Here is a 119,953-nt window from a genome sequence, read left to right on the forward strand (position 1 = left end):
CAGAACATGACCCCGGACCTGAACTTCGCAGGAAAGGAAGATGTTTTCCAGCACACCGCTAAACCTGAGCCAGTTTGCAAAGTGAAAGTTCCCTTCCATTACAAATGACTCAGCACCTGGATCTCCAAATATGGACATGGGAGGGAGGGGGGTGTGTTGGATTTTGGGCACCAATCTTGCCCCCTGGGGCCTGGAGGGCATAAAAGCTCCAAGCTCCCCAGGGTTGGGAGCACATGGTCTTTCGGCTGCTAGGCCCTAGGTTGCTCCTTGTTTGCGCAAACAATAAATTTCCACTTTCTGTTTCCCTTGCAGCTGGTGGTATGGCATCCGTCTTATTTCAATCAGCTTATAAGACAGGACAAGATCCCTCATTCTGTTATAAAAGCACTAGACTAACACTCTAAAAGAGATTAAAACTAAAATTGTATAAAAGGAATAATTTCATTTCACGGAATAGAGAAAAACACGGCATTTAAACAGACTGAAGCATATGTTCTCCCTTGCAGGGGAAACAGCCGGGTATTTAACAGGTAGAGTAAACAAAGGCAAATGGTTTCACATCAAAGAGTGTGTAGGGGAAGGAAGGGAAATTTACTAGGGGTTTTCAAACTACAAACTTTTTTTTTTTTTTTTTACTGTAGATGAAGGTTTACAGAGCAAACTGGTTTCCCATTAAACAATACATGTATTGCTTTGTGACGTTAGTTGCCAACCCCACAACATGTCAACACTCTCCCATTCTCAACTTTGGGTTCCCCATTGCCAGCTTTCTTGTCCCCTCCTGCCTTCTAGTCCTTGCCCCTGGGCTGGCATGTCCTTTAAGTCTCATTTTGTTTTGTGGGCCTGCTTAATTTTTGGCTGAAGAGTGAATCTCAGGAGTGACTTCAGAACTGAGTTAAGAGGGTGTCAGGGGCTATACTCTCAGGTTTTCTCCAGTCTTTGTCAGACCAGTAAGTCTGGCCTTTTTTTGTGAGTTAGAATTTTGTTCTACATTTTTCTCCAACTCTGTCCAGGACTCTATTGTGATCCCTGTTGGAGCAGTCAGTGGTGGTAGCTGAGCACCATTTAGCTGTGCTGGACTCGATCTGATCTAGGCTGTGATAGTTGTGATCCATTAGTCCTTTGGACTAATCTTTCCCTTGTGTCTTTGGTTTTCTTCATTCTCCCTTGCTCCAGGTGGGGTGGGACCAGTGGAGTATCTTAAATGGCTGCTCACAAACTTTTAAGACCCCAGACGCTACTTGTCAAAGTAGGATGTAGAATATTTTCTTTATAAACTATGTTATGCCAATTGAGCTAGATGTCCCCTGAGGCCACAGTCCCCAGCCCTCAGCCCAGTAATTCAGTTCCTCAGGGAGTTTGGATGTGTCTATGAAGCTTCTATGACCTTGCCTTCGTCAAATTGTGCTGACTTTCCCAGTATTGTGAACAGTCTTACTCTTCAGCATAGTTACAACTTATCTATTGTCTAGTTAGAGCTTTACCTCTCCACCTCTCCCCTCCCTGATAACCATCAAAGATTATTTCTTTCTGTGCATAAGCCTTCTCATGAGTTTTTATAATAGTAGCCTCATACAGTATATGTGAACTTTGTATAGGAGTATATGAAGAGGAACAGGGCATCAGGATTGGCTGAAGACTCATTAACAACCTGCATTATGCAGATGACACAACCTTGCTTGCTGAAAGTGAAGCACACTTAAAGCACTTACTGAGGAAGATCAAACACTACAGGCTTCATTACGGATTACACCTCAACATAACAAAAAGAAAAACCCTCACAGCTGGACCAATAAGTAACATCACGATAAACGGAGAAAAGGTTGACATTGTCAAGGATTTCATTTTACCTGGATCCACAATCAACACCCATGGAAGCAGCAGTCAAGAAATCAAAAGATGCATTGCATTGGGCAAATCTGCTGCAAAAGACCTCTTTCCAGTGTTAAGAAGCAAAGATGTCACCTGGAAGACTAAGGTGTGCCTAACCCAAGCCATGGTGTTTTTGATCACCTGGTATACAAGTGAAAGCTAGACAAAGAATAAGGAAGATCAAAGAATTGATGCCTTTGAATTATGGCTTTGGCAAAGAATATTGAATATACCATGGACTGCCAAAAGAATGAACAAATCTGTCTTGAAGGAAGTACAGCCAGTATGGTCCTTAGAAGCAAGGATGCCAAGACTTCATCTCACATAGTTTGGACATGTTATCAGGAGGGATCAGTCCCTGGAGAAGGACATCATGCTTGGTAAAGTGGAGGGTCAGCAAAAAAGAGGAAGACCATCAATGAGAAGGATTGACACATTGGCTGCAACAATGGGCTCAAGCATAACAATGATTGTGAGGATGGCTCAGGACCAGGCAGTGTTTCATTCCATTGTCCATAGGGTCGGTATAAGTCAGAACTGACTCAAGGGTACCTAACAACACAACAACAACAGTATTTGTCCTTTTGTGATTGACTTATTTCACTCAGCATAATGCCCTCCAGGTTTACCCATGTTGTGTGATGTTTTGCAGATTCATTATTGTTCTTTATTGTGTTCATGTACCATAGTTTGTTTATCCATTCACCTGTTGCTGGGCACTGCTGTTGTTTCCGTAAACTTTTTTAACATCAATATCTAACCTAACATAAATCTCTTATTCCTGATCAATTTGACTAGGGCAATATGTCTAAAGTGAGACATATAAACATTCCTGATGTGGGGGGTTAGTGATGGATTACAGGCTGAGTTACATCTAGTTGGAGTCCTTGAAATGTGAAGTCGATGAATCATCCAGTTAGGAAAGAGTGAAGATTAAATCAGCTCTAAATCTGAAGACTTTTGAAATGTAAACATTGCTCATCTGGCTAAGAGGGACTGAGTTAAGGTCCAGGCATTCACTGGATAAATTACCTGAAAGCAGTTAAGGTAGCAAGTTTATTTACATAAATTAAAGCCTGAATCTCTTTACTCTTTTTGTTACAGACAGTCAAAACTTTTACAGCTGCAATCTGCCTCCTTATTTTAGCAAAGTTGGTCTCTACCTAGTTTCAAATTTACAAAGAAGTAGCAGAAATACAGTGGAAAAATCCCAGTAAGCGAAGATCTAATTTGGGAGTCTGAATGTGAAACTAAGACTTGATATATACTTATCTCGGCTATAAAGTTACTTACAGGGTCTACCTTCATTTAACATACCGGTTCTATCTTCTAATCTCTGGTTGACAAAGGCAACTTCTCCTGGGCCAGCTGTGTAAACATTCTTAACAGGCCCTGAGCAATTCTTTATCTAGGTTAGAAATTCTGGCTCCTGCCTTCTTTGTTTTTCAAGTATTAAAACTTTGACAAAAAAGGCTGAATGTTTTCTTTAGAAGAGTAGAAATGAAAATCTTAGTTTAATTCGGAGAGGAGGTTTTAATTTAGGTCTGAAGTCACTCAATGCAGATATGTCAGCATCTCAATTTCTAAAATTTACATTCACAGTTATTACCATCTTATGGCTTTCCCTTCATACCAACTAAAAGTTCATAAATGTTAAAAAAAAAAAATTGTTGTTTTGGCATAACATGAAATATGGAAGGGAGGTCGTTGTGCCAGTAACTGTGTCACCTAGGGATATTGCTATTCAAAGTACGGATAAGTCCAGCAGCAACTCCTGGAGTTTGTTGGAAATGCAGAAACTCTCAGGCCCTGCTCTAGACCTAAAAAATCAGAAAATGCAGTTTAACAAGATCCCCAAGTGGTTACTATGCACATTCAAGTTTGAGAAGCACTGATCCCTGAGCAAATAATTTCTCTGGTCATGGTTCCTTAAGTGTGAAAACAAGGGGTAATGAAACCTGACCACCTTATTTCACAGGTTGATAAACAGAATAAAATACAAGAAACCCAATCCAAATATAAGTTACTATTTGGTATACTTGAAATAGTAAGCCGTCTAATAAATAGTGAGTTACATTGAATCCCAGGCACACCACACCCGTTTTTAGATTGAAAATAGCAGCAAAAAAGGACTGCCACTGTTATTAGAAATCCTATTAGGCAATGGAATCCCATTAGCTATTTTTTTAAAAGTCAAATAAGAATGGAAGAAAATATTTGGTGACCACATATCAGATAAGAGTTTAATATCTGGAATATATAAGGAACTCCTACAACTCAGCAACAGAAAGACAAACAACCCAATAAAAAAGATGAGCAAATGACTTAAATAAACATTTCTCAAAAAAAGATATGCAAATGGCCAATAAGCACATTAAAAGATATTCAACGTCATTAGTCATTAGAAAAAAAAAAAAAAACTCTCTGTTGAGTCGATTCCAACTCATAGCAACCCTATGGGACCGAGTAGAACTGTCCCATAGAGTTTCCAACGAATGCCTGGCAGATTCGAATTGCTGACCTTTTGGTTAGCAGCCATAGCACTTAACCACTACGCCACCAGGGTTTCCAGGGACATACCCCCCCAAAAAGCAGCACTGGGAGCAGAACATGCCCTTTGGCCCAGGGTTTCCTGCGTGGAGAAGCTCCTAGACCAAGGGAAGACAGATGACAAGGAACTTCCCCCAGAGCCTAGAGACAGAGAAAGCCTTCCCCTGGAACTGGTGCCCTGAATTTGTACTTCTAGCCTACTAGACTGTGAGAGAATAAATATCTCTTTGTAAAAGCCATCCACTTGTGGTATTTCTGTTATAGCAGCACTATATAACTAAGACTCCATGTGACCCAGCAATACCACTACTAGATATTGCTAAAACAAAAATAATATTAAGCCAAAAAAAGAAATTGAAGTTTATTCAATATATAATTTGCAAAACAGGGTAACATTTCCAACTAGAGGGTCAAAAATCTTCCAAAGAAGAAAGAATTTCCAAAGATTCTTATACCCCATCTTATTGCTAGTGATTATACACTACCATAGAAAACAGGGCACGCAACATTCTCTTAAAAAACGAGTGAGACAATTACTGATTTATCCTAAAACATAGATCTAGCCTGACTTTTGGAGTTTCTATTGTTGAAACTGCATATAAATAATTATTTAAAAAAGCACAGTGCACAACTGGACAAAACCAAAAACTAAGAAGTTTCCTGAATATAACCAAACACTTTGAGGGACACAGCAACAGGGGCGGGGGTCTGGGAGCCATGGTTTCAGGGGACATCTAGGTCAATTGGCATAACCATGTATATTAAGAAGACGTTCTGCATCCCACTTTGGTGAGCGGCGTCTGGAGTCTTAAACGCTAGCAAGCAGCACCTAAGATGCATCAATTGGTCTCAACCCACCTGGAGCAAAGGAGAATGAAGAACACCAAAGACACAAGGAAAATATGAGCCCAAGAGACAGAAAGGGCCACATAAATTAGAGACTCCACCAGCCTGAGACCAGAAAAACTAGATGATGCCTGGCTACCACCAATGGCCACCCTGACAGGAAATGCAACAGAGAATCCCTGATGGAGCAGGAGAAAAGTGGGATACAGACCTTAAATTCTGGTAAAAAGGCCAGATTTAATGATCTGACTGAGACTGGAGGGACCCCAGAGGTCATGGCCCCAGACTCTTTGTTAGCCCAAATCTAAAACCATCCCTAAAACCAACTCTTCAGACAGAGATTAGACTGGGCTATAAGACATAAAATGATACTGGTGAGGAGTGTGCTTCTTAGCTTAAGTAGGACCTGTATGGAGGCAAGATGAGAAGGCACAGGGAGACAGGAGCTGGTTGAATGGAGACGGGAAATACAGGGTAGAGAAAACGAGTGTGCTGTCGTGTTCTAGGGAGAGCAACTAGGGTCTCATAACAATGTGTATATAAGTTTTTGTATGAGAAACTGACTTGAATTGTAAATATTCACTTAAAGCACCAAAAAACTAATAATAATAATTAATTAAATTTTTTTTTTTTTTAAAGCACAATGCCCAAGGCAAATATTTCTTTACTTAATTAAGCTAGATTATTGCTTGACTGCCCCAGGGAAGTTCTACTCTGTCCCATAGGGTCCCCACGAGTCAGAATCGACTTGACGGCAATGGGTTATTGTTTGACTTGAACCAGTTTTCTCAAGGCTCAAGATTCAAGATCATCTCGGGTTAGTAGCTTGGGTGGGTCCCCTCAACCTCCATGGAATTCAGATACCTGGATTCCATGAGAATTAATACCTCCATTCCACAGTACATACCCTAAAGAACTGAAAGCAAGGGCTCAAACAGACACTTGTACGCTATTGTTCACTGCAGCACTGTTCATAATAGCCAAATGTGGAAACAACAACCTAAATGCCCATCACCAGATGAGTGGATAAATAAAATGTGGTGTTGTATATATAATGGAATATTACTGAGCTGTGAAGAGAAATCAAGTCCTGATGCATGCTACAACATGGATGAACCCTGAAAACATTATGCTGAATGAAGTAAGTCAGACACAAAAGGACAAATTTTATATGATCTCACTTATATGAAATACCCAGAATAGGCAAATGCAGAGATTGAAGTTTATTAGTGGTTACCAAGGGCTGGGGGAGGAGGGAAATGGGGAGATATTGTTTTAGGGGTACTCAGTTTATATTTCTTGTTGTTGTTAGATGCCGTCGAGTCAGTTCCAACTCATAGTGACCCTATGTACAACAGAACGGAACAATGCTTGATCCTGCGCCATTCTCACAATCATTGTTACGCTTGATCCCATTGTTGCAGCCACTGTGTCAATCCATCTCCTTGAGGGTCTTCCTCTTTTTTGTTGACCCTCTGCTATACCAAGCATGATGTCCTTCTCCAGGGCCTGGTCCCTCCTGATAACATGTCCAAACTATGTGAGACGAAGTCTCACCATCCTTGCTTCTAAGGAGCATTTTAGTTGTACTTCCTTCAAGACAGATTTGCTCATTCTTTTGGCAGTTTGCGGTACATTCAATATTCTTCGCTAACACCATAATTCAAGGGTGTCAGTTCTTCAGGCTTCCTTATTCATTGTCCAGCTTTTGCTTGCATATGAGGCGATTTGAACACCATGGCTTGGGTCAGGAGCACCTTAGTATTCAAGGTGACATCTTTGCTTTTTAACATTTTAAAGAGGTCTTTTGCAGCGGATTTACCCAATGCAATGCGTCTTTTATTTCTTTCCTTTTTTTAAATCTTTTTATTTTGGTGAAAGTGTGCATAGCCAAAGATACATCATTCTAACAATTTCTACATGTACTATTCACGGACATCGGTCACATTCTTTAAGTTGTGCTACCATTCTCGCCGTCATTTTTCAAGTTACCATACCACCATCATCTTAAACTCACTGCCCCCTAAGCTTCCCATCCAACTTTTCTAGTAGTCAATGTCAACTTGTTCTCATATAGATAATTCTGTTTTTAATTTCTTTTACTTCTAACTCTGCCAAATTTGGTGTGTGTGTGTAAGACTAAAGGTCAACAGCTATTTTGTGTGTGTGTGTGTGTGTTTAATTGTACTTTCGATGAAAGTTTACCAAACAAACTAGTTTCTCATTAAGCAATTAGTACACGTATTGTTTTGTGATATTGGTTACCAACCCCACAACATGTCAACACTCTCCCCTTTTCAAACTTGCCAGTTTTCCTTTCCCCTCCTGCCTTCTAGTCCTTGCCCCTGGGCTGGTGTGCCCATTTAGTCTCGTTTTGTTTTATGGACCTGCCCAATGTTTGGCCGAAGGGTGAACCTCAGGAGTGACTTCATTACTGAGCTAAAATGGTGTCTGGGGCCATACTCTGGGGGTTTCTCTACTCTCTGTCAGGCCTGTAAGTGTGGTCTTTTTTCTTTTTCTTTTTTTTTTTTGTGAGTTAGAATTTTGTTCTACATTTTTATCCAGCTCTGTCCAAGACCCTGTACTGTGATCCCTGTCAGAGTAGTTGGTGGCCGTAGCCTGGTACCATCTAGTTGTGTTGGACTCAGTCTGGTGGAGGCTGTGGTAGTCGTGATGCATTAGCCCTTTGGACTCTTTCCTTTGTGTCTTTGGTTTTCTTCATTCTCCCTTGCTCCACACAGAGTGAGACCAAGTGAAGTATCTTAGATGGCCACTCGCAACATCTTTTTATTTCTTGACTGCTGCTTTCACGGATGTTGATTGTGGATCCAAGTAAAATGAAATTCTTGACAACTTCAATCTTTTCCTCATTTATCATGATGTTGCATACTGATCCATTTGTGAGAATCTTCGTTTTCTTTACATGGATGCGTAATCCATACTGAAGGCTGTGATCTTTGATCTTCATCAGTAAGTGCTTCAAGCCCTCTTCACTTTCAGCAAGCAAGGTTGTGTCATCTGCATAACGCAGGTTGTTAATAAGTCTTCCTCCAATGCTGATGCCCCGTTCTTCTTCATATAGTCCAGCTTCATGGATTATTTGCTCAGCATACAGATTGATTAGGTATGGTAAAAGGATAAAACCCTGACACACAATTTTCCTGACTAAACCATGCAGTATCCCCTTGTTCTTTTCAAATGACTGATTCTTGGTCTATGTACAGGTTCCTCACGAGCACAATTAATTCTTCTGGCATTCCCATTCTTTGCAATGTTATCCATAATTTGTTATGATCCACACAGTCGAATGCCTTTGTATAGTTGATAAAACATAGGTAAACATCTTTCTGGTATTCTCTGCTTTCAGCCAGGATCTATCTGGCTAATTCTTTTCAGAAGTAGAATGCTGGGCCCTCCTTCCAAGCCTGTCTTAGTCTGGAAGCTCAATTATCCATCATGGGTGACCCTGCTGGTATTTGAATATCAATGGCATAATTTCCAGCATCACAGCAACACACAGGCACCTACAGTACACAAACTGACAGACATGTGGGTGGAGTTTATATTTAGGGTGATAAAAATATTTGGAAATGGATTGTGGTGATTGTTGCACAACATTGTGAATGTAATTAATGTCACTGAATTGTACACTTAAAATGACAACTATTTTGTTTATATATTTTACCACCATAACATTGTTTTTAAAAGTCAAATATATGAATTTTTCATTAAAAATATGTTATTTCACTTCTGGAAGCTCCCCCAGAATGCACAGACTATACTCACAGTTATGCGGTTTATTGTGGAAGTAACAGGTTACAGTTCAGGATTAAGAACTACTCAGGATACAGTTCTTTGATCAGGACACCTTCTTCTCTGCTGTGCCCACAGGCAGACCTCTCTCTGGCCTCTCTGCCTTTCAAACTCTGTCCTGCTTGAGCAAGTGTTACAACGCTCTTTAGCTCTGCCAATAAATGCCCAGAAGCACCCCCACTCCTCCAGGAAACCTCCTACCTGAAGTCACGCAGCTCTCTCACCCCATGGGTCTGCAGGCCCACTGTAGCCAGGAAGTCCACTGTGCCATCTTGCACTGATCTGTAGTTCTGCTGCTGCTGTTTCTCTGCCACCTCTTCTCACCATCTCATGCTATCTCTGGTGTTACAGCTCTGTCTCATTGGATCTAGGAGGTTCTCTGTGCAGGGACCCTGGGCCCAAAGGATACTCTCCACTCCTGGCTGTTCTTCTTGGTGGTACTGAGGTCCCCTCTTCTGCTGCTGGAATTGCCTCCCTTTAAGCTTAGCAAGATGGCAAAACTGACCATTCCCCTTGCTAGGGTTCCAGACACCTTATTTGCATGGCCCCACCCATGCAAGGGTTCATGCACCTTATTTGCATTATTAGCAGACTATCCAATCTCCTTGGTGGGCCACAAGCACCTTATTTGCATAGTCCCACCTCATTTTGTGGGAGTCACAAAGACTATGTCTAGAAGGGCCATATTAAGTGCTTCACAGCACCACGCCTGACCACGCTGTGCAAAGTAACAGCCACTCTATGCCCCAGGCCCTCACTCCCCAGCCCTCCCTACCTTCTGCCTGCTTTTTTTTTTATAGCACTGATCAACCCCTGACACATATTATTTGTTCTTCATCTACTGGAATGTAAGCTCCATGTGGACAATTTGTCTTGTTCCCTGCTGTACCTCCAGTACCTAGAACACGTCAGCATGAAGTAGGTGTTAAACACTCTTTGTTGGAGAAATGAATAAATGTGCTATGTCCAACATGATTCTATTGTCAATTATGGTGAGTGGACCAAAGTTGTTCAGAGTGGCTAAAGGACTTTGAACATAGCCACAATATTGTAATGAATCTGGCTTTGGCAGTGCTCACTTTCAGAATGGTTTGTATCTTCTTTGTATCTCAAAAGCTGGCTCTTGAAATTCCCAACAGGAGTTCTGCTCTTAGCCATGACCCCAAGTTCCCCCATAATTGTGAAACGTTTTTGCAAGAAGAAGGACACTTAAGTTTTTCATGAAGAACCAGCAGTTTCTTGAAGAGAAAGAATAGAAAAGAACCATCTAACTACTAAGTGGGTATTTGAGCTAGGTCAAGAAAAAGATCAACAAAGTCCTGGTCAGATGTCGACAGAGTAGGCGAAACAGACTTGTGTAAGTCTAGAAATTCTTGGGGAAATTCCTGTTTCCCACCAAATTCCCTGAAACCTAGCTGAAGATTGATCCCCTATTAAAATGCAAATACCCTAAGAGAGGTCATATTGCATTTCAGCAGTCAATACCTTAGTGTGAGTTAGTCCAGACCCTTTCTTGGGAGCAAGTTATGAGAAGGAACGTGAACAAAGTAGGAGCGTACTGGAGACCTAGGTGGAGAGAAAGTACAGGGGCGGAGGAAGAGATACAGAGTCCAGCTTGCCAAGGACAAACTTTGACCTGTTTCATAGTTTTTCACAGAGATGACTTTGAGAATCAAAGTACATATTGATCTCTAGCCCCAAACTTCTGAGTATGCAAATTATGGCACTTGAAATTAGAGCTGGAAAAAGTCCATGACTACCTGAAATGTTTTTGATAACCTAGTGAGCGCAACCCATTGCCCATTGCATTCGAGTTGATTCTGACTCATAGTGACCCTATAGGGCAGAGTACAACTGCCCCATAGGGTTTCCAAGGAGCGCCTGGTGGATTCCAACTGCTGACGTTTTGGTTAGCAGCCGTAACTCTTAACCACTACACCACCAGGTACATTGGAAATGAAGAGGAGTTGACCCAGGATAGTGACACTGAAAGGCTGTCAGATCTTAGGAAAGATAAGCAGGAAAGGGAGGAGGTGTTGCATTATACATATCAACATGATCCCAGCCTGGGAAACAGGAAACCAAATGGGAAGAATTTTCGTGTTAATATAAAATGAGTAAAAGGAAACATTATCTGTTATCAGTTGATATATCAGAAACAATAAGATGAGATAGTCTTCTTTGAGCAACCTAGCAAGGATCTGATGGTGAGGGGAATTTTAAAGAACGATATATACCTAATTTAGGGGGAAAAAAAGCAACAAGTCACAAATATCAAACAGGTACTTGAGTGTTTGGGGAATTTAATTCCTATTGGAGGATTTTCTTAAATCAACCAGAGTAGATGCCTTGATTTGTTCTCTCAAAAAAAAAAAAAGAAAAAAAACCATTCCCATTGAGTAGATTCCGATTCATAGAGACCCTATAGGACAGAGTAGAACTGCCCCACAGGGTTTCCAAGGAGCACCTGGTGGATTCAAACCGCCAACCTTTTGGTTAGCAACCATAGCACTTAACCACTACGCCACCACGGTTTCCCTCATTCTTTCTAGTACAGAGGAATTAGGCAAGAACTGAGAAATGGAAACTTTGCTGGTGGTGACCAAATGGTGATGAAAGACAGGGTTTTGGAGCAGAGCAAGATGACTCCACACACAAAGTGCAGGAAGAGCATTAGTGCTCTGCTTAGAGGTTGGATATAGGTGTTTTCACTGCTAGAATTTCTTCCAATTCAGAGAGCTGTGTGAACTTGGGCAAGTTATTTAAAATCTCCATGCCTTGGTTTCCCTATCCATGAAATAGAAATAAAACTAATAGCTCCTGAGACACAAAAGGACAAACACTGTATGAGCCTACTTACATGACATATGCAGAATAGGCAAATTCATAGAGATCAAAGTTTATTAGTGGCTACTAGAGCGGGCGGGAGGGGAAATGGGGAATTATTCCTGAAGAATACTGAGTTTCTGTTAAGGATAGTGGAAAAATCTGGAAATGGATAGTGGTGATGATGGTTACACAATGTGATGAACGTAATTAATGTCATTGAATTGTACACGTAAAAATGGCAAGTGTTTTGTCATGTATATTTTATCACACACACCAACACTAACAGTCCCTACTTCTGAGGGCTTTTAGAAGGATGAAATGAGGTCTTGTACGTAGCAGTGTAAAATAATGGTCAAGACTGTGGACTAGAGTCAGATTGCCTGGTTTAAATCCTGACTCAGCCATTTATAACTTCTGTGTCCTTGGGCAGGTGACTCTCTCCTCTCTGTGCCTCAGTTTCCTCATCTATAAAATGGGGATAATATCTTCTAGGTTTTGTGAGGATTGAATGACCAATACACAAAGTGCTTAGAAGCACGCCTGGCACAAAATGAGCACTTAGTAAATGTTAGCTGTTATTTGCAAGGTGCTTGGCGCATAGCAAAGATCAATAAATGGTACTCATTCTTCTTGGTAGCCATGCTTGTCTACAGTAGGATTCTGGATTCTGAGATCGCTCTCTTTCTCAACCTCCACCCCATCCCATCCTGACAGGAGAATCAAGGACTGGAAATGTCTCAAGTCATTTGTGGTTGCAGGTAACAGAGGTGCAAAGTCTATGTCATAGAGTGATGAGAGGGAAGTGGGAGTCCACCCTCTGAGCCAGATCCCAAGAGGCAACTGGGCAGAGTCCAAAAGGGGTGAGGCTGTAGAAGAAAGGAGCTGATTGGTGAAAAACCGTGTGAACTCTGTGCTCCAGGAGTGGTTCTCTCTGGAGAGGGGGAGGGGCGGTGCATGAGGAAATCAAGGACGTTAGGTCAGTGAGCAGAACTATTGGCAGAAGGCTCTGCCACAAAGGTTTGGTGGTGGGAGAGAGTTGTGGAAGGTCCCCATTTCAAGGACTAGGACCTTGTTGCCAAATCCTGGCACAATAAAGAGAGACAGAGTACATCTTAGTTACCAGGATGAGTTAAGTATATATTGTTTCCTGGGTTTCCTTTCTCTTAACCCAGGAGTCATTCCTTCCTCTCTCTCATCCTCCAAGTCCAATCCATCAGCAAGTCCTGTTGACTCTTCAAAATATCCCTCTAATCCACCTACTTTTCTGTCTCAGTTGTCCGTCATTTTCTGTTTCTAGTCCATCATTTCTCTCACCTAGACTCCTGCTGTAGCTCGCTAAATGTTTTCCTACTTCCTCTTTTGCCCCACTTGCAACCATTCTCCACTCAATAGCCAGGATAAACTTTTTTTAAAAAAGTTTAAAAGCTTTATTGAGATATAATTCACATACCATTCAATTCACCCATTTAAAGTGTACAATTGGATTTTTTTTAGTATATTCACAGGGTTGCGCAACCATCACCACAATGAATTTTAGAAGATTTTCATCACCCCAAAAAGAAACTCTGTCCCCATGCCCCTGCCAGCCCTAGGCAACCACTAATCTACTTTCTGTCTCTATGGATTTGCCTTTCTGAACATTTCATATAAATGGAATCATATGTCAATATGTCGTCTTTTGTAACTGGTTTCTTTCACTTAGTATAATGTTTTCAAGGTGCATCCCTGTTGTAGCATGTATCAATACGTCATTCCTTTTTATGGCTGAATAATAGTCCATTGTATGGAAATATCATATTTTATTTATCAGTTTATCTATTGTCAGTTGATGAACATTTGGATTGTTTCCATGTTTTGGCTATTATGAATAATGCTGTTATAAACATTCATGTACAAGTTTTGTGTGGACGTATATTTTTATTTCTCTTGGGTATATGTTATATGCCTAGGAATTACTGGGTCATATTTTTTTTTTATGGTAGCTCTCTGTTTGACTTTTTGAGGAACTGCCAAGCTGTTTTCCAAAGCAGCTGAAAAAATTTTACACTCCCACCAACAGTGTATGAGGGTTCCAGCTTCTCCACATCTTATCCACATATTATCTTTTTTATTATAGCCTTCCTAGTATGTGTAAAGTGGTATCTCACTGTGGTTTCCCTGATGTCTAATGATGCTAAGCATCTTTTCATCTTAGCCATTTGTATATATTCTTCAGGGATGTGGTGCAATGAATCACTTTTATATGGCCTTTCTAGCCATGATCTTGTAACTCCCACAACATGATTGGCTGGAACTATGCAAATTGAGTGACTTACGACCCACCAAGGGGACTGGTCAGTTTACTATGCAAATGGAACGATTTGTGGTCTACCAGGGAAATTGACAAGAAGTAGGCTTACATAAGGGCCAATTGCACAGAAGTTGGGGGAAGGGGCAGACCTCATTACCATCAAGAAATGGAGTCTGGAACAGAGTACACCCGTTGGACAAAGGACCAGAGGTCCCTGTGCTGACAACCTCCTAGAGCCAGTAGAGTGAATACTGAAGATAGCATGAGATGGTGAGAGGTGGCTATGATGGGGTGCCAACCCATGGAGCTGAGCACCTTTGGGCAAGAGGCTTCCTGGCAGAGCTAAAAGAGCTGTAACACTTGCCTGTGCAGGGCAGAGGCCTGAGTGTGCTCCATGCAGGGGTTGTCTTGGAGAATCCTACACAGGGGTCTTCCTACAGCACGGTGTAGTTAGATGCTCTGGGAAAGAGGCTTGCCAGAGGAGCTAAAAGAGCTATAACACTAGCTTATGCAGGGCAAGAGAGGCCCGAGTGTGTCCCATGCAAGGGTTGCACACCTCCCCACTTGGGCAGCATGGGCCTGGGTAGCATGGTGGCAAGAGAGTCCCGCAGACCCATGTAGTGGTGGTGGAGCCAGCGGCAGAGGCCTGGGAGATCCTGTGCAGGGGCCCTTCCACCAGCTGCAAAGGCCAGGGAGACCCAGCAGCAGATCAGAGGCCTCAGGAGCTGTGCAGGCCCCCCAGCAGCATGGTGGGAACAAGAGGGAGGGATGATGTGAACACATCATCTGATCTGAACCACAGTATGCCTGTCCAGTGCCATAAGAATGGACATGGGTAGTCTTGGGAAGGGTAAGCATTTCCCCTTTGTGAATCTGTTATTATTTACTGCGTGCTTTCTATAAATAATAACAATGGCTTTGACTTTGCCAACACTATATGGGTCTCATGCATCTGGCTCGATCAGAGATGAATGCAGCCATCAATGGAATGGTTGATGCCAGTGGGTGTGTGTCTCATTTTTTGCAGTCTCATAGCTGCCTGGAAGTTGGAAGGCACAGCCTATCTGCATGTGCAAGGCAGATAGACACGTACATACAAAAGAAATACCTCTTTAGATTCTTTGCCCATTTTTAAATTGGGTTATTTGTCTTTTTATTATTGAGTTCTAAGAGTCCTTTATATATTCTAGTTACAAGTCCCTTATTAGATAATATGATTTACAAATATTGTCTCCGATTCTCTGAGTAAAAGAGCCCTGGTGGCACCGTGGTTAAAGCACTCAGCTATTGACCAAAATGTCAGAGGTTCTGTAAAAACCTGTGTGGAGGCAGCATCTGACCTCCTCTAACTTCACAAGGGGGAAGGAGAATCAATATCAATGGCCCAAGGCTGATTCCTATGAGATGGAGGTCAGATATGCCTCCTCTTACCACCGACGTTATCAACTCTGACACAAACCATCCCTCCCACGATCTCTACTTCTCTGCTGGGTTTGATAATTCATTGCAATGGCCACACAGAATTCAAAGACCATACTTATGATTACGGGGTTTATTAGGGAAGTAACAGGTTACAATTTAGGCTTAGAAACACACAAGAATACAGTTCTTCCATCAGAACAGCCTCTTCCCAGCTGTGCTTGCAGGCATGCCTCTCCCAGGCCCTCAGTTTCTGCCTAAAGCCTCTCAGCTTTCTCACTCTGTGGGCCAGGAAGCCTGCTGCACCATCTCTTGCAGGTCTTTCCTGTGGATCTCTCCTTCCTTGGTGGTGGTAAGCTCTCCTCTTTCCTGTCTCTGGGGTGGCTCATTTCAAGCCCAGCTTGCACAGTCTCTCCCAAACACTTGGGTGAGTGTCTTAGTCATCTAGTGCTGCTATAACAGAAATACCACGAGTAGGTGGCTTTAACAAAGAGAAATTTATTTTCTCCAAGTCTAGTAGGCTAGAAGTCCAAATTCAGGGCATCAGCTCCAGGAGAACGCTTTCTCTCTCTGTCAGCTCTGGAGGAAGGTCCTTCTAGTTAATCTTCCCCCAGACTAGGAGCTTCTCCACACAGGAACCCTGGGTCCAAAGGGTGTGCTCTGCTCCCAGTGCTTCTTTGTTGGTGGTATGAGGTCCCCAATTCTCTGCTTGCTTTCCTTTTATCTCTTGTAAGATAAAAGGTGGTGCAGGACACACCCCAGGGAAACTCCCTTTACATCGGGTCAGGAATGTGACCTGAGCAAGGGTGTTACGTCCCACCCTAATCCTCCTTAACGCAGGCAGAGATTATGATTTATAACACATCGGAAAATCACAAAATGGAGGATAACCACAGAATACTGGGAATCATGGCCTAACTGAGTTGACACATATTTTTGGGGAACACAATTCAATCCATAACAGTGGGAGTTACAAGATCATGGCCAGAAAGGGCACACAAAAGTGATCTATGACATCAAAGGTTGGAACCCACCAGCTGTTCCACAGTCGAAAGATGTGGCAGTTGGCTTCATAAAGATTATTGTTAGGTGCTGTTTGAGACATTTACGGTTAACTGTGCTAGCGGAACAAAAGAGCTGTTAAAAGATTACCATCTAGAAGTTGGGTAAACAGGAACCACACCCTGTCAACATAAGGTTGAAACAACTGGTGAATTTCTATCTCCTTCTTAGTGTTTTTCCAGTCCCTTCCCCTTTTACAGGCTCCCACATGCGCAGAAGAAAAAAGTGTAACCGCTGTTTAACCTTCCTTAGCCCTCCGAAGATGGTGATGTAGTGCTAAAGATCAGTGCACTGGCGCTATATCCCATAATAAGTGATGCCAAGGGCTGCCGAGAGGACTCCATCTTGAATATCAGCAGGTTCCATCTTGGATTCCAGGTGCCGTGCAACCTAATTAACATGCACTGCCATTCTGAGAAGTACCCACCCCTTGAAAGAAGCCCACTAAATATTCATTACTCTGTTGTCTCCACCGAATATAAGCCGTAACCTTGCTTCCCTTTTCGAGTCAGTCTTTTGGAGAGGCTTAGATCCCTGCTGACTCCTTTTGCTTGACTCAAGCAAAATAAAGCTTGCTGAAGATAGTTTGTCTTTCATCATGTGTATTCTTACTAGGGAAAAGACAAGGACCCTTTGTGTCAGGTTGGCAGTTGGTAACACTGTTGAGTCAATTCCAACTCATAGCAACCCTGTGTACAACAGAACAAAACACTGTCCGGTCCTGTGCCATCCTCACAACCATTGTTATGCTTGAGCCCATTGTTGCAGCCACTGTGTCAATCCACCTCGTTCAGGGTCTTCCTCTTTTACGATGATCCTCTACTTTACCAAGCATGATGTCCTTCTCCCAGGAACTGATCTCCCCTGATAACATGTCCAAAGTATGTAAGACGTAGTCTCACCATTCTTGTTTCTAATGTGCATTCTGGTTGTACTTCCTCCCAGACAGATTTGTTCGTTCTTTTGGCAGTCCATGGTATATTCAATATTCTTTGCCAACACCACAATTCAAAGGCATCATTCTTCTTCAGTCTTCCTTATTCATTACCAGCTTTCACATGCATAGAAGGGGACTGAAAACACCATGGCTTGGGTCAGGCAGGCCTTAGTGTTCAAAGTGACATCTTTGCTTTTCAACACTTTAAAGAGGTCTCTCGTGGCAGATTTGCCCAACGCAATGTGTCTTTTGATTTCTTGACTGCTGCTTCCATGGGTGTTAATTGTGGATCCAAGTAAAATGAAATCCTTGGCAATTTCAATGTTTTCTCTGTTTATCATGATGTTGCTTATTGGTCTAGTTGTATTTTGTTTTCTTTAAGTCAAGGTGTAACCCATACAGAAGGCTGTGGTCTTTGATCTTCATCACTAAGTGCTTTAAGGCCTCTTCACTTTCAGCAAGCAAGGTTGTGTCATCTGCATAATACAGGTTGTTAATGAGTCTTCCTCCAATCCTGATGCCTTGTTTTCTTCATATAGTCCAGCTTCTCTCATTATTTACTCAGCATACAGACTGAATAAATCTGGTGAAAGGATATAACCCTGATGCACAGCTTTCTTACCTTTAAACCATGCAGTATCCTCTTGTTCTGTTCAAATGACTACATCTTGATCTATGTACAGGTCCTTCATGAGCAAATTAAGTGTTCTAGAATTCCCGTTCTCAAAATGTTGTCCATAATTAGTTATGATCCACACAGTTGAATGTCTCTGCATAGTCAATGTAACACAGGTAAACATCTTTCTGGTATTCTCTGCTTTCAGCCAGAGTCCATCCGACATCAGCAATGATACCTCTCACTCCACATCCTCTTCTTACTCTAGCTTGAATTTCTGCCAGTTCCCTGTCAATGTACTGCTGCAGCTGCTTTTGATTGATTTCAGCAAAATTTACCTAGTGTGTGATATTAATGACATTGTTGGATAATCTTCACATTCAGTTGGACCATCCTTCTTTTGCAGAGGCATAAATATGGATCTCTTCCAGTCGGTTGAACAGGTAGCTGCATTCCAAATTTCTTGGCATAGATGAGAGGGCACTTCCAGCGCTGGATCTGTTTGTTGAAACATCTCAGCTGGTATTCTGTCAATTCCTGGAGCCTTGTTTTTCGCCAGCGCCTTCAGTGCAACTTGGAATTCTTCCTTCAGTACCACTGCTTCCTGATCATATGCTACCTTCTGAAATGGTTGAATATCCACCAATTCTTTTTGGTACAGTTACTCTGTATTCCTTCCATCTTCTTTTGATGCTTCCTGTGTCGTTTAATATTTTCCCCATAGAATCCTTCACTATTGCAACTGAGGGCTTGAATTTTTTCTTCAGTTCTTTCAGTTTGAGAAATGCCAAGCATGTTCTTCCCTTTCGGTTTTCTAACTCCAAGTCTTTCACGTGTCATTATTATACTTTGTCTTCTCGAGCTGCCCTTTGAAATTTTCTGTTCAGCTCTTTTACTTCACCATTTCTTCCTTTTGCTTTAGCTACTTGACATTCAAGAGCAACTTGCAGAGCCTCTTCTGACATCCATTTTGGTCTTTTCTTTCCTTCCTGTCTTTTTAATGACCTCTTGCTTTCTTCATGTATGATGTCCTTGATGTCATTCTACAACTCATCTGGTCTTCGGTCATCAGTGTTCAATGTGTCAAATCTGTTCCTGAGATGGTCTCTAAATTCAGGTGGGATATACTCAAGGCTGTACTTTGGCTCTCATAGACTTGTTCTAATTTTCCTCAGCTTCATCTTGAACTTGCATATAAGCAATTAATGGTCTGTTCCACATTCTGTCCCTGGCCTTGTTCTGACTCATGATATTGAGCTTTTCCGTCATCTCTTTCCACAGATATAATTGATTTGACTCCTGTGTATTCCACCTGGTGAGGTCCATGTGTATAGTCACCATTTTATGTTGGGGAATAAAGGTATTCGAAATGAAGAAGTCGTTGGTCTTGCAAATTTCTGTCATGTGATCTCTGGCATGGTTTCTATCACAAAGGCCATATTTTCCAACTACCAATCCTTCTATGTTTCCAACTTTCGCATTCCAATCACCAGCAATTATCAGTGCAACCTGATTGCATGTTCCATCAATTTCAGACTGCAGAAGTTGGTAAAAATCTTCAATTTCTTCCTCTTTGGCCTTAGTGGTTGGTGCATAAATTTGAATAATAGTCGTATTAACTGGTCTTCCCTGTAGGCGTATGGATATTATCCTATCACTGACAGTGTTGAACTTCCTCTTCAAGTTGTCATTCCCAGCATAGTAGAACATGACTGTCTGATTCAAAATGGCCAATACCAGTCCATTTCAGCTCATAAATGCCTAGGATATTGCTCTTCAAGTGTTCCATTTCATTTTTGATGATTTTTTTTTCACATTCATACTTTGTACACTCCATGTTCCAATTATTAACGGATGCTTGCAGCTTTCTTCACATTTTGAGTCATGCCACATCAGCAAAGAAAGATCCCAAAAGCTTGACTTCATCCACGTCATTACTTTGAGGAGGCAGCTCTTCCCTAGTCGTACTCTGAGCGCCTTCCAACCTGAGGGGCTCATCTTCTGGCTCTGTATCAGACAATGTTTCACTGCTATTCATAAGGTTTTCACTGGCTAATTCTTCTCAGAAGTAGACTGCCAGGTCCTTCTTCCTAGCTTCTCTTAGTCTGGAAGCTCAGCTGAAAGCTGTCTGCCATGGGTGACCCTGCTGGTATTTGAATACGGGTGGCATAGCTTCCAGCATCACAGCAACATGCAAGCTCCCACAGTACAACAAACTGACAAATGCGTGGGGGTGGTAAAGAGAACAGCCTTGGACACACTGTGAGGCTGTTATACTCTGTCCTACAGGGTCACTATGAGTAAGAATTGACACAACAGCAACAAGTTTTTTAATAAAGTCCAGTTTATCTACTTCTTCTTTTGTTGCTCATGCTTTTCGTGTCATCTAAGAAGGCTTTGCCTAATTCAAGGTTATGATGATTTACTCCTAATTCTCTTCTAAGACTTTTATAGGTTTAGCACTTATATTTAGATCTGTGATCCATTTTGAGTTAATTATTGTATGTAGGGTGAGGTAAGGATACAATGTCAGATTTTGCATGTGGATATCCAGTTGTCTCAACTGCATTTGTTGAAAAGAGTGGTTTTTTTTTTTTTCCCCATATTGTATTATCTTGACACTTTCGTTGAAAATCAATTGAACAAAAATGTGAGGGTTTATTTTTGGACAGTGTGAACCTTTAAAAACATAAATCTGATGATATCATTTTCCTGCTTAAAATCTTCACAATGGCTTCCCCTTGCACTTGGAATAAACAATGCCTCACTATGGCCTACAAAATCATATATGATCTGGTACCTTCTTACTGCTCAGATCTCATCTACCATTTTTCCCTCTCTCCCATTCAGTTCAGCCCCACCAGCCTCCTTTCTTCTAACAAGGTGCCAAGTTCTTTCTCAACTACAGGCCTAAAAACTCACCCTCAGGTGCTTCAGATGGCTGGTATCTAATCTCTCAGGTCTCAACTCAAATATCACCTCCTTAGAAAGATCTTCACTGCAACATCCTGCCTATGGTATGTTCATTCCACATACCTCCATCCTTCAGTCACTATGACATCATCCTGTTTATTTCTTTTATGGTAGTTATCAACCTCATTATTTTGTTTATTTTTATTATTTTTGTGACTTCCACCAGAATGTATACTCCATGACATAGGGGACCTTATCTCTCTGGCTAAGCTAGGAAATCCCTCTTCCTAAAATAACGTCTTGCACATAGTAGACTGTAGCCCTTTGCTGCGGAGTCGATTCTGACTCAGAACAACCCTACAGGACAGAGTAGAACTGCCCCCATAGGGTTTCCAAAGACCAGCGGGTAGATTTGAACTGCCGACCTTTTGGTTATCAGCTGAGCTCTTAACCTCTGCACTATCAGGGTTCCTTGCACATAGTATAAAAAAAAAACCAATGCCGTTGAGTCGATTCCAACTCATAGCGACCCTATAGGACAGAGTAGAACTGCCCCATAGAGTTTCCAAGGAGCGCCTGGCAGATTTCAACTGCTGACACAGTTAGCAGCCACAGCACTTAACCACTACACCACCATTCAAAATATATATGGAATGAGTGCATGAAAAATGTAAACTTTTTTCTAATAATGGATGGAGTGTATGCAAGTAGGGGGAGCTCAAGGCTGATCAACAGGGTGTGCACCCTGGGTTTGCAGATACAGGCTTATGTTAGATCCCTTTTGATGGCAAATTTTGAAAACCCAAACTCAAAATAGTTTAAGGAGAAATCTATCTACCAAAATGCCCACCAACCACAAAATGGACACACAACAAAATATTTTACAGTAATGAGAATGTTGTCGTCAGCTGTCATCGGGTCGGCCCCTAGCTCTCGTCAAGAAGTAGTGTTACTGTTACATCAATTATGTACGCATCTCCCAATATGGGAGTTAAACAATTCCACAAAGCAATAAAATGTACGTTTTACAAATTTTGTATAAAATAACAATTACATTTTCCTTTTCATTTCTGACCAATCGAGTATAACCTCACATTCAATTCTCTCACGTCGACCACATAAGAAAAAGCCAGCAGCACCATAAGCACATGACTCATGACATACCTGGTCCTGTGTTGCACAAAGCAAACAAAAACGTGTCTTCAGATTGAGCATACCCCTGTATTTTTATCATTCTCTTTTCAATCACGCTCACCTCAGTTGGGTATCAGCAGTAGTCCAACGAACCGTGAAGATGCAACATCAAAGAACGAAAAGTGAGTGTGCACATTTTTAAATATTATTTCAAGATGAAAAACACTTGTGGTGATCTGTGAAAGACCCGCCAACAAGCATCATATGACAAAGAAATGAAATTATTTCTGACTGCCTTGTACTATTTCTTTTGATGATCTCCGACCTGAAGAACAAAATTACATGTTCCAAACCTTTTTTTTTTTTTACTTACTAATTTTCAAATGGGAAACCCTGGTGGCATAGTGGTTAAGAGCCATAGTTGCTAACCAAAAGGTTGGCAGTTTGAATCCACCAGGCACACCTTGGAAACCTTATGGGGCATTTCAACTATATTCTCAAATATAAATTTTTGTGTCAACATCCAAATCTGAATGTAAATTTTATTTTATAAATTTTACTTGTTTTATAAATTTTATTTGTCTTCAATTATTCAAATTTATTTGTGATGGTAGAACCAAATTTAAAAAGTGACATAATTTTACATCTAGGTAAATTTGGAAACAGCAATAACTAAGTTGAGCACAAAAACAAAAGTTCGCAGAAGATAAAAAGGAAAGGATTTGTGAATCCCTAAAGACGATTCCAAAATTAACGTCTTTTTTAAAACATAATGAATCAGAAGACTTCTTCAATTGAATAAAGTTTAATGGGTGCAAATCATTGCACTAGTACTGCTGATGCTGAAATTACTAATAACAGCACCAATATAACAGAATTTGCTCAAAATTCTGCACCCGTTCCTTGCTGTAGTGAAAAGATTAATAATTTTGTAGAAGGTGAAACTATTTTAGAACCTGAAATTGTCACATCTGCAGATTCTATAAATAACATAAATGTAGATTGTGCTTTGTGGAATAATTTTTCTTCTAATGAAGTAAATTATTGGATTGAAAGAGGGTCAAATGATTGTCAACATCACAGTGGACCAGTTGAAAATCCATGTCTTGAAAATTCGTGTCAAAAATTTCTGGATGGTATCCCTGAGGGACCAAATTGCTGCGCTGAGGGCTGTGGGGATCATGGTCTTGGGGAACACCTACCTCAATTGGCATAACATAGTTTATAAAGAAAATGTTCTACATTCTACTTTGGTGAGTAGCATCTGGGGTCTTAAAGGCCCATGAGCAGCCATCTAAGATACTCCACTGGTCTCATCCCTTTAGGAGTAAGGAAGAATGAAGAAAACTAAAGACATAAGGGAAAGATTAGTCCAAAGGACTAATGGACCACATCTACCATGGCCTCCACCAAACTGAGTCCAGTACAACTAGATAGTGCCCGGCTACCACCACTGACTGCTCTGACAGGGATCACAATAAAAGGGTCCCGGACAGAAACGGAGAAAAACGTAGAACAAAATTCTAACTGAAAAATAAAGACCAGACTTGCTGGCTTGAAAGAGACTGGAGAAATCCTGAGAGTATGGCCCCCGGACATTCTTTCAGCTCAGTAATGAGGTCATTCCTGAAGTTCACACTTCAGCCAAAGATTGAACAGGCCCACGGAACAAAACAAGACTAAAGGGGTGCACCAGCCCTGGGGTAGGGAGGGACTGGAAAGTAGGAGAGAACAGAAAAGCTGGTAATAGGGAGCCCAGCGTTGAGAAGGGAGAGTGTTGACATGTCATGGGGTTGTTTACCAGTGTCATACAACAATGTGTAGACTGTCTGACAAGAAATTAGTTTGTTCTGTAAACCCTCATCTAAAGTTCAATTAAAAAAAAAATCCTGGATGGTAAACAAACGAGGTTCTGTAGCCAGAATATATTTCTAGGGTACAAGAGTAATGATGAAAATTATGAGGGAATGGCTCCTGTATTGTCCATCAGTCGGCTCTACATATTGTATTGTTTGTGAACTATTCAGTTCTAAATCATTTAATTCTAGATTTGCTATGGATGGATTTAGTGATTAGCATAACTTGAATATGACTGATATACACGAAAACAGTTCAATTCACAGAGATCCGGTGTTGTCATATTTAAACCGAAGACATCACTTTGGCCTGACTCATGAACTGGAAATGCGAATTAATGAAGGACGTCAGTATCGAGAGCTGTTTTGCAGGATGTTGTTGCTGTTATAACAATTGCTGAACATAGACTATCTTTTCAAGGAAGAAATGAAGTGTTTGGATCCCCACAAAATGGAAATTTTGGGGGTTTACCTGAACTTGTTGCTCAGTTTGATCCACATTTAGCTGGTCACATCTCAAAATATGGTAATACAGGAAAGGACAACCCATGATATATGTCTAATACAAACTGCAAAGAATTAATTAACTTAATAAGTGTTAAAGTTTGATCAACTATTTTCAGTGAAATAAGCATAGCTCGATATTTCAGTTTGTCTGTAGAATCCACTCCTTTTCTTTCTGATACAGGTCAGCTAAGTATTGTTTTAAGATACTTACCTCCAACAGATGGAAAATTCACATAGCGACTTATTACGTTTACTAGCTTGAAAAGTCATACTAGTGAAGAAATTGCAAACCAAGTACTTCACTATTTATGTAAAGTTTGCAAAACTGATTTTTCTCAAGTGCAGAGGCCCCTCCTATGACAATGCTGCTAACATGTCAGGACGTTATAAAGACACGCAACGGAAAATTTGAGAATGTAATGAATATGCCATTTTCATACCACGTGCTGCACATTCACTTAATCTTGTAGGACATAGCACAGTAGACTGTTGTCCAGAAGCAGTTGATTCTTTTCTACTGTTCAGCTACTCCATACATGTTCTCCCACCTCTGCTCACCGATGAGAAGTTCTTAAAACATACTTAGGCAATGGTCGAGTATTAAAATATCTTTCTAATACACGTTGGGAAAGGCATGCTGTAGCAACGAGTGCAATCCTGGAACTGTACACTCAGATTCTAGATGCCTTAGAAAATATTGCTGAGGACCAGACACTAATAGGAGGTACCAAAAGCAAAGCTGAAAACATCCCCAACAAAACGCAACCATAAGAGTATGTATTTATGTTAGTTATGTGGAATAACACAGCATTTTCAATGCCTGAGCCAAGCTATTCAAGATTCAGAAGTAAATTTAAGACATGCAGAGATCTCTGTCAGTCATTAACAAGGTATTTACATAACTTAAGAGGAGATTTTCAAAACCCTACAAAACAAAAACTGCCAAATACTGATTATCAAGCAGTTTGCTGTCACAAAAGCACTAGAAGGAAACAAGTAAATGACGGAAGTCCTCCAGAACTACTGAGTGCCAGAAATCAATTTTTCGTAATCACGTACTACATCATCATTGACACACTTGAATCTTGCATGAAAAGAAGGGCTAAAGCGTGAGACATTCTTTCAAATAGTTTTTCCTTCTTAAACAATGTGGCTATACCTCGTGAAGAATGCATGAAGGCAGCCAAGAAATTAGTGCTGGCTTATCCCAATGACTTAAATACAAACCTTTATAGAGAAGTGTGACAATTTCATTCTTACCTGAGAACTAAGTTTACAGATTCAGGAAAGGCAAATTTTACTCACATAGCCATGTATGATTCCACAATAGAAGAAAAAATATAATGCGTATTTTCCAATGTTGAAATTGCTTTACCCATATTCTTAACTTTAATGATCACAAACTGCACAACGGAATGCTCATTTTCATTCCTCACAACATTCCTCACAACTCACAACAATGATTCAAGATCATTATCCTTATTATGTATGGAAGTAGCTTAACTGTGACAAATTCATTGAAGAACTTGTAAGAGGCAAGAATAGAAAAATGATTTTAATTATAACCCGTTAGAAATCAAAGATCTATCTAAAAATACAGTAATATGTGTTTTCTGATCATTGAATTTCCTTTTATGACAGATTTTCATTTGTTCATTTATAGTCATAGCATTTATTATGAAACAAGCATCAAAACTGAAGCATGAGGTCTTTAAAGCAAAATTGGTCAGAGTCAATTTTTCATCGTGGGAGATCAACAGAATTTTACACTGATTGTTGAATGACTCATTTTCTTTGTTGTAGAATATGTGGAATATGCTTTTTGTAGAAAATGTGGTATATGGTAAAAATCTTAGTACTCCTCATCCACTAAAAATTTTATAATCCACTTCATTTCATTCCACTAAAATGGCATACGCCACTTTGGCATTCAATATTATAATCACATTTTAAAAGAAGTTACATCATGGATGGCTTTAAAAAAAAAAAAACAACATTGCTGTAGACTGGATTCCGACTCTTAATGACCCTGCGGGACAGAGTAGAACTTCCCCAAGAGTCTCCAAGGAGGCTGGTGGATTTGAAGTGCTGACCTTTTCCACTGCACCACCAGGGCTCCAATGGATAGCTAAGACACACATATATACACATGTATGTATATAATTCATATCATATTCCAATGCGTGAGTAAACAGAAGAGGAGACCACCACAGATTATCAGAGTTTTAGGGTCACTAGGAGTAGATTTTTTTGTGTCCTCACATGCCTTATTCCCACCCTAGGGAGGGCATGATATGAAAAGAGGCAAAAGCTTACCTCAAGGTGAGTGCGAACCCGAGTTATATGGCCGCTGACTTGGGGGCGCACTTGTTCAAAGGTACATGCTCACTTCTGATTCCCACCTTGCAAACAGTACACAGGATGGGGCCCAGAGTTTCAGGTGACTGGTGGTGGCAGCTGCTCCTTCCAGCTCAGAAGTAAGGAGAAATGCTATTTTCCTCCTTGGGTCAAGGCTGGCAGCAGAGATGGCTAGGGCTGTGGGCAGAACTAGATGTGGAGGGCAGAGTGGGAAAAGAACAGACTCTATGATTCTCCTCCACTTCATGTTTCCATCGTATAAATGCTAATTTGTTGTATTTATCCACCATCTTTAGTCATGAGTGCAAGAACTTGATTTTCGATACTTTTACATTTAGTAACTAGAGTGTCTTGATTTGTTTTGTGCCTAGAGTTCTTGGCACTTGGGGATTGCTAAAAAAATTAGCACTAATGAAACAAGACCAATGGGTTTGTGCCCACTGTGAAAGAAGCCAAACTCTCAGATGCTGGTTTTGAGAGGAAGGGTTTATTTCACAGGCTACCAAGCAGGAATGCAGAGGTATGGATCTAAGCTTGAGCTCCCTGATCTGTGCGAGCAATTTACAATTTATACTTATACATATTCATTTAAGGGTGGAGGAAAACGCTGATCAGGATCAGAAAGTTTTAACTATTCATAGTTCCTACTGATTATTTATTACACGGTGGGGCTAAGACTTGGCACAGGAGTGGATGACGGACCCTCCACCTTTGAAATGGGCTTGACTACTGCTAATGACGTATTTCTGGTGATTTTGGTTCCTTGGCATGAGTCTTCTGGTTCCTTTTCTTGCATTTTTGAGCATGCGTGGTGACCCAGGCTCATCTGTCAGTCACCTTTGTTCTGCACATGCCTGACCATTCCAAGCCTGTTAGATCTGAATTTATCCAGAGCTCTCTGGAGAGTCTGCAAAACAACTTGAGGGAAGTGAGTGACACGGTGGGGGAGGTGAATAGAAGTGTCCTGATAACTGGTGGAGTACTAATTAATTAGGTATCTTCAGCCTCTAGGGTCCCCTAACACTAAGAGAAAATGGTCCACACTAGGTTTTAGCTTGAATCCTCTTCTTGCCATTGTAACATACTAGCTTTCTAACCTCTAGGATTTAATTTCCTTCTAAAATGAAACAACAGAAGTATCTCCCTTATAGAAAATGCTGACGATTAACTGTGTTAATGGTAACCGAGTTAATTCATGTAAAATACTGCCTGATACACATTAATTGCTGTCCACTCAGCTCACACTCATAACGACCTTTTGTGTAACAGAATGAAATGGTGCAATCCTGCGTTACCTTCATGCACATTGATATGTTTGAGCCCGTTGTTGTGGCTATTGCCGTCAAAAATCGCTTTGAGGGTTTCCTTTGTTTTCACTAACCCTCTACTGAACATGATGTCCTTTTCTAGTGACTGCTCTTTCCTGATGCATAATAAGCAATATTTTTTGCCTTAAGGAAGGGAAAGAGCAGGCGGGATTAAAGAATGTGAGGGGCCTAAACACTGATGATCTCTGGCACCCCCTCTTCTGCTTATTCACGCATTCACACCTGATATGAGTTATATAAATACATACACATGTATATATGTATGTGTGTGTCTTAGCGTGTATGCCATATTTTAAAGTTATAAATATTATTGTTTACAAAATTTAGGACATAACTGTACATAAACCCTATACAGTTAAAAAGTAACCTGACAGAATGCATTGCAATGAGTTACCTCGATTTTTCATATCACCTGGAACTGGAATTCCCATAGGTTTACCAGGAAATGAGCGAGAACATATTCTTGTGTTTATATCATGGTAATGTGCATTGTTTGCCCTCCTGCCTGGAGTTGCTGGATCAGCAGACATGGATGTACAAGGCAGTTCTCCCAGTGGATCAAAGACCTGTTATCTGCTAATATAATCCGTCCTTGCCCAGTAACCACTCATGTTGGATCCAGTTGCATATTGAGTGAATGTAGCAAGAGTTACACTCAACATAATTGGGAGTATGTGCAAGGTGTATATAAGTTTTCGTGTTAGAGACTGATTTGTAAACTTTCACTTAAAGCACAATAAAAATTATTAAAAAAAAAAAAATTACACTCAACAGCCCACCCTTACTTCATTTATGAGAAAGTAATAGTATCCTCCCAAGAGACCTGCTCAGATACGGAGTTTCAATTACATGGGAGGGGACCACAGGAGACATGTCAATGAAGGTGTTGAAGTGGTGGGGGCCTCAGAGCCTAAACAAACCTGTGTGTGGGCACCCTCGTGACCCTACTTGAACTTTATTTCTGACCAGCACACTCTCACGCACTGGAACTAGTATCAATTTAATATAATGCCCTGTCAGTTCCCTTCCACTGTGGTGCTCACTTTTCCCTGTGTCCTGTCTTTGCTTGGCATCTATCGGTCTTTGCTTTGGATAACCACTGCCCCTATTTTGTTGATACCGTAAGCACGTTTACCTTGCTTATTGGGTAATCTGTCCTTGGGAAGGAGAAAAGCAGCCCCGTGTTGTGAAAAAGTATACAGAGAATTTCCCTAATGATTGGGATATCCCTGATATTCATGGAGGACTCCAGAACATATAGCATATCCTAAGGTAATTCAAGGTGTGGGGCTCAAAAGATCCACCACGCTATATAAGCACTACCTCTACCTCCAGGGAAGGGACACTGAAGCTCAGGTGAGCTTCCTGGTTGGCGATAAACATATATGTATAGGAGGAAGGAAGGCACAGGCATGCTTGAGAAATAGGACCTCTGTGATTGAGACTGTCCCATATCTCACTGTGTGTGGCTCTTCCTTATGCTAGTCATGATTTGTATCCCTTTTGCTATATTAAAACTACAAGTAGAGCACTTCCTGAGTTCTGCATCATTCTAGCAAATTATTGAACCTGAGGAGAAGAATCCTCATGTTTTAGTCAGTTATTTGGAAGTCCAGGTGGGCCTAGGAGCCCCAAACTCGTAGTTGGTGTCTACAGTCTTGGGCACACTTTGCAATTTAGAGGACTGTGCCCTTCAACTTGTAAGATCAGGCCTTGCTCCGGGTTGTCAGTTTGAATTGCGTTTGCAGTTGGTATAAGAAAAGACATTTAGAGTTGACATCTGAAGTAGACAGGCATACAGATATTTTAAGCTCCTAGCAGAGAGGAGGAGCAACTTGGGCACCAACAACTAAGACTTGATGTTGCTAGGAGCTGGTTTGCCACTGACAGAAAACCAACATAATACAAAACCATACTGTTGCCATTGTCCAGGTGATCAATTTATTGTTTCTGCTGCAGATTCCCTTTCTGCCTGCTCTGTGATAATGGAGTGGGGCCTTACATTTCTCCTTTGCAAGTTATCGGTGTATGAAGGACAATGAACGACACTGCAGTTAGAAGGGTCTTCCATTCTGGTTCCAGTGTAATCACCTGCCAGGCTCCCAGAAAGGGTATTTTTTGTCTCTATTTTGCTCCCTTTGGGTTCTCCAGCACAGGGTTCCTGAGGGCACAGCATTTGGACACTGAAAGCTTGCTCCAGCTCTTAATTTGGACAGTGATGACATAGCCTGGAGCTCTATACATTTGGGCCTGTGGTCTAATCCAGATGCTATATCCCATATGCTATCCTCACAAATGTGGAGATGCCTGTCAAGTGAGTTGCCAACCCAAACTCCCTCCCCTGAAGCCAGAGGCAAATGGAAGTGTGCTATATTCCTCTAGAAAGCAGGCTTTCCGGATTCCAGCAGCAACTGCAAGTATACATTGTTGGTAGAGTAGAAAATGTCACAGCCCCTTTGAGGAACAGATTGGGAGTTTCTTATAAAGGCAGTCATACACCTACCACGACACAGCAATCCTACTCATAGGGATACAGGTGAGAAAAAATGAAACCTTATGTTCACATAAAGTCCTGTGCATGAGTATTTATAGATTTAAAAACAAAAACAAAAACCAACAAACTGGAAAAGATTCAAATATTCTCCACCTGATGAATACACAAACTGTGGTATGTATATACAATGACATACTACACAGCAATAAAAAAGAACAAACTATGGATTCATTCATCAATATAGATCTCATTCACTAAGTGACAGGAGGCAGAATCTAAAAACTACAAACTGCATGACATGGACAGAGGCAGAAGCCAGAGATTCATGGTGAAGGGGAGGTTTGACTAAAAAGTGGCAGCACTAGGGAATTTTATTTGGAGGGAAGTGGAGAGCTGTTGTGTATTTTGATTGTGGTACTGGTTATATAACTTGATATGTTTGTCAAAATTCATATGACTGTACATTCCAAAAGCAAATTAATATTTTTAAATTAAAAAAATTATAAAAGTAACCATTTCCGAAGACAACTCATCAGACATGGAAGAGACTGGACAATGGGTAGGAGAGAGATGATGATGAAGAGTGAGCTACTTGTATCAGGTGGACACCTGAGACTGTTAGCATCTCCTGTCTGGAGGGGAGATAGGAGGGTAGAGAGGGCTAGAAACGGGCAAAATTGTCACGAAAGGAGAGACTGGAAGGGCTGACTCATTAGGGGGAGAGTAAGTGGGAGTAAGGAGTAAGGTGTATATAAGCTTATATGTGGCAGACTGACTTGATTTGTAAACGTTCACTTAAAGCTCAATAAAAATTATTATTAAAAAAAAAAAAGACGAAGAAGGTCCCAGTTTACCGTGGGGCAGAAGATCTCTGTATAAGCCTCCAGGTCCTGTAGCAGGTGTGGACCCCAGACGGAGCAACTGCCACCAGTACAGCCCAGTCCAGCAACTGCAGTCTCAGCTTCTGGCTCAGTGCACTCTCACTGAATCACAAAATTACCAAAAACAAGACTTTTTCAAAATATAGGTTCTGTGCCTATGCTGGACAGAAGCTCCATCGCATCTAGGTGAGGTTGCAGGTCTGTGAGGGCCCACCATCTCTACGTATCCTCACTGTGAGCCCTGCTTCAACAAAATCCTGCTTCTTACAGCAACACTGGAGGGGGGTATTTTTGTAAAACGGTGGGCTGTGGGTTAAAATTTTCTGTGCAGTTTCCTCATTAGTAAACTAGGGATCCTAAGAGTTGTGGAGAATAAATAAGCAATGAAAAAATTGTTCGGTACAATGCTACATATATTGTATAATCCAGGCTCTTTAAGAAAGAACTGCTTGGCATACAAAGAGGTCTAAAGGAAAATAATAATGAGAGTGGTAGAATTCTGAGTGGAATTCCTCATAATTTTCTGCTAAAATCAAAATTTTCTACAATGAGAACATACTGCTTTATGTGAAAAATCAGAAAACCTTTAAAAACAGTTGATTAAGAAAACACACACACACAGTTTAAGACACCAAGGGTTGGTGAGATTTTATAATAAAGACAATTTTTTATATAACAGAACCAAAATAACATTTTAATACTTAGCCAAAGTCATGTGCTACAACTGAAGTTCTTCATTTACAGTCACAGAGTCTCTCCAGCACATGTGAGGTATCAGAGGTCCTAAGGAAGGATGGACACTGAAGCCTTCCCTTGTCTTCTATATTCGTAGGATCTGTCATGTGTAATATATATATTACTTCTCTTCAGTGTATCTTCTTACATATTTTCAAATGGCAGAGAGAGAACTGAAGATGTTCCCTCATTCCTTACATTCATAAGGCCTCTCTCCACTGTGAGTTCTTATATGTCTAGTGAGGACTGAGCACCAACTAAAGGCTTTCCTACATTCTTTATATTCATAAGGCCTCTCTCCTCTGTAAGCTCTTATATGGCTAGTTGGATGTGAGGACTGGCTAAATGCTTTCCCACACTACTTACATTCATCAGGCCTCTCTCCTCTGTGAGTTCTTATATGGCTAATAACGTGTGAGGTCCAGCTAAAGGTTTTTCCACATTCCTTACATTTATAAGGCTTCTCTCCACTGTGAGTTCTTAAATGTGCAGTGAGGTTTGAGAAATCACGAAAAGATTTCCCACATTCCTTAAAGTTGTAAGGCTGCTCTCCACTGTGAGTTCTTGTATGGTCGATCAGGTATGAGGACTGGCTAAATGCTTTCCCATGTTCCTTACATTTATAAGGCTGCTCTCCACTCTGAGTCCTGATATGGCTCATCAGGTGTGAAGACTGGCTAAAGGTTTTCCCACATTCCTTACATTTATAAGGCTGCCCTCCACTGTGAGTTCTTACACGTTTAGTGAGAAATCAGAAACGACTAAAGGTTTGTCCACATTGCTTACGTTCGTAAGGCCTCTCTCCATCATGACTTCTCGTATGTATAGTGACTGATGAAGCGTAACTAAAGGCTTTCCCACATTTTTTACATTTATAAGGCCTCTCTCCACTGTGAGTTCTTATATGGCCAGTCAGCTTTGAGGACTTACTAAATGCCTTCCCACATTCCTTACATTCACAGGGTCTCACTCCACTGTAAATACTTCTATGTTTACTGAGGGATGAGGAAGAACTAAAGGTCTTTCAATATTCCTTATGATCATAAGGTTGCTTTCCGCTTTGAATTCTGTGTTCAGTGAGAGCTGTGAACTGACCGAAGGGTCTCCCAAATTCCTAACATTCATAAGGCCTCTCTCTGCCATGAGTTTTTATATGTGTAATGAGGAATGATGAACAACTTCAGGTGACACCACATTCCTTACATTGATAAATTTTCATCCCAGTAAGGGTTTCTACACGAGTGCTTAGGTAAGGGAACAGCTGCAGGCTACTCCACATTCCATACACTGATAGGTATTGCAACCAGTGTGAGATGTGACATGGCGTTTAAAAAAAGAATGATTCATGAAAGCTTTTCCACACTCACGGCATTCAGAAGGATTTTCTCTAGCAGGAGTTCCTTTGACGTTGGTAAGGTATGCAATCTTGCTGAAAGGTTTTCCACACTGATTACCTTCTTCCCTTTTCTTTACTTTCCCAGAGGCTCTCAGCTGTATGCCTTTGATCAAAAATAGGCAGAATGCTGTTAGAGTTATGTTTGTTATCATTTCATAATTACATTACACAGTAATTAGGTATGTGTGTATTCTGCCCTGAGTTATCTCATGTTGAATAGGTTGAATCACCTCAAAAAGGTCAATTCCATTACTGTCAGTGTTTCTAAATAATGGGGCTTTCTGATAACTATGTACAAGTGAAATATATTTCAAATACTCAATATCTGATTCATATTTATGGAAATATAGTATTATGAAAATTATGTGAACACACAATTTTAGAGCTAGTTTTATACAAACACACACACACACATAAATGTCATAATACCTTAAGACTCTCTCCTGAGGTGCTGCTCACACTCATATCAATGATAATAACCTGACATACCTCCCTTGATTGTTATGCTGCTCTTCAGTGCCATGGAATTCACAGATTTCTCCTAACATGGTGTACTAGGAGTTATACTTCATGAATTGCATTATTAAATGTTCACTGGACACCATGTGTCCATTATCCACCTGTTGAGAAACTGACCCAATAATTTTTACTGGAGTTTCACAATACGAAACTTTTACGAGGAACAAGGCACCTGGGAGCACAGGAAGATTTTGAGGCATTTGGATGTTCCAGGACTTTGGCAATGGACAAAAGGGTTAACAATTTACTAAAAAATAATTCCTTGACAATTGAAAGTGACAGTGTCATAAACAGGGTGTACCTAGGAAAGCACAGTAGAAAGGTCCTGCAAACAATGCATGGCTGCAATGGTAATGTTAAAAGAGAAATGGGCAAGATCTGTTCCATGAACATAGTAGGCATGAAGGAATAATGGAAACTAAATAACAAACCAAGAGACTTTTTCAAGTTGATTTATTAAAATGTAATTCCCTCCATGCAGGGCTCGTCATCCAAAGGATTCTTGCCTTCCTAGTGTGTCCTGACACCAGGGCTCTGGATAAGTCCTAACTCCACTCTCCTTAGATCTTTCCCTGGGAGAATAAGTGGGTGTGGCTAGCATTGCTATTCATGGGGAAGGCAGATCATGAGGGAAGACAGTGGAGTGCAACATTTCCCTGATATTGGGCCAATATTTTGATCTCCAGAATCTCCATTGATGGACTGGTATGAGTTTATATGCAAACAAAATAATCACACCAAATTTGTAACAAATACAGTAAAACTCTAATGAGGTACCAATCCACAAATCTCTCTGTGTCCAAAGTGACCCCTGAAGCCAACATACACACTTATAATACTTAAATACCCTTAAGGCTATTAACCAGAAAAGAAATACAAACTCAGTTTAATATGTTGATTTTTGCTTTCAGGGGAAAGGCTCTAGAGACTAAGCTCCATGAGGGCAGTGAACATTTGTCATGTGTTCCAATATATTCCTAGTCCTCAACCCAAACCTCGAAACAAGGCCAATTAGTACAATATATTTATTCCCTAATGAAAACGCAAACAAGAAAAGTGGAGTTTTCCTTACCAACCAGGGCCAGGTTCCTGAAGGTTTCCATCATCACACCTCTGTAGAGTTTCCTCAGAGCAAAATCCAGCAAAGCCCACTCTTCCTGGGTAAAGTCCACGGCCACATTCTCAAGTACCATGGAGTCCTAAAACATTCCACGTATTCTGGATCAGCAAGGTATCATCTTTCTCAATGTCTACAAAAGGACATGTAAGGATGTCAGTGCAGGGGAACGGAGAATTCATAGAAGTTTCTATGTTCTGCTCTAGAGTTTGGCCATCAGCCTCTTCCCTTTACTGTCTACATTTACATCCTGACTCCTGGCATCCTATCTCATAGATGTAACAATATTTCTAACACACTGAACTCATCTCGCCATAGTCTGACACTGACCAATTCCCATATCATTTTCTATGGTTCATACCTATGGTCTAGAACAGCCAGAACACAAGGCAGAAGGGACAGAAATCCTCTACAAATGAAAAACCTATTTCTACATTTGGGTCATCATTTCTTTGTAGAAAAAAACAATTTCACTTCCTTCCATAAAACCCACCAAAACATTCAACAAAACATAAAGTAGCATGAGATATTAATAACTAGGAAAACACTGAGGGACTGGTAGTTTTTCCTTGTGTTCCTCACCAGCCACAAGAGGCCTAGGAGCCTGCAGAAGCAAGCTGGCAACCCAGGTCAACAGGAGGTGACAAGACCACTTGCCAAAAAGTGGATATTCTTTCTAAGAATTATAAATTTTTACATGTCTGTTACCAATTTTTCAATAACTCAACATCCTCTCTGGCTCTTTCATGGTGACAGGCAAGGGGATTGATAAGTTATTAGGGCTCAGGTGAGAGACAGAGAACACGAGACCCTAGATCTCCACGTAATTCTCAAACTTTTGAGCCAATTATAAGTGGCTACTTGCTGAACAAATGTACATCCAGAAACCCACATAAGCATGCTCTAATGTTTTAATGTTTTAGGGTGACAAAAACCCCTATTTCTGTAAAGGCCATAATAGCACGCCCTTGTGTTTGCTGACCATGAAGAACAGGTTAAGATTCCCATTTTGTAAGGACATTAACTGAAGTGCAGAGGGTTTAGCAGTTAATGTGCCCATGAATTCTAAGAAACTTACACACCAGCATTGTGGAGGCTCTACTTCAAAATTTTCTCACATCGGCAGCCTCTAAAAGGGACATAGCATATGACTACTTGAACCGTGATGTCTGCAACTACCTGGGCTATATGGTCCCACTAAGGATTAGACTCTGAGAAACAGATTTAATGGATTGGCTTCCACATGCAGTGAGGAGACAAAAAGCTGCTATCTCACACTGCTGATGCTAAAATTGGACTGAGCAGCAGAGGAGCTGCAGAAGAGGAAGGCTCCTCTTGTCAGGGGAGTGGGGGAAGTGGCCTGCTTTAGGTCATCTCTAATCATTCCTGGTACGATGTCCTCAAAACAAGCTTTCATCCTCAGGCAAAATCAGAAAGTCTCCACCATTGCAAGGAACCAGGTTATGTATTTCAAAGTCATCAAAGAGCCTAACACATATCACTACGATATATATTAATGAGAAAATGGTCCATTACCGAGCAACTATAACGTGCGGAAGATTTTGGAAAAAGCATTACACATCAGTTATAATGACTCTATTAAACACACATTATTTGAAATAGGGTCATAGCTGAGGAAACTTACGAGATAATCAATTACTCAGATGCTCACCGTTGCCCAATGAGAATGTGGATGAGCCAGGGTGAGAATGCAGGTCAATTTGCATTTGAAGCCTAAATTCCTCACAACTCCATTTCTGTTCATATGCATACATTTTTGCTGTTATTCTGGCTGTTTCTCTACAATAACATAAATGACCTAGAGCCCGACTGGGCACTGTTCTAGTCATTTTAGTGCTGCTATAACAGAAATATCACAAGTGGATGGTTTTAACAAAGAGAAATTTATTTCTTCACAGTAAAGTAGGCTAAAAGTCCAAATTCAGGGTGTCAGCTCCAAGGGAAGACTTTCTCTCTCTGTCGGCCTTCTCATCAAACTTCCCCTCGACTAGTTGCTTCTCAGGCACAGGAACCTCAGGTCCAAATGATCAGCTCTGCTCCTGGCACTGCCTTCTTGGTGGTATGAGGTCCCGGACTCTCTGCTTGCTTCCCTTCCCTTTTTATCTCTTGAGAGATAAAAGGTGATGCAGGCCACGCCCCAGGGAAATTCCCTTTACATTGGATCAGGGATGTGAACTGGGTAAGGGTGGTGTTACAATTCCACCCTAATCCTTTTAACACAAAATTACAATCACAAAATGGAGGACAACCACATAATGCTAGAAATCATGGCCCAGCCAAACTGATACACAGATTTTGGGGGGGGACATAATTCAATCCATAACAGGCACTATGGCAAGGAGACAAAGGAAACATCCTACTCAATTCAGACAGCACTGAGATCTTCCTCCCAGCAAAGTCCTAGGTCTCAGGTATAATGCTTGCCTTAAGTTTCTTACCCCTGGCTCCTTCATTTAACAAAACTTATTTAGGTAGAATTTACACAGAGTCTACTTCATGCGGGCACAGCAGATAGGACAGTGAAAAAACAGAAATATTCGAATGTTCATAAATCATAAATTCTATGGGTACAGACAATAAATAAACAATATAGATTTCAGATGCTTGTCAACATTAACAAGTCCCAATGTACGGGCACAGGATCCAAAGGTCTCCCAAGACCCTCACGCCCGGCAAAGGGCAGAAATACTGCTTACTCCAAGAAAAGAAGAAAAGCTCATTAGCAATAGGCTAAACATAAATTGGGACACCGGAAAATTAAAAGCAGCATAAATGAAGAGTATAAAGACAGAAACATGAAAATAAAATCAAATTAATGATAGAAAAAAACAGACATATATGGTCTGACATGAAGCTTAGAAGTCATTACGCCTGTCCTTACTGCAAGAAAAAAGCTAAACAAACCTAAAATCAACAACTCTTCTCGGAATGATCAGAGAATTGAAGTCATAGGGCAAATTTCTTCCCCAAAACTGGAGACACAGACAGGCAAATACAGAGAATCACATTTTACAGAAGCAAAAACCCTGGAGGAGAAGCTGCTGCTGAAGCAAACTGAATCGACTAATAGCACCAGACTCACTCTTAGATCTGCTTGAGAGTTAAAAATACTAGAGAGCACAGGGAGCTCCCCCATCCAGCCCCCACCCTCCTCCACCCTCCACTTTCCTGAGTTTTAGTTCCAGGAGCCCTACACCAGGTTCTCATTTTGATGATCAGAGAAAAATCCATCTTGGTTCCAGCAGGGAGAGGGATAAGTAGCTATTTTGAAATACACCCAAAGAATTCTTTTCTTTAAAAAGGTCTGCCCTCAAAGGAAACTATTTCACCAGATCGTAGCCAACTGGAGTTTTAAGAAGAGTCTAAATGACCCAAGGGAAGGGAAATATCCAACTTCAATTCCATCTAGGATTTCTGTCTCACCTAAGGGAAGAGGAGAAGAGCCGAAAAGCACTTGTGAAGGTGCCAACGGTGGAGATCAGGTTTACTAAAAGACTGACATTCAATCATAGGACTACAGAATGCTTCCTCTCCTCCTACACATACACCACCACACCGAGAGGACTCCTGTATAATAAAAAGGGATTCAAACTAAAAGATCTTTAGGTTTAAGATTTTATTTAAGAAGTCTCTAGTAAAGTCCAAAAACAAGACGAGAGAGAAAACCAAAAAAAGACAGGAAATTTTAAAGTTCTTTTAGTTTGAATCCCCTTTTATTTTAGCCCCTCACACCTATAGCTAGGAAACCCTGGTGGCGTAGTGGTTAAGTGCTACGGCTGCTAACCACAGGGTCAGCAGTTCCAATCCGCCAGGCGCCCCTTGGAAACTCTATGGGGCAGTTCTGCTCTGTCCTATAGGGTCGCTATGAGTTGGAATCTACTCGACGGCACTGGTACTGGGTTACCTATAGCTACAACAAACACAGCCTACTTCTAGCCGCATAAACATAAAAAAAAAAAACAGAGCCCTAAAGGCCAATTTACCACTATCTTTTACCCAGTTACATCATATCCACCTTTCTGTTCATCTTTCAACAAAAAATTAAAAGGCAAACTAAAAGACAAAAAGCACAGCTTGAATAGACAAAGCAAGCATCAGAACTAGACTCAGACATGACAGAGAATTTGGAATTATCAGACTGGGCATTTAAAACAACTATGATTCACATAAGGCCTCTCCCAATGGAGAAAGTAGACCACATGCAAGAACAGATGAATAATATGAGTAGAGAGACGCATAGTCTAAGAAAAATCAAAAGGAAATATTAGACATCAAAAACGTCACAGAAATGAAGAATGTATTTAATGGAATCAGCAATAGATTGAACATGGCGTAGGAAAGAGTCAGTGAGTTCAAGACAGGTCAACAGAAACATCCAAAACCGACATGCAAAGAATAAAGAATGAAAAAAAAAGGGAGGAGGGGGCGGAATATCCAAGAACTCTGAAACAAAAGGTATAACATATGGCTGATGAGAATGCCGGAAAGAGAAGTGAAAGAAAATGAAAAAAAGTATTTGAAGTACCAATGGCTAAGAATTTTACAAAATTAATGACAGACACCAAACCACAGACCCAGAAGTTCAAATAACACCAATCAGGATAACACAAAAAATCTACATGGAGACACATTGAAACTGCAGACAAGTAGTTACTATATTGTAAGGTGTATTTCCTCCTCTGGTTTCTTTCATGATTTTTTCTGTCTTTGCTTGTCTAAACCAAAACCAAACCCACTACTGCTGAGTCGATTCTGACTCCTAGCGACCCTATAGGGCAGAGTAGAACTGCCCCATAGAGTTTCCAAGGAGCACCTGGGGAATTCGAACTGCTGACCTTTTGGTTAGCAGCCGTACCATTTAACCACTACTCCACCAGTGTTTCCTTTGCTTGTATGCAGTTTAAAAATAATATGTCTAGGTGTCGATTTTTCGTATTATTCTGAACGATAATAAGAAGTACAATAGACTTGTCTTCAGAAGCCATGCCAGCACAAAGAGAGTAAAGTGAAATATTGACAAACACTGAAATGACAAAAACACCAAATTAGAATTTGTGCCCAGCAAAATTATCCTCTAAAAATGGAGGAAAAATATAACTGTTTTCAGACAACCAAATTTGAGGGAATTTGTCTTGCAAGAAATGTTAAAGGAAGTCCCTCATAAAAAAGGAAAAATGGTATCAGTCAGACGCTTGGATGTATAAAAACAAAGAGCATTACAGAAGGAAGAAATGAAGGTTAAAAAATGTTTTTATCTTTCTTATTTACAATTCATCTAACAGATAACAGCTTGTTAAAAACAATAGTCACAATGGATATGGTGATTACAACTTTTGAACAAATGAAATAAAGGACAGCAATTTTACAAGGGACAGGAGAAAGAAACTTGGAATACTGATATAAGGTACTTTACCTACGAAGTGGTATAGTGTAATTTCAAAGTTGACTTGGATTAGTTATAAATGTATAATGCAAACCCTAGGGTAACAACTAAAATAAATTTTTTAAAAAAGGAAAAAATATATATATAACTGATATGCTAAGTGTGTAGAGAAATGGAATCACAAAATGCTATTTAAAACAAGTGAGGGCAGAAAACAATGACAGAAAAAAAAAGAAGAAAGGACAACAAACAGAAAATAGTAACAAATAAGGTAGACAGTAATAAAAATTTATCAATGATCACTTTGTCTAAATATAACAACTAAAAAACAAAAAGGATTTGGCCACAAGACACCCACTTTATATAAAGACACAAAAATACTAAAAATAAGGGATGGAGAGAAAAGGGACACAAGTCAGCAAGATGGTGACATAAATAGCTCGATGTTCTCCCCTCTGCCAAAAAAAAAAAAAGCAACCCTGCAGAAACAACTTTGTCAGAACTTTAGAAAATTTTAACATAACTGTAACAAGAGATTGAATCCATAATCAACAATTTCCCAAGAATGAAACCACCAAAACCTGATGGCTTCACTGCTGAATTCCATCAAACATTTAAAGAATTCACAGGAACTCTTCTCAAACTCCTTCAAAAACAGACAGTCAGAGAACACCTTCTAACTCATTCTATCAAGGGAACATTATTCTGGTACAAAAGGTAGAGACATGACCAGAAAAGAAAATGACAGACGAATTTACCCCATAAACACCAGCACAAAAATCCTCAACAAAGTACTGGAAAACCAAATATCAAGTGGAGTTTATCCCAGAATGTAAGGATGCTTATACATAAGAAAATCAATATAATATTCCCCATCAATACCATGAAAAAAAAATTCTCAACTGACGAAAAAAAAGTATTTCACAAAATCAAACACCCTTCGATGATACAAAAAAAAAAAAACACTCAACATACTAGTGATGAAAGGGAAATTCTTTAACAGGACACCAGTCATTTATGAAAAACCCACAGCTAACCTCACATTTGATGGTGAAAGAATGAAATCTTTCCCCTAAGATCGAGAACAAGACAAAGACACCTGTTTTCATCACTGTCATTCAATATTGTACTAGATGTTGCAGTCAGAGAAATCAGGCATGAAAAATAAATTGTACCCAAATCTGAAAGGATGCAAAACTACCTACATTTGCAGATGACATGATCATACAGATGGAATGTGCCAAAAAATACATAAGAAAGCTACTAGGCTAATAACGGATTTCAGCAAAGTTATAGGATACAATACTAACACATAAAAATCAGTTGTGTTTGTTCATCAAAGAACTATAAAAAGAAAGTGAAGAAACAAATTGGAAGAAAATTTTTAGAAACCATATGTTGGATAATGGCTTAATATCCACATTATATAAAAACTCCTACAACTCAACAACAAAAAGGCAAAGAACCCAATCAAAAAAAAAAGGGGGCAAAGGACTTGAATAGACATTTCACCAAAGAAGAAATTCAAATGGCCAACAAACACATGAAAAGATATTCAATACCATTAGTAATTTGGAAAATGCAAATCAAAACCACATGAGATATCACTTCATACACACTAAACTGGCTATGATGAAAAAAAAATAAAAAACAGGTGTTGGTGAGGATGTGGAAAAACGAGAAACTTCATCTCTTGCTGGTGGGACTGTAAAATGGTATAGCCACTGTGGAAAGCAATGTGGTGGTTCCTCAAAAAGTTAAACATAAAATCAGTATTAAAAATAAAACCCAAAAGTTACTTTATGATCCAGCAATTCCACTGCTAGGTATATACTCAACAGAACTAAATGCAGAAACACAAATCGATACTTGTACACCAATATTCATTACAGCTCTATCCACAAACGCCCAAAGGGGAAACAGTCTAAATGTCTATCAACACATCTATGGATAAAAAAATGTGGTACAGCCATAAAGAGAAATGAAGTATTGGTACATGCTATAACATGGCTGAACCTTGAAAACATCCTAAGTGAAATAAGTCAGTCACAAAAGGACAATTATTGTATGATCCCACTTATATGAAATACCTAGAAAAGGCAAGTGGATAGATATCAAAGTGTATTACTGGTTAGTTACTTTAGGTAGGTGACAGGGAAGGGGAAAGGAAGACAAAATGCTTAAGGGACCCTGAGCTTCTGTTAAGGGTGGTAGTAAAATGTGGGAATGGTTAATAATGCTGGTTGAACAAACTGATGAACAAAATTAATGTCACTGAACATGTACGTATTTAATGTACATATGGAGATTGTTGTTGTTGTTGTTAGGTGCCGTCTAGTCCATTTCAACTCGTTGCAACCCTACGTACAAAAGAACAAAACACTGCTTGGTCCTGTGCCATCTTCACAATCCTTGCTATGTTTGAACCCACTGTTGCCACCATTGGTCAATCCAACTCATTGAGGGTCTTCTTTTTTGCTGACCCTCTACTGGCAGTTCCCTGTCGATGTACTGCTGCAGCCATTTTTTAATTATCTTCAGCAAAATTTTACTAGCGTGTGATATTAATGACATTGTTCAATAATTTCCACATTCTTTTGGATCATCTTTCTTTGGAATGGGCACAAATTTGGATCTCTTCCAGTGGCTGGCCAACTAGCTGTTTTCCAAATTTCTTGGCATAGACGAGTGAGCACCTCCCGCACTGCATCTGTTTGTTGAAACAATTCTTGAAGCCTTGTTTTTCGCCTAGTTCTTCAATGAAGCTTGGACTTCTTCCTTCAGTACCATCAGTTCCTGATCAGGTTACATCCTGAAACGGTTGAATGTCGACCAATTCTTTTTGGTACACTGACTCTGTGTGTTCTTTCCGTCTTCTTTTGATGCTTTCTGTGTCAATTTTTTGCCCGTAGAATCCTTCAACGTTGTAACTTGAGGCTTGAATTTTTTCCTCAGTCCTTTCAGCCTGAGAAATGCCAAGTGTAACTTCCCTTTTGGCTTTCTACCTCCAGGTCTTTGCACATTTCATTATAATACTGTTTTCTCGAGGCACCCTTTGAAATCTTCTGGTCAGCTCTTTTACTTTATCATTTCTTCCTTTCACTTTAGCTACTCTACATTCCAGAGCAAGTTTCAGAGTCTCTTCTGACATTCATTTTGTTTTTTTCTTTCTTTTAATGTCCTTTTGCTTTTCTCATGTATAATGGCCTTTATGTCACCCCTCAACTCCTGTGGTCTTCAGTCATTAGTGTTCAATGTGTCAAATCCACATCTCCAAATTCAAGTGGGATATACTCAAGGTTGGTACTTTGGCTCTCATGGTCTTGTTTTTTCTTCAGCTTCAACTTGAGCTTGCATATAAGCAGTTAATGGTCTGTTCCATAGTCGGCACCTAGCCTTGTTCTGATTAGTGATATTGAGCTTTCACATTGTATTTTTCCACAGATGTAGTCAATTTGATTCCTGGGCATTCCATCTGGCAAGGTCCACTTTTATAGTCTCTGTTTATGTTGTTGAAAAGGTATTTCCAATGAATAAGTCATTGGTCATGCAAAATTCTATCATGCGATCTCCCGTGTTGCTTCTATCACCAAGGCCAACTACTGACCCTTCTTTGATTCCAACTTTTGCATTCTAATTGCCAGTAGTTATCAATGCATCTTGATTCCATGTTTGATCAATTTCAGACTGCAGAAGCTGGTAAAAATCCACAATTTCTGCATCTTTGGCATTAGTGGTTGGTGTGTAAATTTGAATAATGGTCGCATTAACTGGTCTTCCTTGTGGGTGTACGGATATTACCCTATCACTGACAGCATTGTATTTCACGACAGATCTTGAAATGTTCTTTTTGATGATTAATGCGAGAGGCCATTTCTCTTCAACTTGTCATTCCCAGCATAGTAGACCATATGATTGTCTGATTCAAAATGGCCAATACCAGTCCATTTCAGCTCACTAATTCCTAGGATGTCGATCTTCGAGTATTCCATTTCATTTTTGATAACCTCCAATTTTCCTTGATTCACACTTTGTACATTTCACATTCCGATTACTAATGGATGTTTGCATTTGTTTCTTCACACTTAGAGTCGTGCCACATCAGCAAATGAAGGTCCTGAAAGCTTGACTCCATCCACATCATTAAAGTCTACTCTACTTTAAGGAAGCAGCTCTTTCCCAGTTATATTTTGACTGCCTTCCAACTTGAGGAGCTCATCTTCTGGCAGTATATCAACGTTCCCTGCTATCCGTAAGGTTTTTACTGGCCAATTTTTTCGGAAGTAGATTGCCAGGTTCTTCTTCTCAGTCTGTCTTAGTCTTAGTCTGGTAGCTCCACTGAATCCTGTCCACCATGGGTGACCCTGCTGGTAGAGGCTTCCCTGCTACCCGAAAGTAGTGTTTCTACGAAACCTTTCGTAAGCCGAACTGGCATAAAGCGAAGAAGCAATGACAATTAACTTATACGGAAAAAATTTTTGAATGTTCTCAGACCCAAAAAATAACCTACCAAATCATACCAAATACTTCTGTGTGTAAACAGTACGAATGATGGGTGCAGACAAGTTCAACGCATACACAACGTCTTTATTTCGTTCACCACAATTGAAACGCTGAATTACACATTTTTACACTAGGCTAAGCTCTCTTAGGCTTTTCTGATACCTTAGGACACATCTTGCTAATGGACGCACAAAATAAATTGAGATAAAGCACAGATACTCACGTACCACAATTCAAAGTTATGGTGGCTTTATGCTGAGATGCTGAGTGTAGTTTCCAGGGAAGAAGCTTGGCGACACCATTTTCGCTGCTTGGGGTGCACACTGCCATAACAGCTTGCTGCAAAACAAATGCTGAATGCTGTTTCTGCTTTTCTCCTTTTTTCGTTAAGAGCAAAAATTCTCTTCGGATTTCTTTCAGCAAGCAAAAACAGCTACTGTCATGGATTGAATTATGTCCCCCCAAAAATGTGTGTATCAATTTGGCTGGGCCATGATTCCCAATACTGTCTAACTTTCCTATATGTTGCAAATCCTACCTCTATGATGTTAATAAGGGAGGATGGGTGGCAGTTGTGTTAGTGAGGCAGGACTCAGTCTATAAGACTGGATTGTGTCTTGAGGCAATCTCTTGAGATATAAAAGAAAGAAGCAAGCAGAGAGACGGGGGAGCTCGTACTACCAAGAAAGCAGTGCTGGGAGCAGAGTGTGTCCTTTGGACCCACGGTCCCTGCACAGAGAGGCTCCTAGTCTGGGGGAAGATTGATGAGAAGGCCAACAGAGAGAGAAAGCCTTGCCTGGAGCTGTCACCCTGAATTAGGACTTTTAGCCTACTTTACTGTGAGAAAATAAACTTCTCTTTGTTAAAGCCATCCACTTGTGGTATTTCTGTTACAGCAGCACTAGATAACTAAGACAGACACTAATGTAGGTCTTTTGTAAAAGAGAGATGGCGTAAAGCAAACTTTCAGAAAGCGGGGGATACCTGTATTTGAAATGCCGGTGACGTAGCTTTCAGCATCACAGCAACATGCAAGCCACCACAGTACAACAAACTGACAGATGAGTGGTGGAGTATCAGTATAGGAATACACAAATAGATCCATGGAAAAAAATAAATAGCCCTGGAACTGGCCCACCAACTTACATGGAGCGCTGACTCTCCACAGAGGAAGCACACTACAGGGCACTTCCAAGAACTATAAACACTTCAATATGTGGGGTAGAGTCAACTAATTTCCTAACTGGAGCAATGAATGTATTCCTATGTACTCCACGTGCAAAAATCAGTTCCAAGTAGAGTAGCTTTAAATGTCAAAGGTAAAATTAGAACACTTTTAGAAGTTATAAACAAATGATTTTATGACATCAATAGAGAGAGAAAACAAGAAGACATATGGGAAGAGATCCACAAATTCAATGACGGCATTTTTACACAAATCACATGTACCTTCTATGTTTGTTTGCCAACTGTGCCCTCCCCCAGCAAGGTATCTTCATAAGCATGCTGTGCTAATTTTTTTACAGCAACATGCAAAAAATTGGCACACCATGCTTATGAAAATACCAGGCATGGTCGGCAGACAAACGTAGAAGGTGCACGTTATTTGTGTAAGAATACAGTATATTAAAATTTAGGACTCTTCATCAAAGGAAACAAAAAGTGAACACATACCTAAACTACATACTAGGGGGAAAAATTGCAGTAGATATAAATGAGGCTATTTATTCCCAAACTCGATAAAGAAGCTCTAAAAAGTCACAGAAAGATGAATTAACAGTGGGAAAATATGTACAGCCTTGTCAGTCCTGGAGTACTACAAGATAACTGCAGAATAAACTTAAAGATACCATTTCCTACTGTTACAAAGCAAAAATTAATAAATTTGAGACTCCCTATGGTGGCCAAGCAAATGGAACAAATAAAATGCATATACTTACTTTGTGGAAGAGAAAATTGGTAAAAAAACAACAAAAAATTGTCATTTCCTAATAAATGTAAATTTGGCTATGATCTGCAACTCAGCCATTTCGCCTTACTGGAGCATTATTGTGCACTTATATGTAAAGACAATGAGCACAGCAGCCCTACTCACAAGAGCAAAAACTAAACTTGAAATGATGTAAATCCCCTGAGCTGTACCATGGAGAGGTCAACTGTGGCCAGTTCATGAAGTGGAACACCTACGTGCACAGGAAGATGGGTACACTAGAGCTACAGATACTAACATGTACGAAACTCAGAGACATCATGAGGAAAACAAGTTACCAAAGAACACACACACAGTAATTGCATTTATACAAAACTCAAAAGACTCAAGGGGTAAAGCTGGAATAATGGCAACAACAATAATAAATAATATATATATATACATAGTAGTCACCTCCAGGTTAATGAGTTTAACACAGTCGGAGGCTCTAAGAACATCCCAAGTTTTGCTTGTAATCAAGTGTTTATATTAGTGTTATTAAAATGTTACCTGGAAAGTTCCACGCATTCTTTGTTTATAACATATTTTATCACAGAAAGCTTAAAGAATTATTTAAAACTTGGAAATAAATGTGATTTTCACATACTTAATTTCACCACGTAATCTGACAACCCATTCATTTTGATTTAACTTGTCTTTGGTCCGAAGGGTTTTTATTCCTAAAGTTTTTATGCCTGAATCTTAGAAACTTCCATTTATAAAACACAGCAAGCTTATAAAAGCAAAATGTTGGAAAACTATCCAAACGTCCATTCATGGTGGCGATGTTTTAAAAAAACACCACCAACAACGATACAGGAAAAGCTAAGATCCATCAAATACAGTATTAGGGAGTTTTATAAAATTTTACAGTTAAATTGGCTATGTATTGTTATGAACAGATTTCCAGGATAATTTGTTAACTGTAAAAAGCAAGTATAAATTCTATGCTATCTTTTGTGTAACAAAGTAGGAGAAATAAAAATTTCTAATTCTATTTACATGTATTTACATTAAAAACACTGGCAAGGTAGTTAAGAAAGTTTACAATAAAGCTCATTATCTAAAGGTAGCTAATGGGGGAAAAAAAAGTCTGGATGAGCCAAGAGTAGGAACAAGTCTTCATAAAGTATCCTTTTTAAGTTCACGATGAAATTTGAACTCTGACGGCATTATCTATTGGAAAAATACAATAATTTGGGTAACTAAATTTTACTTTTAAACATGATATAAATCAAATGTGATATGTAATGTGTTTGCAAGGAAATCCCATTCAAATGTATAAAACCACTTAAGATTTAATCACCTAGAGCCTAACCAAAAAAACCAAACCTGTCGCCACTGAGTTGATTCCGACTCGTAGCAACGCCATAGGAAAGAGCAGAACTGCCCCATACGGTTTCCAAGGAGTGGCTGGTAGATTCGAACTGCTGACCTTTTGGTTAGTAGCTGTGGCTCTTAACCACTGTGCTACCAGGGTTCCACCTAGAGCCTAATTGTTATTAAATGATCTAGTGTATCTGTGCAAATCATAAAAATGTAAATCTGAGAGCTCTTTTTAAACACAGTGACCAGAGACATCAGGTTGGACTTCCATTTTACCGCCGTCAGAATGTTTCTAAGATGGTTGGAAGATTTAAAGCATTAGGTGTTCCGGCATGATATGTTAAATGTAATACAGTTTTAAAGCTTCTCAAGATTTAAGTAAGCTTTAGAGTAACTTTTACATCAGCCAATAGGCATTCCTCTGTGTTTGAGAAGTTTTAGATCTACTAAATGGAAACATTCTCGGCAGAAACATAACAACCTGATTCCGAAATTTGCTTCCTGTGGAAACTGTGACCCTGAGAAGTTAAATACAACCATCTCATATCCTGAGTTTTTTTTTTTTTTTTTTTAAGAAAACACACACACACACAGACACTCTTAGATTCTAATCCAAGACTGCGGGGAGCCATAAAATAATTTAGGAGTTTAATACCAGTTCTAGGCAGAGAGAGGCTGGGAGGACAGGGACCTGGATTGGGTATCGTGCTTCTCACACACCTGAAAGCCTCAAGCAAAACCAATACCCACTGGGGAAAAAAATTATGGTTTTGGAGACCCTACACATGATCCACTTGGACTCACTTTCCTGCCTCATTCTTTCAGTGAGATTATGAGAGTACCAAGTCTCACATAGGACCCCATAAAAAGTCATGGTTCTATTCCCGAAGCCAACTCTTCAGACATGGATTTGACTGGACAATGGGTTGGAGATGGATGCTGGTGAGGAGTAAGCTTCTTGGACCAGGTGGATGCTTGAGACTATGTTGGCATCTCCTGGCTGGAGGGGAGATGAGAGGGTGGAGGGGGTTAGAAGCTGGTGAAATGGACACGAAAAGAGAGAGTGGAGGGAGAGAGCGGGCTGTCTCATTAGGGGGAGAGTAACTGGGAGTGTGTAGCAAGGTGTATATCGGTTTTTGTGTGAGAGACTGACTTGATTTGTAAATTTTCACTTAAAGCACAATAAAAATTATTAAAAAAAAAAAAAGTCATGGTTCTTCCCCTAATAACTATCTCTCTCCCACTCTTTACCCCAACACTCGGTGTGAGAGTTGAAGCTATAGTGTTAGAACTGCACAGAAAAGACTGCAGTGCCTGGGGGAAGCCAGGAATACTGTTTGCAGTGATGGGACAAGGATGGCTTGGAGGGCCTGGCACTCAGCCTCCTCAGCCAGAGTTGCTCTATCTTCAGGCACTGCTCAGGAGGTTCTGTCATTCAACACACAGCACCAAGGCCCAGGATGGGGATGGTAATGACCCATGGTGCCAACTTCAGGTCACATAAGGAAGGTGATCCAGGCACTCAAGCCTTAAAAAACCACGTATGTATAGAGGAAGGGCCCTGGACAATGGCACTTTTTAGCATTTAGACCTTGGCCTCTTCTGCCACCTTTTACATCATATAAGAAACACACAGCTGGTAGTACACAGCTGGTCCCCCACAAAATCATAGTTAGCCTCACTCCTTTATACTAAGAATTACCGAGTTCTCTGTGGTACTCACCATTTCTGGGCACCAGCCTCCGGAAGTCTAAGTGAATGTTCTCTCTAGAGCCCCAGAAGCCAGTTAAGGCAATAGTGATGGGAGTAGAAGCAAGGCCACTAGGCAGTTTGGAAGGAGATGAATAATGTTTGGTCTACACAGCCAGTCAGCAGTTGAAATCCTTACTTGTGATTTATAGATACATAAGATGGTCCCTGGAAACCCTGGTGGTGTAGTGGTTAAGTGCTACAGCTGCTAACCAAAGGGCCGGCAGTTCAAATCCACCAGGCGCTCCTTGGAAACTCTATGGGGCAGTTCTACTCTGTCCTATAGGGTCACTATGAGTCGGAATCAACTCGACAGCACTGGGTTTGGTTTTTTTGTTTTGTTTTGTTTTTTAAGATGGTCCCTTAGGTCCCAAGCTGCCTAGACTGGACCAGTTCTTCCCCAGGCACACCTGGAACTTGAAATGGAAGAAGATGGGGTGGGGGGAGGGGTAGACAGCGTTGAGTAAGTACAGAATGACAAGTTCTTGGCTTCAGCTCTTTCCCTGGGCAGGGCTTCTTCCCAGGCTCAAGGAATCCCTCCACCTTGAGATTTGCATTCTTCACACAGCTTTACAGGTTTCAATCTTATGGCAAGGAAATGGCAGATGGAGCAATTTCCTCATTCGAAAGCCTGAGAAACATCCATGCCTGGCCAGGCTAGAAACCTTGAACCTAATTCTCACAGGAATCAGAGGCCCAAGGTTCAGACTGTGGTTTCGCCTGGGTATCTCTGCTCCTTGTAAATCTATATACACATTTATACTTGATATCATCATGGGTAAATTTTCAGGGGGAACATATTTTTTGAGTTTGGTCAATGAATCCATGATTCCTTAATTTTTATTATGTGTAGATAAACTCTCTTTTTTAATTCTCATTTCATTTATACCCTTGTAAAATGTGATCAGTATTTTTTCCGTCATTTTGCAATTAACGTTTCTTTCTTCATGTTGAGATCTTGTCCGCCCCCCTCCCCTTCAGGTACAGACCTACACAGAGGTTGATTTTCTAGAATCTTGTTACTAAGAATAAAATGTATGGTTTTTATTCTACATGGGACTGATGTCATGGGGATATAGGGAGGTACATGGGCATTTCGAAGATTAAATGTCAACCTTAGGCAGTAATAACCTAGAGAAATAAATTGAGAAGCTGCAGTGAGTAAAGAATGGACTCTTTAAAGTGAATGAATCTGGGTCAAGCAGTTATTAAATAAAGAAAATAACAAGACTACTTCTATACAGCAACTCAAGTGAATTACAATTCTAAATATTATAAAAATAGATTATGTCAATGACTTTGGAGTTAGCAATGATTTCTCAAACACGACAATTAAAACTGCACGTTTTGAAATATATGCAGTTGCTACTTGATTTTTTGCTGTTGTTGGTATGTGCCATTGAGTCGGTTCTGACTCATAGCAAGCCCATGCAAAACAAGATGAAACACTGCCCAGTCCTGCCCCATACTCACAAGTGCTATGTTTAAATCCATTGTTGCAGCCACTGTGCCAATCCATCTTCTTGTGGCTCTTCCTCTTTTTCCTGGACCCTCTACTTTAGCAGGCATGATGTCCTTCTCCAGGGACTGATCCCTCCTGATAACATGTTCAAAGTATGTGAGATGTAATCTCACCAGCCTTGCTTCTAAGCAGTATTCTGGTTGTTCTTCTTCCAAAACAGATTTGTTCATTCTTTTGGCAGTCCATGGTATATTCAATATTCTTCACCAACATCACAATTCAAAGGCATCAATTCTTATTAGGTCTTCCTTATTCATTGTCCAGCTTTCACATGCATATGAGGCAACTGAGAACACCAAGGCTTGGGTCAGGCGCACCTCAGTCCTTAAAGTGACATCTTTGCTTTTCAACACTTTAAAGAGGTCTCTTACAGCCATTTTGCCCAACGCAATGCATCTTTTGATTTCTTTACTGCTGCTTCCAAGGAGTTGACTGTGGATCCAAGTAAAATGAAATCCTTGACAACTTCAATCTTTTCTCCATTTATCACGATGTTGCTCATTGGTCCAGTTGTGAGGATTTTGGTTTTCCTTACATTGAGGAGTAATCCACACTGAAAGCTGTCGTCTTTGATCTTCATCAGTAAGTGCTTCAAGTCCTCTTCACTTTCAGCAAGCAAGGTAGTGTCATCTGTATGACGCAGGTTGTTAATGTGTCTTCCTCCAATCCTGATGCCTTGTTTGTCTTCATATAGTCCAGCTTCTCTGATTATTTGTTCAGCATACAGATTGAATAAGTACAGTGAAAAGACAACCCCGATGCACATCTTTCCCGACTTTAAACCATGCGGTATCTCCTTGTTCTATTCAAAGACTGCCTCTTGATCCACGCACAGAGTCCTCATGTGCACAATTAAGTGTTCTGGAATTGCCATTCTCCGTAATGTTATCCGTAATTTGTTATGATCCACACAGTTGAATGCCTTAGCATAGTCAATAAAACACAGGTAAACATCTTTCTGGTATTCTCTGCTTTCAGTCAGGATCCATCTGACATCAGCAATGATACCCCTTGTTCCACGTCCTCTTCCAAATCTTGCTTGAATTTCTATAGCTTTCTGTCGATGTACTGCTGTAATTGCTTTTGAATGATTATCAGCAAAATTTTACTAGCGTGTGATATTAATCACATTGTTCAAAAATTTCCATATTCTGTTGGATCACCCTTTTTTTTGGAATAGGCACAAATATGGATCTCTTCCAGTCAGTTGACCAGGTGGCTGTCCTCCAAATTTCTTGAAATAGACACGTGAGCACCTCCAGCACTGCATCCGTTTGTTGAAGCATCTCAATTGATATTCCATCAATTCCTGGAGGCTTGTCTTTCCCCAATGCCTTCAGAGCAGCTTGGACTTCTTCCTTCAATACTGTCAGTTCTTGATCATATGCTACCTCCTGAAATGGTTGAATGTGACCCAATTCTTTTTGGTACAGTGACTCTCTGTATTTCATCTTCATTTGATGCTTCCTGTGTCATTCAATTTTTTGTCTGTAGAATTCTTCAATATTGCAGCTCAAGGCTTGAATTTTTACTTCAGTTCTTTCACCTTGAGAAATGCCAAGTATGTTCTTCTCTTTTGGTTTTCTAACTCCAAATCTTTGCACATTTCATTATAATACTTTATCTTCTCAAGCTGCCCTTTGAGATCCTCCGATCTACTCTTTTACTTCATTATTTGTTCCTTTTGGTTTAGCTACTGTACATTCAAGAGCAAGTTTCAGAGTCTCTTCTGACATCCATTTTGTCTTTTTTTTTTTCCCCCCTTTTTTCCTGTCTTTTTAATGACCTTTTGCTTTCTTCATGTATGGTGTCCTTGATGTCATCCCACAACTCGTCTGGTCTTTGGTCAATGCATCAAATCTATTCTCGAGTCTCTAAATTCAGGTGAGATATATTCAAGGTTGTTTTTTGGCTCTTATGGACTGTAATCACCTTCAGCTTTAACTTAAACTTGCTTATGAACAATTGATGGTCTGTTCCACAGTCAGCCCCTGGCCTTGTTCTGACTGATAATATTGAGCTTCTCCATCACCTCTTTCCACAGAAGTAGTCAATTTGATTCCTGCGTATTCCATCTGACAAGATCCACATGTATAGTCACCGTTTATGTCGTTGAATAAAGGCATTTTCAAGAAATAAGTCATTGATCTTCTAAAACTGTGTCATGCAATCTCCCGTGTCGTTTCTATCATCAAGGCCACATTTCCAACTACTGATCCTTCTACTTTGTTTCTAACTTTTGCATTCCTATCACCAGTAATAATCAATGCATCTTGACTGCATGTTTGATCAATTTCAGACTGCAGAAGTTGGTGAAAATCTTCAATTTCTTCATCTTTGGCCTTAGTGGTTGGTGCATAAATTTGAATAATATTCATATTAACTGGTCTTCCTGGTAGTCATATGGATATTATCCTATCACTGACAGCGTCGTATTTCTGGATAGATTCTGAAATGTTCTTTTTGATGATTAATGCAATGCCCTTCCTCTTCCATTTGAAATTCCCGGCATAGTAGATCTATGATTGTCCAATTCAAAGTGGCCGATACCAACCCATTTCAGCTCATTAATTCCTAGGATATCGATCTTTATGCATCCCAATTCATTTCTGACGACTTCCAATTTTCCTAGATTCATACTTTGTACATTCTATGCTCCGATTATTAACGGATTTTTGCAGCTGTTTCTTTTCATTTTGAGTTGTGCCACATCAGCAAATGAAGGTCCCGAAAACTTGACTCCATCCAGCTCTTCCCCAGTCATCTTTTAGTGTCTTCCAACCTGGGGGGCTCATCTTCCAGCACTGATATCAAACAGTGTTCCACTGCTATTCATAAGGTTTTCACTGGCTAATTCTTTTCAGAAGTAGACCTCCGGGTCCTTCTTCCTAGTCTGTCTTAGTCTGGAAGCTCAGCTGAAACTTGTCTGCCATGGGTGACCCTGCTGGTATTTGAATACCAGTGGCATGGCATCTAGCATCACAGCAACACGCAAGCCACAGCAGTAGGACAAACTGACAGACGTGTACTAGTCTACATTATTACATTTAAATACAAATATATTCTCTGTATTACAAATGCTATACACATTACTCATCAATTTAGGTTTTACCTCTTCATGTTCAAAGTTATGGCCTATAAATCAACACTTTGCAATAGTTGCACATTTCATATTTATCAAAATAAGAGCGCTTTCTAAAGTAATCATTTTAAAGAATGAGGCACAATCAGCAACACTGTGGTGTGGCTAATCAGGATGTCCTGAAATATTTTGAATACTTCCATAATCCACATCTCTCATTTTGCCCTCATTCCCAATATTTGGTGCTCTAACAACGGAAACATGCTAGTTTTTTAGCAAGAAGCCTTCAACCTATTAAGTGTGGCTATTTGGTAGCAGAAATTATGGTTGACTCACTAGCATCCAATCTGGCACAGATCTTGTCTCAATCTATGCTTAGGATTCTGGAGAAGCACTGGGTGTGTGATCTCTATAAACTGTCTCTGATGTTAACCCTATTCAGCCATATCAGGTTGGCCATACTGTCTCTGGCACAACTGCAGTGGAAATATCTGCCTTAGAGACAAATAAATCCCTGGAAATGTGCCTCTTAACAAACATTTCCCACGTGAAGTGAGGATAAATATGGTCCTAAATGAATGTACTAGATCCTATTCATGTTTCTTAATTCTTCATCTGTTACAGCTCTATAAGGCACTTCCATCCAGTGGATTCCAACTCATAGCGACCCCATAGGGTTTCCAAGACTATAAATCTCTATGGAAGCAAACGGCCACATCTTCCTCCTGCAGAGCCCCTGGTGGTTTTGAACCACTAACCTCTTGGTTAGAAAAACCAAACCTGTTGCCATCCAGTCAATCCTGACTCACAACAACCCTAGAGAATTGGGTAGAAGTGCCCCATAGCGTTGCCAAGGCTGTAAATCTTTACCAAAGCAGACTGCCACAAGTTTTCAGCGGCTCATGGGTTCCAGCCACCCACATTTCGGTTAGCAGCCAGCCCTTAACCACTGCGGCACCGATTAAACTAGAAGGGGAATATGCCTCACAATAACCTTACTTTTTTTTTTATAACCACCAATAACTTAACGGAAGTCCTTGCTTGTTGAGGCACAGAAAAGAAACGAAGCATGGTGCGGGGCAAACTGGAGAAGGTGTGAGCAGGGCATTTAGAGTCAGGCTAACTACCCTGGGTTTTGCTGAGGCTGGTGACTTTTGTATTTCTCCAACTCTCAGATGAAGCGGACACCACTGGTCTCCGCCCACGCTTGTGCGCGCCGACGATTTACACGGTCTTACCTATTCATTCACTGATTTAAGGTTATCCCACCTACCTGGCCGTTCCGATCGTGCAGAAAGCAGCCCCCGGCGGGCGCGGCAGTACTGAGCCGGGGCTATCAGAGCAGGCGCTTCGTTGAGCCGGCAGCCGAAGCCTCCAGGCGAAGTCCGGCTAGTGGACATCCCGCGGTTCCGGAGCATGGAGGGAATGGGGAGAGGCCACGACTGCGCAGGAGAGTGGAGCAACTTCAGCGGAACCCACCGGGCCCTCCGCATCCGGCGGGCTGTACCTGGTACCCGGGAAGTCCAGACGCCCTAGGCGTTGCAAACGTACCTCACGGACCAGCAAGACGACTGCAAACCAAGGCACCCGGCCGCGCACGCGCAGTTCCGTTTCCCTGCTCTGAGGCACTAGGTGCGCGAAGGGTGGGGTTACGTGTGCGGACGCAGAGGGGTTCGCCCAGTGGCCAGGATATTCAGGGACTTGTCCTGGGATTTGGGTTGTATCTATTGTCTGTATATCCTCCATACAGAAAAGCCTTAAACCAAAAAACCCTGATGCCGTTTAGTTAATCATGACGTATAGCAACCCTTTAGGACAAAGTAGAACTGCCCCATAGGGTTTCCAAGGCTGTAATCTTTAGGAAGAAGACTGCCACATCTTTCCCCCCCCCCCCGAGGAGCTGGTGGGTTCCAACCTCAGACCTCTCGGTTACTAGCTGAGTGCTTAACCACTGCACCACCAGGGTTCCTTTGGTGTTTCTTAAATGAGTATATAAGCTTAAACGCAGATTTCAGGAAAGTCTGTGGTGAAGGCAGCTTTAACACCCCTTTCCATATTCTTAGGCTTTGTTGAATACTCTAGAACTCTGTCATCCAATACATTAATCAGTAGCCATATGTGGCTATTTAAATTCATTAGAATTGTAATTTCAACTCTTCAGTGGCAATAGCCACATTTTAAGTACCCAAATAGCTACCAGTGTTCACAGTGTAGAAATAGAATCTATCTTAATCACAGGAAGGAGCCCTGGTGGCTGCAGTTAAGTGCTGGGCTGCTTACCAGAAGGTCGAAAGTTCCCACCAGCTAGCTGCTCCATGGGAGAAAAGTGTGGCAGTCTGCTTCTGAAAAGATTTACAGCCTTGGAATCTCTATGGGGCAGTTCTACTCTGACCTACGAGGTCGTTATGAGTCAGAATTGACTCAACAGCAATGGGGTTTATCAACAGATGAAAAAGAGGCCTTCACCAGAAATCACATTGCTTCTATAAACTATCTGGTCACATTGGTACACTATAACCCAGGGAGTCAGGCATACAAAAATGGGCATCTACCATAAATCACATTGTTATACTGTCTGCTCAGACCAGTATTGCATGTCCCAAAGCCTCAGGCATACAAAAACGCTCTTATTGGGAAGAATATTCCAAAGGCTCAGGGGTCAATTACCTCTCAGGCACCGGCCAAGTTTCAGTCCTGACTACAGGCCCCTCATGAGAGTGTGCAGAGTATGAGCAACCCAGGCTTACTAACTTTTTCTTGCAAAGCCCTCAATGAGCAAGCAGTGTGACAGGACACAGGGAAGAACAGCAAGCAAACTGCACATAGTGCTTGCCCATAGATTTTATGGTCCAATGCGTAGAAGCCCTGCTGGCACAGTGGTTAAGTGCTCAACTGCTAACCTAAAGGTCTAAAGTTCAAAGCCTTCAGCCGTTCAGCAGGAAAAAGATGGTGCAGTCTGCTTCTGTAAAGATTATAGCTTTGGAAACCCTACTCTGTCCTATAGGGCTGTTATGAGTTGGTATTGACTTGATGACAACGGGTTTGGTTTTGGTTTTAGTGTGGAAGACATTTTCAAATTAATTATGAAATACTTGGACATTAATTTTTTTTTTTTTTTTAACCTGAGGGACAGGTTAGACTGCATGAAAGTCAAAGATAGTTAAGATTCAAAGATTTGGTAGAATTTAGCTATATATGTGTTTGGGCAAGATGGATCGTACTAGAGTGGGTTAGACAAAGGGTGTTTCAGGAGGGAGAACAGTGTGCGAATCCCTGGGTCAGCAGAGAAACCAGTATTGTCCATGACCTGATGAAATCAGTGGCTGAAGCAGAAAAAACAAAGGTGAGTGGTGGGTGGCAGGCTGGAGGGGTGGTGGGATTAGTGCATTTACAGCCATGCTAACGACTGTTTTTTCTCTATGAAGATTGGGAAGCCACTGACAGGTGTTAAGCAAGGATGGGAGATTACATTTGCAATTTAAAATAGAACATTCCAGGTTCTGTAGTGCGAAAAGATTTTAGAAAAGGCTACAGTAAATGCATTAAGTCAAGGCTGAAGCTTCTTATGAATAATTTCAGCAAGAGGCTTATGATAGCCTAGAGTTGGACAATGATTTTGAAACAGAAAGGAAGTGAAATGATATGGGGTACATGTAGGTGGTATAAAGACGATAAGTTGGCAGGATATCCATTCTTTGAGTTACCACGTTCTTATAGAAATGTTCACAAACTTTAAAGTACATAAGAATCTTCCAGAGAGTTTCAAAAAATACAGATTCTGATCCAGCAGATTTGGGGTGGGGTCTGATATCTTGCAGTTCTAACAAGACTCCATTTGATAAAGATATTACTGCTCTTCGCAGCACCCTTTGAATAGCAATGATGTAGAGTACCAACTCTGTCACAAGAAATAATTAGGTACCCTGTTGTTGTTGTGTGCCCTTGAGTTGATTCAGACTCATAGTGACCCTATGTGACAGAGTAGAACTTCCCCAAAGGGTTGCCTAGGCCGTAATCTTTAACAGACTCAGGCAAATCTCCATAGAGCTTGTATTTTGGAGGGGGACGGTCAACACCCCTTAAACAAACTAATAAAAAAAAAAGTAGAAATTGCTATTTTGGTGAGTATTTGTGTGGGGTCTTAAAAGCCTGTGAGCAGCCCTCTAGGATACTCCACTGGTCTCATGCCTTCGGGAGCAAGGAAGAATGAAGAAAACTAAAGATACAAGGGAAAGATTAGTCCAAAGGATTAATGGACCACATCTACCACGGCCTCCACCAGACTGAGCCTGGTACAACTAGATGGTGCCTGGCTACCACCACTGAGACTGCTCTGACAGGGATCACAATAGAGTGTCCTGGACAGAGCTGGAGAAAAATGTAGAACAAAATTCTAACTGAAAAATAAAGACCAGACTTGCTGGCCTGACAGAGACTGGAGAAACCCCAAGAGTATGGCCCCCAGACACCCTTTCAGCTCAGTAATGAAGTCACTCCTGAGGTTCACCCTTCAGCCAAAGGTTAGACAGGCCCATAAAACAAAACGAGACTAAAGGGGCGCACCAGCCCTGGGGCAAGGACTAGAAGGCAGGAGGGGACAGGAAAACTTGTAATAGGGAACCCAAGGTTGAGAAGGGAGAGTGTTGACATGTTGTGGGGTTGTTAACCAATGCCATAAAACAACATGTGTACTAACTCTTTAATGAGAAACTAGTTTGTACTGTAAACCTTCATCTAAAGTACAATAAAAATTTAAAAATTTTAAAAAGTAGAAATTGATAAGAGAATGAATGAAAAGTAGATTGTAGGATTAGGGAAAATAAGAAAAATAAACTCATACTTACTGAAGAAATACTCCTAAGAAGAAGTATATTTCACCTGAGTCTAAGAATTAAAACATAAGGAGTTCCCCGTATGGGAAATAGATAGAAAGAAATTGGAATGAAGGCAGAGATTGCTCTTCCTTAATGATTTTGTGATTGATTGGCTGGGTCTAAAGGTAAAAGAGAAAATTGTGTGGAGAAATGCTCACAGATTTCTGACTGTGTGGTATACCACTTCCTTTCGACTGGTCACTTTGTGACTACAAATTCTTGGTGCCATGAATAGCGATCGAAAAAACAAAATTCAGGAAGAAAAGAAATTTTTATGGTGAAAATTTTCTTTCCACCCATATGACCCAGCAATTTGACTCCTAATGTATACCCAAAGGACTTGAAAGGAGAGACACAAACAGAAACTTTTACAACAATGTTTATTGCAGCACTATTCACAATAGCCAAAAAATGGAAACAACCTAAATGCCCATCAGTAGATGGATAAACAAAATATGGCACATACGTACTATGAAATACTACTCAGCCAGTGGGAGAAATGAACTCTTGATATATGCTACGGATGGAGCTTGAAGACATTATGCTGGTAGAAAGCTAATTGCAAAAGAACAGATATTGTATGATCTCACTTATATTTAAAAAAAAAGGCAAATGTATAGAGACCAAAGTTTATTAGTGGTTATCAGGGATGGGAGGGAGGTGGGAAATGAGGATTCACGGTAATGGAAAATTCACGTTGTATTTGCTGTCAATAAGTTGTACACCTTTAAAAAGTTGAATTCACAAAAGTTGTGTGATACAGATATGTACAACCAAACACCTCCTGGAATTTGGTTCCTTGGTTTGGAGGTTTAGGGTCATGGTTTCTTGGGATATCCCAGTTAATTGGCCTAAAAATGTGTTTAGCACTTCTCTTCTACCTCCTAGTTCATTGCTTAGAGCCTGGAGTCTGAAAAGCTTGAAACTGGCCATCCACGGCACAACAATTGGTCTCTGTTCACCTATACAACAGAGGAAGGAGAGTTAGGAATAGGAGGAGGGTATGGACTAATTAGCTCCATGAACAACTGCCTACTTTGCAATGAGACCAGAAGAACTGGATGGTGCCTGGCTACCATTACTGAACATTTTAATCAAAGATTCCATAGAAGAACCCTGATCAAGAGTGGGAAAATGCAGAACAGAATTTCAAATTTTCATCTACAGATTTTGGAGTCATACAGGATGGGTGAACCCCTGAAACTATTGCCCTAAAATAATCCTTAAACCTTAAAACAAAAATATCCCCTGAAGGCAGCTTAAAACCATAGTTTAGCTTAACTAGTAAAAACGGTCTGCCTTAAGCATTAAGGTGTCTGTCAGTTTGTTGTATTGTGGGCGCTTGCGTGTTGCTGTAATGCTGGAAGCTATGCCACTGGTATTAAAATACCAGCAGGGTCACCCATGGAGGACAGGTTTCAGCTGAGCTTCCAGACTAAGACAGACTAGGAAGAAGGACCTGGAGGTCTACTTCTGAAAAGAATTAGCCAGTGAAAACCTTATGAATAGCAGCGGAACATTGTGTGATATAGTGCTGGAAGATGAGCCCCCAGGTTGGAAGGCACTCAAAAGACGACTGGGAATGAGCTGCCTCCTCAAAGTAGAGTTGATCTTAATGATGTAGATGGAGTAAAGCTTTTGAGACCTTCATTTGCTGATGTGGTACAACTCAAAATGAGAAGAAACAGCTGCAAACATCCATTAATAATTGGAATCTGGAATGCACGAAGTGTGAGTCTAGGAAAATGGGAAATCATTAAAAAAAAAAAGAAAAAGAATGGAACACATAAACATTGATATCCTAGGCATTAGTGAGCTGAAATGGACTGGTACCGGCCATTCTGAATCAGACAACCATAGAGTCTAGTATGCTGGGAATGACAACTTGAAGAGGAATGGTGTTGCATCCATCGTCAAAAACAACAATTCAAGATCTATCCTGAAGTACAACACTGTCAGTGATAGGATAATATCTATACCCCTACAAGGAAGACCAGTTAATATGACTATTCTTCAAATTTACGAACCAATCACTAAGGCCAAAGATGCAGAAATAAAAGATTTTTTTCAGCTGCTGCAGTCTGAAATTGATTGAACATGCAATCAGGATGCATTGATAATCACTGGTGATTGGAATGCAAAAGTTGGAAACGAAGAAGGATCAGTAGTTGGAAACTATGGCCTTGGTGATAGAAACAATGCCGGAGATCGAATGATAGAATTTTGTAAGACCAACGACTTCTTCATTGCATGTACCTTCTTTCCATAAACTGCAGCTATACACGTGGACCTCACCAGGTGGAACACACAGGAATCAGATTGACTGCCTCTGTGGAAAGAGACGATGGAAAAGCTCAATATCATTGGTCAGAACAAGGCCAGCGGCCAACTGTGGAACAGACTATCAATTGCTCATATGCAAGTTCAAGTTGAATCTGAAGACAATCAGAACAAGTCCGTGAGAGCCGAAATATGACCTTGAGTATATCCGACCTGAATTTAGAGACCATCTCAAGAACAGATTTGACGCATTGAACACTAGTGACTGAAGACCAGATGAGTTGTGGAATGACATCAAGGACATCATACATGAAGAAGCAAGAGGTCATTGAAAAGACAGGAAAGAAAGAAAAGACCAAGATGGATGTCAGAGGAGACTGAAACTTGCTCACGAACGTCGAGCAGCTAAAGCAAAAGGAAGAAATGATGAATTAAAAGAACTGAACAGAAGATTTCAAAGGGTGGCTCGAGAAGACAAGGTAAAGTATTATAATGACATGTGCAAAGAGCTGTAGATGGAACACCAAAGGAAAGGACACGCTTGGCATTTCTCAGGCTGAAAGAAATGAAGAAAAAATTCAAGCCTCAACTTGCAATAGTGATGGATTCTATGGGGAAAATACTAAACAACGCAGGAAGCATTAAAAGAAGATGGAAGGAATACAGAGTTATTATACCAAAAAGAATTAGTTGATGCTCACCCATTTCAAGAGGTAGCATATGATCAGGAACTGAGGGTATTGAAGGAAGAAGTCCCAGCTGCTCTGGAAAAAAAAAGGCATTGGCAAAAAACAAGGCTCCAGGAATTGATGGAATATCAATTGAGATGTTTCAACAAACGGATGCAGCACTAGAGGTGCTTACTTGTCTATGCCAAGAAATATGGAAGACAGCTTCCTGGCCAACTGACTGGAACAGACCCATATTTATACCTATTTCCAAGAAAGGTGATCTGACCACATGTGGAAATTATCGAAAAATATCATTAATATCACATGCAACCAAAATTTTGCTGAAGATCATTCAAAAGTGGCTGCAGCAGTATATTGACAGGGAACTGCCAGAAATTCAGGCCAGATTCAGAAGAGGACATGGAACCAGGGATATCATTGCTGATGTCAGATGTATCCTGGCTGAAAGCAGAGAACACCAGAAGGATGTTTACCTGTGTTTTATTGACTATGCAAAGGCGTTCAACTGTGTGGATCATAACAAATTATGGATAACATTGCAAAGAATGGGAATTCAGAACACTTAATTGTGCTCCTGAGGATACTTTACATAGATCAAGAGGCAGTTGTTTGGGCAGACAAGGGGATACTGATTGGTTTAAAGCCAGGAAAGGTGCGCCAGGGTTGTATCCTTTCACCATACCTATTCAATCTGTATGCTGAGCAAATGATCCGTGAAACTGGACTATATGAAGAAGAAAAGGGCATCGGGATCGAAGGAAGACTCATTAACGACCTGCGTTATACAGATGACACAACCTTGCTTGCTGAAAGTAAAGAGGACTTGAAGCATTTACTGATGAAGACGAAAGATTACACAGCCTTCAGTACGGATTACACCTTAGCATAAAACAAAAATCCTCACAACTGGGCCAATAAGCAACGTCATGATAAATGGAGAAAATATTGAAGTTGTCAGGGATTTAATTTCTGGCAGTTCCCTGGCAATACACTGCTGCAGCCGCTTTTGAATGATCTTCAGCAGAAATTTGGTTGCATGTGATATTAATGATATTTTTCGGTAATTTCCACATATGGTTGGATCACCTTTCTTGGGAATAGGCATAAATATGGATCTCTTCCAGTCGGTTGGCCAGGTAGGTGTCTTCCATGATTCTTGGCATAGAGGAGTGAGTACTTCCAGTGCAGCATTCTGTTTGTTGAAACGTATCAATTGATATTCCGTCAATTCCTGGAGCCTTGTTTTTTGCCAATGCCTTCAGTGCAGCTTGGACTTGTTCCTTCAGTTCCTGATCATATGGTACCTCTTGAAATGGCTGAACGTTGACTAATTCTTTTTGGTGTAATGACTGTGTGTACTCCTTTCATCTTCTTTTGATGCTTCCTGTGTTGTTCAATATATTCCCTATAGAATCCTTCACTATTGGTGCAACCCGAGGCTTGAATTTTTTCTTCATTTCTTTCAGCTTGAGAAACACTGAGCGTGTTCTTCCCTTTTGGTTTTCTATTTCCAGCTCTTTGCACATGTCTTTATAATACTTTACCTTGTCTTCTCAAGTCACCCTTTGAAATCTTCTGTTCAGTTCTTTTAATTCATCATTTCTTCCTTTTGCTTTAGCTGCTTGATGTTCTAGAGCAAGCTTCAGAGTCTGCTCTGACATCCATCTTGGTCTTTTCTTCCTTTCCTGTCTTTTCAATGACCTCTTGCTTTCTTCATGTATAATGTCCTTGATGTCATTCCACAACTTGTCAGGTCTTCAGTTATTAGTGTTCAACCCGTCAAATCTATTCTTGAGATGGTCTCTAAATTCAGGTGGAATATACTCAAGGTCGTATTTTGGCTCTTGTGGACTTGCCCTGATTTTCTTCAGATTCAACTTGAACTTGCATATGAGCAATTGATGGTCTGCTCCACAGTCGGCTGCTGGCCTTGTTCTAATGATATTGAGCTTTTTCATCATCTCCTTCCACAGATGTAGTCGATTTGATTCCTGTGTATTCCATCTGGCAAGGTCCATGTGTATCGTCACTGTTTATGTTAGTATTTGCAAGGAAGAGGTCGTTGGTCTTGCAAAATTCTATCATTTGATCTCCGGCATCATTTCTATCACTAAGGCCATATTCTCCAACTGCTGATCCTTCTTTGTTTCCAACTTTTGCTTTCCAATCACCAGTAATTATCAATGCATCCTGATTGCATGTTCGATCAATTTCAGACTGCAGCAGCTGATAAAAATCTTAAATTTCTTCATTTTTGGTCTTAGTGGTTGGTGCGTAAATTTGAATAATAGCCGTATTAACCAGTCTTCCTTGTGGATGCATGGATATTATCCTACCACTGACACCACTGTACTTCAGGATATATCTTGAAATGTTCTTTTTGGCAATGAATGCAACACCATTCCTCTTCAAGCTGTCATTCCCAGCATAGTAGACTGTATGATTGTCTGATTCAAAATGGCCAGTACCAGTCCATTTGAGCTCACCAGTGCCTAGGATATCGATGTTTATGCATTCCATTTCATTTTTGACGAATTCCGATTTTCCTAGATTTGTACTTCGTACATTCCAGGTTCTGATTATTAATGGATATTTGCAGCTCTTTCTTCTCATTTTGAGTCATGCCGCATCAGCAAACGAAGGTCCCCAAGTGCCTTACTCCATCCACGTTATTAAGGTCGACTCTAATTTGAGGAGGCATCTCTTCCTCTGTTATTTTTTGAGTGCCTTCCAATCTAGGGGGCTCATCTTCCGGCAATATATCAGACAAAGTTCCACTGCTATTGATAAGATTTTCATTGGCTAATTCTTTTCAGAAGTAAACTGCTAGATCCACAATCAACACCCATGGAAGCAGCAGTCAAAAAATCAAAAGATGCATTCCACTGGGCAAATTGGTGCAAAGGACCTCTTTAAAGTGTTGAAAAGCAAAAATGTCACCTTGAAGACTAAGGTGCGCCTGACCCAAGCCATGATATTTTCAATCATATCATATGCACGTGAAGACAGGACAATGAATAAGGAAGACCGAAGAAGAATCGATGGCTTTGAATTGTGGTGTTGGCAAAGAGTATTGAATATACCACAGACTGCCAAAAGAACAAGCCGGTCTGTCTTGGAAGAAGTACAATCAGAGTGCACATTAAAAGCAAGGATGGCAAGACTGCATCTTACATAGTTTGGACATGTTTTCAGGAGGGATCAGTACCTGGAGAAGGACATCATGCTTGGTAAAGTACAGGGTCAGCAGAAAAGAGGGAGACCCTCAATGAGATGGATTGACACAGTGGCTGCAACAATGGGCTCAAGCATAACAACGATGAAAAGGATAGTGCAGGACGGGACAGTGTTTTGTTCTGTGGTATACAGGATCACTATGAGTCAGAACTGATTCGACGGCACCTAACAACAACAGCAATGTACAGATTGAATAAATATGGTGAAAGGATACAACCCTGATGCACATCTGTCCTAATTTTAAACCATGCAGTATCCCTTTGTTGTGTTTGAATGACTGGTTCCACATGACTGCAACTAAGTGTTCTGGAATTCCCTTTCTTCAAAATGTTATCCATAATTTATGATCCACACAGTTGAATGCCTTTGCATAGTTAAAAAAACAGGTAAACGTCTTTCTGGTATTTTCTGCTTTCAGCCAAGATGCATCTGTCATCAGCAATGATATCCCTCATTCTACATCCTCTTCTGTATCTAGCTTGAATTTCTAGCAGTTCCCTGTCAGTGTACTGCTGCAACTGCTGTTGAATTATTTTCATTATAATCCTGTGATATTAATGACACTGTGCAATAATTTCCACCTTTGTTGGATCACCTTTCTTTGGAATAGGCACATATATGGATCTCTTCCACTAAGTTGGCCAGGTAGCTGTCTTCCAAATTTCTTAGAACAGATGAGTGAGCGCTTCTAGCATTGCATTTGTTTGCTGAAACATCTCAGTTGGTATTCTGTCAATTCCTGAAGCCTTTTTTCTCAACGATGCCTTCAGTGCAGCTTGGTCTTCTTCCTTCAGTACCATTGGTTCTTGATCATATGCTGCCTCCTGAAATGGTTGAGTGTCGACCAATTCTTTTTGGTACACTGACTCTGTGTATTCCTTCCATCTTCTTTTGATGCTTCCTGTGTCATTCAATTTTTTGCCCATAGAATCTTTCAATACTGCAACTTGAGGCTTGAATTTTTCTTCAGTTCTTCCAGCTTGAGAAATGCCATGTATGTTCTTCTCTGTTGGTTTTCTAACTCCCAGAAGAGAAGAACACACATGGCATTTTAGATCTTTGCACATTTCATTAAAATACTTTATCTTCTTTAGCTGCCCTTTGAGCTCTTCCATTCAGCTCATTTACTTCTTTTCTTCCTTTTGCTTTAACTACTCTACATTCAAGAGCAAGTTTCAAAGTCTTTTCTGACATCTTTTTTTTTCTGTCTTTTTAATAACCTTTTGCTTTCTTCATGTATGATGTCCTTCATGTCATCTCACAACTCATCAAATCTATTCTTGAGATGGTCTCTAAATTCATGTCAGATATACTCAAGGTTGTTTCTTGGCTCTCATGGACTTGTTCTAATTTTCTTCAGCTTCGTCTGGGTGTTGTGTATGAGCAATTGATCATCTGTTCCACAGTCGCCTTGATCTTACTGATGATATTGAGCTTTTCCATTGTCTCTTTCCACAGGTGTAGTCAATTTGATTCCTGCGTATTCCATTTGGTGAGGTCCATTTGTATAGTTGGCAGTCAATATTTCCAATGAATAAGTCATTGGTCTTGCAAAAGTCTATCATGAAATCTCCCTGGTCATTTCTATCACCAAGGCCATATTTTTCAACTACTCTTCCTTCTTCTTTGCTTCCAACTTTCTCATTCCAATCACCAGTAATTATCAATGCATCTTGATTGAATGTTTGACAAATTTCAGACTGCAGAAATCGGTAAAAATCTTCAGTTTCTCCGTCTTTGGCATTAGTGGTTGGTGTGTAAATTTGAATACTAGTCGTATTAACTGGTCTTCCTTGTAGTCGTATGGATATTATCCTATCACTGACAGCACTGTATTTCAAGATAGATCTTAAAATGTTCTTTTCGATGACGAATGCAATGGCATTCTTCTTTTTGATTCCTGGCATCGTAGACCATATATGATTATTCAATTCAAAATGGCAAATACCAGTCCAGTTCGGTTCACTAATGCCTAGGATATTGATCTTCAAGCATTCAATTTCATTTTTGACAACTTTCAATTTTCCTTGATTCGCGTTTCTTAATTCCACATTCTGATTATTAGTGGATGTTTGCAGCTGTTTCTTCTTATTTTGAGTCTTGCCAAATCAGCAAATAAAGGTCCGGAAAGCTTTACTCCATCCATGTCATTAAGGTCGACTCTATTTTGAGGAGGCAGCTCTTCCCCAGTCATATACTGAGTGTCTTCCAACCTGAGGGGTTCATCTTCTGGCACTGTATCAGGCAATGTTTCACTGCTATCCATAAGGCTTTTACTGGCCAATTTTTTCAGAAGTGGATCGCCAAGACTGTAGGCTAGGCAGAGTAATTTTTGGTCCTAAACCTAAATCAGCCTGACAGAAATTGAGTTAATATCTCTGAGCTTCAATTTCTACCAAGCAAAAAATGCTTCAGAACTATACTAGACTGAGCGTTCCTTAAGGACACAACCTTACCCGTTTCTGTCCATGCCATAGAGTCTATTCCGACCTATAGCAACTCTGTAAGAAAGAGCAGAACTGCCCCCAAGGACCTGTATTTTTATACCTTTTTGTACCCCACCACCACCACCACGCACCTAGCACATGGTAGAGTCAATTTAGACTCATAGCGACCCTATAGGACAGAGCAGAACTGCCCCCACAGGGTTTCCAAGGCTGTAATCTTTATGAAGGTGACTGCCACATCTTTCTCATGTACAGCTGCTGGTGGGTTGGAACCCCCGCCTTTCCGTTAGCAGCCAACCGCTTAACCACCGAGCAACCAAGGATCCTTGGTAGAGGAGGCGCTTAATTTAAATGCCAGTTTGATGGATAAATGACATTGTGGGAGTCCTGCACAAACCCGTTGCTGGCTGAGTAGATTCCGACTCACAGTGACCCTGTAGGACAGAGTAGAACTGCCCCACAGGGTTTCCAAGGAGCGCTGGTGGATTCTAACTCCCCACCTTTTGGTTAGCAGCCAAGTTCTTAGACACTGTGCCAGCAGTTATTAAACGGATCAATGAATAGATTTTTCTTTCACCACATTCCTTTTCTTCTCTCTCCGTGTTCTTGTTCTCCCTCCTTTCCTCCCACTCTTCCCAGGACTCCCACTTCGATCCTCCGGTATCTTCCCGCCTCCTCTTTTCGGCCCCGCCCCTCCACTGCGTCGCGAAGGCGGAGGGGACGAGGCGGGCTTTACGGCAGCTGCGCTGCGGCGGGGCGGGGCGTCGGGCGCTTGGCGGCAGCGGTGGGAGGCAAGGAGGCAGACGGGCAGACGGACTGGCAGGCGGGTGGCGGCGGCGGCGCTTGGTAGTGAGGGCGGGAGGGAGTGAGTCACTGAGTGTGTGTGAAGGAGGGAATCAGCCAGCGAGCGGGCGGGCGAGCAGCTCGCGCCGTTCCCCCGCAGCTCCAGTCAGGCCCCGCCGCCACAGCCTCTCCGCCCCGCGCCGAGGCCGGGCAGAGCCGAGCTGGGTCGGGCCCGGGCCATGCTGCTCACGGTGTACTGTGTGCGGAGGGACCTCTCCGAGGTGACCTTTTCCCTCCAGGTCGACGCCGACTTCGAGCTGCACAACTTCCGCGCGCTGTGCGAGCTTGAGTCCGGTATCCCCGCAGCCGAGAGCCAGGTACGCTGGGCAGCGAGCGGGCCTCCGGAGCTTTCCCCGCCTCGGAGCCGCAAGTCCTCTCTTGGCTACTGATGGAGAATGGGGCCGGGGTGTAGGTGGCGCAGAGATGGCCATTCCCAACCCGCCCCCTCATCCGGAACGGAGCCGGGATCGGTCGCTGCTCCCACACACCTAGAGCATGGGGTGGGGTGTGAGGGGAGGACGCGGAGAACCCGGCCGTACCCGTACAGCGTGAGGGGCTCATGGACTGTTGGGCGGCCCTCCTCACCTTCTGGCTTGTTGCCCCTTCTCCCCGAGTTTGGGGTGTCGTGGACCTAAGAAGTAGCACTGGGTTTGCGAGGGCTCGAACATCCTAATTCCCCAACCAGAAATACCAGCTTGGATTAGCTTGGGAGATATGTGTTCATCTGCTTTGCTGTTTTGGAGAGGATTCCTGCCGAAACGTATGGAATTTACCTTTAAATGTACAGATTTGCGCTTTAGGTAGGGGAAAAAGTTTGAGACTTGGACTACCTGCTTTTGAGGTCTTTAGAATTGGTTTCTTGTCCCTACCACATGTGTTTCTGGTTCGAGTCTTTAAAAAAAATTACTGGTTCAAGTCAAGCTGTTTGTTTCTCTCGTTTCTTCCCTGGTGGTAAGCCAAAATCGCTCTTACTTTGAGATCAATTCAGAGTTTTGATCAGTTAAAAGCTCAGTGCTTTATAAGGTTATTTGCTTGAAATGATCGAGTATTTTCTCCATAGTTTGATTTGGTTTTCATCTCCCTACCCTGCTGGAAAGAAGTTCAGCTCCTCTTAACATTTTAAATAACTTATTCTCAAAATGCAGGATTAGTGACAATAAGTTTGTGGCCTTCACATTAAAACACTAAAATCTGATTTGATAAGTGGGCCTTGGAAGACATAGTCTAAACATTGAAGAAAATTAGCAAAGCCCTCCTAGACCCCAGAATGTACACCTTGGTTCCCTCTTGCAGTTATGAAATAGTTCCAAAAACCATTGCCCCACTACAGCTTGTTCTGCCCTGTAAAATGGTAAACAAATGTGTCAATATTTTGTTTAGAAGTATGATTGCTTTACACTCTGTGAACTTTAGAACCTTGGCATAAAGCTGAACACCAAGAAAGAATTTCTTTCAGGGCACAAAGTGTCGTTCAAATACAGTCTGGCAAAAACTACAAAGAAATTGGTAAAAAGGATTTTTTTGAGACTTCTATAAAAAGTTACTCCACAAAAACTCAGGAACCAGTTCCTGTCGATGAATCCCTCATGTGGAGAACTTGGACAGGACAGTTGAAGTAGGGAGGGAAAAATCAACTCTTAATGGTTGAAGGTGGCTTTTTCAATTGTTTTCTTCCCACTAGGTGTTATATTACCCTGATTGTAATTACCAACTGGTAGGGGAAATAAAGGAGCCTGGTGGAGCATTGGTTAAGAGCTTGACTGCTAGCCAAAAGGTTGACAGTTCGAATCCACCAGCCGCTCCTTAGAAACCCTACCAGGCAGTTCTACTCTGTCCTTTAGGGTCTCTGTAAGTCAGACTCTACTTGACCGCAGCGGGTTTGGGGGAAGTAAATTTAAATGTCAATTGATTTTGTTGTCATTGGGGCTTGGGAAAGGAGGAAGACTGAGATTGTTTCTGTTCCATTTTCTGAGATGGTTGTAAAATAATTTTTTTGTTTACGTAAATTTAAAAGTGTCAGATTGAAAGTTTGTATGGCTGAGGCAGGCACTGTCCTCTACCAGGTCTGAGGTTACGAAGACCTTACAATTGAACAATTAGGCCAACTCCAAGTTCTGCCTTATTCATTATGTCAATGTTTTGGCATTTACTTCCTTCACAAGCCATATTAGCTTATAGAAACCTGGGCTCCCAGTAGTGTTAAACCTGTATTACATAGCCGTAAACAGCTCCTGTTTTTCAAGTTTGTTCTGTTGGCTCCATTGTAACGTGACAACAGTATCTATTTTAAGGTGTCTGGTGGTCGGTTGGCTTTCTCCCTTGCTTGCCCATCAGACGGGAACAGGATCCACCCTAGACACTTGAGTCATTTCCTTTCGTCAAATCGTAATAATAAACATCATTATAGTTTTTTACCCACACATACATCTTTGCCTACTTGAGTTCCTTCCTTGGCTGTTCTTACCTCCCGGGGTTCTCCCACATTATTCATCTTCCCTTCCTCCCTCCCATGGTGCTCCTGGTCAGACTTCTCATATTTACCTTCTCTGTTCTCATTCCTTTGCCTTCAATTTCTGACTCCATTTCTTCAAGGAAATGTATTTTTTTTTATGTTCTTGGCTATTCTTTCCTGCCATTATATGTCCAGACCAGTGGTCTGCAAAGTTTTTCAGTCATTTGTCTCTATCAGTAAAATGTTTTTGAACCTGCATCCTTGTTAGGAACTAATGTGTTACGCAGTATATATGTATGTACATAAATCATGTATGTAATATATTGTATACATGAGTCACATTATATACATGAATTAATACATTTTGTACATTTTTATAAACAAGCACAAAATAGAACTTAATGAAGGATGAAATAAAATACATGGAAATAAAAATTCAACTCTTTTCTGTTTTCTTCCCACACCCTTAAAGAATTATCTTGTGTGCCTGCCCCACATCGGGGATCACTGGTTTAGAATTCAGCCTTTCACATTAGCATCAAGTGTGCATAAGCATACATTTGGAGAAGGTGATAATTTTTAACAGCTTAGTCTGATTGTAGCAGTTATAATGCAATGTGGAGCATGATAACAAATTTAGAATAGAAACCATCTCTCCTTCTACATGTGATTAAAGCTGGGCACGTTCCATCTCTTAACACAAGTGTGGGCTTGGAAGCCAGTCCTGGCTCTTTTGGACGCTTTGATGCGGACTTGGCTGGGGGAACTTCAGTTATTAGAACTTAGCTTCACTTTCAATTAGTGACTTCATATTTTTGAAACACATAATAATTTATCTCTATAGGTGTCATGTGGTGAAACGTGTGTGGGATGTGTAAGGAACTCAAGGAAAAGCATATCTAAGTACCAAATAATAGGAGGTCATTTCAGTAGTATGACCTGGAAATGCAGCTCTGCACACAGCATGATTTGTAGTTTGTGAAACATTATTCTAAACCAGTGGAAACTGAAATTTTCGTTAGTAGCTCCTTCGGGCATGTTTATTTTCACAGGTAATTTTAGTGTGTTTTTTTCCCCCAATATTGTGAGTTACCTTTGAGTCGACTCTGACTCATGGTAACTTTATGTACAGAACAAAATGTTGCCTCGTCCTGCACCGTCTTGGTCTGTTTTGGCTGTTGTGTCAGTCCATCACATGGAGGGTTTCCCTCTTTTTCAGTGACCATCTACTTTACCAACATTGATGTCCTTTTCTAGCAATTGGTTTTACCTGATAAATACTGCTTATTATAGAAAACTTGAAACACATAGGAAAGTATAAAGAACATAATAATTTATTGCCTTATAATCCAGAGATAACAGCAATTTCCTTTTTACTTTATTTTTTTGCCTTTATATAATTAATGTGTCTCTTAAACATAATGGGGCTTGAACTGTATAAATAATTTCATATCGTACTTTCTCTGTCAGCACTAAATTGTCAGCATTTTCCCATTATATTTCAAATTCTTCACATTTATAATTTTTAATGGTTACATAAAATTCCATCATATAGATGTACTGTATTTAATGATTTTCCTATTGCTGGGCATTTAATTGGGGACAGTTGGAAGCAGTTATGAGTAACATTGCAGTGCATATCCCTATACTTAAGGTTTTTTCCCCATTTCTTGTTCTTTTCTCAGCATAGATTCTTAGCTATGAATTACCAGGTTGAAGTTTGTAAAAATGGTGTGGTATAACCTCCTCGTTCTGACTTCATAAGGAAAAGGAGAGAATCAAGATGACCATCAGCCAAGGCTGATTCCTGTGAAGTCACACATACCTCCACCTGCCAACCTTTTTACCAATTCTGACACCAGCCGTCCTTTCCACAGCACTGTGTACTTCCCTGCTGAGTTTGATAATTTGTTGCAGTGGCCACACAAAACTCACAGACAATACTCATGATTATGGGGTTTATTAGGGAAGTGTAACAGGTTACAATTCCAGATCAGGAACTACTCAGAATATGGTTCTTTGATCAGGACGGCTTCTTCTCAGCCGTGCCCAAAGGCAGGCCTCTCTCTGGCCCTCGGCCTTTCAGCCTCGCCTCTACCCTGCTTGGGCAAGTGTTACAAAGCCCTTTAGCTCCGCCAGTAAGTGCCCAGAGGCACCCCACCCTGCCAGTAAGCCTCAGCACGAAGGCGCTCAGCTCTCTTGATCTGTGGGTTGGCACACACACTGTAGCCACCTCACTCCATGGGCTGGGAAGCCCACTGCACCATCTACCGCCGTTTGTCTGCTACTGCTTCCCACTGTCTCCTGCCGTCTTCGGTGTTACAGCCCTCTGTCTCCTGGGTCTAGAAGGTTCTCAGTGCAGGGACCCCAGGTCCAGAGGACATACTGCACTCCTGGCTCTTTCCTGATGGTAGTGAGGTCCCCTTGTTTCTCCAGGATTGGCTCTCTTTTAAGCCTAGTGGGATGGCAGAATTGATCATCCCCTAGTTAGGATTCCATATACCTTATTCGCATGGTCTCACCTCCACAGGGGTTCCATGTACCTAATCTGCATTATCAGTAAGCTGTCTAATCCCCTTGGTGGGCCACAAGCACCTTATTTGCATAATCCCACCCAATCATAATCCCATCCCACAAGACCATGGCAAGAAAGACCATATAAAAGCAATTCATTGCACTGCAAAGGTATAAGCTTTTTGAAAGACTTTTTAGTAAATAAGGGGACCTCGTGGTGAAGTGGTTAAGCATTTGACTGCTAACCAATAGGTCAGTGATTTGAACCCACCAACAGCCCTGCAGGAGAAAGATGTGGCAATCTGCTTCCTTAAAGATTTACAGCCTTGGAGACCCTATGGGGCAATTCTCCTCTGTCCTGTATGGTCGCTATGAGTCCAGATCGACTCGATGGCAGTGGGTGGCTTTAGTAAATATGGCAAAATTCCTTTCCAGAAGGATTGTAAAAGTCAACCTGACTGTTGCATGGAATAGTATATGTAGAGCGCTTGGCATATAGTGTGCACTCAGTGGTAGATAGACAGCCATCTGGGTGTGATTCCAAAGGTTTTGTATGCAGTTTATGTCCTTAGTGCTAGAAATGCATTGTTACGAGTTCTGTCAATTGAAGACTCTTATCCAGAGACCAGAACACATTTGACGTTGTGTTTAAAGGTTTTGGGGGTTTACTAATAAGTCCATTTTAAAATGTTGATTAAGATTAGAATTCATTCTCTAGGGTGCCTCCTTTGCAGTAAGCACTAGCAGTTGTGCCAGTTCTGCAGACTAAGACTTCTAGCTGTATAAATTCCCCTTTTGCAAGTTCTTATAGTGGCAAAACTTTTGAGCTTTGGAGCCTTTGAGTTGAGTAACATGAACGGTGCAAAGCATCACCTCTGTCTGGGTTGTCATCTACAAAACTTTTTTTTTAATTTTATTGTGTTGTAGTCGAGAATATATACAGCAAAAAAAAACCAAAAAAATCCAAGCCCACTGCCATCGAGTCGATTCCGACTCATAGCGACCCTACAGGACAGAGTAGAACTGCCCCATAGAGTTTCCAAGGAGCGCCTGGTGGATTCGAACTGCTGACCTTTTGGTTAGCAGCCGTAGCACTTAACCACTATGCCACCAGGGTTTCCATACACAGCAAAACATACACCAGTTCAACAGTTTGTACATGTACAATTTAGTGACGTTGATTACATCCTTTGAGTTCAACCATTCTCATCCTCTTTTTCTGAGTTGTTCCTCCCTCTTAAACATAAACTCACTACTCCTTAAGGTTCCCATCTAATCATTCAAATTGCTTTTGTCAATTTGATCCCATATAGATAGTTCTTAAAAGAGCAAAATGCCCAAGGCAGACCTTTTTTAGTATTTAAGCTAAACTATTGTTTATTGTTTGGTTTTAAGAAGAGTTCAAGGGATATTTTTGGTTCAATGTTGGAAAATTATCTCAGGGCAATAATTTTAGGGGTTCATCCGCCCTCCATGGCTCCCAAAAGTCCAGAATCCGTGAGAATTAGAAAATCTGTTCTACATTCCCCCGCGCTTTTGATCAGGACTCTTCTATGAAAAACTTGTTTTGAATGGTAGAAATTGGAAGCCATTGGTTAACAGATACTCATGTTAAGTTGGAAAATCATCACACAGATTTATTTTGGGACTTAAACTGTCATGTAGTTGTCTTTCCTAGACTCTAAGCCTATTCTAACAAAAAGAAATCACTTCTTTATGGAAATTATAATTTCAGCCAAGCTTTTGTTTATCTCACTGGCGTCCTTGAACTAAAATAGAGTATACCTGCTGCTTTATCAGTATGAAGAATGTTTGCTTCTCTTCCACGTTCTCCAGTATTTCTAGGACGTTGAGGCAGATAACAGTATTCCATGTTTTAAATACATGCTTGACTTAGTGATTAACTGAATCTTACATTTTTATTGTTAGATCACACTGTCTTGCTTTCAAATTAGATTGTCTGATGAAGAAATACTGTAACTGAACAGTGGTGGAGTGATCTATGGCATCTGTAAAATGGGAGTCCACAGAGCAAGTTGTAGGTTGTGTTCCCCTCTGTGTTCAGGGTGAAGAATGCATTAAGCAAAGGACATCACTTAGTGGCAATGGATGGTTTAGTAGCTGTCACTGAAAGTCACTCAGCTGATTCAGCAGGCCACTTTCGGATTATGTTTGGGGAAGTTGTATTTGTAAAGAATATAGGCTTTAAAGTGAGGCAGATGTGATTTTGATCCCAGCTGTCTTCTTAATAGCTGTACAGTTTTGGGTCACTTAATGCTGTATCTCAGTTCCCTATCCATAAAAGGAGGCAAATAATTGTGAGACTTCAGTAAGAGGATATGAGGATTAAAACCCTATTAGGACTCTATTCTACTTTGATTTTTTTTTTTAGAATTTTTATTGTGCTTTAAGTGAAAGTTTACAAATCAATTCGGACTCTAATACAAAAATTTATAAACACCTTGCTATATATTCCTAATTGCTCTCCCCCTAATGAGACAGCACACTCCTTCCCTCCACTGTCTCTTTTCGTGTCCATTTGGCTCTACATTGAATTTTTTGTTGATACCATGTGTTTTCATTAATGGAAGCATGCTGAGTCATTGTGTTTAAATTTTTGGTTGCTAGTATGGATTTTGAGAAATATTATGTGAAAATACATGATTGATGGGCGGCAAGCTTTATAGCAGGATGCCTTCTGTTTGGGTACATTGGGCACCTCTGGTTTTGCCCGGTAACCATAGTTATTTTGCTTCAACAAACGTTTCTTTCGCTTTCACCGTTACACAAGTCCCCACTAAAGGGCAACAAATACTTTCAGCAGGAAAAGTAGAGTCCCAAAAAACCTGAGAGGTGGAAAAAATGGGTGGGCACCTGTTATCCCAAGGGTCATGAAAGGATTTAAGTGGGAGAGTGTGAGAACCTAGTTTGATGCTAGCTCTTAGTAGGAGCTCACTTAATGTTGTTGTGTGCCGTCGAGTTGACTTAGACTCATAGGAACCCTATAAAACAGAGTAGAACTGCCCCATAGGGTTTCCAAGGAGCGGCTGGTGGATTTGAACTGCCGACATTTTGGTTAGCAGCTGAGCTCTTAACCTCTTGGCCACCATGGCTCCTCACTTAATGGTAGCTGCTATTTTAATTTGACTTTTCATGTAGTGTTTTCTACATGGAGAGAATTCAGAGGTCTTGTGGAAAGGAGCATTCCAATCCCCCAAATTTGATTCCTCATCATAAATAAATAGACATTCTCTTATAGGTACAATTAGAACCTGCATTTGCCCTAGGAGGCTGATCATGTATCTCTAAATATACTGATAGTTGAATTTCTGAACCTGGAACGTTAAAGAGGCTTTGGAGCGCTGGTGACTTCATTATGGTGGCTTCATAATGTTGATGCCACCTGGTAAGAGCCTGCCTGCATGGTGTTTCTCTTGGCATGCCTCCTTTTTCTTACTGCACATCTTGACCTGTGACACTTGTCACTCAGATTTATGTTGTGTTTTTTGTTTGTTTTGTTTTTTACCCCCAAGCAGCCCCTGAAGTTATCATATGACTCTCAGGTCGCATTGCAAAAAATCTGTGTTGATTATGGTGTAGTTTTACTGTGAGATGTGTGGTTAAATAAAGGAGTGTGAATGGGGTGATAGAGTGACAGTTGCAGTCTGTTTTAATGTTTTAACTCTGCAGGTTGAGGGTGAAAACTAATATTTTCTAGTTATGCAAAGAACTTGTAAAATTGGACCTACAAGCTCTCCAAATCAGTTTTTTTGTCTTCTCCATGCGGATTCGATTTTGGAAGGGAACTAAATTCAAATTCCTGTTGGTTCTCTTCCTCGTGTCAGCACAAATTCTGAATCACGTCTTTTCCAGTTTAAATGCTGGGTCTTCAGGTTCTGTGCCAGGCAGCCTTGCTATGAGAGCTGTGAGAATCCATTAGGAGACATTGTAGTAGGGTCGTGTAGCAGAAAGAACTGGAGGGGACAGCTGTAGTGATCATCGAGCCGCACCTGCTTGTTTGACAAATGGGAAATGCGAGGCCTGGGCCAGCTGAGCGACAGGTCTCATGTCAGTGAATTATCAGTTATCAGCAGACCCAGGACAGAACTCAGGTTCCTCAGTTAGCATGTGACCCAGTGTTCTGTACACCGAAAAGCAAATTGTAAAGAAGAAGACCTTTCAAAGTGCGAGGTTTGTTCTGAATGCCCCTCTGGAGTACATGAGGATGCAGAGTAGGTTTTATGCTCTTTGATAGTAAAATTATAGTATGTATGTTTTATATGTTTCTTCTCTTTCCACAGTACATTATTTCATCTGCTTTTATACTCCTGATTTTTCATCAATGTTTGACTATACGTTATAAAAGAGTTTTTATTAGTAGTGTATCCTTGATCGTTTTAGCCTCTGTGTTTAATCATTCTTTTCTGAATTTTTTCCACTTTCTTCCTCCGCTTGTAAACATAAAGATGATAAAACTTTGGAGATGGTAGAAAAGAAGGAAGAATGCAGGAAGGTGGTATTTGGGATCCTTTTAGACCCGCCAGTGTGCAACATCATTTAAAAGTGTACACATTATTTACTACTACCATAGTTAGCATACCCAGAGCATATCACTTCCATTTCTCTCCCTGCTCAAAATTAAACCACACCTTCTGTTAGCCCAGGACAGGAACCATTCCCAAGGCCAACTCTTCAGACAGGGATTGGACTGGACAATGGGATAGAAAAAAATGCTGGTGAAGAATGAGCTTCTTGGACCAAGCAGACACTTGAGACTATGTTGGCATCTCCTAGCTGGAGGGGAGATGAGAGGGCAGAGGGGGTTAGAAGCTGGCGGAATGGACACAAAAAGAGAGAGTGGAGGGAAGGAGCGGAGTGTCTTGTTAGGGAAGAGCAATTAGGAGTATACGGCAAGGTGTATATAAATTTTTGTATGAGAGACTGACGATTTGTAAACTTTCATTTAAAGCACAATAAAAATCTAAAAAAAATTAAACCTAGAATTGTATTTGCTGCTTACATAAATTCATTGATCCTTTAATTCAGCAAATATTTGGGCATTAGTTATATAGCAGGCCCTGTTCTAGATATTTAGAATGTGATGAACAAAACAAAGTCCTTGTCCTCAGGTAGGTAGCTTACATCCTAGTGGGTAAGAAAGACAAACAAATAAGCAAATAAACATATCATATGTTAGGTGAGAAGAGCGAGTGAAACACCCCAGGCAGGAGGTTGGTATTTGTTATTTGAGGAACAGCAACCATGGTATGAGATGAGGCCACAGAGGAGGCTAGATGCCAAATTGTTTGGTTTTGGTAGGTGATGAGAAGGACTTTGGGTGTGATGGGAAACCATTGGAAGGTTTTAAGCTGAGAGTGATATTATCTGACTAAGAGAAAGACTATGGTTTTTCTGTTTTTATGCCATGTTCTTTCTCTGTGCTTTATGCTATAAGACTTTTTCTTGTCGTAGATTGTCTACGCTGAAAGACCTCTCACAGACAACCACAGATCACTGGCTTCTTATGGCTTGAAAGATGGGGACGTTGTGATTTTACGACAAAAGGAGAGTGCAGACCCTCGACCTCCAGTGCAATTCCCAAGTAAGAGATCTCGTAATGGTTTAGTGACACAGTGGTTAAGATCTTGGCTACTGACCAAAAGATCAGCAGTTTGAATTCACCAGCTGCTCCTTAGAAACTCTATGGGGTAGTTCTTCTCTGTCCTGTAGGGTTGCTATGAATCAGAATTGACTCAATGGCAGTGGGTTTGGTTTTGTTTTAACACAAGCATCAGGAGTCTCTTGGTGCTGTAAACAGTTAAGTGCTAGGCTACTAACGGAAAGGTTGGCAGTTTGAACTCACCCAGAGGCACCTATGAAGACTGGCCTGGCGATCTGCTTCCAAAAGGTCACAGCCGTGAAAACCCAGTGGAGCACAGTTCTACTCTGACACGCATGGGGTTGTCATGAGTCAGAATTGCCTTTGTAACAACTGGTTAACACAAGCATCAGTAGGTAGCATAGCAGAGTAGTTCAGAGTGCAGGGCCTTGGGTTCAGACTACTGGGGCACAGATCCTAACTCTACCTTTGGACAAGTTATTTAACCTCTCTAAATTGGTTTCCTCATCTGTGAGATAGGTGCCATAATCAACCCAACTCCTACAGTTGTCATGAGAATAATGCATGTAAGACCTTTAGCACATAGCAAGCCCTTAGCTGCTGATAAATAGTCTTTATCCTTGGGAAGGACTTGAAAGCCTGAATGTGCCTCTGATTCCCAACTGACTTTTGCTACTATGTGTTTGGCCTTCAGGGGCAGGCCTTTATAGAGCATTGTACAGTCAACCAGGCACTTGCACTCACATTTCATGTCATCTCTTGACTGTCGTGGGGGAAGAGATCTCTCTTTACAGTTTTTTTTAATCATTAACAGATAAAGCTCAGATTTTAAATCATGTCTTCAAAGTTACATAGCTAATAAGTGAGAGCCCAGAAATGAAAACTTGGTGTTTTCTCTGTAATGGAGAAATGAACATAAAACAACTGAACCACCGATTTCTGGTTCTTCCCTACCAGTGATGTTAATCATGTAGTAAGAAACTGTTATCTGTCTTAGATGCTCTGTCACGAATGGGTGTTTATAGTCTGTACTCTGTACATAGAGATTTAGGAGACCTCTGTGTCTCTGAAGTAATACACAGAATTATATGTGCATGTGTGTGCACATGAACTTGAAGAGTGAGTTCATGGCTTTCTTCAGACACTAGAAGGGGTTCACGATCCATGAAAAGCTTATCAGTTCCTGGCGTGGAACTACTTGATGAAGTGTATTTGTTTTTTTTCCGCTCCTTGCCATATTCTGGTAGATCTCTTTAAACAGTGTTTTGCCTCTAGGTCACTTGGTTTTTAAAGTTTATGGTAACAGATGAGAGGTGTTTAAGTGGTGACAGACTTTAGCTCATAATACAATGCTTCCATTCAGCTTGAAACTGGAGCTATAAGAGATCAGGCACCATCCCTACTAGATCTGGATTACATTAGTCCCTTGGGTCTGCTGCTGAACTTTAGAGAAAGTGGTGGCTAAAATAAAATATGCCAGTAAATAAAAATTTGCAGAAGTAGTTAACCATATCTTCCATCATTTAGCTTAGTGAGAATGTTAGTTCTGGGGACTCATTGTTTTCTTTTTCTACTGTCCTATTTGGACAAGAGAGCCAGTATTTGGGGAAGGGAGATCTTGGTCTGAAGGATAAACAAGTTTTTGAAAATTATTCTGAAGCGAATGGTCTCTCAAGATAATGTGTAATGGGTGGAGGTAAAATTTCTCAACCCACCAAGAAAGCCCGCCCATTGATGTTTAGTTAGTTGGTCGTAAAGATTACAGCCTAAGAAACCCTATGGGGCAGTTCTACTCTGGTCATATAGGGTCGCTCTGAGTTGTAATCAACGTGAAGAAAGTGGCTAATTGAATTCTTGCTAAGAGGTGAGTAATCTTGTGCTTGAGTTAAAGCATTCCCTTCTACTGGAGGTCCAAGAAGCTTCAGGATAGCCCCAGACTTGGTAGAAATGTGACCATCGGGTACATTTTTGGGGTTGGAGAAATGTGAACTCACTCAGGCCTAGTCCCTCATTCTGACTTTGTTTACCTTCTTTCCTTCCTTCCTTCCTTAATAAAACTCTTTTTTTAAAAACAGCCTTGAGATATAATTCACATACCATACAATTCACCCACTTAAGGGGTATAATTCAGTGGGTTTTAGTATATTCCTAGAGTTGTGCAACTACCACCACAATCAGTTATAGAATATTTTCATCACCCCCAAAAAGAAGTTGTCACCCTACCCCCCACCACTAATTTACTTTCTGTTTGCCTAGTCTGAACATTTAATATAAATGGAATCATACAATATGTGGTCCTTTGTAATAAAACTTTTAGTTCTCATAATTTTCTGGATTTATTATCATATACTGCTTTTGCACTGTCTTGTTTTTAGCTGCCATAGCCAGGTGGTGGCTGTGCATGAGGTGCCCTGGCCGGGAATCGAACCTGGGTCTCCCACATGGAAGGCGAGAATTCTACCACTGAACCACCAACGACCTCTATAATAAAACTTTTAAAAGGATTAAAACTCCTTTTTATTTTGCTTTCATTTTATTGTGGTAAATATATATATGTAACAAAGCATTTGCCATTTTTTACATGTACAGTTCAGTGACATTAATTACATCCATAGTGTTGTTCAACCATCACCATTATCCATTTCCAGGTTTTTCCATCACCCTTAACAGAAGCTTAGTGGCTCCTAAGCAATGAATCCCCCTCCCCTCCCTCCTGCCTCTTTCATTTTGATAAGGTTAGCTCAACCTGGTATATAGAACCTGGGAGTTGTAGTGGCTAAACTTGTTGTAACTTTTGGTGTAGTGAGCATTGGAAACCTGTGCAAGTCCCTTTTCCTTCTGTTTTTCTCTCCTGTAAAATGATTATACCCACTAGCCTCCCAGGGGCCTGGGAAGAGCTGCTGTTGATGCACAGATGAAAGCGTAAATTCAAAGTACTGTTAGAACCTCACCAAACCAGTATATTTAGCACAGACTTGCAGAGCTTAACATCTGTGTTGTTCACTTGATATGTACAGTATTCTTTATCCAAGGTGTCAAAGCATATTCTCAAGAATCACATTTGGATTTATGAATTGGGTTTGGATTTAGTTTTAATTTTTTTAAAACGTAAATAAAATAAAAACTTGATATATATTCTGGGATATTTTGTAAGCCAAGTATTTGGGGTTACTGCCATTGTTTACCCCCACTTTTCTTTCTTAGCAGTTTACTCTCATAGACTCCAGCCTTCATGTTCTAAGTCAGTATGAGAAAGGTGGTAAGAAAGAGCAGGGTAAAGGCATTAGAAGTCTGCGATTACCATTTACTTCATGGGTTCTTGTATGAGCAAATGTTCTATTTCCTTCAAACGTTTGCTTCTGTGGCGTCGATTGGAGTAAACTTTGAATTGATTTTCCCCAACAGACTTACCCCGAATAGACTTCAGTAGTATAGCTGTGCCTGGCACATCAAGCTCCCGGCAGCGCCAGCCACCAGGAGCACAGCAGCCCCACTCATCTCTTGGAGAAATAGCTTCATCTCCTCAGGGCTTGGACAATCCAGCCTTGCTCCGAGACATGTTGCTGACCAACCCCCACGAGCTGTCCTTGCTGAAGGAACGCAATCCACCCTTGGCAGATGCTCTGCTCAGTGGAGATCTTGGTAAGCTTATAAATTTGGAAGACTGTCAAGCTGAGCTGTGGTGAAGTAGTTGTGTCACAACAGATATGGAGAGACTCATGCAACTGGTGCGTTCAACCACTGTGTCCCATGATTTGTCTAACATATCACTTAGTCTGTGAGAGATAAATTAGTGCTAATGTCAAAGGCTAAGTTAACTGGTGGTAGCGATAGAATTTTAGGATTGGATAGAGCCTCTAACCCATCTAGGCTAGCCCCCTCATTTTACATTCTTTTCTAAATGTTTTTAGCGATACACAGCCCAAACCAAAAAAACGAAACCGGTTGCTGTCGAGTCAATTCCAACTCATAGCAACCCTATAGCACAGAGTAGAACTGCCCCATAGGGCTTCCATAGAGCGCTTGGTGCATTTGAACTGCCGACGTTTCGGTTAGCAGCCGTAGCTTTTAACCGTTACGCCACCAGGGTTTCCATACACGGCCCAGGTAGTGATAATTTTGGCTGCTTCAGTTAGATCCTCAATGGATGAGATCACCAAGAAGCCAGCTGATGTCACTTAAAGTCTTTTAGTTGTAGGAAACGGGTCCAGTACCATCAACCTGTATGGCACAGTAGAACCCCTTATTCTCATCCAACCCAGGTTTCAATGGTATTACCAAAAACTATTGCCAACAGTTTGTTTGGAGTCGTATTTGAGCCATTCTTTTATTAAACAGAACATTTATTGTTTAGTCATCTTTATGAATAAAGTTTTTTCTGTAAACTTCTGTTTTATTTTTGTGTTTATGAAGTTGTACTGATTAAATTTTAAAGCATAATAGACACTTAACTCATTCCTCAATTGACCTTTTTTTTTTAATTGAGGTAATGTCTACAGAGAAGTATGCAGATTTTAAGTACACAATTCGATAGGTGTTGATGAATGTACCCATTCATGTCACCACCATCCCAATCAAGATGTAGAACATTTCTGTCCCTCCAGCAAGTTCCATCGTATTTCTTTCTAGTCATTTACCGCCCCCCCGCCATAGACTAGCACTGTTCTAATAATCATTCTAGATAAGTCTTGCCAATTTTTTAAACTTCATATAAAATGGAATCATAATAGTGTCAGGCTTCTTTTACCCAACAAAGTTTTTTTTAGATTGATCCAAGTTGTGTGTGTTAGTGGTTCATATAACCATTATCATGGTTTCTTTATTTTCTTATGTCAGTATATCTAGTTGCCAAAAATGTGATGGCACGTTTAAGTTTACACATTTAAATGTACCACCATTTAAGAAATAGCAAAATAAAGATTCTTGTAACATGTATCTTATAACAAGCAGTGTTTTCTTCTTACTAATTTTCCTGACTATTTTCTGTCAGGACACATAAAATATAAGTAAGCTAACAGTTGTTTGCATGTCACTTACCTGGTTTCTAAAGGAAAAAAGGCATTGTAGTGCTGTATTTTGTTTCTGGGTAGTAGGACAATGAGGGCAGTGGCAAGGGGAGGAATGGGAGACATTGGTATGCCGCACAGATAGTAGCTCCCGTCTGATTGAACTGGGAAGCCACTATCTCTGAGTAGAAACAATATGATGCTTTATTTCTTTATACTACATTTAAGTAAAGAAATAGACTTGCCTCAGAGAATAAAAACAATGTAATTGCTCACTCCAGCTAATTTTTCGGCATCCTCTCTGAATCTCTTCTAGTTGCTTTTTCAAAAATCATTTGATGTGTAAACATACCAATAAAGAATGAAAATATAGCAGCACTTAAACACTCCCCCCTGCCCCATATTTTTGCAGAGAAATTTTCTAGGGTCCTAGTGGAGCAGCAGCAGGACCGAGCCCGGAGAGAGCAAGAAAGGATTCGTCTCTTTTCTGCTGACCCTTTTGATCTCGAAGCTCAGGCTAAGATAGAAGAAGATATAAGGTAAGGATGGACCTCCACCTGAAGAGCAAGACTCGGAGTCCAGATTTCCCATACTACAGATGATCTTGTATGTTGGGGAATCTGCTTTGAGGTAGCTTTTCTACTTCGCAGTTGAGACAGTAACTTCAGTCTTTTAGGTTATTTTCTCCTCTTCCATTTTTGTCACATTTCATTGAAAAATTACAAAAGTACAGGTACCCAACTTAATGAGTCTCCCTTCTCCCAAGATATAAATAAGGACTCAGGATAGCGCATCATTACAACAGCTCCAGGTAGAGCCGAAGCCCCCATCTGGTGAGACCGCTAGATTGGCTATGCAGGATGATTTGATTCTCTTTCCTTAGAGAGGTTTTGAGTCTTGATTAAGTTCAGGGCTTGAACATGATTGAGAAACAGCTCTGCATGAATGGTACCTATAGTCCTAAGTCTGTTTTCCTTCTAGAGCTCTTGTACTGGTCCCAGTAGAGAAATGGACTGCCATACATTTCCGGCTCCAGTTTCTCTAACGCAGTGGTTCTCGCCTGGGGCTGTGTTAAAATCACTTGAGAAGCTTCTTAAAGCTTAAAGTTAGTAAGATGCCTGGGCTCTACCCCCAAATCTGGTGCATCAGAGTCTTTAGGCTTGGGGGTCTAAGCACATAAAATGACCCTGATGCCAGTCTTGGTTAGTTTACTAGTCACAAGACCTTATTAAGTCAGTGCATTTGAAGAAAAGAACTGCCCCTCCCCCCACTCAGTTTTTGTTGCTAACCGTGGAGGTCTTAGTATAGCTACAAAGAACATAGCTGTGCCAATACTTTTAGCCTGAGTAGTCTTCTAGGGGCTCTGTCATTATCTTTAATGAAGCCTAACTTGGTCATTTTATTACAGTATCAACTTGGGAAGTCAGATAATGATTTTCTTGTTTCTTACTTTTCTCACTACCTTTGAAATCAAAGAAATGTAAGTTGCATGCCAAAATCAGTTGACAGCCCTCAGCCGTTCTCTTGTGTTCCTGTTCATTAAGTGTTCCCATTAACTGTATCAGGTGTATGTTTGAGGAACTAGTTAAATCTGCCCCGAGAAATAGGAGCACGTTTGTGTTTTCTGACGTGAACCACAGTGTAGGTATAAGGGAGAGAATGGACACTGGGGCTGGGAGTGGGGGTCATAGCCAAAGAACTCCTGAAGAACAGAAGTGAAATGGGGCAGATCCATAGGGCTCATGACTTTTCCCAGGAGTAGGGGAAATACATCCATTCTTTCAAAAGAGAAAACCTTGTGCCTCTGAAGAAGCTCTCTGCATACAGAGCCCAGAATAGTCACAGTAACTGGTGTTATTTCAGAGGATTTTTGCTGAAACTGATCCTGGTTGGAGTCAGTGCAAGATCTGGGCTGCACAACTAATTTTAGGTTGTTTCTAAATTTCATCCTGTGGCATGGGAAGAAAGCCGTGTAATTATATCATACGCCCATCAAAGTTTTATTTGGCACACCATACCAGTGATTATGCAGGGTCTGTGTATGCGGAGGTCTAATGGCTTGCATATTGGCCTGACTAAATTCAATGAGTGTGACTTTGACTTTCTGAGAAGTTTAGTATTTTATTACAGAAGAGCTGATAAAGTCATTGATTTCATTAAACTGGAATATTATTATAAAAAGAATAAGCACTATAGTTTAGAGGAGGAATTGTAAACTTTTTCCACAAAGGACCAGATAGTAGATATTTTAGGCCTTGCCGGCCATATGATCTCTGTTGCTAGTGTTCAGACAGGTGATGGCCTGTAGTTGCCCAGGTTTACAGTGTAGTTTACCCTGTGTCTTGGACTCTGTTCTGTTATTGCCTCAATTTTTAGGCCCAGCTCCTGCCTTAGTTTCCATGTTCCACATATTTGTGGGGTAGCATTTTATCTTTAGGGATATTGGATAGTTAAAAGGAGATTGAAAATGAAGTCATGAAATGTTGGAGTAAGCTAGAACTCCCTTTTGTATGCTTCCGGTCATGTAAGATTTAGAATATGTTGAGTTTTTGAAGAAGTTATTTGATGGACCAAGTGAACTGTGCTATGTGTGTAGTGTATTTATAGGTAGGTAGATGGTTAGTTATATATGTGCATTTTTTTTTTAGCATCTGTTCTTATGTTACCATTATATACTCAGTGCTTTATGCCTCTCAGCAGTAGGCATTTTACAGAGTAGAAAACCCAGCCTGGGAGATTAGGCAGCAGGTACATTTGACTTCAAAACTGTAATAACAATCGTAAAAGCAGTTCACATTTATTGAACACTGACAGCATGCCCGACACTGTTCTGAGAACTTTACAAGTATTATGTTAATATCTGCACAAAAGCCCTATGCAGGTAGGATAACAGAGAGGCTGAGTAATGTGCTAGAGGTCATACAGCCAGGAATTGGTGGAACCAGCGTTCGAGTCTAACTTTGACGCGCACCTTCCTTACCTGTACACTAGAGCTGCCTTTACATCATGGCTTTGTTAAGTACATGTGGTCTCATTAGACACAGGTAGTTGAAGCATCTGTGTATTATGCTTATAAACTACTCTTACTGCACTGGACATAGGAAATGTACCGATACCCAGTAAATCTGCAGTTAAAATTGGATTTAATTTGTAAACTTTCACTTACAGCACAATTTAAAAAAAAAACAGAGTCCACTGATATTTGAAATACCAATGCATAACTTCCAGCATCACAGCAACACACAAGTTTCTACAGTATTTCAAATACCAACAGGGTCACCTGGTGGACAGGGCTCAGCGGAGCTTCCAGACTAAGACTTAGGAAGAAGGACCTGGCAGGCTACTTTCTAAAAAAATTAGCACGTAAAAACCTTAAAAATAACAACAGAGCATTGACACAGTGGCTGCAACAATGGGCTCAGACACACCTACTGCTGTGAGATGGCACAGGACTGGGCAGCATTTCATTCTTTTATGCATGGGGTCACTATGAGTCAGAGCCTATTCAGTAGTACCAAACAATAACAAATATTGGAACATCCATGGAATCCTATCATCCTACAGAATAAAAGGGGTTGTGATCTTGGCTCTCCAAAAATTTTATTTTCCTGTTTCTGACCTTGTAAATTGTTTTACATGAGGGTGATTTCTGTGCATTTAGATTTTCTACCAACTCCTTTATCTTCTTGCCTTCCTATCAAGTCACTTGTTTCAGGATAGAGGACCAATTTCCATTTCCGTGACTCAGCTGCTATGCACAAATCTGTTTCTGATGTTCTGACTTTGAAACGAAGTTTTCTTTGTAGAAATAATGCTTTTAGTACTGGCTTTGGTTTGTTACAGGCAACAGAACATTGAGGAAAACATGACAATAGCTATGGAAGAGGCTCCAGAAAGTTTTGGCCAAGTAGTGATGCTTTATATTAACTGCAAAGTGAACGGACATCCTGTGAAAGCCTTTGTTGACTCAGGTGACGTCTCTGTCTTTTGTGACTCAGTCTTGCCATTCAACATTCTGTCCTGACACAGGGAGAAGGGGAGACTCTTAGCGTCCTTTAAAGTTGGCAGTGGCCCTTCAGACTACTAACAAGCCTGGGAGTTACTGTTTCACTTGCCAGTCTTTTCCTGTTTGTAACGGGTTTATCCCTTTTCTTTTTAATAAGACCACACAATGCAGCACTGCATGGGTGTGGCGGGGGCAGGGTATGACTGAGTGGTTGTATGTCTGTTAATTCTGGGTACCCTACTCGAGGCTATAAGATAATGGTGAGTTGCTTAGAGTAGAAAAAGTCCTTGCTCAAATAATGTTTTCCTCTATTTGTTCATCCATAAAATGTTCTTAGGAGAAGTAAATCTGATGATTGTTCAGTTTTTAAAAATGTTTTTTAAGTGCTCCACGCAGAGCCTTGTACTGAGTGCCTTGGGGCAAGACTTACTAACTAGGACTTCACAGGGCTCTTCAGCCAGTGGGAGAGACAAGTAAGTACAAAGAGATGCTGATATAGGACTCAGTATTTATTGAACCTTTATTATGTGCCAGGCACCATGCTAAGTGCTTAATATATATCATCTCTTTCAATTCTAATTAATGCTCAGAACATCCCTATGAGATATGTTCTATTTACAGATGAAGAAATTTAAATGTAGAGAGATGAAGTCACTCTTCCAGGTATACAAAGTTCGTGACTGGCAGACTTTGGGACGTTGGATCCAGTCCCAGATCTGCCTGATGCCTGAATTCATAACCACTATGCAAAAATCAGATGAATGTTGGATGGACATAGAGGCCACATTCTCACTCTGATGGGCATGCTCAGGAGTGGCTTCCCAGAAGAGGGCATTTAAACTGAACTGCCTCCACGGGGGAAACCCTGGTGGTGTAGTGGTTAAGTCCTATCTATGGCTGTTAGCCAAAGGGTCGGCAGTTTGAATCCACCAGGCGCAGCTTGGGAACTCTATGGGGCATCTCTACTCTGCCCTTTAGGGTTGCTATGAGTCGGAATCGACTCGATGGCAACGGGTTTGGTTTGGTTTTGGTCTGCCTCCACGGGCAGGCGATTGGGGCTTCAACCTGAAGCTTGAGAAAGGCAGGAGAGCAGTGCCAGGTGCCCTTCCCATTATGGAGTTGATTCATTGTATCAGTGGCTAGCCTGTGTGGATTGAGTTGGGGAGGGAGGAAGAAAAGAGAGAATTGCCCCTGCCCCCCCACATTCCCTTTTCTTTTATTATTATTTCTGGGCCTTCTTGAATCTAACTTTCCTCAAATACCAGGAGCTTTCGGTGCCCCAGAAGTAGTAATATAGAGTACCTAAGTAGTAACGTGAACCAGAAGTGTTTGAATTGAATGAGATGAGAGATCATTGAGGAAAGGTAGTCAGTCTGGGAGGAGGTGGGCCTTAACCCAGGCCTGAAAGCGTAGGTGAGATTCAGAGAAAGTGAGAGCAGGGGAGGGTGGTCTCTCTCTACAGGAGGGCTGTAACTGTGTCAAAGTGATTAAGAAGTGAAGGGGACACATACCGTCTGCTGAAGTGGAGGATTTAGAGTGGTCAGAATGTACGGCTGGAAATAAATAACAGGGCCAGGATGAGGTGGAATCTGAAGCTGTGGCCATGGGAGCCACTAAGGATTTTTGAGCAGATGAATAAGTGGCCAGAAGAAAAAGTAACTTAATAAAATGTTTGGAGATGGTTGGTGAAAACTGCTGAGTGTAAAGTACTGCTTTATTTAGCGTCTCCATGTGTAGACACGGAGCCCTGGTGGCACAATGGTTAAGAGCTTGGCTGTTAACCATAAAGGTTGGCAGTTCAGATGCACCAGCGGCTCCTTGGAAACCCTATGGGGCAGTTCTGCTCTGTCCTACAGGGTCGCTGTGAGTTGGAATGAGCTTGACAGTAACTGGTTATCTGTAGACATATTGGTCATTGTTGGAGGTTTTGGGAGGTCCTTTCCAGGGAGTTTTGCTCTCTGTTGGTAAAGTTGTAAAATATCATTTAAGTATTAAATTGCAACAAAATATTCTTTCAGTGCCAAGTTCCCATACTGTGTTTGAGATTCCAATACGGAACTGAAAGTTAAATTAATTGGGGCAGGAAACCTGCTAGGTAGGAATGATTTCACACCGACAAACGCCTCAGGGTGTACTTGCATTTTGTCCTGTTGTTGGTGCTGTAGTTGAAGTCTTAGCACAGATGTGGATTTTATTTTTATTATCTGATGTTTCCCTCCCCCTACAGGTGCCCAGATGACTATTATGAGCCAAGCTTGTGCAGAAAGGTGTAATATAATGAGGCTGGTGGACCGTCGGTGGGCAGGGATCGCCAAAGGAGTGGGCACCCAGAAGATTATTGGAAGAGTACATCTAGGTGAGTGAATGGCACTGGGCGTTTCTATGGTAAGGTGGTGGGTTTTTTTAATATTTTCTTTATTTCTTTTGGGTGCATACATCTGGATCCAACAAGCCTAATTTCTACAAATTTTCTTTTCTTCGAAATTTTATTTGTTGTTTTCACTTACTATCACATGCCAGCGGGATATGTGAGTTATATATATACGTGTGTGTGTCTTAGCTATCAGTGATGTGACTTCTTTTTTTCTTTTCCTAAATTTTATTTATTTTGTTGTTGTCATTTAAGAATATACACAGCAAAACATGCCAGTTCAACAGTTACTGCGTGTATCATTTAATGACACTGATTACATTCTTTGAATTGTGGAACCATTCGTACCCTCCTTTTCTGAGTTGTTCCAACCCCGTTAACATAAATTTACTATCCCCTGAGGCTCCTATCTAATCTTTCAAGTTGCTGTTGTCAGTTCGATCCCTTATAGATAGTTCTTAAAAGAGCATAATGCTCAAGGCAGACCTTTTTTACTAGTAAGCTAAATTATTGTTCAGTTTTAAGATGACTTGAGGGGATATTTTTGGTTTAAGGTTTATGTTGTATTTTGGAGTAAATGGAGATGGATGCCTATGTTCAGTCTTCCGTCTGCAATCAAGATCCTCTTTTTCTTTTCTTTACTATCCATTTAATAATTACTCACTGTAGAGAATTTGGAAAATACAGAAATGTGAGAAGAAACAAAAGCACCTCACATCCTTTCAGTGTAAACCAACCACCATTAGCATTCGGGCGTGTCTCCTCCTGGCCTTTGTTCTGGGCATTTTTTCTTATAAAAGGTGGTCATATGATGAATAGAATTTTATACTCTAAGAAAAAGTCATGTTCATACCGTCTTCCCCATGTCTCTGTAACTTTCCTGAGCATCATTTAAATAGATGCATAGTATTTTTTTTATTGTGGTTTAGGTGAAAGTTTACAGAGCAAATTAGTTTCTTATTAAGCATTACATACTGTTCTGCGACATTGGTTGCCAACCCCGTGACGTGTCAACATTCTCTCTTTCTTGACCTTGGGTTCCCCGTTTCCATTTGTCTAGCTTTCCTGTCCCCTCCTGCCTTCTCGTCCTTGCCCCTGGGCTGGTGGGCCCATTTAGTACACTGGGTTGAACTACATGTGTTATTGTTTGTTTTATGGGCCTGTCTAATCTTTGGCTGAAGGATGAGCCTCAGGAGTGGCTTCAGTACCGAGTTAAAAGGGGGTCTGGGGGCAATGGATAGCATTCTGTTATATGGGTTTAACGATCCACTTTAGAGATGTGGTTTTTCCCTAATATTTCATCATCATAATATTGCAGTGAATTTTTATGTACTTTCATGCACGTTTTGACTTAGTCAAGATTCCTGTCAGTAAAATTAGGGAGTCAAAGGCTATAATTGTGTTAAGGGTCTTTATATACATTGCTAACTTATACCAATCTGTTCCTCCAGTGCTGAATGAGTATTCACCTCGCTACATCCTTAAACTATCGTCGAGTATTACTAGCTCCCTCATTTAATTTACAAGTAAAAAAGTGATTTCTTATTGTTTTAAGTTACTTTTCTTTCATTGTAAATGATAGCTTTTTCTACCTATTTGCCTTTTTTTCTTTCTTTAATAATACATTTTCTATTTATTAGGTCCTTTGTGTTTCTTCTAATAATTTATGTAGAATAAAGATAGTCTAAATACTCTCATATACCCTCACAGTAGGACTTTGGGCAGATAGAATAGACTGGTCACTTCAGAGGTGGATTTCTCATGGTGTTAAGTGAGATGAGAATAGGAGTAGACAAAAAAGGACCTGTCCTTCATGCCTTTCCTTGTGGACAGACAAGTGGTAGCATTTTGCAACTTTGCAAAAAAAGTAAAAGGAGAGCTATACCATGGATTGGAAGACTCAGTATGTTGAAGATGGCAACTTTCCTACATTGATCTAGAGAGTCAATATAATACTATCAGAATCCAAGCTGGTTGTTTTTTTTTTTCCTGGTGGGCCTTGATACACTAACTTTAAAGTATGTGTTTAAATTTTTATCGCAAAACACTCTTGTATAACTTTGCCCTTCCATGTATCAAGACCAAAAAAGACCAGAACAGAAATACACCTCTGCTTATATGAACCCTAATAAATGAGAGTGGAACTCTCACAAAGCAGTAGGGAGAGTTTTAGGAAACATGCTGGGACAACTGGTTATCCATACGGGAAGAAACGTATTGGAAATTGGACTCTGCCTCACACCGCACACAAAAGTCAATTCAAGATGGATTAAAGACCTAGATGTGAAAGTGAAAGTCAAAGCTTTTAGGAGAAAATATAGGAGAATATCTTGGATAGGGAAACAGTTTTCTGAAGGAAATGATTGATAAATTCAAACATTTAAGATTAAGAACTTTTTATCACAGAGAGAGTGAACAAAGACAAATTGGGAAAGGATATTAGTAACATAGAACTGATTCATATTCAGAATATACACTTGTGTGTGTGTCTGTGTATGTATAAATACCTTGCAGCTCAATAAGAAAGACCGTATTAAAGTTTACAGAAACACTTGAAAACCATATGGTTAATAAGTAGATAAAAAGTTGCTTAACCTCATCACTAATCAGGGAAATAAAAATTATGTACCAAATTAACAAAGATTTTAAAATCTAAGAGCAGGTGAGAATGTTGAGCAGTGGCAACTCTCAGACACTGCTGGAAACATCTTGGAAGATATTCAGCGTCAGCCAGCAAAGCTGAGCGTAGTATGCATGATCCCCTGTGATGCTGCTTCCTAGAGTATACATTAGAGAAACTGGCATGACAAACCAGGAGACATGTACAAGGATGTTTGTGGTAATACTGCTTGTGATGGCATAAACTAGAAGTAACCCAAAAGTTGTAGTAGAATGGATTCATCAGTTCTATATTAGACATTATAATATCCTGAGGGATGATTTAAAGTGGAAGAAACACAGTCACATGCAGCTACAGGAATATATCCCCAAATTTTTTTTGCATAGAAGAAGCAAGTCATAGTTCAGAAACACAAAACTAAACAATATGTTCTTTAGAAATACATCCAAAACTGGGGAAAAAAAATTTTTTAAAGCTGGGCATGTGGCTAACACAAAAGTCGGGATGGTTGAAGGGAGGCTGAGGATAAGCCGCAGTCAGTAGGGCAATGCCCAGAACTTATCAATTAGTTTACTGTTTCTTAAACCTGGGGAATAGATGCATGGGCGCTGGTTTTATTATCCTTTAAGCTGTATGATTATTTTATGTGCTCTTCTGTTTGTAAGATATATTTGAAAACAAGGCAAAATAATTTTTTAAAATCTTACATATAAGAAAGAGTATTTGACAAAAGATGCAAGATAGGTGGTCTTGCTCCTTCTGTCAAATAGTCTTCTTTATATGTAAAGGCAAACACAAACCTTGGGATTGCCCCTGGTTTAACAAATAGAAATTTGATTATAACAGGCAATAATAAACAGTTCTCTTTTTGGAGTTAATTTAAAAGGTTCAAAGCCTACAGATTTAATTTCTCTTTTTGAAAACCTTTTGAAAGTGTGTAGGAAGTAGGTGGTTAATATTGGAGGAATTGGTTTGTTTGTTTGTTTGTTTTTTCAGATAATCCTTTAATGCTTGCTTTCCTTACTGGTCGAGCATGTGTCTTAATGGCATCAAGTGTCAAGCCAGGCATTCTGGATACTTGTCCTGCCAGATCCACTTTCAGAGCTGGTGCCTTCACTGGCTTTTAAGCTGGTCATTGGTCTTACTGGATTTTCATACTTGGTCACCTGTTTGCATCCTTCGCCTTGACATTGACCAACTGCAGGAAGCAAGGCACAGAGTGGTAGATAGATTTTCAGAACTTACTTGGGTGGAGTTCTTGTAGCAGAGGTCAGTCACCTCTTCTCTTCTTCATGTGCTTTAGCTCAGGTTCAGATTGAAGGAGATTTCCTGGCGTGTTCCTTCTCTATACTTGAGGAGCAGCCCATGGACATGCTTCTGGGACTGGATATGCTCAAACGGCATCAGGTAATTAAGTTCTTCACTTTCTTTTTGCATCTGTTTTTTTATAGGTTTTATGGTTATTGTAACATCATTTCTGTTTACAGTACACATTTATGTGTATTGGAGAACTAAGAAGCATGACTTCAAACCTGGAGAAATTTTTCATTGATGATGTCATTCAAGAATTGGAATTACGTGTCAGTAGAGACAGAACCTGTTTTTTGTCATTCTTTCTGTGAATTTATTAAATCTGGCTATCTATTTTGAGATCATAGTGAGCAATTTGATTCCCTTATGTAATTTCTGGATTCTCATTAGATCTCACGTGGTTTTTGGATGGATTTGCAGGCACAGTGGTTTTACTGCAAATGTGAATTCAGTAAATCCTCAGTAATCCTTAGGTGCTGGCCAAGCAGTGTTTGGGAGAAAGACCTTCACGATTAAGGAAGATGTACATATGGTGTTGGGAGTGAAAATATTTAATTAGCACAGGGAGAATAATTTATAAATAGATTAATTTGCAATGATTTTTATATTTCTATTCTGAAGGCTAATAATTTGTTTTAGGATATACCCCCCTCATTGAAGAAGCAGTTAGTGTCCCCTGGGTAATAAAATTTTTTACTGCAGGGTTTCGTATCCAATCAGTATTTTTATGTCACTAATAATACTGTAAAACATTTTTTTAAGTGCTAAATTCCTATGAAAGAATATGTATTGGTATTCTAATCAAAGTGTAGCATTTTAAATAGAAGGGATGTGTAAATGTATGTATTTTTAAAAAAAAAAAAAACCTAATTTATTAACTTGTCACTATTTTTCCCTGTAGCATCATTGAGTTGTGATAATAGATCAGCAATCTCCAACATATAGATATAAACCGTATATGTGTTCAACTGCCTTATATTACGTAATTGTAAAAACACGCAGAAAATGAGGGGTAGCATAAATATGAAATAAAGAATACTTTTTTAGAGATTGCCTTGTACATGTACTACTATTGAGACTACTTGTGTAGAATTTTTTTTTTTAATTTTTTATCATTTTTAGACTCTACACAGCAAAAACATACACCAGTTCAAGTTTCCTCACGTACATTCCGTGGTGTCCATTGCATCCTTCTAGTTGTGCAGCCATTCTCGCCCTCCGTTTCTGAGTTGTTCCCTCATTAACATACACTCACTGCCCTCTAAGGCTCCTGTCTAATCTTTCAAGTTGCTGTTGTCAGTTCGATCCCATAAAGCTAGGTCTTAAAAAGGCATATGATACAGAGTTTTAATATAAGCTATAGCTTATGATCTAGAGTTTTAATATAAACTGTAGTTTATAGAAGTGAAATGTAAAACCCTAAATAGTATAGTCTCAATTTTAGAAGGAGAAGTCATTTGTATGTTTCTAAAAGGTGAGCTGCTGATTATGCTTGTTATTTTTCCAGATTTTGTACAGTGAACATGCATCACATATATAATCAGAAATAAACAATGTTGTGTTAAAGACAGATGAATGTAAACTAATCCTGTAAAGGTTATTCTGCTATAAACTTGGAATATTAAACAAAATCCTAAATTAGATGATTTTTTTTAACCATCCCTGTTCGTCGATTTGCCCTTTGTGGATGGAGTTTTAAATTCAGGATCCTGATTTTTCTGCATGGCATTTTTCTGCTATCCTTATCCTTTGGTTTCTTCCTTCTAAGTGTTCCATTGACCTCAAGAAAAATGTACTCGTGATCGGCACCACAGGCTCCCAGACCACCTTCCTTCCTGAGGGAGAGCTACCAGAGTGTGCCAGGTTGGCATATGGGGCCGGGCGAGAGGACCTACGGCCAGATGAGACTGGAGACCAAGAATTAGCAGAAGCCCTTCAAAAATCTGTAGAGGATGCAGGTATTTGGAAAGGCTGAGCTTTTGAATAATACCCGTGTCATTGGTGGGTGAGCCAGGGAAGGGTGAGCGTCAGAAGAGGGTAGGGACCTTTCCAGTTCATCGTCAGTCTCATTGTCCAGCAATAGCTATTTTCATTGTTTGTCCTCTTGCCTCCTCCTCCCATCTCTCAACATGAAAAGAAAGAACTCCACTTTTCAACAGATTAAGAAACAATCCATTGCTGTAGATGAGATGGATTGGGGATTTATTTGCTTTAGGTACATTTTTGTAGGCTTCCTAAAAGTCATGTCTTTTTTTTTTCCTAAAAAAAAGTCATAACAGGAAGCAGATGACTTCTTTGTGAGTTCAGCAGTATTTACCTGAAATTTTCGCAGGCCTGTTTATTTGGAAGGATCACATTGTCCCTGTGATTGAACAGCCCTCATCTTTTAAATATTTACTGAAAGAGCTGCCACCAAAAAACAGAAGAATCAACAATAAGAAGCATCACTGAAGATTAGTCAGAATGTAGTGTTGATGCTATTAATGAGCTGACAGCGGTATGTCATTGGACCTCACTAGAACAGTAGGAACTGTGGAAACCAAGCTACCTACTACATTTTTCTAAGTCTTGATTGTTATAGCCAATGTAAGACTAAGCCAAGTTTTCTGGATAAGATAACAAGAGTTTTGCTGAAATCACACCTCCGTGAATAATTCCCCCCCCCCGCCCCCCCGTCTGTTACAGATCGGTGGCTCCGGGGTGCGTTTTCTAGAAGCTGAAAAGAATTCACTTTTAAGTTTGAGTTATTTTAAAGTCTTGAGCAGGAATTATTCATCAGTATGACTAATATCACACATAGCTTTTTCTGGTACAGTAAGATTTATTTTTTCTTTCTTCTAAAGACGAAAGAGATACAAGCCTTAAAAATAAGCAGCCAGGCTTTGCCTGTGTTGCTGTAGAGCCTCTGGTGGTCTCTCCTTGAGCCTCTTTAGAATGGTATGGGTGGCAGATGGAGCTTCCTAAGCTGATCTTGTTCAGAATTGATTCCACCACCTTCTGGCTCAGTTTTACATACTAAGTACTGTTTTGGATGTAACTTAAGTGTTTTGTAGCAAAGAGGGGGGAGGGAATTCTGAACAACCAGACAGGGAGAGACTAATTTAGTAGCTTACCCACAAGGTAAGCTTGAGCAAGTTTGACATTGGTACTTAAAAGATTTTTGCCTTTTTTTTCTGAATTTGTCATCTTAGTCGTAATACTCTGTGTTAATAAAATGAGGATATATTACCATTTTGTGAAATTCCAGTTTTTTTCCTACAGTCTTCATATTTTTATTTAAGAAACCCTAGGCAATAGTAATGTTTTCTAATCTACTAACAGTTTACCCACTTTGGGTAATGCCCTTCCTTTAATAAAAATGTTAAGGAGATTAAAGTAAATACTGGCTCAGTGCAGGGAGTATGCCAGTTTTGAAAAGGATTAAAAGGAAGTGGCTTATTACCCATATGACCTTTTGTGACTGATATGTATGGCTTGTGCTAATTTTTGTGATATTTAAGTAGTGAAATAATTTACAATATCACATGCTATTTGTTTGGAACATTAACGTCCCAGTATAATGAGAATCAAAACTCTGAACATAATAGGTAAAGTATTTTGCTAAGAGCTGTTTCTCAGGTAGAGACTTTACACCAAAGGACCTTCATCTTTTCTAGCAATTGAAAAATAATTCAGAAAAGAAGCTGTGTCTGGTATATATTCTAAAAACTGATTAAAAGATAAAGAAGATAAGCCAGGATAGAATTCAGTCAGATCTGGTTTGTTTTATTCTAAAAATAAATCTGAACTGAAGAAGGAAATTTGGAGAGTGACTGCTACGTGTGTTCCCTCACTTTTATGCCATAAAAAGGTTGTTGTGTCACGGAACTCCGTCTGATAGGTCTACTGGTGTCGCTTTTTCTCTTGTCTCACGTGTTTGCCCATGAATTCTGTGTATGTAGGTGTGTACAGTTCATTTCTATTGAAAACCCGTTGAAGTTGCCATGTTGTTTTATGTAATGTGAGAAAATTGAAGCAACAAACAAACCTACAGAAACATTCCCCTACTTTGATTCTACCAGTTCCTGATTTTAAAGATGGCAAAGGAATGGAGATTATAACCCTGCATGCTGTGTGGTTTGCATTGTTAACCCAAGTTTGCTTGTCTGTTTCCTAATTCAAACAGAGCGTCAGAAGCCATGATGCATGTAGTGTGTGTGTACTGCAGCTGGAGTGGGCCCCAGACCAGGTATTTATAGACACCATGTTAAGCCTTCCATCCAGTCGTCATCTGTGGTCTGAAAGTCTCTGTACATGCAGCAGTTTGGGGATTTAGTTTCCGTCATCCACCATTTACCTTGTTTAATCTGGTTACAACTAGCCTGTGTGTACGTTTGTATGTTGGCATACATACATACATACGTAAGTATGATTTCCTGTTTAAAATAGTACCAATGATCAGAACAGTCCAAGGGAAAAAAATCACAGTAAAGGCAGTGTCCACTATTCCCGCCACATCTAACCATGGTGACTATCAAATCAAGATTATCTGTACTACAGCACTTTGTTGTTGGTGATAACTGTGCTGTTACAGATTTTATACGTCCTTTTTTTTTTTTCCCTGGAAAACTGATAGTTCTTTTTTTTTCCCCCCCTCCACATCGCTGCAAACGACTTTCTGGAGTTCTAGAGAGGTAGAAATTCTCATTCTGTTGAAGGAGAAAGGGAAACAGGCCAGATGACTTGTCCAACGTCACAGAGTCAGTAGTGCAGTCAGGACTTAAAACGTTTTATTCTCCCAGCAACAAGAGCTGAGACTTTGCTTTTTCCCCTCTCTCTCTGGCCTGGCAGATTTTCTTCAGAAGTCATTCTGCTTCCATTCCTCTGTGGTGTAAATACTGCAACATGTCAGCCTGCACTTGTTGGCTGATTTATCAAGAGAGGAGAAAAGATGGTCTTAAAAAACCTATCAACCTGGAACTGTGTAGGGGCTTGCAGGCTGGTTGTAATTAGATATATGGCATTTATTTTTTATATTTTATTTTTTTCTTGGATGGGTTAAAAGCAAGCATAGTTTGATTATTCTTAATATCCATTGTCCTCATCCTCTTCTGTCATCCTGTAGTACTGACCCAGTCCTCCCCCCCTACATTTAGGACTTAGGCCAGTGAAACTGACCATCTCAGCTACAGGAGGACTATATGCTGCTTTCATAGTGAGTACAAAATCCATTGAGGCGTGTTCACCTTGAGCTCACCTGGTTGTTTATAACTGGTATATAGGTCCAGAAGGCCATTATCATGCCCCTCTATGTTGCCAACGTGGATATTTCACTACAATGCATTTTTTTCTTTTAGTATTAGCTCAAAATTGAACCTCTTTCAGAGTCAGCCTTAGGGACAGTAAGTAAAACTAATACCTGTGTTTCTAGACTCTTAATATACTTTAAAATGAGATAAATGCTGTTTTTCTGCTTGTACTAAACCATAGGGTGAGATTATTTCATGAGATGTCAATAACTTCCTGACATAGTGCTCTATCTTCTGTGCTGATTAAAATGATTTAGAGCCATCTGAGTCATAACTGCATTGCTTCATGACTACTAAGGTCAAGATCCAGCCCCTATGTGGGATGTTAACATTGAGCATGAAGCATTTGAGTTGCATCTGCCCTAATAGATTCTATTTTAAAATCGTTTTTGCTATCAGACTTTTGACTTTTAATTAAAGATCTTAAAATTAGTACTTAGAGGACATTTTTTAACTGAATCAGTGGGAAGTGGAGAGATGAAACTGATGTTTAATGACATCATTATGATGTTTTCACTTGACTAGTATGTAAGCTTGCCATCTTGTGTGAGTGGTCAGTAAGTTGCAGTGAATCTCAATAGTCGTTGCCTATTGAAAAGCTGTTGTGAACCATCTCCCGTACTCTATTAATGTGATAAAATGACTAATAACCCTTTTAACAGTTATATTTTTTGGAAATCCTGGTGGCGTAGTGGTTAAGTGCTACAGCTGCTAACCAAAAGGTTGGCAGTTCATATCCATCAGGTACTCCTTGGAAACCCTATGGGGCAGTTCTACTCTGTCCTTTTAGGGTCGCTATGAGTCGGAATCAACTTGATGGTAACGGGTTTGGTTTATTATTTGGCAGAATGGTTGGGATTTAACCTGTTTGATCTTTAGCTTTACTTTTGTTCTCTGAGTCAGACACTCATGCAGTTTTACCATGATTCTTGAGAAGCCTGGTTGGAAATAAAGTAGGTAGAACGTTTGCATCTCTGTCTTCTGGAGGTCTCCGAGAGTTGCGTTCTTATTGCTCTTTGTCATTCCTGCTCTGTCCCAGGTATACCCAATTGAAGATTTCTCATTTATAACCTCATTGTTCACATTTGAAACAGGAAAAGTACATTGTCATGAGAATCATTTCTAATACAGAGATTCTCAAGATTGGTAATGTGCCTAAAAATCACCTGAGGAGCTTATTAAAAATGCAGATTCCTGGGTTTATCCCCAAGGACAGTGCCCCAGAATCTGCGTGCTTAACAGGCATCCCCAGTGTTTTCAGGACAAGCGGTGGAGAGAACACACTTGGAGAAACATTATTCTCGAGGTCTGAGCACACCAGGAATAAAGATACTTAAATGTCCTCAGTCCTGAGCACTAATTAATCCAGTCATGATGTGGATGCTTATTAATGGAACCTGAACATTCATACTGGTTATAATACACATGTCTTATTAAGAGCATGCCTACCTCTTATTCTGACACTCTGATGTTAAATTGTCCGCCACAGTAAGAATGGTTTTCGTGTTTTAGGCATAAGGCAAATCTGAGTTTAAGGACCTGGTTTTATTCTATCCTGTCTAGACTTGTATCCTCTGATAATTTGTGGCCTTTGTTACTTGCTAATTAATCTTTTTCCTTTTTCTTTTGTTCCATATAGAGAAAAGCGGTAAAGAAACTACCTCACTGGGAATGTCATCGTTACCAACTTCAGATGGATTTAACCATCTAGCCCATCCTTCAGGACAGAGTCCTGAGATTGGTAATCATACGAGTCTTACTCGCTCTGTCTCTGCTTCGGTCTGCCCTGCAAAGCCCAGTGACCCAGATAGCCTTGAACCTGAAACTGTCAAGGCTTCGAAGGCTTCAGCTGAGTTCCAGATAACCTCTGAAAAGATAGAGCATCTTCTTCCTCTACAGGATCTTTCTGATCATGCTTCTTCAACAGACAGTGCTCCAGCAGACCAGAGTGCATCTATGCCTTTGAAGAATTCATCAAAAGAAGCAGTCGTTGCAGATAATCTAAAGAAGTCTACTGAAGAAAGCACCCAGGGCCTCAAAATTCATCTCTATACAAGACAGGAAACTGGTTTATCTGTCGCAACTACTAGGATGCGTGAACCGCAAATGTTTCTCAGCGAAGAGGGCTGGCATCCAGAATATCAGAATCTGAGTCAAGTAAATGGCCTTCAGCACCATGAAGAACCAGGGAATGAACAGCACGAGGTTGTAGAACAGAATGCTTCGCATGACCCAGAACATCTTTGTAACACAGGGGACCCTGAACTTCTTAGAGAAAGGCAATGGAACCAACAAAAATGTGTTGATTTAGAAGATGAGATGAAAGGGGACAGGCAGAACGTAGACCTAGGTACAGAGAAAAATACTCTACCATCAGGATGCTTTGGCTGCTCTAATTTGGAAACACTTATGGAAGTAGACATTGTTGAAGAGTCCCTGGTTGCTGTGTTTAATTCAGCAGGCAGTCAGAATGCCAGTGTCAAGAACATTGGTGCATCTGATGCCACGCTAGATAATCCCTTAATGGAAGTAGAAACATCAAAATGTAACCCTTCATCTGAAATTTTATCTAATTCCATTTCCACTCAGGATTTACAGCTCCAAGAAACTAATGTTGAAATGTCTGCAACAAATAAAGAATATGGCAATTATTCCCCCTCTTTAAGTCTTTGTGGCAGTTGTCAGCCCTCTGTGGAGTCAACAGAGGAATCATATTCATCTATAACGACAGCTTTGAAGGAACTTCATGAGCTTTTAGTCATTAGTAGTAACCCAGCTTCAGAAAATACATCTGAAGAAGTTGTCAGCCGATCAGAAACAGGAGCTGAGGGCCAAACAAATACTCAAGACCTTTCTGAATTATGGACCCAAAATGAGGCTCTTCCAACTACCCAGGAAGAACAGCATTCACCAGTCTCCTTCCACCAGGCTGTACCTGTATCGGCGAAGACAGAAACATTAACAGGCACTTCACCTGGCACTGGAATAGAGGATATAGAAAATATTAACTGCAGGGGTCCAAGTGATGGCATGCATACTGATCAAGAAAGTGTCCCCAGGTCTAGGGAATCAGTAAACGACAGAAGTTCTGTCCCTCTAGCCTCAGCTAAAACACCTGATCAACTGCACTGCACCCTGGGTACAGAAGCTTCCCCCAAACTTTTAGCAGGTGAGGATGCACTCAACCAGATTTCTGAGCAAACTAAGCCCTTGCCATTCAGTTTCATATTGGTTAAAGACTTGAGTCAGTGCACGCAGAATCCAATGACAAACAGGCCTGAAACCAGAGAAGATGTCTGTCGTGAAGTGACCAGACCGTTCCTTGAGTTTGAACCACCTGCCAGCCACCCATCACATCCCTCCATTCTTCCACCATTGATTTTTCCTGCTGCAGACATTGACCGGATCCTCCATGCTGGCTTTACTTTGCAGGAAGCTCTTGGGGCTTTGCATCGAGTTGGCGGAAATGCAGACCTTGCTCTTCTTGTTTTGCTAGCAAAGAACATTGTAGTTCCTACATAACCATGGAAAGTGGGCTAGACTGTACTCCATTCCCTTAAAGAAAGCTATATGCACACACACCACATACACACTCACACTCATACAGTGTAAGTAGAAACCTGCAAGCAGAATGTTGAGCCAGATTTTTTTTTTTTTTTTTAAGATTTTTCTTGGCCAAAGTAATTTATGATCTCTTATCTGATGAACTTCTCTATTCTAGTTGTTAAAATTTGGGGCTTTTTAAATGTATTGGCAGTATGTGCATACAAAAGCGTTTTATTCTCTTTAAGATGATGTATTCTGGAATAAAATTGATGGCTTTGTGTATAGCATACCATTTTACAATGAGAGTGAATGCTTTGAAAAGCAGAAGCCATGAGAAATCCCACCACCCGTGCAGCTAAAAACAAATCAGCTTAACACTGTGACTGTGTGTGTGAGCTGTAGGCAAGGTATGGCTTGTTGACTCAATTGTCAAGTTACAAACTTTTGACCACAGTCTGGTGTTTGGAGTTAATACTCAGTGCTCTGTATGTTATGATTCATCAATTATAACAGGAAATTGAAGAATAATTGACTAATATCTCCTAGAGTGGTATTTTTTATTTGTGTGCTTAGGGTTTGACTTTCAATAGGGTGAGTGGGAGGGTTTAAAACTTGGGCTCCGTTGTATATTGCAGGCTGCTGCATGGATTGCCAAATATTACACTGGGTGGGATACTGTGAGGGAATTAGAGTGAAACATGGTGCTACCCAGATTTAAAAAGAAAAAAAAAAAATTATATATATATAATTCCATTTATAAGCATCTTGGTGATGTTTCAAGAACTGTGAGTGGAAAATAATCACTTAAACACTGGAATTTGCTATAGATTGGGTTTGCTAGCATCTCATTGACCATACCTCAACCCTTATTGATTATTTGATCAATTTATGTTCAACTATTGGGTTGATTGACAGCAGTTTATCTCTTTTCTAAACTCATCTTCCACTAAGAAGTTCTAAAGCTCAGTTTTGAGCCATGAACTGAGTGAAATGTTGAAGTGTGATAATTTTAACACCGGTTCATCTTGGTGCTTGGAATGGTCAGTCTGTTTGATGAGCGTCCTTCACGGCAATAGAAAATAGTTACTGCAGTTTCTGACTCAAGTGACCTTGGTAGAGTTTTCCATCCCTTTCTTTCCTCAGGAATTTCTTTTCTAAACAAGATTCATCATATTTGTGTCTACTGTGTAGAGTTAAGATGTGGCCTTTTAGAGAGGACTCGCCCTTGGAAATCATTGCCCTGTGGGCCCCGCTGTGCAATAATCTGACTGGATAGGTATTAGATCATTCTTTCCTGGAAGACTGTTCTCTTAGGTACCTAGCAGAAATCTGAAATTTTGGTTTTATTGAAAAAGATTTTAAGAATGGTAATTCTTGATTATTCTTCCAGATTACGGTTAGCAATGTGTTTGAAACAAGCTTTGCAAGGATGATTTGTGAACTTAGTGTTAAGTAATTTTGTCTAAAATCTGACTCTTTGATAACTTGTTCTTCCCATCAAAATTGAAGTCATTGAGCACAATCAAAATGGAGGCTCGTATCTCAGGAGTTTTTGAAATTTTAACTTAGGGGCCCTGAGAGACATGTCTCTTCGACCCTGTCCCAACTCCTTTCTTTCCCTTTGCTGTGATGTTTGTACGTATATTATAAGACATTAGTGATGTGATGGGAAGTCACACAGATGCATCATGATTCTTTCTGAAGTTAGGAAATGGTTGACAGACTGGGCTGTCGTTACTGTTTTCAAGAGGGCGCTCAGAAGGACAGGTTAGCCAGATTTGTCTTTAAAATGTCCTTTTCGACAATCACATGTTGTGGATTTTGTTTGCCCTACACCAAAGATGTAAGATGCACTGGGAAACTGCTTGTAGGATTTCTGTCAACTGACTCTTAAGAGCTATGATTGTAACTAAGTGGTTGGTGTTATGGTTGAAGCAGAATCTAGTAGCAATGCAGTGGGACTCTTGATTGTTTTATGGGAGTGGTTTGAGAATGTATTCTAAGCTTACAGATCTTTGGGGCCATGGGATGGAGTGGGTGTGGTGTGGGGGAACTTATTAATGACAGTAGACTCCTCCAAAAAGGCCCTCTCTGAACGATGGCCTCACAGTTTTCTGTGTGAGCAGAACAAACTTTGGGGTGCTGCTCAGAGGCATGGCCACTGAATTTTAACTGTGGAGATTTGGGAAACAGTCCCAAGTGGAATGTAGAATATCAGCCTAGAAAAGGTTTCATTTTGATAGCTTTTTATGTGTGTATATTTATTTTTGATGAGAAAATTGAATAGGCCTCTAGTTTTACACGTATTCTTGTTAGGAATACTTTGACTTTAACCCATTTGCCAAATATCCTTGTCAATTTTTGTCATTTTTTCAACATAGAGTTGTTTTTGAATTTTAAAACCGTATTTCCTGTCTATCATTTCTGTGAAAATAAAGTTGTTGACATTGTTAGGATTTTTTAATTAGTCTTAAATTCAGTAATTCTAGAACACAAAGGTATTAGGGAGCATGATGCTAGTGAACCTTCATTGTCAGTTTTATTCAATGTTCAACATGTTAAGAATTCTAGAAGTGCAGAAATTACAGATAAACTTCTAAGAATAAGGTCAAATCATTGTGGAACCATCCAGTTGCCAACATTACTGCCAATAGCCATCCATACCAGTAACGGACAGCTTTACTGGACAGCTCCTTTGGCATAAACAATAATGGACATCTCTGTGGTCAGAGCTTACCTCCAAGGGTGGTCTCTGTTTGCTCACCAAAGAGAGGAGGGGATATTCTCCTGTATAAATTCTGCAGTTTCCTGTAGAATATCCTGTCGGTTCTAGTGCACCAGGACAAGTATACGTAGGCTATAGATTTTGCCCACTGAAGCTAGTGAGAATTATTTCCTATTGTACCTGTTTTGGCCTCCAGACATCAGCCACTAGCCTTTCATTCCCATAGATTGGGCTTTAGCCATTAACATACACAGGTAACACTTGCTTAGCAAAGGAACTGGATAGGAGCTCATTATCTCCATGTATATGAAAGAGAGAGACAGCCTCTAGCAAGAGGGTTGCATAGAAATGGAAGGATGTGTGAGACTGTATCCTTGGTTTTAAGATAGCCAATTAAAGTAAGAGTCTGCCTATTCTCCCCTTACCACAGCTTTCTAGCTAATGAAAGCCATAAAAATTTAGTTTGACTTCTCAGCTCATGTGTTTTATAAATATATGTATGTGAACTGTCCTGTACATGTGGTATTGGCATGTATCCTACAAGTAATTTTACACTGATTAAAATGTGAGCAATTTTTATATCGACAGAAAACATTCTTTGGTGGCCTGTGTCCCACCACGTATATAAGAACAGCCTTGCAAAAAACTGTCCAGGAAAATGGAAGTGAATTCTGACTTCCTTTTCCTACCTGTTGCCACCCACAGTCAGGTTAACCAGGAGTAATTGAACTGCCCCATATTTGAAACTTGTAATCATTGGTAAGAGAAGCTAACGGGGTTGTGCATTCTTCCATTTTCTAGCATAAATACTCACCAAAAAGCCAAACTTCTTTAAATGTTAGTGACTTAGTATAGTCTGTGGCTAAGTTTCCCTTCCCCGAAGATGAATATCACCTTTCAGTTTGGAGTTCCATAAAATAAAAAATAGCTTTTTTTCTGAGATAATTAAAAATGTCAGTTCCTCTTAACAGTAAATTCAAAGTATGCCCTTAAAAAAATGCCCTTAAGTAGCTGAAAATGTGAAATTTGGCTTAGTTTTATACTTCAGTGGTCCCACATTAGGTGTTACTAGGAGTTCATTGGTTAAAGAATTTAGGTGTGAACATTTGATGTACTTGATTTTCTTTTGTGCCTTAATTTTTCCAAATAGCAGAGCCATTAAATTTTAATGGGGTCATGCATAGAGGGACCCTAAGACTCACCTTTATTAAGCTGATTCAGAATTATACTACACCAAATCCTTAGATTTCCCCAGATAGAGGGATTATAATCTGGATTTATGCATCAGGTGTACCAAAAATGATTTCTAGATGTTTATTGTGTTTTGTGTTATACCATTACTATTGTGAAGGTTAAGGCAGAGAAAAAGGTCAAGAAAATCTTATTTACTTGAACAGAAAACTGGTACTCTAGAATGCTATGCAGTATGAGTCTTTGAACAAGAATTCATTGTTATTTCTTTGATTCATCAAACATGTTGAGCACCTGTGTGCCAGGCACTGGTGAACACCAGGGATACAGGTGTGACTAAAACAGATTGAAATCTTGCCCTTGCGAAGCTTTCGGTCTAGTAGGGAGACATGAAACAGATGTTAGCTTTAAGAGCCAATTGATAGCCAACAAGATCTATTTTGGACTATTAACGTGTTTTTAATCTAAAAGTCATACTAGAATGATTTGGTTTAAATTCATAGCAGATTGGGAAAATCAGGCTCAAATTGGAATCAGAAACTAACAACAACAAAAAATGTTCTAACGTTTGGTAGGAATATCTGAAGAAATCAGGTATCCAGAAATAAATTGACGGTGCTGGGGTTTGGATGGGCAGGATGGGAGAGGTGCAACAAGTAAATGGCAGATGACCCTGCATACATGTCCGTGTGACCGTCAACCTTTCTTTCCATCAGGACCTTCCATGCAGGGTGGCATCCTCCTGTCACCCCATTTGAGAGCATAGCCACTGTGGAGTACTGACATCTGGGCTAACAGAACGTAGCAGAAGATTCTGCAGGGTGTGCTGTTTTAAAGCAGCTGAGTTCAGGATTGAAGATGGGGGTCTAGAACAGAAAATGGAACAAGCAATGAATGGCTGTAGGACAAGAATGATGGGCAGAATTGATTTACAAGAGCATTTAAGGAGCTACTGAATTTTTCTACAGGATTCCATCAAAGGGACATTCTTTAACGCATTATTTAAAATGTCATATGTTGTTATCCTGAGGCATACAGATAGAATTTCTGGATCGTAACTACAAGTGACTTCAGAGGGTAGCTTCTCAAAGGTTTATCCTTTATGTTTTGGTGATTGCTAATGTAGACCTTAGGGGGCTGTAAAAGGTAAGAGGATACAGCTGATTAATTTTAGGGCACCATCTTGTGGTAAGAAGTCTGCAAATAGTTCAAGGGCATAGGGCTTAGAGCATTTTACGTAAGAAAGTTAAGCAAACTACAGAAGACTTCGGATGGGGGTGTGGAATGCAAAATTAGAATAATATTTAGAGAACTATTTTTCTTTAAATATGTACTTTAAGAAGGTTTTCATTAGCTGATGTGGGGAAGGGGCATCCTGGGGTATATTTTCCTAGGAAAATGCATCTCCTGGGAAGTTACTTTGTTTACAAGACTGTTTTACCTGCAACCTTGAGCAAATGCATCTGTGGCCTGAAGAAGAGTAGACCTGTGTTAATTTTCTCCCAGAGGCAACTGGATCTGTTTGTCTAGATTCCTTCTGAGATTACCTGATGCTGCCCAGACTTCTTTGTCCTTCCCTGAAGACCTACAGCTTTCTGAGCCCATGCTACCTACCGATCCAGACTCTCCTGTTTGAATAATTAGATTTCCATTCTGTACTCTACTGACCATCCTTTTGAAAGAGTTGGGTGGGATACTCAGAACAGTTCAACATACTGATTGAATTTGCTTTTTTCAATGTGCATCTAGGATGAAAGTTAATTTGCTTGTTTTTATTCAAACTCATCTTCATGGCGAGTTGGGCTAATGGCCTTTGCCCTCAAGAAAGCTTTCTTGACCAATTTTGTAGCCATATTTGGCAAATTGTAATTCATAGAAACCCTTCTGTCCTTTTTCCATTTATTGCAATCGCTCATGTAGGGCAAGATCTGGCTTTTCTTCGAGCTTTGAGACTACTGCATCTTACAAGAAGGACTAGGGTGACTGACAAAATAGGCTTGCCAGCAGCTCAGTCATTTCCATAACACTTTGGTTTTGAGAGTTCGGGAAACTCTGAGAACTTAAGGGAACCAAACTCAGGAATCCCAAAGTTGGTTGTGTTGTGCCATTGGTTTAGGGCCTGAACACAGGACCTGTCTGCAGCTGAGTGAGTGAGATGCGTTTGGGTTTAAATTTCTGTGGAATACTGAAATGTAAGTCAGCCCTAAATAATCAAAATATTTTATTTTCTTTTTTAATAGGAACTTTCTGGAGAAAAAGCAATGTGTAAAACATTTGATATTTAAGACAATAAAGTTTTTATCATACAACTTCTGTTTGATCAATTTATTTTAAATTGAGGCGATTACTTTTTTTTCTACCTCCCTACCCCTTTAAATAACTTACAGCCAGGCACTGTAACTCGTGGACATGTGCCTGAACCCCAGAAAAAATGGGCATCTTGGAGCCATTAAAGGAACTTCTTTCTAGATAATCATTGTAGGAGGAAGGCTAGCTGCTGATGTAAAAGAGGTGAGTTTTTTTTAACTTCATGAGTGGTTAATGCACAGTAATAGAAGTAACACTGGCAATATAGTGGTCAAAACTCTACTTTCTAGAGCCAGGCTGCTTGGGCTTGAATTCCAGCTTTGTCCCTTATTAGCTGTGTGATTGTGGGTAAATTGCCTTTCTGTGCCTCAGTTTCTCCATCTCTGCAATGGGAAGTATCATGGGATGGTTATAGGGGTTAAATGAGTTAATACATGAAAGGTGCTTAGAACGGTGCATGGCATATAGTACCCATTAGATGTTAGCTAGTGTTACTGTATCCAAAGGTTGGATTGCTCATCTAACAGTCTGATATGGTGGGAGGACTCTGCTCCACGCAGTCTTTCAGGCCTAGGCAACCAGGGCTCTGCCCTCTTCAACATGTAACTTCCAAGATTACCTTAGACATCAGCAGTCACTCAGCATACCAAGAAATGGAGGTACTGTACCTCACCTGTATCCACCTCGTTGGCTGGAACTCGGCCATAAAGCCATACCAGATTGCAAGGGAGACTGTGAAATTTATTTCAAAAATATATGTATATATCAATTTGGGTGCCCAAGGAGAATAGGAGTAGTTTGGTCAACTAACGTTGCTCGATTTCACCTCGCATAGCATACATACCCTTTCCTCAAAGGAAAAGGCCCCAGATGCCACTTAGGTCCCCCCTTGACTTAGAAGTTCAGAATCTCCTGGAATGCCCAGTGCGCTCCTTCAGGTCTTGATTGTGGCTCTGTGTGGTCTGGCAAACCCTGAACTAAAAGATGTTACCTGCTTCTACCCTGTATACAGTGATGGAGCAGGAAGAGAATAGCTACAATTTTAAAAAATCCAGTTTGGAAAAGGGAAGAATGGAAAATGTGGCAGTTGCTGACCCTAACAATTAGAAAATTGTGGTGGACAGGCATTGTGAAGGAGTTGGAGAAGTTCCTGTATAGATTCTGAGTATGTGCTCTGGAAGGAGCTCTCTTGTCCACTGTCCTCTACAGCCCCACCTGAAGTAGGTGTTGAGTCTGCCCTCCTTGGGAGTTGCACAGCTTTCAGAGCTTACAACTGGTGCGCGCTTGGGGACCGGAGGGCTTGGAAGAGTGTCTAGACTCGTGGTTTCTTTGGTAAAACAGTTTACTTGGTAACACTCAAACATCTAATCTGTTTGCTTCCAGTCCATCCTGAATGCAAGTAACCACAACCAGAGTTTTTTCCTATACATAATTCTCAAGCCTCATTTCATTTCTTTGCTGTCTCGCTTCTGTTCTCTCAATGGCATCTACTTTGAATTCATCTGAAATAGGTTTGAGAGGGAAAACCTTAATACGATTTTTGCAGTGGGGCTGAGTCTTATTACTGCGCCTTGGTATTCAAAGCTCGCTTCAAATTTAGCTCTTATTATCTAGGGTGTAGAAGGAGGAGACCTACTGCAAGGCCCCAGGATTCATGGTTCTGTTTTCATTTCTGCTTACAACCAGCCAATTCTTTCTTTAGCTTAGCTCTTGTGATGCTTGTAATATAAAAGACAACACACTAACATGATTTTTCAACTTTTCCTCTTAGACTAGGATTCAGGGCTCCTGTGAAGATCTACAGGCTTTATAGTTAATGTAGTCAACCATCCAAGCTGTCACAGGAAGCAGTTTTACAAATATTTTGCCCGCCCCCCCCCCCAAATAACATGGGGAGGCTTGGTGGCACAGTGGCTAGGGGCAGTGGCTGTTAACCAAAAAGTTGGCAGTTCAAATCCACCACCCACTCCTTGGAAACACTATGGGGCAGTTCTACTCTGTCCTGTAGGATGGCTACGAGTCAACAACAGCAACAATGGATTTGGTTTGGTTGGTTTTTGAATAACATGGGTCTCCATTTTTCCATTTCAGTTCCTTCTTGACCACCAAGGCAAAGTCATATTTTAGGTTTTTGTGATGGCAACATCCCATTTCAGTAACCAATTCCTGTATTAGGTAAGATAGACTAGCTGCTTTAATGACAACAACCAAAAACTGGTGCCATCAAGTCAGTTCCAACTGACTCAAGCAGACCCGCATGTGACAGAGTAGAACTGCCCCCATAGGGTTTCCTAGGCTGTAACCTCTACGGATGCATACTGCTACATCTTTCTTCCACAGACCGGTACCCGCTAACTTTTCAGTTAGCAGCTGAGCACTTAACTAACCACTGTGCTACCAGGGCTTGGCTGTAGCAAACCCACCCCAAATAACAGTAGCTTAACACAATATAACCTTATTTCTCCTTCACTTAGAGTCCAATGTGGGTCAGGTCAGTGGAAGTAGAGTGGATGGCAGGCTCTCCTCCATGCTGTCATCCAGGGACTCAGATTTCCAGCAGTTCTGCCATTTTCACATGGCTTCTGAAGTTGCCCTGGCCTTCAACACTCAGTTGGAAGCTGATGGAAGAGAGAATCACAATCAAGGGGTTTTTATGGGCCAGATCTGAATACAGTACACACCACTTCTCACACAAAATCAGCAAAAACACAGATACCTGGCCATCCCTAGCTGAAGGAGAGGCAGGGAAATGTAGACTGTGACCAGTAAGAAGAGAAAAACAGCTAACCCAGTTTTTACCTCAAAGAATAAAAATTTCCTAATGTCTGGGTAGACAGCAGTATTTTGTCTTGATTCCCAGTTAGTCACAAAATGAGACCCGTGATTCTGGACTGTTAAGAGTTGATTTCCAATTGTTGAGTTTCAGGATAACTTCTTTCCTACCCTAAAGCTTCCAAGTGGGGGTGTGTGTGTGGGGGGGGGGTGTGTGTGTGTGTGTGTGTGCTTTAAGCGATTTAAAATTAACCATTTTTGATACTCAGGTAACTTAGAACACCCTGGGGTATAAAATAACCAGCGTAGAGTCGTTGCTTTGTGTATGAGTTTGTGCAGTGGGGCCTCTATTTGACAGGACTTCAGTGTACACGGACCAGCTGGTATATGCAGGGGGTCATTTAGACAAATACCCCCCTGTTCTGTCACCCTTCTCGCCTATCAGAAAGTGTGATGAGAGCAAAGACTGTTCCTAGTTGGAGGTAAACAGTAATTATCGCCTTTATTCAGAACTCAGTCTTGATTCCCAACTTAATTTGAAATGAGATTTCTCATGCTCAGTGGGAAGATCTCTGATTTATCGTGGTAGAAATTGTGAGACATTATTAGTGGAAATAATTAGGGGTGCTTGGCATAGGGAATTCACTGCATCTTCATATAAAAAAGCCTTTAAAAATTATCAGGGGGGTAAATGCACTGGGAGGTTTATGACAGGAGTTTCTACAGCTCGGGGAGGAAACGTCAGATATACATTTAAAATAGGAATACAGAAAATAGAAAAAAAAAAAGTTCAAAATAGAACATAGTTTTGAATCCCTGACCATATTGCCATCTTACATAAAAGGGCTAAAATATCACCAGATACTGCTTCCCTGTTCAAAGTTATCAAGTGTAAAATGGGATTAATCAACCTTATCTATAGATTTCATCCTAAAAAAAAAAAAAAAACGAGAGAGCTAGTGTGGCCTGGTCCCTCCTAGAAAGTTACTTGGAGCCAACCCTTTCCCTATTCACCCCCAGAGACCTGAAATTGAAGTGACCTGAGCTGGAAATACTCCACCATCCCCAACCTGCTCCTCTTACAGTCTTCCCCTGAGAAATAAGTGGCAGCCTTGTCCTTCCAGTTTCTTGGGCCTAAAGCCTTGACCCCTTTCTTTCACATTGTTCATCCAACCCATCCTAAATCTCCTCGGCTCCACTTCAAAATATATTCAAAATGTGATCATATCTAGACCTTGCTTCTCCGCTCTCACCTGGCTCATTTCAACAGGTCTTCCTGCTCCTGCCCTTGTCCACCTACATTCTGTTCTCTGCACAAAGGCCAACATGACTCTGTTAAATCAGATCACACTTCTCCTCAGAACCCTTCAATGAGTCTTCATCTCACTCAGAGTGAAAGCCAAAGTCCTTACAATGCCTCTAAGGCTTCGCAAGCTTTTAAGACCCCAGGCACCACTTACCAAACTAGGAGGTAGAACAAAAAGTCTAAAGACATTAGGACAATTGGCTAGATAGACCCAAAAAACCATGACCCTGAACCTTTGGAAACAACTCCCTTGAGGCGTAAGTACCATCAACAGCTGCTGTTGTAAAATTATATATAACACTATATTTGCCATTTCGCAACTTAGTGATATCAGTTACATTAGTCAAGTTGTGTAACCATTACCCATGTTGTTGTTGTTATTAGGTGCTGTCGAGTCGGTTCCAACTCATAGTGACCCTATGCACAATAGAACGAAACACTGCCTGGTCCTGCACCAGCCTCACAATTGTTGTGCTTGAGCCCATTACTGCAGCCACTGTGACAATCCATCTCATTGAGGGTCTTCCTCTTTTTCACTGACCCTCTACCAAACATGATGTCCTTCTCCAGGGACTGATCTCTCCTGATAATATGTCCAAAGTATGTGAGACGTAGTCTCACCATTCTTGCTTCTAAGGAGCATTGTGGTCGTACCATCACCCTTAGTCGATGCCAATTTTCCCATCACCATAGACAAAAATTCTCTGCTTCCCAATGAATGATTCTTCCTCTCCTTCCCCCTTCCTGTTCTTGTAACCTCTAGTAACAATTGGTCTCTACCTATTCTAGTCATTTCATATAAGTGAGGCAGTACAGTATTTGTCCTTTGGTGACTGATTTATTTCACTCAGCAGATTCATCCATGTTGTAGCATATATCAGGACTTCATTTTTTTTTTTTAAGACTGAGTAGTAGTATTCCATTGTATGTATGTACCATATTTTGTGTATTCATTCATCTGTTGATGGGCATTTGGGTTGTTTCCACCTTTTTGCTCTTGGGGATAGTACTGCAATGAACATTGGTGTACATGTATTTGTTCATGTCACTGCTTTAGGTCCCCAGGGTATAATATACCTAGGAGTGGAATTGCTGAGTCATATGGTAGTTCTAGTCCTAATTTTTTGAGGAATCATCATACTGTTTTCCGTAACAGTTACACCATTTTCCATTTCCACCAGCAGTGGATAAGGGTTCCAATCTCCCCATATCTTTGCCAACATTTGTTATTTTCTGTTGTTTTGATCACTGCATTTCTAGTAGGGGTGGGGTGGTACCTCATTGTAGTTTTGGTTTGCATCTCTTTAATGGCTAATGTCGTCGAGCATCTTTTCATGTGCTTGTTAGTCGTTTAACTATCCTCTTTGGTGAAGCGTCTGTGCATGTCCTTTGCCCGTTTTTGATGTTATTTGTCTTTTTGTTGTTAAATTATAGATGTTTTTATATGTATTTTGGATCTTAGACCCTTATTGAATATACAGTCCCAAAGATTTTTTCCCCAGTCTGTAGGTTGTCTTTTTACTCTTTTGATAAAATCTTTTGATGAACATAAGTATTTAATTTTCACAAGATCCCAATGAACTATTTTGTCTTCTGCTCACGCATTTGTTGTTGTATTTGGTAATCTGTAAAAAAAAAAAAAAAAAAAAAACTAGGTCCCAAGTGAGTCCAGCACAACTAACTAGATGGTGCCCGGCTACCATCACTGACTACTCTGACAGGGGTCACAATAGAGAATGGCCAACAGAGTGGAGAAAAAAGTAGAACAAAATTCTAACTCACCGAAAAAAAAAAAAAAGAGCAGACTTACTGGTCTGACAGAGACTGGAGAAACCCCGAGAACATGGCCCCTGGACATACTTATACTTCAGTAATGAAGTCACTCCTGAGGTTCACACTTTCAGCCACAGATTAGACAGGCCCACAAGACAAAATGAGACTAAATGGGCACACCAGCCCAGGGGCAAGGATGAGAAGGCAGGAGGGGACAGAAAAGCTGGTAATGAGGAACCCAGGGTCAAGAAGGGGAGAGTGTTGACATGTCGTGGGGTTGGCAATCAATGTCACAAAACAATATATGTATTAATTGTTTAATGAGAAGCTAGTTCTGTAAAATTTCACCTAGAGTACAGTAAAAAGAACTTTTTTTAAGAGAAATGTATAATCATTTGAAAAAAAAGAATGAAGAAAGATTTATGATGTAAACTTCCAGAGGCCCTTCAAAAAAAAAAGTAGGTCCCATAGTTTCATTCCTATGTTTTCTTCTAAGAACTTTATGGTGTTAGCTTTAACATTTAGGCCCTTGATCCATTTTGACCTAGTTTTTGTGTATGGTATGAGGTATGGATCCTGCTTCATTTTTCTGCATGTAGAAATTCAGTTTTGCTAGCAGCATTTGTTGAAGAGACTCCTTCAGCTATGTTTTGAATGAATGAATCCATGTACAACATTATGCCACCTCAGTTTCTTCATCTCACAGGCCCTAAGGGGTTGTATGATAAGTGGGGCGACACAGCTAGTGAGTGGCAGAGCTGTACCTGAAACCCAGCCAGATCACTGAGGTTTAGAGATTCTAGCCCAGGATGACTGCTAACTTAGAGTTTAATGTAGTTTTTAAAAGACAGATGGCATTCTAAAAAAGTTTTAGGCTTCTATGTGAAGTAGTACTTTTTATTATACTCACACATAAGGCTAATTTGGGACATTGGCAAACAGCACCTCTCTGCTAATGGTTCTACAGACTTTGACCATAATTCCTCCTCCATTATCTCCCTAGAATGGAAAGGCCCAAATCAGGTGCAAAGAGAAGTAGCCTTACATCTCTTTTTGTCCTTTTACTTCTAAACAAAAGCCAAAACCCTATAGGAGTAGAGCTGCCCCATAGGGTTTCCAAGGCTGTAAATATTTATGGAAGCAGACTGCCACATCTTTCTCCTGCCATTTACTTCTAGAGCCAGCTAAAAAATTCTCTGAATCCCAAATGAGTTAAAAATTAATCTGAAGATATTCATTCAATAAACATTGAGTACTATGTGCCAGACACTGTTGGTGCTGTAGATACATTGAATGAGCTGAACAAAGGAGTCTATTCCCATGGAGATTACATTATAGCAGTCTTTTTGGAGAGTGACAATAAATAAGAAAATGCCATGAAGTGATAAGTTCTATGATGAAAATTTAGAAAATTGACATGCCGGAAGGGACTAGGGGCTACTTAATGTTGAGTAATCGTGGGGAAAGTTCTCTCTGGGAAGGTAACATTTAAATTGAGAACAGAGTGACGAGAAAGCTCCTTCCAGGTGAGCATCTGGGATGTACTAGGTTAGGCTAAGCTGACAACAAAGAGCTCCCAAAATGTCAATGGTTTATTACAACAAAAGTTGATATCGTACCTATCTTATAGTCCAAGGCAGGTGTTCCTACTTGACAAGCAGCTGTTTCATGCAATGATTCAGGGAACCGGGCTCTTTACATCTTGTAACTCTGACATCCTCTTTGCTTCTTCCCAGTTGATGGAAGAAGAAATATGGAGAAGGAATACCCACTCACTTAGAAGCCCAGCCTGTAAATGAATAGCTTCACTTCTGTTCACATATCATAGAGAGAACTCAATCGTATAGCCATGCCTGCTGCAAAGGAGGCTGGGAAGTATAGTCTAGCACTGTGGGAAGAGACAGTAGATTTTGGTGAACAGTTAGAGGTTTCAGGCACACTGAAGAAGAGCATTCCCAGCAAAGGTCCTCAGATGTGAACAAAGCTTGTGGACTGGCACACACCCAACAGAGAGACTAGACGATGAGTCAGAGAGGGAGGCTGGATAGATCAGCTATGGCCTTGTAGGCCAGAAAAAGAGTATAGACTTTATTCCAAATGCGATGACAGGAGCTGTTGGAGACTTTTAAATCAGCTAGATTAAAGCTGTCTTGTTCTAGTTTTTTTAGAGTTGTAGATTATCTGCACTTCTAGGTGCTGGAGCTAAGGTGTGAGAACCTGGGCCGTTGCTGTTTTGTACAACCCTTCTATCATCGCCTCTTCAGATGGGGATCAAACAACTTCACAATGACCAAGGAAATATTTACTCCCTCCTCTGGAAACAAATATATTCTCCTTGAGTTGGGGTGGGGGTGGGAGGATATTAGTCCCTAAACCATGCCCTACTTTTTTTTTTTAAAAAAAAACAATCCTCTCCAGTGACTTTTTAGGGGTATGGCAGGATGATGCCACTGGAATTTTTCCCTACCTTTTTCCTCTCTGAGGCGGTATACAATATTTGGAAAAAAGAGTAAAGGAGATCTGGTGCCCCTTTCTCTGGTCTTGCCTTCCTTTCCAACTTCTTCCCTCATTTGATGGAGTTCAGCAGTATGAGACTTAGGTGAGGACAATATTGTGGAGAAAACAAAAACCAAGAACAAAATCATTTTTCCTGCATCATTGATTTAGAAACTAAGGCAGAGTAACTTGCCTGAGGCCCTAGTGTGAAGTGTGAGTCAGTTCAGGCTTTTGACTCTTCATGCCCTTTGACTCAGCGTCTCATGTACTTTCCACATGATCAACATTCTTGTGCAATAAATGAATGAGCTTCAATTTTGAGTTTAAACGACTCCCAGTAAAAGGATTGATAGGCTTCCTGGTTTTTGTTTTTGTTTTTTCTTTTCAGGGTCACTCTGCTTTTGACAGGCAGGATAGATTCCATATTTGAGCTGTGGGCATGGTGCAGTTATCTGCACATCAAAACACACACTTGGCCCCCTACGCTCCCCTGCAAGAAGTCTCCTTAGAACTAAAACATCTATGCCACTCACTCACATACCTATGCAAACCTTAGAAATTTGATAGGCAGTGAAACTGTATGTGCCTCCTGAACATTGTAAAAAGTTCAATGTGACCATCTCCCAATGGGTGAAATTGAAAACAATATGGCAGGGATACCATGTCTTCTTACACTGTGGATCAGGTAGACACCCAAATATACAGCCAAGCAATAACAACACCTGTTGAACCTGCCATATGTCTGAGTCACGAGCAGCCATGTGTAGGAAGATGGTTCCCAGCAGTAGATGGCACTCAGCAGAAGATGGCTTGCTACTCCACAGCAGAGAAGGATCACCAAGTTCTTTGGTTCAGATTTGGGCAGAATAGATTCTCATGAGATGGGGCCATGTCAGGCAGGTTGGGGCCTGTAAGCACCCTGGCTTGGGTGGAGTGGGAAGGAAGTGCACCAAAGTTATCAGACTAGTCATTCAAGCCGGCTTTCCTCCTACTTAGCACAAACACCTTTGGACATCTGGCCATTTCTTTCCTCATTCAAACTGGTCCACTTCCCTCAGCCTTTTCTCTACCTGTCCAGTGACTGCAGCCTGGATCCCCTTGTTCTTAGTTTACCCTCTGCCTAGCTACACACACATACCAAACCCATTGCCGTTGAGCCAATTCTGACCATGGCAACCCCACAAAGGTAGTCTCTTACTTTCCTGAACTCAGTATAAATAAGAAAATGCCCTGGGTACTAGGTTTCATT

General features: G+C 40.5%; 1 protein-coding gene and 1 long non-coding RNA gene across 6 annotated transcripts; one reads left to right on the forward strand and one right to left on the reverse strand.

The window, feature by feature from the left end:
* Nucleotides 1–32,328: 32,328 nt before the first annotated feature.
* Nucleotides 32,329–56,443, reverse strand: LOC126071654 (uncharacterized). The gene is made up of 3 exons (XR_007516365.1): nt 56,301–56,443; nt 35,428–35,605; nt 32,329–33,939 (listed from the first exon to the last, which is right to left on the reverse strand). It is a non-coding gene; the product is annotated as an uncharacterized LOC126071654 (long non-coding RNA).
* A 12,897-nt stretch (nt 56,444–69,340) lies between these two features.
* DDI2 (DNA damage inducible 1 homolog 2) lies at nt 69,341–110,332 on the forward strand. 5 transcript variants are annotated; one of them, XM_049878004.1, is made up of 10 exons: nt 69,341–69,717; nt 79,839–79,968; nt 83,392–83,628; nt 85,405–85,531; nt 88,836–88,963; nt 91,226–91,354; nt 95,293–95,396; nt 97,069–97,258; nt 99,466–99,528; nt 102,228–102,316. In XM_049878004.1, the coding sequence occupies exons 1-9, from the start codon at nt 69,580–69,582 to the stop codon at nt 99,480–99,482; spliced, it is 1,200 nt and encodes a 399-aa protein (XP_049733961.1). In that variant the 5' UTR covers nt 69,341–69,579; the 3' UTR covers nt 99,483–99,528; nt 102,228–102,316. The 5 variants fall into 5 exon arrangements, with proteins under 5 accessions (XP_049733961.1, XP_049733962.1, XP_049733957.1 ...); XM_049878005.1 differs by lacking the exon at nt 102,228–102,316 and adding an exon at nt 100,436–102,220; XM_049878000.1 differs by lacking the exon at nt 99,466–99,528 and having other exon boundaries at nt 102,228–110,332.
* The last annotated feature ends 9,621 nt before the right edge of the window (nt 110,333–119,953 follow it).

This window comes from Elephas maximus, chromosome 3 (genome assembly GCF_024166365.1).
Source record: "Elephas maximus indicus isolate mEleMax1 chromosome 3, mEleMax1 primary haplotype, whole genome shotgun sequence".
NCBI classification, from domain to species: Eukaryota; Metazoa; Chordata; class Mammalia; order Proboscidea; family Elephantidae; genus Elephas; species Elephas maximus.

Excerpts from the sequence above, each read along its gene's own strand:
- DDI2 (XM_049878000.1), top strand. The coding sequence starts at position 69,580 with ATGCTGCTCACGGTGTACTGTGTGCGGAGGGACCTCTCCGAGGTGACC. Across the intron at positions 88,964-91,225 it reads GAAAGCCTTTGTTGACTCAG|GTGCCCAGATGACTATTATG; the intron begins GTGACGTCTCTG and ends CTCCCCCTACAG. Across the intron at positions 91,355-95,292 it reads TATTGGAAGAGTACATCTAG|CTCAGGTTCAGATTGAAGGA; the intron begins GTGAGTGAATGG and ends CATGTGCTTTAG.